Below are 144,179 nucleotides of genomic sequence, written 5' to 3' on the forward strand. Positions count from 1 at the left end.
CCACGAACACCAACTAGCAGTCAGAAGATGTCAGAACCCACGATCAAAGAACTGGTAGACTCATCAGAGTCAATGCATGTCAAGAATCACTTGGGAGGGGGAGATTTGCTGAGAGTGGGAAAGAGTACTGTTTCATCTAAAGATGGTATTCAAGGTCATATCAGTCGGAGATGGTTGGACTTGGAATGCTGGACTGCTGGTGCAAGGGGGAAAGGAATGTGGAGGGGGGTTCTGGCTTGCCTGGGTACTTTTAATTATGTAATTTGTGCGGGAATTTTTAGTCATGGCTTTTTGCTTCCATTCTGTACACATCTACAATAAATCTGAAATCTGCATTTTATATGAATGCATGAGTCAGGTCATTATTGAACCAATTGTGTCAGAACCTTACAGAAGACACGATGAAAACTCAGTCTCACAGCACATGGACAGACTCAACCATATTTTCATCTGGGAAACTGTGAGCATCTTAAACCAAGCAAAATCCAGAAATGCTAGAGAATTCCTAGAAGCTTGGCACTCAGACAAAGCAGCCATCAGGAGACACATGGAGGTAAACAACATTTACATATCATTCAAAAGAGACAATAAAAAAGCCAAAAGACCAGAACACCTCACCCGCAATCAACACCCAGATATGTCTGTAGGTTGAGTCATGGCAACTGGATTTCTTTCTTTTTGGTAGAAACGTTTCGCTGCTTGTCCAAGCAGCTTCTTTAGACTACCAAAAAGAAAGAAATCCAGTTGCCATGACTCAACCTACAGACACCTGGATGACTGATAATCTTCCTCAACACCCAGATATGCAAAGATTAACACCAGGATTAACACCAGATAAACAATCAAACAGTCCATTGTACTTTAATCAAAGAACTATTAACTCAATCAGCCAAGCAGAGAACAACAGCCCAATCAAGGAACTCCTAAGTAGAGAACACTTCCATCAACACAAGCAGGACAAACTATGGTATATAAACAGAGAGCAAGTCCCTTTCGCTTTTCACACTGAAGATGTTGCCTAGTCTGGCAATGAAACATCTGCAAGAAAACAACAAGGCTCAGAGAGCACCAAGGACTCTGTAGTATTTTTTCTTCAACAAAAGACTTTCGAGCAATTTTGGCAATTGTTGTGGAGTAGCTTCACTCATGAGATTTTCAAGATTTTTCTGGAAGATTGTTAACACAGTTACATGTAGGTTATTTTTCCTGTTAATCAGTACAACAAAAAACTAGCAAAAACAATAATAACAAATGTACAAGTTAAGACAACTTTAAATAATGCTGGTCCTTTAAAAGCAGTTTCCTAAGGCTTCTTGTCTGGGGGTGTTATAAATGCATACATCTTACTCTTTTCTGAAGTATAAAAAGTCGTTCCTTGACTTCCACTTTTGCACTGATATTATCTAAATTCCAAATGTTAAGAGCAATTTTTAAGTTTCAAAGTCAGTTGTTTCAAAAATGTATTAAATTATACAAAAAATAGACAAAAACTGTCAGTTTTATGGGAAATAACATAATTTACAATGCCAGTATTTAAATTCTCTTCTATTTTCACAGAAGTGTTGACTCCTGGCAACTGCCCGGATTAGTCCCTCCAGTTTTCCTGGCAAGGTTTTTCAGAAGTAGTTTGCCATTGCCTGCTTCCTAGGGCTGGCTTTGTGCCTAAGGCAGGACAGTCTCCCAGTTTCACACACAGTCACAGTCTCTTCACACTCACAGTCTCCCGGTTTCTAGCCTGATGCCTTAACCACTACACCAAACTTGTTCTATTTTCACAAATGGTATTAACCTATAGTTTCTCCTTTGTGCTTCAAAAGAACAGTGGTGGTGTACATTTTATATTCATATAGTATTTCATATATTGTGTAACAACTTCCGAAGTTGTTCCACTTCTATTATGTTCAATAGTACTCAATATTTTACTCCACTTCTTTAAAAAAAATTCACAGAGAAACACCAATGTAATTCCTAGTTACTTGGTAAGCACTAGTCACATAAGGAAACATGATCAACTGTATTTGTCACAAGTTGATTTCTATCTCAGTTTGAATCCTACTGTATATCTTGTTTTTAATATGAAACTCTAAAGTGGCTTGAACTAAAATAGGTTTCAGAGAATACACAGGGCAACTTGGTAACATTAACATCATGGAAAAATTTATACAAGAATTTGACCATCCATGCCACAACTTGCCTGGAAAAAAAAATCTGGTACATAATGTGGCATGGTTGCTATGATGCAAGCGCCAAATTATTGTTTATACCTAGGAGATGTGTATCCATGAGGGAAACATAATTGAACTCCACATACATTCATAATATTTTTACTCTAATCATATGCTTGAAATGATTAGATAAGATTTTTCACAATTCTAAACCTGACTGTAACAAATTTTATCCTTCCCCATGATGTTAATCTATTTTTATAGATTATAAATTGCCAAGGGTCACAAATCAGACACATGGGCACAGAGTCACATATATCTAGGGACTTGAAACTGATTAAAATGCAAATTCTAGGACTTTACACACAAATAGTTATTTGTAAATATTCCAGTATTTTTGACATGGGAGATAGTATCGGACCAGAATAACCATGTCAGTAATGGATTTGTCTACAAATAGAGGAAGCATCAAGTCCTTTGGCAGCTGTCTGAACTCAAAATGATTCTCTTCCAAGCATGCCATGAGTTCTTTTTAGTAAGATTGAGATGTTTGTTTATTTATTAAGATGAAAGGATTTCATTACTAATCAACAACTGAGCTAGCTTTCAATTTAGAATCAATATATCAGTGGACCTTAGACTTCCTGATTCCATAGATTAAGGTGACTAAAGGAATACAACTGTATTAATTGATAACAGGGAAGTCTATAGTCGGTTCTTTATATAATGGCCACCTGAATCTGTATATCTGTAGTCTGAGAATCAACTCTTACAGAAAAGATAGAGAACATACAACATTTCTAGATTTGTCAGTTTCTATTCTTCATGTTGTATCTGCCATTGTCAATTCATGTTGTGTGAGCTCCAATTTGCTCAGTTAAGCAATTAATCATTTCCATTTTCCCTTGCACTATGTGCTTATACCTTTTCCTTTGCACAACATCTTGAGTCTAAAAATACAATGGGCTCATAAGCAGTGGCTCATATCCCTAAATCTGTATTGCTTTTAATACAAGCAAACTACGATTTTTCAATACAATTGAGATCCTTTTGAATGTAATTCTTCATGTAACACTGGATCACCCTGAGCTCTCAAACATTCCTGAGTTTATCCATGGGCATTACAAACAGGGGCCATGCTGGATAGTGATGATGAAAATCCTAGTCAGCATATATGGAAAGTAAATGATTGAAGAAGGCTGGGATATATACTAGAATATCTATTGGTGGTTACAGTTCTTTAATAATATGTATTGTGTATGAGATAGTCACCTCTAGATTTTTAAACTTGAAGTACATAGTTTGAGGTCTTTTTTTAAAGGTAGTATCTATACATATATATTTAAAAAACAACTAAATGAATATAATAAATGCAATTACATTGGAATGACTTCTGCTGTGGGAAGGATAGAAATGTTGCAAATTCCTATTTTTTTTCCATTAGGCACAAGGGTGGGAGTGGTCTGTTCTGTTTCTTGCTGAAGTACTCTAGTCATCCAATGTTTGGTACCTAAGCATAATTATTTCAATCATAGATCGGCTTATGAAACTTATCTCTATAATATACAACATATCATGTTTTAGTCATCACACATTCCAATGTTATCATCCCCTGAATTAGAAACATTACAAGTTATTTACACACTGGAGTTAGACAAGCTTGTAACTTTATTCATTTATTTACTTAGCCTGAAGAATTTAGTGCCTGCAATATATAAATAAAAAACAGTATCTTCTGTATTATGAAACACCTGTTTTCCTTTGATTTAACTGCACTGCTTTCACCTCATTAGGGTTGGCAGCATTTTGGTAAAGTAGATGATCTCATTGACACTAAAATGGTGTTTGAGGTGCTAGTCTATAAAATCAGCTTTAAAATACACATGAATAGTAGTTTCAAAAAGAGGTAGAGGAAAATACTGTATGACTGGTTGCCATACATGCAAAGAAGAAAGGTATATTGGCCCAAGGGAGAGCATAGTTGTGGCAGCTGGGTCTATTTTCAACTCATGTGCAAACACTGCTACATCTACTCTTACCATGGGCCAACATTAAAAAGGCTGTCTAATGTATAACCATTACTTGAAAATAATATACAGAAACACATATGTCCCACAAACTGCTGTTTTCCACATGTGTTAGACACTGCCATTAGCCTTGCTTAGCATATGGATGATCAGGATTGTAGTTCTACATATTTTGAAGAAACATAAAATTGGGAAAAGCTGCTCTACAGTTTTTGTGTGTGAGAAAAATGCATGTTTGCTAAAACTATGAAAATGAAAAGTTTTCTTTACTGAAACAGATTGTTACAAAGAATACTGTTTGGAGGAAGGGTTGGAGGGCAAAATAATTCATAGTTGTTCCATAATACAGGACAACAAGGGATTTAAATTACAAATAAGTCAATTTCAGTTACAGTATATATCAGTAAAAAAAATCCTAAAAAAAATCCTAACAGTCTTGGAAAAAGTGGACTTCCCTTTGCTAAAGGTGTTTAAACAGAGGCTGAATGGCCATCTGTGAGGGAAGCTGTCCTAGTGGATTCATACACTGAACAATGAGGTTTTTGTTTTTTTTTACCAATTTACTGTATGTAGCTACCTATTTCACAACCACACCCCTGAGCAGTGAACACAAGCTTAAAAACAAACAATGCAAAAGAAGAAATAGTAACTAACAATAACACAATAATAGCACAGTGCTGCCTGAGGTAAGTGCTGTTGTTTAAAAGTTTAAAATCATATGTGATTTGTCTATTTCATGGCAAGTGTCATGCTACCCGATCAAATGTTCCCAGAAAATCTGATCGGACCCACATCTATCTTGCAGCAACCCGTGTCAACCTGCGAGTCAACCAGCAGGGAGGGGGAGCATGGCTGGAGTGTGAATCATCTTGTTTGGGCTAGCTGCTCTTCACACCAAGGTCATATGCGAAGAACCGTTACAGCCATCTGCTGGCACGAGAAGGAGGGGACACATATCTAAGGGGGAAGTGGGGAGGAAATTGGAGTTACTGTGATTTTAAAATGTAGAAACACGCAGGAAATTCCATTCACAACTTTTTCTCTGTACTGAATGCTACACTTCATTAAAATAGATTTATAAGCAGAAGCTTATGAGTCGTAACTGAATGCACGAGTGTTCCAGTTATCACAGCAAGTACATGAATGGAGAGAGGTGGTAGTCAAATATTTATTATCATCCAAAAATATGGGTTTTCCAATTTAAACTCATTTTTTGTTCTTTTGTGGAACTGAAATCAACAGGGAATCTCAACATAGCAGCAATTTAGTACCAAACTTTGGTATCAGTCATGAATATGAGGCTATCCCCCAAAATAGTTTGAAGGACACTGCCTGAGGACGTCACCTCATGTTTACACTGCTGGAAAATCAACAAGGCTTTCCGATCCTTTGACACTTTTATAAGTTCAAAAGCAAATTGAGAATCAGAAACAGACAGCTTTCTGCACATATTTGCTATCAACTGTAACAGTTTATTTAACACTACCAGATAAATAAGACACCAAAGAGAGGGATCCTTACATAATCAGTCTGCTTTCCAATACTGCCACCAAGAGAACATATTGAATATGTTCTTTATATAAAAAGATTACAAAAAGAAAGAATAAAAAGATTACAAAAAGAAAGAATACATGGGTCTTATTCTTAAAGATCAAATATAACTTATGAATCAATAGTAGTCATATACACAGAGATTATATTTATTATTTTTAATAAATATTAAAAATGTGCCACCCTTCAAAAACAGGTTTTTCCAGAATAGCTTAGAACATGTTAATATTGCTAAGCAATATTATTTATCAAGGGTTTCATTCAGTTGTCCTGTCTTCTTTTTTCACCTTGCATTTTTATGCCCTGCAAATCTGAGGTATCTTCTAATCTTCTGGAACAAGAAGGAAGTGCTGAGAAAGGAAGAATCTATTCTGTCAGTGGTGCCTGGCAGACAGTAATAGTTGGATAAAGATACTCACTAAACAGCAGGCACATATGAAAAAGTTATGTAGAGAAGAATAGAAGTTTCTGATGAATTATTTTAGAATCTTCTCTTTTTAGTGCTCCCTGTTCTTCCTTCCTCTATCTGTTCCTGAGTATGCTTCTGTTCCTGCGTTCCAAGTCCTGCTCTGTAATTCAGGTATTGCTCATTTCTGGATATATTGAGAGATGTCCACAACAAACAAAAACTTCATCAGAATTATGAAGTGTGCATCATAGAATCACAGTACAAGCTCTGCCCCTTATATACAAAAGGGTTCTCATTGCATTTATTCCCTGAAGATGTCCTATTTACCATTCTTATAGGACATATTCTCATGACATTGCTTTCATCTCAGGCCAGCCAATTGTGGAGGCACCTTGAACAAGTCCTGTCACGTAAAATATCTATGATGTTTCACTGCACGCTGCACTGCACTTGAGATTAAACTTTTGTGGACACTTCTGGAGACCGCCATGGTGAACTGACCCCCCTAGATTAGAGGGACAACATTGCAGATGAAAACAGATCCAAATGCTGGATTCAGACTGCCAAAGTATCTCTGGAGAAAGGAGATATCTCATGACCACCCATTTGTACTCTGGACAGCATTTTTTTTTTTGTGAGCAGACACAGGAACTGACATTTTTGCAGTTGGCTTGCGATCAGCTGGGAGTTGCAGGACTCCACTGAGGTTATAGCCATGAATGTAGCCTTTTTATGAACTTAAGAGTTTGACCAAGGCTCACCTCTTAATCACTTTGGATTTAATTTTTTTTACTGCTTTTGAAAGATTAAGAACCTTGTTTTATTGAAACAAGGTTCTCAATTTTTCAAAAGTTTTATTGAAATCACAGGGTGAGTTTTTCTTCAATCCTTTAAAAAAAAAAGTTCTAGTTCTTTTTTTATTCCATTCAATTGTGTCTGATTCTCAGAGACTGCCTGGACAAGTCCTTGCAGTTTTCTTGGCAAGGGTTTTCAGAAGTGGTTTGCCATTGCCTTTTTCCTAGGGCTGACAAAAAGTGACTGGCTCAAGGTCACCCAGCTGGCTTCATGCCTAAGGCGGGACTAGAATTCATGGTCTCCCAGTTTCTAGTTGGATGCCTTAGTCACTACACCAAACTGGTGTAGTTTTGTAAAAAAATGTTTTTGGAATATACAGCAAAAAGATGATTAATATTGGTTTTAGAAAGTTTTAAAATAGATTAAGGGCTCAGATGGACTTGATTTAAGACTTTGAAGTTAAAAGAATTCTTCCCATGGGAAATGTCTATGTTTATATTTGGAAACAACTGATGACTTTGAAGGTTGAACACTAGAGGGTACTAGAAGGAAATAATTATATTAATGGCTACTTTTAAAGACAGCTATGATGAATGGGCTAAGGATTCAGTTATAAAGTTACTTGCTATTTTAGAAAAATTAGAAGATGTTATTGAAGAACAAGTTCCCTTAAATAAAACTTAAATTGTTTTGAATGTGGATTTAAAAATGATGGCTTATAAGAAAGAAATGAAAATAATGGATTCACAAATGAAACTGGGTGACGATTTATTAATTAAAAAAGACATACAAATACTAAACCAGAAGAGTGATGTGGATAACTTCTTTACATTGGATTTACAAAAAGGTCTTGTTGAAGCTGTCAAAGATTTCGTAAGAAGAGACAGTATGAATATGAACAGTAACACGGATAACTTTTTTAATAACTGGAATTACTAAAGGTGTTTGATGCCAATGATTCTGAGAGAAGAGACAAAGAGAGTATGAGGAAGCAGATGTTAGGACTTAGTTTGAGGGAACTAAAGACTGTTGGGAGAAAGAAGGAAGAATAGAAAATTGGTTTATTTGATCAAGGGGGTGGTTATTTTTGGTAATGTTTAATGGCTTTCTGCTGACTAGGATTGTATGATGATGTTTTAAAGATTTTGGTTATTTGAATACAGGAAAAAGGGACAATATGTTTAAATAGAAAGGGAGATATAAATACAAAAGGAAGATTCAAATCAGGTTTAGTAGATATAGTTATAATACTTATGTTGTTATTTCTGATAACACTTAATGGACTTTTGCTAAGATGGAGAGATGAGGTTTTAAAGATTGGTTTATAGAGAATGGGGTGAGATTTGGGATGAAGAGGTGGTTGGTTTTATTATGAGAGACAGTGCTAAGTTGTTAATGTTGATTATACTTTCTGAGGATGAAGGGGAAAGTTGCTTCTATTTTTTTCTTTTTCTCCACTTTTTACTTTTTAAAAGTTTTTTTTTATTTTTTGTATATTTCTGTATTATGTATGTTGTATTAGCTTCATCTGTATAATTTTCGATAAATTATTATAAAAAAGGAGATTGAATATTTTTCAGATGCTTGTCATTTCTAAGGAAAACACTCCATCTTTAGTGGCAAGTAGTTCAAAGGAATACTCAGAAATGCTCCAAAGGATACTCCACAGAGACTTTCAAAGACTGTCAAATGGTGAGATTATGGGTCAAACCTCCTTATTGTTAGCAATATATACTTGGTTCCCAACTTTAAAAGTTTTTTCTGTTTGTGTGTTATCAGCATAATGTTTCATTTGGTCCTGGTATTTCTTATTATGTAATATAACAGCTGAATCATTCACCTTCTCTTCAGGACAGAAACTAGTACTATAGGCTCTGTGTGAGTGGTTTATGATCAGTTAACAGCATAAATGGATATGCCCCGAGATAAATATTAAAAAATTCTACAGTCCACACACAGTAATTTTTTTTTTTTTTATGCTTAGTGTAGGGATATCTCAGGTCCAGAGAAGAAAGTGAATGACTGGCATAGAAAACAAGTTTCTTTGATCTGTCTCTCAGAGTCTGTAGCAAGGTGCTAACAAGTTCCACAGGGCTGGCATCAGTCACTAGAAAGGTTGGTGGGTTCAGATTATAATAAATCAGACAAGGTTCCTTAGTTAATGCATCTTTCAGCTGTTGGCATGCATAGTCAGCTATTACAGAATAGTGCCAAGTGATTCCTTTTTTAGTCTGCTGGTGTAGTGATTCTGAATTAGCTACATAATTAGGAACAAAATTATAATATAGTCATAGGTAGCTAGAAAAAAATGCAACAAATCCAGATTTTCAGGAGTTGGGCCATGCAAAATAGCTTCTATCTTCTTGGGATCATATTTAATTCCTTCAGGTGATATAACATGTTCTAGTATAACAATCTCTTCAAGATCAAAGTAGAATTTACTTTTGTTTAGTTTAAGTCCTCTTTTATGTTTCATTCATAAGATGTAAGTATCACAGAACTCTTCGATAGATGCTGCATACACAATATATCACCCATATATCAAACAGCACCATGTAGACCCCGCAGGCTGAAGTCTAATGTTTTTTGATGAGTCTCAGGGACACTTTAGAGTCCAAAAATAATTTTACCAAACCATTGTGCCTTATCAAAGTTCTCAATGTGACAAAGTCTTTGGTGGCATATAATTTAGCAATAATCTGTGCACCTCACATAGGATTCAATATACAGTGTATTTCTTGTTTGTACATGATAATGCTCCTGCACAACCTGTTTACTGCTATCAGATCGATATAATGATGGATTTCATTACTTTTTTTTTTCTTGGTTTTTTGGTACAGTTGGATACCCAATCTGTACCTTTAATTACTTCTTTAATAAAACCATTCTTCAACATTTTATCTAATTCATCATTAACAGCTTACAGCATGGCCTATGATATACATTTCAGATTCTGTGCAACAGGCACAATCCACTGTGACTTTGTTATACAGTATGTCCTGGTTCTGATATGCATCAGAAGGTTTATTGTAACAAACTTAGCTATATGTCATATCTCTCTCCTTTCTCTCTCTCCAATATTAACAGGTAGTGTTTAATCACCTTATCTACTCCTAAGTCTTTCCTCATCTTCCTGTCTGCTGCCATTTCTCTCTGCTTCACTTGTACCCCTCTGAGCCCTGGCAATCTGGGGGTCTGCTGCCAGATGATTTGGATATATCGCTTTCATCACCTGATCTGTGGAGTGGTTAGGGCTGCTTATTAAAGCAGCTGACATATAGGGCAGTGTTGTGAAGTGAAATGGGACAGCTCCTCCTTCCCACTTCACCTCACAAATGCTACCTCCCTTTTTTATGCTTTTAAATATGCATTCTTTCCAAAGAGTTCTAAACCTATGTCCCAAAGACCCCTGATTATTAGCTAAGTTGATAGTCAGCCTTCCTTTGAACATTTGCCTCAAATGTGCAAAGTGAAAAGATGTGACAGATGACTGGACCTGCTGCTGTACGCATTGCACAAAACACTTCTTCCTCAGCCTTATCATGGTTAAGAAGAGTGATTGGTAAATATGTTTCTAGTGGCTGGTAACTTTTGGTGGGAAGGCTGATGAAAGGGGAATCTACCAATCCTTAAGTTGTCCCATGTTAAAACTGTGAGGACAGACCAGCATAAGGCACAGAATGAGGGCAGCACAATTTATGCCAGCATGTTTTTCTACCAACATAAGGATAGGATAAATGTTAATACATCTGTGAAGAAAACGCTGTTGGCGAATTCAGTCTGGGGGAAAAATTGAGCGCATTTCCTTGTTTCAAATTATGATAGCTGAAGAACAGCTGAAAAATCATACCAATTATAGTACGTTAACATTTTCTTCATCAAACCATATGTTGTATCTTTAGGGCATATGGTCTGTGTTTCATGGATTTGCTGTTGCTTGAAATTACAATTTATGCACTATCATAATTTCATTGCATTTTTTAGCCCAATGTTCCTGTCTGGGGCACAAAGGATTCACATTCCTTTTACAAAGAAATTCACTTGAGTCTCAGGGAGAGAAACTTTTCTGTCATATAAACATATTTTTCCTTTTAAAAAAGTTATGATAAAGTAAATGGTAATATTCTAAATATTACGTTAGTCATATTAATACTCACTGCCAACATTTTTTTTTAATCTATAGCTATTATTCCTTATATTTCCAACATTAAGGCCTGTAGCTAGTTCTAACTCTACCATGGTTTGCTGCTATGTTTCTACTCCATCAATCTGCTCTCATCTAGGTCAGAGTTCATGCAGTTCCCCAATGAGGAGTCACAACAAGGATTTATAACGCACTATTTCTTATCATAAGGAGGCAATGGCCAACCTCTTCTGAAAAAAACCTTCCCAAGAAGATTGCAGGGACTTGTCCAGGCAGTTTCTGAGGATCAGACACAATTGAACAGATTAAAAAAAAAATCTTATCATAATTATATACTTTTTAAAAAAAAAAGAATGTCTTTGTGACAAATTACAGATGCATAGAATGGCATACATTATAGTGCTAATCATATATCTGGAAATATTTTTATTCAACCATCTCAGACTTTCAAACACACCATAGCTTTCAGTGTGTTTTTGGCAAGCCAGCACTCCTATTCAACTGAAACTGGCCTAGATGCCATTTTACATTTTTTATATCCTTTGTTTAAAGCTACTCACTTATCAGTCGCAGCAAACTGTAGATGATATTTTTTTAAACATTCTTTCATTGTCAAAATGGGGCAAATTTTTATTAAAATATTAATGACTACTACTGAACTTGTCGATATTAAAGGCAAAACTGAAATACTTTGGCCACATAATGAGAAGATAGGACACTCTGGAGAAGATGATGCTAGGGAGAGTGGAAGGCAAAAGGAAGAGGGGCCGACCAAGGGCAAGATGGATAGATGATATTCTAGAGGTGACAGACTCGTCCCTGGGGGAGCTGGGGGTGTTGACGACCGACAGGAAGCTCTGGCATGGACTGGTCCATGAAGTCACGAAGAGTCGGAAGCGACTGAACAAATAAACAACAACAAAACTGAAATTGTCAAAACTTGCAGGCAGATAAACTGGGGATTTTCATTTAGTAATAGATTTTGGCTGATAAAAAGGGAATCATCGCCAACAGCACAATCTATGACCTTCAGATGGTCCTCTATCAAGGCCAACCATCCTGCACAAGATAAATTATGTAGCTAAATAAATACCAAGGCCAACTCACTCATGATCAGATACTGATTCCCAAATAAGTATTCAAGGCACATTCCAAGTTTGTGGGAACACTTGCTTTTCAGTTATTTTAGGAAGGTATTTTAACAATAAACTTCAATATTGAAACGAGGGTTTGGAAACTCAGCTCTAGCACACCTATTTAGCATTCTTTACCTGCTTTAATTAATAGCATGACTTCTTTGTGCAACCCTTGAAATCAGATCATTAAAAAATGATTGCTTGAAATATTTATTTAAAGTATTTACTTTGTCTACTTTTTACTTCAGCAAAGCTGCAAAATATAAGTTCCTGTTCTTCTAAGTTCAGCAGGACTTACAATCAGATTGAGTGACTATAATTCTAAGAAATATTCCTTTGCATTATGTATTGTACAACTGTAATGCTAAACACTACAAAAATTCGATGTATAGACTCACCTATAAAATATTACATGGTAAAATAAATTAATTGAAATAATTGTGACAGTCAGAACACTTTAGCGCTACATGTTCTCTATCATCCAATGGCATCGGTGGGCTCTTTCTGCTTTCATCAGAATGATAAAAGCAGCTCTGAGCCATAAACTTCACCCCTTTGGGCACGTGTACAAAAAGAGGGTGAGGCTTGGCTTGTGATACTGCTTTTGTCACTCTAACCTCCTTCTTCGCACCCCCTCCATGGGTGCTGCTGGTATTGTCATAACATGGATAATTGATGAGAAAGTTAAAAGTTATTAAGCTGCTTTTGTTTCATAGTCTTGTTTCTTGTACATGGAAATCTGCTTCTGTTATCTTTCTTAACATTAATTACCTGTTCTCTAATGTAATTGTTACTAATGACAAACAGATAATAAAAACAACTCAGAATATAAATCTATTGAATAAACAAATAAAATTAATCATGATTTATCCACCTGCAAATGTATGGGAATAGAAGAAGTCTTATTAAGATATGGCTACTTTATTTGGAATGCCAGAATCCAGACTATGAGTAGATGGCTGCAAGACCTAATCCAATTGGTCTTCAGTATTTTGCAGCCCAGATAAGGTAGCCCTGTTAACAAGAATTACTTTTCCATAGAAGGTCCTCAACATGCTTCTGCTTTTAAAAAGGCTACATATTCTGTACTCAGTATGTAGTGTTCAGCCAACAAAAAAGGAGCTTTGCAGAGAAACTGAATCTGCCAAATCTTAATTGTTGAGGTGATTCTAGCTATTGTGAAGATGAAAATCAGGTACTTCATCTTATATGAAATTACCACTCCAGATACTGCTGAACTATAATTTTCAGAGATGTTGGGACCTGAAAGAGTCTGAATTCCCCATCCCTATTCTACGCTTTAACATGAACAGGGAAATAACTGTTGGAAATTTAACTTTGTGAATTATGTTTCAATGTATTTATCTGTGAAAAATACAGTGTACATCTGCATAGTGAGGTGGTGCAGAAATTCCCGTCAATGGCAGATTACTTAAATGAACAATTTAGAAGAAGCAATGCAAAACTGTCCTGTTAGTGTTTTTTCTGTTGTAGGAGCTGAGCTGATTACCCTGCAGAGTTAATTGGTTTATCCTTCCAGGACAGCTGGAAGCCTGTCATGGGAAATGTAAAGATTATAGTAACCTCAGGTTAGTATGCTCTTTAAGGGAGCATATGCCTTAACATTTCTGTAGGTTTTATTTCCATAGGCTGAGTTTGATGGACCAAAGAACGTAGGGCAAAATCTTCTCAACCTTCTCCCAAAACACTTACATGTGGCTATTCCTAGACTTCAAACTTTTTCTTTCCCATTGAGCCATTGGCTCCTACATGTTCCCCAGTAACTAAACAAAACTATGGGCTATAGAAAACACATTATTTTCTTTTTCTTTTAGCCGTACTTCAGTATCTCCAGTTTCTGCCATTTCCTCTTTTTTAGCTTCTGAGCACGTTGAGGTAAGAACTTATCAAATTTCGAGGTACAGAGTTCTTCACTGTAAAGTAAAAACACTGCTTACAGCTCCCTGAAAACTGCATTTTGTATAATTATAATTGTATAAATATAGAATTAAACATTGCAATATATTTTTGAACTGGATGCCTAAACTAATTCAAATGACATTTAAACGATGGGGATGCGTAGAGAGAGAACACCATCGCGCTTCACAGTATTCTTATACCGCCGCCTCCTGCTCGTCAGGCGAACAGCCGCTCCTGGAGTCTGGCAAGAAACTGACATTTGATTTCCCTTCCCACATGATCCGCTCCACCCCTCCTTTTGTGCCGGAACTGCAGCCATTTTGTTTAGCCGCGCCTCCTTCCTCTGCGCTTGCGTGTGAGGGCGCGACCGGGTGTGAGTTGCGCGCGTCGCCCCAGCCACTGGATCCCTGGTATTGGTGTTTCTGCGCGTGGCCACAACGGGAAGATGGCGTTGCACGTTCCGAAGGCCCCTGGCTTTGCCCAGATGCTGAAGGAAGGGGCGAAGGTGAGAGGAGAAACTCACGGGGAATGGAGGAGGGCGGCCTGGAAATGAGGGAAGGCGGAAGGTTCCAGAAAAGAGATCGCAGCCTGCGTTCTAGGCACCGGCTCCACGTGTCGATCAAAGAGGCGGGGCTATTGGGCCCCTCGTGGGGCTCCGAGCGGGCGCGGCTGTCGCTTGAAGGATTAGTATGGAGCCCGCTCCCGCTCTGGAGGGTTATGGCGACTCCCTTCTCAGCTCCTAACGTACAAGAGAAACGCCCAAGACGGCCTTTCCCGGCCTGCTGCTGTCCAGCGGGCACCCAGGGAATTCTGGACTTGAGGTTCAGTGCTTGCGGAAAACAGCAGACCGGAGAAGGTTCAAAGAGTCCACTCGAGTTCCGCCTGTCATTCCAGCCCCCCCTCCCCCGGGAGGTTTATGGTTGTAATAATTGTATTTGTTTCAGCCTTAGAGCAAATGTTTTATTAAGAGTTAAGGAATTGCGGTGTAAAATGGAAGATAAATACATGTTAACGCGAGAAGCCATTGCTAGAATGGGTGGCGGGAACAGGTTTTGCGGCTCAGGTGGATTGCTTGGTTGTAATTCTGGTGCAGTCAGTCCAAAATGGTAGAAAGACTCTCAGAAGAGGCTCAGCATGCCTCTTTTCTGAATTCAGCTCCATTTTGTCATGCCTGATTTTAATGTCACTTCTGTTTTGTTCAGGATACTGGCACATTGAGCACATCCATGGCTGGATCAGGATACTGTACTTTAAACTATATGCATAACTCACTTCGCCTTCCTGAACATTAACATAATTAGTATATATCTTAGTTTTTTTTTAAATAATTCTTTTGCAGTGTCTATGTTTGTTTCTGAATAAATATAAGTCTTTGATTAAGAAAAGGGTCCTTTTGCAGTTTAACAGTGGGAAAAGGAAAGCATGAAACAAGTAAATTCAATTGAAGGAAATTAAGGGAGACCCTTCAAAGGTTCTGTACAGGGGCCACTACTGCTGCACTTATAAAGAAATGAACAGTAGCAGGGTGAAGTTTACAGATGACACCACATTAGTGAAAATAATATATATGGTGCAAAAATTCTGACAGATGAAAACTGACAGTATTTAGATTTGGACAGTTTGGCAGAAATGTGGAGATAGTATGCAACAGCTGCAGAAAATGGAAATTGCACATTATGGATCATTGCAGAAGTTATCAAAACTAAAATTACCAACATCATTGTGCTTTATAAAAATCTGTGATGCAGTCATTCTTGAAATATTACTGCATGTTTCACTATTACATTTTGAAAAGAATTGTGTATAATTGGAAAAGCTACAGAAATTGAAATTTTGAGTTCAAGATAATACATTTTCTTAATTTACATATTTCATCATTAAAAAGTTATCTCAATATCTATTATAATTCGTTATAATTATAATTCATTCTTAGGAATTGACTTGAAGCTAAAATGTCAAAATTCCTATTACCTTTGAAATTTTTAAATTAATTTCAATTTAAATGTGATTTAGAATTTGAATATGAATAAATTGATTAATTTCATAATATTTGTTATAGCTTGTTAGGCCCAGCATATCTCTAGGTGCATAATGGCAGTGAAGTCTGAAAACTTCATAAAGGCATATGAAGTCATATTCATGTAACACATTTTAAAGAACTTTAATAATTTCTTGTGATTCTTCCCCACTTCAGTTAATGTTGGTTGCCACCATTCATGTTATGCTTTTCCTCCTTTAAGAAACAAAAGCTTTTTAGGTAGTTAATGAAAAAAACATACATCTGCTTCTGGATGCTGTCTTATCATGATGTGGTTGGTGACTGCCTCCTCATACAGGTAGTCCTCAATTAACAACCACAGTTGGGACTGGAATCTTGGTTATTGAATGAAGCTGTCATTAAGTGAGATGGCACGTGACTGCTTCGCTCAACAACCACAATATCAGCACTCCCAGTTGTGGTTGTTAAGTGATCTTGCAGCTCATTAAGTGAACGGAGTCTCAGGTAAGGAGCGTAGGGTGCCTCAGGGGTGGGAGAGACCCTGGGAGCCCGGTGCAGGCTGCGTGCAAGTGTCTTTTTGCTCAGGAGCTGAGAATCCTGTTTGGATCTTGGCTCCCTCTTGTCTCTGGGGGCTGTTTCAAAAACTCCCTGCCAACAGATTCCAACCACCCCTTGAGGCGCTCCTTACCTTACCTGCCCTGGCCGACATCCAAGCAGGATTCTTGTCCCCTGACCCAAGAGGCAATGCAGTAAGGTAAAGATCGTGGGGTGCCTTGGGGTGGTGGTGGTGGTGGTGGAATCCTTTGAAAATCCTTGGAATCTCAAAGGATTCCATCTACCGTCTGGAAGCACCCCATACTCCTTACCTTACGCACTGCCTCTCAGCTCAGGAGCTAAATATCATTCATCAGGGAGCTCTTGAAACAGGCCCCAGAGATGAGAGGTAGCTGAGATCCAGCCAGGATTCTCATCCCCTGAGTGGAAGAGGCAGTGCATAAGGTAAGGAGCATGGGGTGCCTCCAGGGGATGGGTGGAATCCTTTGAGATTCCAGCTCCGTCCAAGCTAAATCCTTTGTGCTAGCTTGCACGGAGCAGGAATCCTTCAGCAGGGAGCTCTTGAAACAACCCCCAGAGATGAGAGGAAGTCTTTTAGGCAGGCAGCAGCAGCTTGCAACCTTCCCATTGACTTTCTGGGAAAGCTGCAGAGAAGATTGTACATGGTGATCACATGATCGTGGGGCACCTGGCAACCGGTCGTAAGTGTGAGCAGGTTTCCAAGCACTCAGATTGGGATCACTTGACTGCAGGGGTGTGTGTGCGCAACATTTTGCAACGGTTGGAAGTGCTTTACAGGCCGTAAAGCTTCCTTTCTGAGGCAGTTGTAACTTCGAAAGGCTGTTAAGCAAATGGTTGTTAAGCAAGGACTATCTGTATATCCTTGTTACTTCATCATCACTGCTCCTTTGTCTTCAGTTAAATTCTGACAGGGAAAGTGGAAAAATATAGATTGTCTGCTGACTGGAATTCTTAAAAAAGGAACTAATGAAACAGTCACAGCAGCACAAGAATATGCTATGCAAACATAAATCATAACAGCCAAAATTGAACATACTTCAAATGATAGCAAATGCTGACTATGTAAGATCAAAGATGAAACTGTAGATTACCTCATTACTGGCTGTATCAAAATTGTCAATGTTGAATATAAGCAATCCAATTTTCAAAAATTATGCATCAGAATTAATGTAGAGAGTAAAATTTGGCTTTACTGTTAACACTGGGATCATGCAACTGAAAACATCTTAGAAAATGAGAAGGCAATTCTTGTGGGAACTTAAAATACAGACTGATAAATACCTAAAACACAACACACCATGCATTAGTGTTAATGAAAAGAAAAAAGTGTGGTTCATAAATGTAGCAATACCAGGAGTCAAACTGTTGAGAAAAAAAAATGGAAAAAAACCCACTGAGATTAGCAAATTGAAGTTGAAAGCCTTTGGAAGAAAAATCAACTACAATATGATAGTAATCAGAGCTCTTGGAGCCATACCAAACAGATTCACCAAACATTGGAAATTCAAAATTTACTGGATTTGATGCTGTTGAGGGAGGGAAGGAGGGAGGAAGGAAGGGAGGACCACTGTGTTTGGAACGTACAACAGTGTTTCCTAGACTCTTGGTTAGAACCCAGATAATTGGAAAATAACTAGTCTCTGATATTTGCTGAAGGAATAGTAGTATAAAGCAGTCTGAGAAATAATTGGTGATAGAGAGACAGTTTTTCTTGCTTCTGTAAATTTAACTGGAGGCTATGTAATAGAGACATTATAGTTTTATTATTTCCAACAATATTGGAAATTAGGTAAAAGGGGATTGGAACCCTTTCTTTTCACTGGCAGAATAACTCTTGCAAAAGGGAATGTGACTAAATCTGGGGTGGTGGGAGAAACTTACAGAAGAAAAAGTTTGAAAATGTGACAGAATCAGCTGAGAGGTAGGAAGAAAAAATATCCATTAAAACATCCATGCACACAAAAGAAATACCATCTGAATACACGAGATGAATACATGAATACAGAAATACCATCTGAATACATGAGCACAGAGAATGATGTATTTGCATTAGGCCTTCTCACAGATATAACATGTTACTTCATTGTACAAAATAAAATGCAGTTGCATCCCATGGTTGCTGCTGAAAAATGGAGCTGAAAGAATTTCAGAAATCTTTTCCCTATTTTGTTTGAAGATGCTCCACTCTTTAGCTTAAAAAAACAACAATCCTCCAGAGCATTTAGTCCTTGCTTTTTGTCTTAAGATATAGTCCCAAGTGGTAGAAGAATGGGAAATGAAGAAAAACTAAAGCACAAATATGTAATTTTCAAAGTTTTTATAACTACTATATTATTTCATGAGATGATCTCTAATTCTGAGTTGTATTTGTATATCCAGCATTATTCTGGGTTGGAAGAAGCTGTGTTTCGAAACATTCAGGCATGTAAAGAACTTGCTCAAACGACTCGCACAGCCTATGGCCCAAATGGTGAGATGTTTTTTTTTCCCCTGTAAATATATCTAATTTTCTATTTACCTAAGTAGTTCCATTACTTGTATTAGAAGTTAACTGGGACTCTGTAAAGTTTCATATTGTTCTTTCTTGACTGCATTTTATTTTATTACATTAATTAATATCTAACCCATTCAAAGACTGGGCAGCTCACAAAAAAATCCAAAACCAGCAAAACCAGAAATTGTTATCTTGTCTAATTTATTGATTAACTTGTTATCAAATTATCCATAAGTATTTAAAATACTATTTGATATTCTGTTTTTTGCTTGATTTAGGGATGAACAAAATGGTTATTAATCATTTGGAAAAGCTTTTTGTTACTAATGATGCTGCTACCATTTTAAGAGAATTGGAGGTAACTTTTTGTTAATACTCAATTTAAAATGCATTTCTCAAACATTTAATTGTTCAGTACTTCTTTATGACTTTGTTTGCTAAACAAGGCTTTTTGGGGGGCGGGGGTACATTTTTCTGTGAACTTACTCTCAATTAGGATCTGAAGTATCTAAACAACACTAGAGATGTGTGCTGTTAGCCTGCAAAAGCCAAGCTACATAGCATCTTTTATCCCATAAAAGATTCAGGAATACTAATTAATACCTTGAATATGTATTATTAGATAATTAAATATACTTTTATTTATTGAATTTTAATATGTGTTCAATGATTTCCTCTAATATAAAATATTGGATAGGTTCAGCATCCTGCTGCAAAAATGATTGTTATGGCTTCTCATATGCAAGAACAAGAAGTTGGTGATGGGACAAATTTTGTTCTTGTTTTTGCTGGTGCCCTTCTGGAACATGCTGAGGAACTTCTAAGAATGGGACTTTCTGTTTCAGAGGTATGGGTGTTTTGTTAATAATTGCATTTCCAATAATATTTCATTTGTGGATATACTTTTATTAGTCTGACTGTTAGCGTTTATGAAATAAGAAATCTATTAAGTTTATTGGGGCTAATTTCCAGGTAAACAGGGATATGATTGTAGCTTCAGTCTTACTTTCAAGTAATTAATTTGAAAAAAGTATTTATAGAATAATATCCTCTGATGTTGCCCCATACAAAGTAGTAGACTGATTAATTTGGAATATATGTGGTATTCTGACAGATGTCAAACTTTTATGCATATTTATGTGTTATAGTACAGGCATTTGCCTATATTTAATTGTAGGTGATTGAAGGCTATGAAAAAGCTTGCAAGAAAGCATTGGAGATTCTGCCTGATCTTGTGTGTTCCTCTGCAAAAAATCTTCGGGATGTTGGAGAAGTGGCATCTTTGCTACAAACTTCAGTAATGAGTAAACAGTGTGGTAGTGAAATCTTTCTAACACAGCTTATTGCTCAGGCATGTGGTAAGTAAACTTTAGTGTTTTACTTAATATTAAATGTATTACTTAATAATAGATTTTGTTATGTATTTAATATTCACATTGGGAGTGTGAATCAAACAATGCTTTTTTAACGTAAACAACCAATGGAAAAGTTACAGTACATCTCTTCTTAATTCTAGAAATTCTTGTTAGTGACTGTTTGGTTTTCAGATAAGAAATCTACTTCTGTGTTGTTAGGTAGATCTAAAACACTCCATGTAACAGGAAAATAATACGCTTTTCATTTATTTCAAATTAATATATAACTTAAAGTAGAAAAATAGAGATCAGAAAGCTAATATTTCCTAAAATTATGTTTTTAATTCTTTCACAGTTTCTGTTTTTCCTGAATCTGGTCACTTCAATGTTGACAACATCAGAGTATGCAAAATCTTAGTAAGTTGTGATTTTTTTCCTTTTTAGTAATACATAATGCAGAAGTTCCCAGACTTTCTTGGCATCCTCAGTGTCTCAGTAATTTTTTCACAGTTCTCATAGGCCAAGAGAAATAACTAATCGTTCTGTTTATTAAGTAGTTAGGTCCAAATTTAAAATATCCTCCGTTGCCCTTTTGAATTTAATTTAAAATATCATGGAGTGCACAGTATGGGAACTGTGGAGAGATTTCCAGGAATACTTTGATGAGATGTTTTACTCCTAAAACACTAAATTTAAGAAAAAAACATTTCATTATTAGTGTTACTTTTATTAAAATTTTGATATTATTAAAGTTGATGTCATATATTGGAAAGAATGTGAAAAACAATTTCTTAAGGGTCTATAGGAGTTGCTGTCCCTATCTTTACAAATCTGCTATCAAATATTGGAAACAGTGGACAAATGAATGATATGTGACAGAAAAAGGTAGTTCTAGACAATCTATATTTTGTATACTTAAATTAGCCGGATTTGGAAAAAGGAACATCTGAAATGTTCCTGTTTGAGCATGTATCCCTAAATAAATACATTCAGAGTTGAAATGAAATCTTTGCTTTGCTTTTTTACAAAATGATAGCATTAACACATCATTTTAATCATTCAACTTAACTAGTACAACTGTTATTTGTACTGTTTTCAGGGTTCTGGTATTAATGCATCCACTGTATTGCATGGCATGGTATTTAAAAAAGAAACCGAGGGTGACGTTACTTCTGTTAAGGATGCTAAAATAGCTGTCTACTCTTGCCCTTTTGATGGTATGATAACAGAAACTAAGGTATGTTATGGTTAAATTTTGGTAGTAATTTATTTTTGAGCTTGACTGGAAAAGCTTCCATTATAGTTTACACATTAGTAACAGACAGCATTTCTGGACCTCATGTTTACTGTCTGAAAAGACAGTAAGAAAAGGAAAAGGAAAGCAAGAAAATTCAAGTAATAGTGTTTTAAAGTTCTAAGGTTTATATAACAAATAAAGAGAATGTTACTTTATTATACTGCTGAAATAATGCCTGGAGCAATTGGTTTTTGACTATTACCAACTGGAATAGAAACAATTCCATAATTGAAGGAGCTAAAAGTAACTTACAGGTAGTCCTTATTAACTGCCTCATTCAGTGAGTGCTTCCAGTTATGATGGTGCTGAAAAAATAACTTGAGGACCAATGCCTGCATTTGCGACCTTCATAGCGTTCCTCAGTCATGTGATTGCCATTACAGTCAGTACGTGTGTGACCTATGATTTTCTTTTTTTACCCCTCTTGCATTGCAGAGAGATCGGAGAGAAAGGGATTACAAAACAATAAGGCACACATGGGGAATACACATTGAAAGCAATGCATTGTCATTGGGAGCCCCAAGCACACTAAGCAAACAGTTCACTGTATTCGCCATTGTGTGCCTGCTTACTCTTGTAATCCTGTCCTTTGCTTTCTGTGAGGGTGGGGGAAAAAAAACCAAACAATTTTGTTAAGCGATCTTTCCTGTGCCTGACCAGTTTTTTTTGTCCCCTCCCCTTCAGATAGCAGAGAGTTTGGAGAGGAAGGGATCACAATGGGGGCCATTTGCATAGTGCACTTATGGCTGACAGTACCAGCACACTGCTTTCTTTTTTTTTATTATTATGAATTTTATTAAGTTTAAAGAGAAAGATAAAAGCTACGAGAAAACAAAAAACTACCAAAAAAAGAGAAAAGAAACTAAAAAGGTGTGAAAACACAAAAGGAATTTTTTTTTACATCATTACAGAAAGATGTGACTTCTGACTTTTAACAGCAAGGATATACACAGATTTCCCATAATCAATCTCTTACTCTATATTAAACCAAAATCACATTATTTCTATAAATCATTCCCCTTTAGCACATTATAAAAATTACAGTACAGTTACTCTCTTGCCTTACATTAAAATAAAAAAAATCATACAAACTTCCTAAACAACTTCTTCTCCCTCAAAAATAACACTTATTTAATTATTCCCTTCCTACTACTATTTTGTACGTTTCTGTCTACTATAATAAAAGTCAAACTAAAAGGCACATAAATTGTCAGTATACTAAATAATACAACAGTTTTAATAATAATAATCATAGTAAACCCCAAAAAGAAAAGCAATTTGAAACAATGATCTTAAATTAAATTCTTAGAACCATCCAAATAAACATTTTATATCCTAATAATGTTAATCCATATCCTTAAAAACAAATAACATCAGTCAAACCCTAAAAGTGATGCAGATAAACATTATTTAACCCTTATCCCACTTCAAAATAAAGCATTTACATATCCCCACAATGGGCACAGAGCTCTTCTCTTGAAAAGATCGAACAGCCCAACTGCCCCCCTCAAAAATTCCAGCTTCTCTTCAGAAAACCTCCCATACTAATGACCCCTTCTTATTTATAACATTTCACCAAAAAGTCGGTTTTACTTACTGCTTGCAGATCCCTCTTTCCACTGAATTTCTCCAACTCCACTATCCAGTCTTCATCCAGCATCTCAACAGAATCCCAATCTCATTCTTAGAAGAATCATTTCTATCACTGTTGAATTCTTCAACTTCATCCACTATGTCCCCAACCAGATGACACATTTTAAAACTCATATTTTCCACCATGTCCTGAATGTCTTGTATGAAAACTTGATAGAAGTCAGAAAAGATCTGTTTAAAATCTTGATGGAAGTCAGAAAAAATCTGTTTGAAGTCCTCCATGTCTCATGCAGTAGATTATGGTGCCCCCTAAGAGCTTAACTAGCGAAAGTCGAAGATATGGAAAAGTTCTGAAGTATGTTTACACAAAGTGAAAGTGAGATAGACCATTCCCAAGGGAAAGTAGAAACAGAAAGCCAATTCAACATGTAGGAAAATGCTAATATCTTCAAATTTAATACAAAAATAATAACAGACAATTATTTACTCTCAGTCCACCTTTATATTTGTAAGGGAAAGGAATTCCAAAACTTAAAAAAGATTTTTTTAAAAAAGTTATCTGAAAAATTACAATAAGCACCAAGAGAGCCCACTTCTCCTTGCTGTTAGAAAGCGTCTCTTAGGGTACGCGTACTTAAAAAAAAAATAAACTTGGTGATTTAGAAATGGGGTTGCTGGTCTTAGTGTCCCTTTAAGGCTACAGCATGGCTTGGAAAATGACGTCGTCTCAGTCTCCCAGCTAGCTCTTACTGTCCTAACAGCCAGGAACCATGCTGAGACAAGGAACAGGTCTCTAGGGTTTTATTGTTGCTACATAACAGGGAAATCCTAACAAACTGAAGAAGCGTGGGAAAAACCCAGACATATAAACCCCAAAGGTTAAGGCGGGCCCGATCGGTGTCTCTTGGAATGGCTACCTAATTCCTCAGTGCTACGCATGCGCTTTACAGCTTGGATGGGAGCCCCCTGCTCACCATCCTTACTCATGACATTTACCAGTCGAACGTGAAACACATTTTGCGATCTTCTGGCTACAAGCAGCCATCTGGAGGACAGATGGGGTGATTCCTGGTGTTTTCCTTCATCCGGAGAATGCTCCTGGGGTTCAGGAAAACCTGCCTGAGACCAAAAAAATTGAATTTCAGTTCCGCCTGCGGAGTCCGCGGGCACATCTGCTCGGTCTGCCATGTCCCCACTGGAAGCCCCAGCACATTGCTTTCGATGTGTATTCCCCATTGTTTGCCTGCTTACTGTCTTGTAATCCCTTTCTCTCCAATGAAAGTAAATACATTAATTCTCTTCTGGCTAATTATCCCAGTGCTGGGATGAATATGCCAAAGAGTGGAGGAGTGGTTAGGAGGCAGACAAAAGTGGAAGGTGTGAAACTGGTTAGTCTTGTCAGTTGCAGGCAGCAGCTGTGAGCAGGCTATCCCAGTGTTGGGGTGAGGATTCCAAAGGGCGGGGGAGTGGGAAAAGGAAAGCATAGTCACGGTCATGTGATTTCCCACTTAATGACCTCTTCGCTTAACGACAGCTGCATGTCCCAATTGCGTTTTCTAGACAAGGACTACATGTATTTGTCTGCTAAGTACGTGGAGTAGCCTGCTTTCTACTCTCTTGCTGCCTGCCAATTTGGCTCTTGGGTGACAATTCGTGTAAGGTAAATTTTTATGGAACTGGTTAGACAGGAGCCTAAAATTGATCTTGATTTATTTCTCTGTCCTTGCTGCAACCACATTTAATTGTTAAATAGCGGGTAGAGGATATTTATACCAGTATGCTTAGATTTTTTTCCCCTTATGTAGATGTTTTAGCCTGCATTTTTGTTTACAGTGGGATTACATTAATATGATAACCTTTTCCACAATAGTGATGATTATTAAAAATAGTGCTATGGCTGCATAAATAGCAGTGGTCTCTATCATATGTGGAGCCTTACTTGTGGTATAGCAGCAGAGGTGTGGCATAATTTCCTTAGGCAATAAATGTAGTTTAAAAATTTCCTACCTCTCTCCAAAATTACAAATGTAGAGTTATTGCGGTGATAATATATTATTGCGTTCTTCTTCGGATAATTTGAATAGTATATAGTATTTTTGTATGGGAAATGGTATTCTTTCTCTGCTTCATTGTATGAAGAGGATATAAGTTTTTTTTAATTTAGCGGTATATCAAAAAGATCTCTGCTCTTATTTTACAGAATGGTGACTTATTTTCAAAACTGCAGTGTCCTATCCAAGATTACATTATGGTTGTACCACTTTGCAGATACATCTAAGACTATATGCTTCTTACGCACACATTTAAAAGCGGTCTAGGGAACTGCAACTGAAATCTAGAACATACAAGTTTGCTAGATGTAATTCTCATACAAAACAGTACATTGGTAATACAGTTTCCTATCTGAACACTTATGGAAGTCCTAAAGTAGGTGTAACACAATTAAAGAAAAATCCAAATATGCCTCTTCCCAAAATTCCTTCAGTAAGAAAGAAAATTCTGGCCGTTCCCAGGTGTCAGGCAGTTTGCCTACTTTGTATCATTGTCACATTTTCTGTGTACCTTTGCTCTCATAAAATGTTAAGTTCATCACTGGCAATCCAAAAATTGACCATACTTATTTAGGTAACAAAACACGTCATACTTGATCAGCAAGAATTTCCAACAAATAGTAATCTGTAGGCAAGAACCGCTCTGTGGTCTGTGTCCTTGTGCCTGCTATGTAATTGCTTTAATAATTCCATCTATAAGTTATATTGGCAAGGGAATGGATTAAAGGCTTTAGGGTTATTGTATGTTATTGCAGCTGCTGTTCATCACCTGAATCTGGGCTGTCTAGTATTTCTGGGATATCTTGTTTCCTAGTTCTCCTTTGCAAAAACTAAAGCATATTGTAATGAATTGTATCTGAGAACAGGAAACCAAACTTGATTTTTTTTCCCTTAAGGCAAATACTCAGCATACAAATTTTATGAATGATAGGGAAAATGCTTTATTCTTGCAGGGAACAGTACTGATCAAAAATGCTGAAGAGCTGATGAATTTCAGCAAAGGAGAAGAGAACTTGATGGAGCTACAGATCAAAGCTATTGCTGATGCTGGTGCGAATGTGGTAGTTTCAGGGGGAAAAGTGGCAGACATGGCTCTTCATTATGCAAACAAATACAATCTTATGTTAATCCGGTAAGGTTTGCTAAACTGAGAAATCTAATTTTCCCATTCAGTTAAAATAGTATACTTTAAAAAAAAACATTCATTGCTTGATGATTTCAAGTTTATAATGCAGATTTGACTTGATTTCAAATGCTGGACTTTGAAATTTTTATCCTATGATGATAGGAATTTACATAAGATCGAAGTAGAATGTCATGACTTGGAAGAATCAGGTCCTTTACCATTTTCTTATTACTTAAAATGGTCTTTCCTATTCAGCTTCCTTTGGAAGTAAGGTTTTACGTGATGTCCCATGTTCAGTTAACTTGATACAAGATTTCTCAGATAATAGAAAGGCATGTTATAAAAGAATACAGACACACTTGTATAATGAACTGAGTTATATTGAGATACTTATTCTATGTCTATAGTTTTTTCTGAATCATGTAAGTTTGGAAAACTATGATTAACGTTACATGACAGGATATAGTATGGAAGAAGTATGTTCAGTTTATCATGAGAATCCAACTTGCACATGAAGCAGGAAGGTGGTGAGGTATTAACAAACTTTTGTTTCTGGTAGAAATCTGTTTACTATCCATAAAATGAATATAAATGGTTCCTGAAAGTTATATTGTGTGACAACAAGAATTTTCAAAGTATAGTTTTCCTTCTTGAAATATTTATATATTTTAAAGGCTGAATTCCAAATGGGATCTCAGGAGAATATGTAAAACAGTTGGTGCTACAGCCCTGCCCAGACTGGTATGTAAAAAACAATAATGGCTATTTCTATTGTGATCATAATTCTTGACATAACCATAATTCTTCTTTATCCTCACAGACTCCACCCAATTTAGAAGAAATGGGCCACTGTGACAGTGTGTATTTATCAGAAGTTGGGGAAACACAAGTGGTCGTGTTTAAACATGGTATACTGCTTTTTATACCAGATTTTTTTTTTGCCTATAGATGTAGTATTTACATTTGTAAAATGTTTCATGAGTCTTTTTTTTTTTTTTTTGCAGAAAAGGAAGATGGTGCTATTTCAACAATAGTAATTCGTGGCTCCACAGATAACCTCATGGATGATGTAGAAAGAGCAATTGATGATGGTGTAAATACTTTCAAAGTACTCACTCGGGTGAGTAAAGCCTTGGGCACCTATAATTTGGGAATATTATATAATGTGCATTTGCAGAATATCTTTGATAAGCTGTATATAATTGGCATATTATGGTGTTCACACAATAGGTTTGGCTTGTCTGTATCAACTTGATATACTGTTCTATCTAGATAATACATTCATTGTATTTTACAAGGCTTTAGAAATGAATATTTTTTGAGGCTTTCATGCTTCAGTTTGTTACTTGGTATTTCTTACATTTCACTCTTTTGTAGGATAAGCGCCTTGTCCCAGGGGGTGGTGCAACTGAGATAGAGTTGGCAAAACAGATAACTTCATATGGAGAGGTATGCTACAAACTTATTTTTCCAGTCAGATTTCTTTTATAACTCAATACAGCTTAAAAGTAACCCCCATCTGTGTTCAGACTTGTCCAGGTCTTGATCAGTATGCAATCAAGAAATTTGCTGAGGCATTTGAAGCTATTCCCCGAGCTCTGGCAGAAAATTCTGGAATTAAAGCAAATGAGCTTATTTCAAAGCTATATGCAGTACATCAAGAAGGAAACAAAAATGTTGGATTTGATATTGAGGTAAGACCAGCTACAAATTCACCATAATCTAAAGTGCAAAATTTTAAATTGATTCAGTATTTTTCTGAACATATTAAAAAGTGGTGCCATTAACAATCACAATACTGCTGGTGTATGTACAGGAGATGGGAGCATTAAGTATGTACACCACCCTGAGTTGACAAAAAATAAAGTGATAATATCTAATACATTATTAATTAAATTTTATAACTAAAACAAGTAGGAAATACAGTGTGGCTGTATTGCCCAAGTTCTTTTTCTTGCTGCCAGTAATGGTACATCCTAGCAATTCTGAGGCACCCCTATCAATGTGAGGCAGACTGGGTATAGTTCCTACAATCATAGCTATTATGTGACTGTTTAATATAGATGTAAACGTACAGATCTATAGTGCCTGTCCACTGTTTGGGTGACAGAGCAGATATAAGGACTGTAGATTAAGGTGGGGGAAAATAATAGTTTGTAATCAGATAGAAAGGCTGTTCTATCTGTTAATCATTCTGAGTATTTGCTAATATTTTTAACAGGCTGAAGCTGCGGCTGTGAAAGATATGTTAGAAGCAAGTGTATTAGACACACATCTTGGGAAATACTGGGGTATAAAGCTGGCTACAAATGCTGCAGTAACAGTATTGAGAGTTGATCAGGTAAGTTGGCGTAATAGGCTTTTTAGTGCTTTCAGTTTTATACAATATCGTTATACGATTGTTATTCGTTTAGTCACTTCCGACTCTGCGTGACTTCATGGACCAGCCCACGCCAGAGCTTCCTGTTGGTCGTCAACACCCCCAGCTCCCCCAGGGACGAGTCCGTCACTTCTAGAATATCATCCATCCATCTTGCCCTTGGTCGGCCCCTCTTCCTTTTGCCTACCACTCCCCCTAGCATCAGCATCTTCTCCAGGGTGTCCTGTCTTCTCATTATGTGGCCAAAGTATTTCAGTTTTGCCTTTAATATCATTCCCTCAAGTGAGCAGTCTGGCTTTATTTCCTGGAGGATGGACGGGTTTGATCTTCTTGCAGTCCAAGGCACTCTCAGAATTTCCCTCCAACACCACAGTTCCAAAGCATCGATCTTCCTTCTCTCAGCCTTCCTTATGGTCCAGCTCTCGCAGCCATATGTTACTACGGGGAACACCATTGCTTTTGCTATGCAGACCTTTGTTGTCAGTGTGATGTCTCTGCTCTGAACTATTTTATCGAGATTGGTCATTGCTCTTCTCCCAAGGATTAAGCGTCTTCTGATTTCCCGACTGCAGTCAGCATCTGCAGTAATCTTTGCACCTAGGAATACAAAGTCTTTCACTGCTTCTACATTTTCTCCCTCTATTTGCCAGTTATCAATCAAGCTGGTTGCCATAATCTTGGTTTTTTTAGGTTTAGCTGCCAGCCATCTTTTGCACTTTCTTCTTTCACCTTCATAATAAGGCTCCTCAGTTCCTCTTCGCTTTCAGCCATCAAAGTGGTATCATCTGCATGTCTGAGATTGTTAATGTTTCTTCCAGCGATTTTAACTCCAGCCTTGGATTTCTCAAGCCCAGCATGTCGCATGATGTGTTCTGCGTACAAGTTGAATAGGTAGGGTGAGAGTATACAGCCCTGCTGTACTCCTTTCTCAATCTTAAACCAATCTGTTGTTCCGTGGTCTGTTCTTACTGTTGCTACTTGGTCGTTATATAGATTCTTCAGGAGGCAGACAAGATGACTTGGTATCCCCATACCACTAAGAACTTGCCACAATTTGTTACGGTCCACAGTGTCAAGGGCTTTAGAATAGTCAAGAAAACAGAAATAGATGTTTTTCTGAAACTCCCTGGCTTTTTCCATTATCCAGCAGATATTGGCAATTTGGTCCCTAGTTCCTCTGCCTTTTCTAAACCCAACTTGTACCTCTGGCAATTCTCACTCCATGAATTGCTGAAGTCTACCTTGCAGGATCTTGAGCATTACCTTACTGGCATGTGAATTGAGTGCCACTGTTCGATAGTTTGAACATTCTTTAGTGTTTCCCTTTTTTGGTATGGGGATATAAGTTGATTTTTTCCAATCTGATGGCCATTCTTGTGTTTTCCAAATTTGCTGGCATATAGCATGCATTACCTTGACAGCATCATCTTGCAAGATTTTGAACAGTTCAGCTGGGATGCCATCATCTCCTACTGCCTTGTTGTTAGCAATGCTTCTCAAGGTCCATTCAACCTCACTCTTCAGGATGTCCAGCTCTAGCTCACTGACCACACCGTCATAGCTATCCCCGATATTGTTATCCTTCCTATACAGGTCTTCTGTATATTCTTGCCACCATTATACGATGCCAATAGTCAATTTTAACATTAACATATGTTTACAAAGATGTGTTGATATTTGGAGTTACACTTTTTTATAGCCAACCTAATGTATGTTAGTATATACTGTAGATTACTGTTAGGACTATAGGTATTGACTTGTACAAATAAAGTATTCAAAGTCTTAGGTTCATAAGAAATTACCTTTTTCATGAAACATGTCAAAATGTGTCCGTGATGTGAAATTTCTGTAGATTATTGTGGCCAAAACAGCAGGTGGTCCAAAAGCCCCTAAAGCATCAGAACAATGGGACAAGGATGACTGGAAAGATGCCCCTGAACAATAGTGTACAGTAAGATATGGCCTCGTGTGTAATGTTGACAAGAGTAGAAACTTTGCATGAATGCGTTTTATACTCTGCCTGAAATGGGTATGTTTTGTTTCCACACTCACATCTGTGTAGGCCACAACACTAACTATCTGCTTGAAGTGTTAAAATACAGCATCTTATATTAAAACCCTGTTTTAGAAATATTAAGAGAGCATTAAAAGCATATGAATTGATTGTCAAAATTGACCAAAGAGTGAATAATCATTTTGTGCAAGGAGTTTTTAACTATGGCCTGGTAGATTGACTGGCAATTTCATTATACCAGTGTATTCAAATATACCTGAGAGAGTATCCCTAGATATTTAAATCTGTAGATATGGCTGTTGTTATTGAAGCTATTTTTATTATCTGTTTTCTGTGGCTACAGTAACTGTTCTGCATAAACACCATTACATTTTAAAACAGTTTTGGGGACATCAGGTTTCAGACACAATTGGCCTTGAGAACTAGCTTTCATCTTACTATAGTATACACAATAATATGTCTTCCATGAAACCTTTGAGAAAATCAAGTAACCTTTGACTCCCTAAAAAAACACTATTTATATAGAACCAGACAATTTTTCTGTTTTAAAAATGCATTGTCAGTCTATCACGGCATAAAAAGTTGCAATTAGTGTATTAATACACCTGCATACTTCACCTATTTGTAATCTTTAAGTATTGACAACTTAAAATATAGTGATAATATCCAAGTCTTATAACCTATTTCTTTTGTAGATCATCATGGCCAAACCAGCTGGTGGCCCTAAACCACCATCAGGGAAGAAGGATTTGGATGATGACCAAAGTGATTGAAATAGTTATGCACGCATAGACAATGTTGTGTACCTTGCCAGATGTGTTCTACTTATCTTTAAATTATGAGACTAATCTGTAATAGAAGTCTACCTTGAAGCATTTCAATAAAAGCAGTTTCAGTAAGCTATGTTTTTGTCTGGTTTAGAAGACATGGTTATTTAAAGGGTTTCCAGTTATGCATGTATACCTCGTGTAGGGCTGTATATTAAAGCAGTTGAATCTACTTGCACATTATTTAAGTACAGTACAGCCAGACCATTGAACAATATTAATAGAGCTGCCCAAAGCATTCAAAACACATGTTTTTCAGTGCACAGGACCATAATGAGGCACCTACTTTTGAACTGTAGAAGCATATGAATCTTTTGCAAGAAATAGGTGCATGTGATCCTGGTACAGCTTCTTTAACAACTGCACAAAGCTTATAAAAAAATATGGCTACCGTAACAATTTGGAAAGAGGTGCTTTGTATGTATTTTCATTCAGGTCGCTTTTTTTTACTGCTTTGCATAGCTCTAATAGTTAACCTCTTGTTAAATACAGAACAATTGATCAAATCATGGTTATAAAACAGTACATTCAAATTAGTCATAAACCTTTCATGAGGTACAAGACCTTGGAATTAGTTAATTTGATAATATATTGCAGAAGATCAGGAAGAAGATTTAGACCTTTTAACTTGAATTTTTAACTAAAAAAATCCTAGGCAGTTACAGTATGAAGAGACTATTATTCTTTCCACTGTATTACAAGAGGCATGTGTGCTACATATTCTTATATCTGAGCAACATTGTTCAGGTTTTCTCCTAGCCCTTCTACAGGTGAAATGTGTTTTAACTTTGTAAGTAAGCTCATCTAATATAATTTGACACATTCCTGAATTGTGCTTTGCAGCACACCTCACCCCTCATTGTAACAAATATATTGACAGTAAACTATAACAATTCGTTAGCTTAATTCATCTCACAGTAATAACAAATCTCCATGTTCTTGCATATTTTAGGACTTTTAAAAAAAAAAAGTTTACGATAAAGATCTGAGTTCATAGATCAAGGAACATACCCTCTTATCATACAAATTCAGTGCATCAGGTGAGGTATTAATCAAACAGAGCTACATTTACATATATATTTATTTAAAAGGAAAAAGTTATGTTTAAATTTGGATTCAAGAAAATAAACTGAATATGATAAAGTTTGGTGAAGCTTTCCTTGGTTGGAATTCTTCCAATTTACAATATTCTTTCGTAGAAGAGAAGATATGCTTGTGACTTCAGGACCCTAGATATGGATACTGCTTGCACATGAGTGTCACTTACATGAAACCACTGTCTTCTGGGTGACTCAGATTTTGAAGCTGAAAATTAAAAAAAAAAAAAGCAAATTTTCCTTATTACTTTCCAATTGGCTCTAGAAATTAATTTCATATTAATTTTCCAGCGTAGATTGCTTCTACTTACGTTGTTGAATCTTGCCATGTACAAGATCAGAAAGTTGGCTGGTAGCAGTTCTTGTCTTCACGTAAGCAGTGTAATGACCAGATCTCATAGTGCCACTATGTTCCACAATACCATATAAGGAGTACAATACTTCTGAAGTCCCCTCTCTCATACTCTGTAAAAGGAACATAGCTCAAGAATATTAAAAGTCTTGATGTTACTTATTAGCAAAAAATAAAATAGTTCCACTTTACCTTCATAAGTTTCTTAATTTGGAAACCCTTTAAAAGGTGTGTATTTTAGTAAAAGGAATATAAAGGCAAGCTAGTATTGTTGGGCATGAAAGAATGCAAAGCATATTCGTTGTGACAGATAAAGCAAAATAACTTTACATAACTGAAGTATAAACATGCTGGGAGAATTCTGGATAGGGTAGGATACTTAAGTGAACAATATAATGGCAATGGCTGTTGAACTTGAAATGAGAAGTTTGATCTTGAACATACTAATCTTGAGATTTTGACAAAGCACCTCAGTGGCAACAGTTGATACCACATTTGAAGCAGAAAGTTCTAGTAAAAAGGTAGAACAGAATGTCACCACAGCTAAGGAGTGTAGAAAACCAGATATTGTATAAGATTACCTGAAGAGAGGGAGGAAAAGCCAAAAAAAAGTACTTGATCTTAATAGAAACAATAGGAAAAAAAAGGTAACTGAAGTCAGAATCACAGATGTCTATGGAAATAGCATATCAAATTTGTCAAGAGTGATATTAAAATTTTTGGAACTTTTTGGAAGCAAAGAAATAGTCTGTTAGTCTGTAAAAACTTTTGGAAGTCAGCCTAGGTTAATGCTAGAGTTGCATGCAAAGATTTGGGTACCTTTCATCAAATAAGTTTGTATACAACTATACTAATCTGGGGAACCAGAACATCTTCAAGATGAAAGAACAAAATCCCTTCCTTCCTCCTTTCTAACAGTCAAGGAAACATTGTATTCAGAAACTCAACTTCAGAAATAGGAGTTAGTTTCTCATTATGAAATGTATTTATAATCCAATTCTGGAGTCACAAAGCAGCACAGGATGTAATACTGTAACAAGCTGGACCTGAATATTAAAAACAGTACATTTTTGCAACTGTAATCAAGTCCTAAGTCTCCATTTTAACATGTTCATATCACGTTTATGGGAGGTACACATAATTTCATGAGTACAGACTAACTTTTAGTAAGTGATAAAAAGTAAATACTCCCTTGAATCAGGCTCTACCATTGCTGTAGTTTACTTGGCAATAATGTATTAGTGGTTTTGTCAGACTCCTCACCCAAATGTCAATCTAACATCTGATCGAACTCGCTGCCATTTTGAAGGTATCCAGAAACCCATGTAAGCAGACTGAGTTGCCAGCAAGAAGGAGAAATGAGATTGGAGTGTGAAATATATTGTTTGGGTTAGATGGCCCTTGCCAAAGTCAACAGGCAGTAACCATTCAAGCCATCTGCTAGTACCAGGGAGGGGTGCATACCTAAGTGTGTGTGTGTGGGGGGGGGGGAATAGAGATTTGTGCTTTTAAACTGCAGACTGCGCAGGAAAAGGGCATTTACAACTTCTTCCTCGTATCAGAACACTTGGCTTTATTAAACAGTTCATTGAGCACAAGTCTCTAGACTGTCATTGAGCGAATGCTCGAGCAGGCTGGTCATTGCAGGTTTGCCATTTCCTTCTTCCAGGAAGTTTTTTTTAACTTCTCAGTCTAGCTGATAGTCCTGGGATTTCATGGTGGTCTATCATTCAAATACTAAACAGGACTTATCCTGCTTAGCTGCTTCATTGAAAGGCTACATTTTGCTACCTGCTGCGGACTGTAACATGTGATACAGCTGTCAAACTGAGTAATGGAAATAGTATAAGATTATTATTTACCTTGCACTTAATTGAGCAGAAAGGAGCCAAATCTATAACTTCAGGAAATGTTATGTGCTTGTTTACTTTTTGGAGATTATATCCAGCCTCGGAGGGAACCAGAAAACACAAAGTAAGACACAGCTCAGGAAGAAGCTTATGCTGTCCACAGGGTGACTCCCAGTATTTCCAGCCAGCATTGCTAATGTCAAGGCTCTGTGGAATTTGTAGTCCACTCAGCTGCCTACCCAATTTAAGATTACAGAAACAAGTATTCTTGAAGATCGGGGGAAAAAACTTTGTTTTTAAAGGCAAGAGGTCTAGTAATAAATACAAGTTATTTTAAGGCTTAAATATAAATATCATATGGGAATAAACAAGAATGTCCAATGTATTGATGTCTCTCTTAATCACTTCCTAGGAAGCAGTATTAAGCTAAGATAATTGAACTTACTTAAGTCATTAATTATACCTGTTGAAATCTTTTTAAATGAAGGGTTAAAATTGGAGGAGCGAGAGAAATAAGCATTTGTTTTTTGGCATTTGTATATACATATTTTTTGGCATCTGGAAAAGAAAGGAAAAACAGATCATGACTTAGCAGATATTCATGAATATTACCTCTTATAAAATTGTTTTGGTTCACTAGTACAATGAGATCTCATAATTTTCTATTTCAAGCATAGTCCACCTGAACATTGAACAAACCAGATTCACTGATTTCTATGGGAAGGACAAAGCAAATCCTCACGCTTTACAAAATCCAACGAAATACTTGTATTTGCCTAGACTGAATCATCTGCTAAGAGTGCTCTTCAAGCAAGAGTATTTATGCCATTTTCTTTGACATTTATGGTAAATGTAGGATTTTGCTTGTAATTCCAAAGTAAGTTCAAAAATATTATGTATACATTTGTAAATCTTAAAATAAATCAAGATATGTTATCAGGCATAGATCTGCAAGCCCCACAGCCACCCTGTTTTGTTGTTTTCTTCAATGTTCTCCTCCTCATATTTGAATATATCTCTCAGAGAAATGTGTTTAGGATCTACTTTTTTGCTTCATATTATACAGAGTAATGGTGAGTTAGACTTTTTGAATTCAAACTGCTTGTTTCAATCACTTTGGTAGGTCTCCAAGTTTGAAAATCCCCGTTTCAAGCTTAAAACACTTTTTAAATAGTCAAACAGCCCATACCATGTGTGGAATAATTGTTTTCAACTCAAAACGGGGCATACAGAAGTAAAAAATACTACGCATCTATAATGCAGAACATTATTTTGTACCTGAAAAACTTGGCAAAAACAAAAAGACATATCCTCATAGTATCAGCAGTTCTATCTGTGCTGCTGGAAGCCTACTTCCTTCTACTGAGCCAACAAAAATATGAAAAATAGTATCATAAACATTTATACTATTAATTCCACTCAGTCTTGCCATACAGACCTCAGGGTTTTCAAAGTTATATTCAAGCCAAAAACATATTCACTACAAGTTGGCAACTAATTTTTTTTTAGGGAAACTTCTGACCATGGGACATAACTTCTTATCCTTCTATAAAATTGGGACATACATATACTACTTCCTACCTAGTTCCATTAAAACAAGTAATTGCTCTTACTCAATGACTTGATAAGAAAAATAAGTTGTGTTCCTTCAAAAAGGAACAATTTGACATACTTATTCCATTAGTCTTCATTCCACAAAGTTGGTTGTGCGCGCAGACTTCACAAAGCAGTTTGTTCTTCTCACAAAGTTTCTCAATATGAGTAAACTGATACAAACAATGAAGAATTGAATTTTCTTCTATGTTCATAGTATCCCTGTCTGCAAGAGTACAAAATGCGGTTTCTGGATCTTCATTTACTACTTCATATATTTGTGTTTCAAAATCATAAAATTCATTCAAACTATCTGTATCATCACCAGGTTCTTCCTCCAGGAATAATTTGCTGAAGTCACTGATAATATCCTCATCTTCCTCATCCTTATCCTCCTTAAGAGTCAGATCATCAAATTTATTGGCACATTGTATAGAGGGAACAAAGTCTTTTGCAGAAACACCCAAAGTGACTTCATTGTTTGCTTCTTGGTCGCAACTGTCTGCATTTTCACTGTGTTTTCCTGCAATCTGTACTTGAATTGTGCTTTCTTGCGCATTTATACATTTTTTATCCGCACAGTGCTCTTCACTTGCATTTAATGACTCTTCCTCTCCTAGTTTCAAACAAGTTATCTCAGAGTTACTTTCTATTATTTGTTCATTGCAATCATGATCAGCTTCAGTTTTTTCAGTGACAGCACTATCTGTTAGATGAATAACTTTTTCCTGAAATTTCTGCTGATGGCGTTGATTCTGCCAAATGAAATGCATAAGAAATCAAACATATCAAAAGAATAGTTAATAGTAATGTATGCTGAAAATATTTAAGCACTATTGTTCATTGTTTATAAAATTGGAATAAATTGAGCTAATGTATGAGTTATAGAGTTAACATATGTGTTACAAGCAATATGTCTGCATCCAGACTTAAAGCGAAACAGTCTGATGTTACTATAAATAAGCAGAAGTTCTCACATATCCTCTTTGCATTTGCATGTTACTGTCTCCTTATAGACTTCAAATTTCTCAGCGAAGAAAGCTATAACATATATGTAAATGACATTCAAATATAGCAACATGAAGAATGTCACTTCTCTAGTGGTCATCCAAATCAGAATATGGAAAAGGCTCACTTCAGTTTGCCCACTACAAACCATCTTTAAGGCATGTGTGTCCTGGATTGTTTTATACCTTCCTGTCCTCATTATTACTAACCTTTGCTTGCTTTCTGGCCATTTTCTTTGCCTTCTTCTGTAGATGCTTACTTGTACCAGGAATTTCATCTCTTTCTTTCACATAACATTCATTTTCTATGTTTTCTTCATAACTGTCTATTTCTTTTTCCTTTATTTTTTTAACATTATTTTCATTTGTTTTTTTCTTGACACTCTTAAAAAAGATAATTATGAATAGGTTAGAGAGGATACAAAGTCGGTTCCACTATATTATATTTTAATATAGATTTCTGAGTGTTATCAAAAGAACATGGAAGAAAAACAGTCAATATTCTGTTGGTTATTGTTCAGTGTGGTTTCCTGAGAACTTGAATTTTCCTTGATCCATCAAAATCTGCACACAAGAGACAAGCCTTTCTTGACGAGTCTTACATAACTTTTCTTTTGTCTGTTAATGAAAATATGCTTTGAATAACAAATTTTGAGACTTCCTCCTACAGCAGTTACTTGAAAAACAACTTCTGAAGTTTGAGGATTCTCACATTACTTGAGGGACAAAGCCTTTCCTTAGTGGAAAGAAAAGCCAGCAACTGTCCTTTAAGAATTCTAAAACTCTTCTTTGAACCAATGGAATCTTAAAATAATATTTGCTAGAATATTTTTTCCTCAAGGAGCTAATTTACTAATACTGTATCATGACGGCTGCTCACAAAATAGGCAAAATACTGCATTTGACTATTTTAGATGGAGAGAATTGGTCATTTACACCATGCTTTCAGTGTCTTGATAATAAATTCTGAATTTTATCATCTAAAAGTAAACTTTTGCTTACCTGATCATTTAAGACAGGGAGTGATAAATCAAGGAATGGTTCATGTACCAAAGAAACCTGAAAAAAACATTTTACCCATTATAAAAGAAAAATAAAATTGTATTCATATTGCCTCCAGAGACTGACATTGGAACTAAGGTAAGTGAAATTAAATTAATTTAACTGTCATAACTGAAATAAAGAAAATGTTTATGAGAAAGATTCAAAAACAGAGATAAGTGCCCACAAACCTAATGAGAGATAAGGAATGAAATCTGAAAATCTGCACTAAAATGCAACATTAGGACATTTGTTATAATGTAATATATTTCATTTATATTTATTCTGATTTTTACAAATACAGAATAAGATGGCTTTTCAGCATAACTGCAGTGTGGAAGGTGACTACAATTTTAGTATCACATGTAAGCTTTCATCTATGGATATAGTTACTGGCAAACCTGTTGATCTCTTTAGCTCTGTGCTAAAGAGAAAAAAATGTGCATTTTTAAAAATGTATTTCTAAAGAGGTATGATTGCATAATGTTTAATGTTTGTTATGTTTATAAATTTGTTTTTATATTTTTGTTAGCCATCTTGAGTATATTCTTTTAGTAAAAAGGAAGAGCATAAATCAAATAAACCTTTTTAAAAAAAATTAGGCAGCATCTTTTAATGAACCTATATGAACTATATGCCATGAGCTAAACCGTGAAGGGCCACCCAAGACAGGAAGGTCATGACAGAGAGGCCAGACTAAATGCGATCCCTGGGGAAGGTAATGGCAACCCATCCCAGTATTCTTGCCGTGAAAACTAAATGGATCAGTACAACCAGAGATATGTCGGTATACCATCGGAAGATGAGACCCCCAGGTCGGAAGATGGTCAAAATGCTACTGGGGGGAACAGAGGATGAGTTCAACTAGCCCCAGACATGATGACGCAACTAGCTCAAAGCCGAAAGGACGGCTAGCAGCCGACGGTGCTGGTGGTGAACGGCGAATCCGATATTCTAAGGATCAACACACCACTGGAACCTGGAATGTAAGATCTATGAGCCAGGGCAAATTGGATGTGGTTACTGGCGAGATGTCAAGATTAAAGATAGACATTTTGGGCGTCAGTGAACTGAAATGGACTGGAATGGGCCACTTCACATCAAATGACCACCAGATCTACTACTGTGGACAAGAGGACCACAGAAGAAATGGAGTAGCATTCATAATTAATCGTAAAGTGGCTAAAGCAGTGCTTGGATACAATCCAAAAAACGACAGAATGATCTCAATTCGAATTCAGGGCAAGCCATCTAACATCACAGTGATCCAAATATACGCCCCAACCACAGATGCTGAAGAAGCTGAAGTAGACCAGTTCTATGAGGATCTGCAGCACCTACTGGACAACATGCCTAAAAGAGATGTTATTTTCATCACAGGAGACTGGAATGCTAAGGTGGGCAGTCAAATGACACCTGGAATTACAGGTAAGTATGGCCTGGGAGAACAAAACGAAGCAGGACATAGGCTGATAGAATTTTGCCAAGACAACTCACTCTGCATAACAAACACTCTCTTCCAACAACTGAAGAGACGGCTTTAAACATGGACTTCACCAGATGGACAACACCGAAATCAGATTGACTACATCTTTTGCAGCCAAAGGTGGAGGACATCTGTACAGTCGGTAAAAACAAGACCTGGAGCTGACTGTAGTTCAGATCACGAACTTCTTCTTGCACAATTTAGGATCAGACTAAAGAGATTAGGGAAGACCCACAGATCAGCTAGATATGAGCTCACTAATATTCCTAAGGAATATGCAGTGGAGGTGAAGAATAGATTTAAGGGACTTGACTTAGTGGATAGGGTCCCGGAAGAACTCTGGACAGAAGTTCGCAGCATTGTTCAGGAGGCGGCAACAAAATACATCCCAAAGAAAGAGAAAACCAAGAAGGCAAAATGGCTGTCTGCTGAGACACTAGAAGTAGCCCAAGAAAGAAGGAAAGCAAAAGGCAACAGTGATAGGGGGAGATATGCCCAATTAAATGCAAAATTCCAGAGGTTAGCCAGAAGAGATAAGGAATTATTTTTCAACAAGCAATGCACGGAAGTGGAAGAAGACAACAGAATAGGAAGGACAAGAGACCTCTTCCAGAAAATTAGAAACATTGGCGGTAAATTCCAGGCAAAAATGGGTATGATCAAAAACAAAGATGGCAAGGACCTAACAGAAGAAGAAGAGATCAAGAAAAGGTGGCAAGAATGTACAGAAGACCTGTATAGGAAGGATAACAATATCGGGGATAGCTTTGACGGTGTGGTCAGTGAGCTAGAGCCAGACATCCTGAAGAGTGAGGTTGAGTGGGCCTTAAGAAGCATTGCTAATAACAAGGCAGCAGGAGACGACGGCATCCCAGCTGAACTGTTCAAAATCTTGCAAGATGATGCTGTCAAGGTAATGCATGCTATATGCCAGCAAATTTGGAAAACACAAGAATGGCCATCAGATTGGAAAAAATCAACTTATATCCCCATACAAAAAAAGGGGAACACTAAAGAATGCTCAAACTATCGAACAGTGGCACTCATTTCACATGCTAGTAAGTTAATGCTCAAGATCCTGCAAGGTAGACTTCAGCAATTCATGGAGTGAGAATTGCCAGATGTACAAGCTGGGTTTAGAAAAGGCAGAGGAACTAGAGACCAAATTGCCAATATCTGCTGGATAATGGAAAAAGCCAGGGAGTTTCAGAAAAACATCTATTTCTGTTTTATTGACTATTCTAAAGCCTTTGACTGTGTGGACCATAACAAATTGTGGCAAGTTCTTAGTGGTATGGGGATACCAAGTCATCTTGTAAGCCTCCTGAAGAATTTGTATAACAACCAAGTAGCAACAGTAAGAACACACCACGGAACAACGGACTGGTTTAAGATTGGGAAAGGAGTACGGCAGGGCTGTATATTCTCACCCTACCTATTCAACTTGTATGCAGAACACATCATGCGAGAAGCTGGGCTTGAGGAATCCAAGGCTGGAGTTAAAATCTCTGGAAGAAACATTAACAATCTCAGATATGCAGATGATACCACTTTGTTGGCTGAAAGCGAAGAGGAACTGAGGAGCCTTATGATGATGGTAAAAGAAGAAAGTGCAAAAGCTGGCTTGCAGCTAAACCTCAAAAAAACCAAGATTATGGCAACCAGCTTGATTGATAACTGGCAAATAGAGGGAGAAAATGTAGAAGCAGTGAAAGACTTTGTATTTCTAGGTGCAAGGATTACTGCAGATGCTGACTGCAGTCAGGAAATCAGAAGACGCTTAATCCTTGGGAGAAGAGCAATGACAAATCTCGATAAAATAGTTAAGAGCAGAGACATCACACTGACAACAAAGGCCCGCATAGTTAAAGCAATGGTGTTCCCCGTATTAACATATGGCTGTGAGAGCTGGACCATAAGTAAGGCTGAGAGAAGGAAGATCGATGCTTTGGAACTGTGGTGTTGGAGGAAAATTCTGAAAGTGCCTTGGACTGCAAGAAGATCAAACCAGTCCATCCTCCAGGAAATAAAGCCTGACTGCTCACTTGAGGGAATGATATTAAAGGCAAAACTGAAATACTTTGGCCACACAATGAGAAGACAGGACACCCTGGAGAAGATGCTGATGCTAGGGAGAGTGGAAGGCAAAAGGAAGAGGGGCCGACCAAGGGCAAGATGGATGGATGATATTCTAGAGGTGACGGACTTGTCCCTGGGGGAGCTGGGGGTGTTGGCGACTGACAGGAAGCTCTGGCGTGGGCTGGTCCATGAAATCACGAAGAGTCAGAAGCGACTAAACGAATAAATAACAAATATGAACAAAGGAAGCCAGGAAGCAGTATACAAATTTAACAGCTGGGGCATGGATATATAGAAACATGGATATTTCACATTAAATATACTGTAATCACTTGAAAAGATACACTTGAATTCTTTTCAAAGAGAATTCTCCAATATACTGCATTTGTATATGTTTTGTCATACTTTATTTCTTTTCTGTCTGTCATGGGAAAGTCTTATTCAGCAATTACTACAGCTTCCAAGTTTTTAAACTTGTGCCTGGGCAGAACTTTAGGAAACAGGTATATTTATGTTTTGCATTATTTAATCGTGCTGAATAAGCCATGATTGGCTAAACTTACACAAACATTGTTTAGTCTTTATTAACACAACATACTAAATGACACCAACAAGTCACATTATAGTGTAGCACAATGCTGAACCCTGTCAGATGGAAATGAAGATAATTTGGGAAAATCCAGACTGCTGATATCAGCCTGGCCCCCAAACTTAGCTTTACACACACACACATACACACACACACAACTTACTGTTTGGCACTCTTCACACATGATTGTACTTGTTAATTCTCCACCAAATGTGCGGTCCACAAAATTATGCATTAGTTTTTTCTTTTCATATTCTAAAATAAAAGACAATATATCAACAATATACATTTTAATCTTAATTTAACCAATTATGCTGCTACACTGGATAGAAAAAATGTATACATATATACAGCAAACAAAATGTAAGTATTGTACCTTTGAAGAAATGAACAGAATAAAATAGCTTCTAATCACTTTTTTCTTCTCAATTGGCACCCTAAAATGTATAGGTTTACAATTCCTTTGGCAACATTGCCCAGGCCTTATAGGATTATGGTCCAACGTATCAGTAGGATGCTCCTATATTTTTAAATATGCTGTCTTTGTTTTGTCACTCTCAATCCAGAGATATTTTAGGGAGTTGGCTATACCTAAAGAATTGTTTTTTTAAAAAAGAATAGCCCCTTTTGAAAATCCTTTCAATTTTTTATGTGATATAGAGACTGCTGCTTAAGGGAAAAAAAACACCAAAAACCACAATGTGAAGAAATCTAGAAACCTGATTCTTAAGATCCAACATATCTAACACAGGAAGTCCTCATTTACCACTGCCTCATTATTCGAAGTTACAACAGTGCTGTCCCTCAGTCATGCGATTGCCATTACAGTCAGTACTCATTGTCCTGCACCTGACCTGTTGTTTTTCTCCCCCCGCCCCTTGCAGAGTAGAGATCGGAGAGGATGGGATTACAAGAGAGTAAGCAGGCACACAATGGGAACATACATTGAAGGCAATGCACTGGCACCTGCAGCCACAAGTGCCCTATGCAAACAGTCTGGTGTATTTCCTCTGTGTTCCTGCTTATTCTCTTGTAATTTCTTCCTCTCTAATCTCTCTGCTCTGTGGGGGCAGGGGGAGAAAAACAAGCAAGTTCTGTAGGCAATCTCTTCTGTGCCTGACCTGTTTCCCCCCTCCCCCTTTTGCACAGCGAAGAGATTAATTCCCTTCTTGTTAATTATCCCAGCACTGGAGTGAGCATGGGGCAGGGAGAGTGGTTAGGAGACAAACAAAAGGGAAGGTGTGAAACTGATTAGTCTTTTCAGTTTTGATCCCAGCACCCCTGGGGTGAGCATTGCAAAGGGTAGCGGAATGGAAAAAAGAAAGAACAGTCATGGTCACATGATTTCCCAATTAGAAACTGCTTCACTTAGCAACAGAGTTGCCAGTCCCAATTGTGGCCACTAAATAAAGACTACCTGTATACATATATACCAAAGGAGAGCTTTAGTTTGCCATTTAATCAAATGAAACTGACAAAAGACAAATAAAACAACAAACAATTGACAAACGTCATATTGTAGATCAATTACTTTTGCAACTCTGATCTTGCTGTATAATAAACACAAATAATAAAGGTGGGATAAAAATTAATTAAATAAATATTATTTGCAGAGATAAAGCTCAGGAGAAGACCTCGAAATCGGCAAGTATATCAACACATAACGTAAATGCTGAAATCAAAACAGATAATCTACAGGCAGGTATACATTGAGGCTGAACATAAAGTATTGCTGGGGTAGAGGAAGCCTAACCCTAAATTATGCTAGCTGAATATTAACTAACAACTCTATACATTATAATACTACTTAAATGAACACCAATTTTAAAACTTTCATTTCCCCTTTCAAGGACAGGGACACATTCACTTCATCCTCAGAAGTGAAGCCAGAGCTTCCCCTTCCACTAAGATAGGGCTGACTTACCTTTAACTTCTTTTTTCAACTCTTCATTTTCTTTGTCAGAATTATTTAGTGCGCTAAAAATTGCAGCACTCATTCTCTAGAAATAAGTATAACAAGGTATTTTTTAGTACCATAGTTTTAACTATTGAATAGAAACACTATTCTTCAATAAATAAGCTTATTACTAAATAGAAAATATTAGTTTTAGTATTAGTACATACTGTACAGTATTGGATTCTCTCTCTCTCTCACACACACACACAATCACACGCACACAGGACCCAATTGCTGCTTCTCCTTTGAAGGAACTTTGTAGGGCAACGCTGGAAATCACAGCTGGTCCAGAATGTTGCAGTTGATCCCTCCTGTTGAAATAGTAATGCTAGTTACAGTTGTGCTCAAAGCCCCAGTTTAGGCCCAAGTTACCTACTCCTGTACAGACTGCCACCGACTTTCAGACCAGATAGGCCATGCCGGACACCTTTAACATCAGCAACTGATCAACATCAGTCAACTCTGGCTTTTCAGAGGTGGGATCTATATTATAGATTAAACTGCTATGGAGGGAAAATTGGATAGTTAATCAACAATTTTGACTAGAAAGGGACTCAAGTATTTTTATCCAGCCATTTTAGAGTTTTCTTCTGCTGCTGATTTTTAATCTTTGTATTTTTTAAGCTACTTTACAAATGTGACTTTCAGGATAAAGTTGCAACAACCATTCATCATGAACTATACCTACCTGGATTTCTTCAGTTCTCATCCCATCTAATAGATACCGAAGCAACTCCTGGCTGTCCTGCTGCTGATACCCTTTGAATCGTGTTGCTCTGTTTTTAAAGATGCACAGATACAGGTTAAGGAAAGTACAATGCTTTCTGTATAAATATTACACAAAAGGAAAAAAATATGGTAGAGAAAACATCTCACATGAATTTAACATCTCTAGGAAGTGGGGGCAGGGTTATAACTCAGAAGATGTTATGAGAACAAATACTATAGAAGCTATGAAACTGATTATTTCGTGGTACTGTTCGTGATATAATCTGACAGTCAGAAAAAAATTAAGGTTGTTTAAAAAGATTCACAATATAATTTTATGCATGTTTATTTCTAAAATGCATTTAATCCTTATTAAATGTGCACAATACTGAAGCCTCTACTTTATATATTTGAAATTGTCTAAAAACCTGATTATACAGCAGCTGATAACTTCACAAATATTTAGCTGATCAATGAAAAAATTATAAAAAATTAAATAAATTAGCATGCTATCAAAATTATAATACAATTGTCACTGAGCTAGTGAGTGTAATGTAAACTACAGTACAATAAATAATTTATAAATTACTGATATCCATCTTAAACAGATATAATGCTGGTTTAGTATGTAATATTTTTTTTACAAAATTCAAGGTCCCAGTCTATGCAATAATTGGGTAAGAAGCCCATGTGGAATTAGATTCAGTTATTGGTTTAAGCCAATTGAAAAAACAAAACAAAACAATTTATTAACAATCCAAGCCCTTTTCTCCAGTCTGAATCAGCTCTAATGCTTAATAAATACTGTAGTTACTAGTTTCATATTCTGATCAGTTTAAAATTAAATAGATTCAAAATTACACAAAACATCTCTTTTTCAATAGTACATTAATATAATTTTATAAATAATATACTCACTTTTTACAAACCTGAGAGAAAAGTTCTCTAGGGGTCACAGTTCCTTTTTTTGTCTCTTGCATTTCTGCCAAAAACTGGCACATCGCTAGTGTTAGAGGTCTTGGTGGATCAAGCATTACTATCAAAGGTTCCTAAAGACCATATAAAAAGAGTACCATCAATACATGCATACTTTATGCAGTCTTTTATGCTGCTTATGTTCGGAGTTTATATTTTTATGCTTATGTTTGCGGTTTGGTATCATCAGGAGGCTGATGATACCTACTTATATCTTTCAACCCTGGGCCAGCCAAGCGAGGCTGTCAAGGTTGTTCCACTGCAGGGGGGCTGCGCGGGTTTGGATGGGGAGTAATTGTCTCTGACTCAGTCCTCCCAAGACTGAGTGATTCTGGGTATTTAGGCCACCCAGACCTGGGAATATTCCACCTTTGACCTTGGATGGGGTAGCACTTCCCTCTTCAAAGTTGGTGTGCAATCTGGGAGTCTTCCTGGACTTGCAGCTCCTGCTTGAAGAGCAGGTGGCAGCTGTGACCAGCAAGGCCTTTGCACAACTTCATTTGGTATACCAGGTGACCCTTTCCTAGATCAGGAGCCATTCAGACATCACTCATGCCCTAATCACCTCTAGCTTGACTACTGCAACATACTCTATATGGGACTATCCTTGAAGAACATCCAGAAGCTTCAACTGGTCCAGAATTAAGCAGAGTGAGCAGTGATGGGCATGCCAAAACCCTACATGGCATTGGGCCTGGTTAGTTGAGGGACTGCCTGTCTCCCTAGTATCTGCCCAACCACTTCAATCTTGCAGGATTGACGTGCTCCAGGTTCCTTTGATTAAACAATGTCTATTGGTACCCTGGAAGCATGCCGTCTTTGTAGCAGTTCCTTCCCTCTGGAATGAGATCCCCCAAGAACCAGATGGTCTCCACTCTGCTGTTGTTCAGAAGAGCAGTAAAGACCTAAGCTTTTGACGAAGGAGAGAAATAAACCTTGCTTCATTCCATCTGGTCTGTCACACCTGCCAACTTTTATCAATTTTATTGTAATTTCTTTCTTAGCACTGTAAGAAAGATCACAATGCCCTGTTTATTTTCTGATTTTAGAAGCTATCTAAGAAATAACAGCAACATTTGCTTAGAGAATTTAAATCTGTCATTAGTTTTAACACATCCCAAACAGCAACTTACATACCGTTATTGAGAATTCTGGTGGCTTAAGTATAATTGTTGAGTCAGGCATTTTTACTTCTTTCAGCAACTCTCTCAGAACTGATGTCTGTGATAGGTTCTATAGGGGAAAAAAGTTAATTGCAAATTTAAAAACTCAAAAGAGATGTATCTTATTTATGTTCAAAAGGCTACAACACTGTAATTTATTAAGTAAAATTAGCAGACAGAATTTGCTGTAAAAGGTATGTTTTGCTCACCATTTTTCCACATTGCTAGCCTATTTACAGGTGGTGCTAAATAGCATCTAAACAAAGACTAGAATAAAACATTTTGTGACAAGAATTAGATATTCAAATTAGCAGGTTTTATATATAAAATGGGGTACACATTTAGAATTGTTAAATGAAAGATGACCCAGCAAAGATTGCATGTTGTTTCTCAAAAGCTACCTCATCAGTAAATATATGCATATAAACCATTCCAACACACACAAATAAAGCCCTCTGGGTGCTGCCCTAAAAAGAACTCCTAAAATTAAAATTTGAAAAGAATATGGAATGCAATTTTATAAGATAAAGACTTCCACATTAAAATTAGCTAGGAAACAAAGCTAGTAAGTAGCGGTATTTCAGGTTTTAACAGTACAATCAGAAGGTATGACACAGTAAAATTCTGGGAAATTGATTAATTTATATCATACCTGCAAAACAGCATTAAAAAAACATGTATTTCCCAGGTTGCTGAGACCTTTCACAGTTATTTCTGAACTGCCATTTAATTGGTTTTTATTGTCTTTGACCAAGATCTCCGTCTTCTCCTTCTCTTCCTCATTTTTATGGTCTTTAAGTTTTTTATTTTCCAATGGTTTGTTTTCTTCATTTCTGGAAGCTAAAAAAATATTTTTTTATAATACATTAAATCAAAATGCAATGAAAATTGTTCAGCATCTCAAGGATAAAATAGAACAATTGCAAATGTTATTTAAAGCAAAAACATGTACTATGAAACATATGTAGTTACTCCTCAAAAACACAGAAATTAAGTTACTTGTAAAACAGGCTAGGTGACTGGATTCATAGATAGCTAATCAAAGCTGATACATTTACCATTCAGCATTAAGACCTTATAGCTATCACAGAAAAAATAGTATTTTCAAATAAGTCCATCAGATTTCAATTAGCAGTTCCATCCTAGACACTGTTGTCATTTAAAAATCTAATTACAGAAAAACTTTAGTATATTAATACTGCATACATATTAATACTGTATGCACATACTACAGTTATTACCCTACAGTATTATGAATAACTGGTAATAATGATGGACATTTCCTGCATGCCAGTAAAACAATCCGATATCCCAATGATGCTACTTAAAAGCATAAATAAAGCAGACTACATTAATATTTAGAAAACATGTAAAACAATTATAATCTTTCCCATTGTTTTAAAAATCTGGGTCAGAGAGTGGGCAGAGAATGGGATATAGATTGTAATAATCTACTTTATGTATTTATTTGTCAAATTTATATGGCTGCCCATCTCAGATGAAGTGACTCTGGGTGTGTACAATAAAACCAACAATTAAAACATTCTACCAAACCAATTAAAACCAGAAACAAAAATAAAACAAGTCCACGAGAGAGGAAACATTACATAAAATACAGCCAGTCAATATTACAAGAGAGCCAGTTTGGTGTAGCAATTAAGGCATAAGGCTAGAAACCAGGAGACTGTGAATTCTATTCCTGCCTTAGGCAGGAAGCCATTTGCCAAGAAATATTGCCAAGAAAACTATAGACTAGTCCAGGCAGTTGCCAGGAGTCAACACTGACTTGAAGGCACAAAAAATAAAACAAAAAAAAAATTGAGCATCCTGAGTCAAAAAATAAATAAAGTTTATAAAGGCAAGAAATTATATGGAGCTTTCAAATTTGGAATATGCAATTACTGCTGAGACATGAAGGACTACAGTACTTACAATTCAACTTCTACCTAAAAGTAGTTGCTATAAATTCAAATGCAAGTATTACAGCTCAAATTTTCATTAATTCCTTTCCTCCCAATCGCTGAAGACGATGGTATTCCTGCTTTGTTTTAACCTCAGTTAAAAATAGTTATATTTCTAAAATCAGTTGCATTACAATGGATTTAAGTTTTAAGCACTCCCAATATCACTTAATGCAACTGAATGCTCATATGCCATCAAGCTTGTGTTAACTCTTAGTGATCCTGTAGATGGTTTTTCTTGAGGATAATGCAGCTAGCACACCTTACAAGGAACTGACCTGTAACTGGAATGTTCGCACAAGTTTGTTTTCTAATATAATCCACAAACTGGCCCAGTCGAGTAGAAGAATTGTACTGGATTTCATCATCACACAAGTAGCACCTATTTAGGTTAATTTTAAAAAGCCCAGAAATACATAATTAATAATTTGGCTTACATCAAACTAGAATAGTATGAGACTGTAGCAGAACACAATTCACACATTTTTGAAATGCAAACAGATTATTAAACATGTGTGTTACTCCAATAGTCTTAGGAAAATACACTTCATTCCAACTGATGGTAAACACTTCATAAACTTACCAGACGCACCAGTTTTCCACATTAAGAACCAAACAGTGAGGTTCTGATCTTGGTGTTTCATAGTGTTTTAGGGCATGTTGCTCTTGACAATTTCTGCCACAGCCCTGTAATGTAATATCACATGGCAGTTTAACATACATGTATAATGTAACATATTTGTTAGGGTGAAACTAAAATGGTTAAAGATGACATCTTTCTGTAATTTAAATGCAAACTATTTATACGCAGTTCTTTACAGATTCAAAATTAAGGGAAAAAAAACAGTGAGCATGGGAAGTTTGGACACCCTATTAGTTGAATTTTTTTTATTATTATTGTACAGTTGTTACTATGACCCTAAAAACAGTTTGATTTGTTAGATCTTCTATTAGCTAGATGAGGACAATTCCACAACAATAATTTGGGATTGCTGTTCTGTCTTTTAACATTCTCCAAGCAGCTGCCTGAGCAAAGCAGGAAACCTTCATTTAACCATTTAAACTGGGAGGAAGTTCACGTATACAGTACCCATAGGAAGGCCTAAGAATATTTTTGAGCTAGAAGAGTTCTGCAAGTGTGAAAACAAAATTAAAAGCAAGTAGTGAAAGACATTTAAATGGCTACAGGAAATATTCAGAAACCATTATATCTGTCCTAGGAGGTGTCACAAAGTACTGACTGAAAGAGTATCCAAAATTATGCATCTGCCATATTTACTGTTTTCTTGTTTTGAATCTGGAAATAATTGTGCATTCAAATTTATGCTTAGTTTTGTACCATGTAGAGGATGTGTTGTGATGCTTGTGAAGTTTTTCTATTATTGTCTTCAACAAGAATAAAACTAAGTCCTAATTCAGCATCTGCAATATATTTTCTAAGGTTAGTAATAGTAACAAGGACATACCCTATGGCCACATTTTAAACATAACCATATTGATGGTTTGTCTTCTGCCCTCTCGTCAGATTTTTCATGTGTCTCATTGTCATCTATCCGGCAATCCTGGCAGGAGTTCAAGTCCACAGCCTGCAACACTTTTCTCAGATAACCTTGTTCCAATCCTTTGCGAAGGTGCTTGCATACTGGTCCTTTGAGAAATTTTACACAAAATAAGAATCAATGTTAAAGGGACTTAAAATACATTTAGAATCCATAAGGTATGACCAAAGACCAGTTGGCTGTGAGTAGCAAACTTCTGAGAAATTGAGATGTAATTTCCTGCAACAATTTGTTATGAAAAGGTCCATGTAGACTTGACACACACATACAAACAGAGGGAAAGAAAGAATAACCAACCCCCTTCAGAAATCTGATCCATTCACCTTGGTGATGTCTTTGTCAGTGGCCCTTAGCTATACCACTTATCAATCCTGACCACTGCTGTCTCTAGGCCATTGTATCTTAATTTAATGCTAATTACCTGAAAATTAGATTACTAAAACATATCGGATTATACCTTTAATATGGGCTAAGACAAACAAGTTTACTCATAAATACTGTTTCACTCTACAGAAATTGAATCTTAGTCGGATAAACATCTTCACAATGGCATTAAACATTTTGCTAAGGAAGTAAAATCTCCCTATTCCCCACAGCAGTGCAACTTAAATATATTATTTATATATATTAAGCATACCCTGTACATCTGGTAAGACATCTGCAGGTACATTTTTTCCTTTTGTTCTCCTCTTTACCATTATAGCGATCAAGGCTTTAATTTCACATCAAACTGTGACCTAAAAAAAGAAACAGATTTTTTCCAATAATAGTTTAAAAGCTATAAATAGCAATTAATGTATTGTATTATCAGACAAGAAAGGATGAAATTTACATGTTTGCTTTCTTTTTAAAGTATTTATTCAAGGGAACTACAGCTGAACATTTTACATATATTTGTGCAAAGCAGGCTGTGTGACAAAGTACTCTGGAAAATATTCTCATTTTAATACAGATTCATGGACCTCTCTATAGTAGCTTTTGAATACTAATCTTCCTGATTAAACAAATTTTTTAAATACAGCTATAGCAATTTAAAGAAAAGTGTAATTATGAGTATATTAAATGGGATCAAGCCACAGACTCAACATATTTAAATTAAAAGCTAAAGATTGTTTAGCACTGGGAAGGTTAATAAATCTTATCAAGGTATCTATGGACGCATGGGTACACAAATACATTTGTAAATGAATCTGTACTTTCATACAGATATTTCAAGAAAAATAACGCTGTCCTGTCCCATTTATAGAATAGTTCTACATATTTTTTTTTTCCTGGAGACGCTCATTAATTGAATCTGTTCTTTGTCCACGTTCATAATAACAATCATGTGTAACAGCCTAGGAAATGAAATTAGCAGCTTCTTTTACTAAAGTGAATTTTAAGTTTTCTTTAAACACAGCAGTTTTAGTGTCTCTGTATATACTTCACTCCATTTTCCTTGTGTTTGCAAAATGAAAAGGTAAAAAAAACCCAAAAACAAAACCCATTCTTTGTAATCAGGGGCAACAGCTCTTTGAATGGGCTAGTTTTCCGACTTTCAGGAGCAAGAGTTAATTTCTTTCTCCATGCCAGGAAAAAAAAAAGCTAATATCTGCCTATTGAGCAATAACTAAAAAGAGCAAGATGAAAGCAGGTAATCGGATTCTAATACCTTAATAAGCACCTTCAACCAACTAGTCAGTTTTAACACTGAACTTATTACTGCGGCAGCTTCAAATATAATGCCCAGCATTTTGCACAACAAAAAAGCCGGCAATTTCGGGGCGGACGTGGGAGGTAGTTGGCAACCTTTTTCCCGTCAGCCTACACCTGCCAAGAGGACTAAGGCCTCTCTAGCGAACGGAGGAAACAGAGAAACAGCTGGAAATGCCAAATACCAGCACAAACTCTGGATGGAAAACACGAATCGCACAAGAGAGCTCTGGTCACCGGCTGCAGCCATTTCTGCCCAAACGCGCCGTACTGTCCCAGACGAAGCGATCCAGCCCGCCTTTGATTGGCCACTTCAACTCTTTCGTAGCCCGCCTATTCGGCCCTTACTGACAAGAACCGAAACCAATAGTGAAGCATTTCTTACGTTCTACGAAGCAGAAGAAGCAAGCAATTCAAGGGGCCGCTGAGAAAAAGCTCCTCGCGATGAGCTGGGAACGTCGGAACAGACCCGCTGTCATTACGTGCCGAGAAGAGACCTCCTGAATTTAAATATTTTACGACACGTCCCTACGTCTCCAGTAAGATTTACGGCTCTCGGGCAGTCCAGTTAATGGCATAGATCGCTTGCTGCGGAGAGGCCCTTTACTCAGCAGAAACTTCCGGTCCGTTGGCTGTTGGGTAAGAAACCTCTAGAAAAATGCAAAGGCGAAAAGGCGGGCGCGGAAGTCCTTAGTCTAAGGAGAGTCGTCACTTTATAGTTGGGCACGCGCATACAGCGGAAATTGAACAGCAAGTAGAAAAAAACATATAAAAGCAGGATTTTGGCATAGTCGCTTGTGATTGGGTGGTAGTGTGTGGCGTTCTTGATTTTCCAGTAGAAGGAAAATAGGCTCCCCCCATCCGAATTTTATGTAAAAAAGAAAATCTAAAAACAGAACAGTCGTCACATATCATTTAAACTGGGATTTTTATATTTTAGAAAGGTAGCATGTCCCCATCCAATGCAACAGACACAACGTTTTGCATGCAATTTCGCATTGGATTTGGGCTGTGAAGATCGGAGGTGGTAGTTTGTACTAGGAATTTGGCTGGTAATCCAAATTAGACAGATTCTCATTACAGCTATCAATATTAACAAGTACTACATTACAAATTATATCCTCTTGATTGACCAGACTGTTGCCGGACAGAATCTTGCTGGTCTCAACTTACTTTCCATTCGTCTCGATTCCTGGCTTTTCTTCTCCAGGTTTGGCCATAGTCCTTGACTATTGGATCTTTCCATCTCTTTTGAGGGCAGCCGACAGGTCTTTTTACTTTTCTTGGATACCATTCAGCAACTGCTGTTGTCCAACGGCCATCTGACATGCACGTGCATGTCCTGCCTAGCATAGCTTCCGTTTTCAATATTCGATGATGACACAGGTCACCGACAGCCTAGCCAGCGGGTGACTCAAATCTGCAGCTAAAACAACTTGTGAAAATGGGCCTCAGTTCCCCGCAGGTCCCTCGAACTGTGCTAAGGTGGCAGGGCAGAGCTCAATCGACTAGATGCTGCTAAGAATCTCAGGAGGCAGGCCACCATCCCAATTGACCGTGGCCCCCTTGCTATGTACAAATTATAGAAACAAAAAAGAGCCAGTTTGGTGTAGCGGTTAAGGCATCAGGCTAGAAGCTGGGAGGCCGTGAGTTCTAGTCCTGCCTTAGGCACAAAGCAGCTAGGTGACCTTGGGCCAGTCATACTCTCTGAACCCTAGGAAGGAGGAAATGGCCAACCACTTTGAAAAACCTTGCCAAGAAACCTGCAGGGACTTGTCCAGGCAGTCTGCAAGAATTGGACATGATTGAGCAGATAAAAATATAAATAAAATATATATTACAAAGTCTTATCGTCAGTCTTATTGTATTTAGGGAACAACTTCTGTATTGACCTTGGCAGGATGTTTTAATAATTTAACATGTTTTATATTGTTAATTCTTTAAGACTTGAGTTAGAAAACAATCTCTTGGTTTTGCTGCTACAGTACTCTGGTGTCCACTTGCAACGTACATACTAATCACAGCTGTGCTGTGCTTCTCTGTTTCTCTGTTGCTACAGGAAGGGGAAAATACATTTTGAGCAAGTTGTTTGCAGATGTTGTGATTTCACACTTTATCTATGAACAGTTCTAAAACGAGAAAGTCCAACTGCCAGGAGAGCATACACAGCTGAGGTAATATCTGTCTGTATCAGTCATTCTTTACATTTTTTTCTGCCCGCCTGTCAGGTGTGGTATGGAAACAGGTTGGCTTTCACAGCATACCTACTTAAACGTGTTCATGGATTCTGTGTATTTATGAGTAGTGAAAAACATGTAATATCTCATACATGTATTCCAAGCAATAAGTGAATTGTATATCCCTAATCTGGAACTTAATACTGCTAAAAACAAATGGACTTGTTTCTACATACAGGTAGTTCTCACTTAACCACAATAGGGACCTGAAAAATGGTTGTTAAATGGTGTGGTCGTTAAGTGAGGCATCACATGACTGCACTCAATTTATGACATATTTGTGGTGGTTGTTAAGTGAATCACGTGGCCATTAAGTGAACCACATGGTCACGCAGTTCCCCATTGATTTTGTTTGTTGGTAACTGGATAGGAAGGTCGCAAATGGTGATCACGTGACCCTGAGATGCTGTTGTAAATACATGTTGGTTGCCAAGTGCCCAAATTTTGATCAGGTGACTATGAGGGACACTGTGATGGTCATAAGTGTGGGGACTGGCTGTAAATCACTTTTTCCAGCGCTGTCGTAATTCTGAACGGTCACTAAATGAATGGTTGTTAAGCAAGGATTACGTGTATATACATGGCAATTGTTCTATTTCCTTTTGGGAAAAGCAACATTATGTATAGTTCAGAAAAGTAGTTTAAAAAAATAAGCTAAAGAAATTAAGGTAAAAAGGAAACAGCAATAACTAGTTAAAACCATTCACTATACCTCTCTGTACCTTTCTCTGCTTGCTAAGTTCTTACTTTCATCACATCCCTGCCATATTTCCTACATTTTCTTAAAACAAACAACTATACTCCCTTTTCTATTTTTGAAGATTTCATCAGTTTCATCCTACCACATTTTCCTTGCAATCTTCATTCTTCTTAACTCATTCAGTCTTCTTTATATATTTATTTTGGGACTTGGCCCTCATTTATTTTCTGAATGTCCAAACCACCTTGGTATACTTCTTTCATGATGGTCAATCACTGTGGTATTCAGTCCACATTCATTCAGCACCCATTCATTCTTGTGTCTATCTCTTCTTGTTTTGCCACATGCAACTTGTAAGTAACCCATTCTCACTACGTTCAGTTTTCTTTTATGTTTCTCTTGATATTCCCACTTTCAGTTCCATATAACCAAGAGGGCATTCCATTTGAGCTTCTTAGGACAAATATTCATTCTTCACAACACATCACATTATCCCATTGCCTATCTACAAGCATTTGCACATCTAACATTTCTTCATACATTTTCCTGTATATAGTAAAAATTCTACCAGGTGCATAAATGCATCTGTTTGGTCTAATGTTTGCATTTACGTATGATTGGTGATCATTCCATTTTTCACTCCATTTTCCTTGTTAAACACAACTAATTTTTCTTTGGTACATTAATGTTAAGATCTGTACTCTTTCTTGCATCATGCAGTCTAACATTCACTACAAATCATTCAGATTCTCAGCCATCAACTTGGCATTATTCTTACATACAAAAGAATATGTGGATTAATATTTCCAACAGAACACTTCTACATCAGAACAAACATTCCTTATATATATATATCCATAAATACATTGAATAACCAGGGTTCATTACACATTCTTATCTTCTGTTTCATGCTGAACCTGTCACTGAGCATTTCATTAATTCTCATGGATGCTTTAGTTCCAGCATATATGACTTGTAAAGCATTCAACAACCAACTTTTATCTTCATATTTGTATAGAATAGTCCATAATCCAGGCCTATTAACTTTAGCCGTTACTTTCTCCATAAAATAATTTCCTCTCATTCATATATGACTTGCAAGTAAATTAGCATATTTCTGATCTGAAATAAAGCCACACAGCACTTCCAAAATTTTTGCTCAGGATCACCTTCATTACCTGCTCAGTTAGAATTATATCAAACATCTTCTCAGGCACACTTAACGGACTAATCCCTTTGCAGTTTTTGCATTTGCTGTTGCGGTGTTACCTTTGTATATGGAATAATGTCAATGTTTTGTCAGAGCGTCCACACCCCTTCCAGCATTGCCTTGCTTCAGTTTCTTTCCAACTTTTCTTTCTAATTTCATTAATTCTTCTGGAAACAGAATTCCAATACAAATTATTTCTGTCAAAATTGTTATGCATTTTCTCTGCCTGTTTTAATATTAACCATTTCTTGTTCTTCTTGACTACTACCTTTACAGTTTTCCTTTTCTATCCAAACACAGAATCCCATCCTCATTTTTGCAGCAGCCGTTCTCTTATATGCATTTTCTTCTCATCCACAGCTCTGTTACACAGAAACATCCTTTCTCATACTTTCCATTAGTGTAACTCCACACACTTCTGTGGCTCTCTGTAATGTAATTCCTTGCACTTAATTCCAGCTCCCTCAATTATCCTTTGAGACATTTATGTTTCTTACACTTTTTCATGCAGGAACTTTTTTTTCCTGCAGTCACTCTAACTCTATTTTCCCCCTTTTTTTCCATGTCTATTTTTTCCCCGTGTTCCATTCTTGACACTCCCCCCAAACGTTTTGTCCTACAGTCAGAACCTCTTATCTTTCATTAATTCTCTCAGTATTTCATCATAAACAAATTAATAACTTGGTTGGTGTGGGTAGCTTTCCCGTAGATTTGTGTCTCTAACTTGCCATCATTTCCTCTACTGATGAGGATGTCCAAGAAAGGTAGTATGTTGTTGTTTTCTTTTTCCCTTGTGAATTTTATTCCATTGAAGATGTTGTTGATTGTTTCATGTGTTTCCTCTAGTTGTTCCTTTTTTATTATGACGAAAGTGTCATCCACGTACTGGATCCACACTTTGGGTTGTATGCGTGGGAGTGCTATCCTTTCCAAATGCTGCATTACAATCTCTGCTATGAGTCCTGAAGTAGGTGATCCCATGGGTGCTCTTTTGATTTGTTGGTATATTTGTCCATCAAACTGAAAGTAGGTTGTAAGGCAGAGGTTGATGAGGTCCAGTATTCTGGGTATTTCTATTTTGGTGTATTTGGCTAGGTCGGGTGTGTTGCGTAGAACTGCTGCCATGGATTCTTTCGCTAGTGTCAGGTCTATGGATGTAAAGAGAGCTGTAACATCGAAACAATCATGAAACAATCAACAACATCTTCAGAGGACTAAAATTCACAAGGGAAGAACAAAACAACACACTACCTCATCAGTAGAGGAAATGATGGCAAGTTAGAAACACAAGTCTACAGGAAAGCCACCCACACTAACCAAGTGCTCCGTTACCAAAGTAACAACCCAGCCTCCCAGAAGAGGAGCTATGTAAGAACATTATTCAGACGAGCACTAACACTGCAGCAACCCAGAACACCACAAAAAGGAAGCAGACCACCTATACAGCATCTTCCAACAGAATGGATAACCCCTCCCAACTTTATCAAAAAGTGCCTCACCGCTCAACCCACTACAACCCAACCAACAGAAGCTATGAAAAGGATAACACTGCCATACATCAGAAACATCTCAGAAACCACCAACATACATTTACAACCGCATGACATCACTGTAGCACATAAACCAACTAAAACTCTTCAAAACACCTTAAGTAACCCAAAAGACCCAGTAGCCCAAGAAGAAAAAACAGGACTTATTTACAACATACAGTGCAAGGACTGTAACAGCCAACATGTAGGACAGATAGGCAGAAGACTAGCAGAGCGCATCCACGAACACAGTCAGAAGACATGATGAGAACTCCTTAATCTCACAATACATGGACAGACTGAACCATAGTTTCAACTGGAAAATTGTGAGCATTGTAACCCAAGCCAAATCCAAAAATGCCAGAGAATTCCTAGAAGCTTGGCACTCAGACAAAGCAGCCATCAACAGACACATTTACATACCATTCAAAAGAGACAATAGAAAAGCCAAAAGATCAGAACACCCCCTTGCCAGCAATCAACACCCAGATATGCAAAGATTAACACCAGATGAACAATCAAACAGTATATTATACCTTAATCAGAGAACTATTAACTCAATCAACCAAGTAGTGAACAACAGCCCAATCAAGGAACTCCCAAGGAGAGAACAACACCTCCACCAACACAAGCTGGATAGTATATAAATAGAGAGCAAGGCCCACTCCCTTTTCGCATTGAAGATGTTGCCTAGTCTGGCAATGAAATATCTGCAAGAAAACAGCAAGTCTCAGAGAGCACCAAGGACTCCACAGTTGGGAACTCTAGTCTAGGCTACCTTGAAAGCCAACATATTGTTGCAATCCATCTTTTATTTATTTATTTCAAATTTCATCACTGCCCTTCTCCCTCAAAAGAGGTATATTCCACCAATTATAAAGTATGCACATTCAGAATTTGTTTCTGAGTGAACATTTATACAATGAATTACATTCTGACATTGAAGAAATAGGCAAGCTTGGTATTCATTATTAAGAATACTTAACTCTAAACTCCAAAATATTTGTTTGCCAATAGATTGTGGCATTATCTTGAAGCTATATAATTGAAATTAATTATACCATTTAGGAACTGAAGGGGTTTGATTCCTTAGTTGTAACAGTTTTAAGAATTTAAAGTGTATCCAATAACATTTTATCCCTTTTTTTAGGAATTATATTAATATATCAAAAATGAGCAATTTGGAAGAAGCTGAACTACAACTTTCTGAATTAGATTTACTTTCTAGTATGTTTCCTAATGAAGATGATTTTAAGGTGACTGATCAGTTGGCTTTAGCAGAACTGAAAGATTATGTTGGAAAATGTACTTTACAAGTGCCAGCTTCAAAAATACAATTCATCCTATATTTAGATGTAGAAACTCCTGATGAAAATAAGGTAATACAGTTTTATATCAAAAGAAAAGTTCATGAAATTGACTGCTAGTAGAATCTAAAGAATTTCTCTTTTAACTTTAAAAAACTTCTTTTTAGGTACCATTTTCTTTGTGCTGTGCTTTTCCATTAAAATATCCAACTATTCTTCCAGAAATCTCTATCAGGTATTGTACATCTTGATACATACAGGATAGATAGGCTGAAATATGAAATGCAGTATATTTTTAAGAGGACACCATAATTCTCATATTTGGTAAATATAGTGATTTTAGATATATAATAAGATGTCAAGAATAGAAATATATTGGTGTTATATTCATATGATCTGAAAAGTATGATATATATCTAATTAATATCATTCTGGAACTGTAATTTTTAATGTTAAACATGGAACTCATAAGTTTAACTAATTTGGTTTCATTAGTAAACATACATGGCTTGGACCCTTGCTACTTTCAGGTGCATTTTATTCAGGTAGAGGTCTGGTCACCTTACATGATCTGTCCAGGAGAGGATGCCCTGGGAACCCATACGCTCAGTGCTTACCCTTTGAGGTTAGGTTGGCGCCCACCCTTTTATCCTTTGGAAGATAGCAACAGATTTTTTAAAGAAAGAGTTTAATATCTGGAATTGTATTTTTTTTTACTGTTAAACTATTTAGAACTGCTCAAGTAGGCAACATAGAAATAATTGTAAATAAACAAATAGCTGGCATATTACTGAGATGTAGGAATGCAAAAGGTGATGAAAACCATGCAACTTTGGAACAGCTGGGTAAAGTTGCAAAAATTATGAGATATGCCCCAGTTGTGTCTTAACCTAGATCTATTTTGGATCATTCTGGATTGAGCCATGTTTTCACCATGGCTTTTGACTAGGTAGTTTATATGTCTTCTTCTGTTGTCTGAAGTATGATAATTATAGTCAGAAAAGTTTTTGCATGCAGAAGTTTTATAGTCAGGAAAGTTTTTGCATGTTTCAGTGGGCAAAGCTCCTTTGAATTAACAGAGGGTACATATGGGTAATCAGATAATTCTAGCATCTTTTGCTGCATTTTTTAGGATTAAATGGATACTTTTAATCTATATCCAACCTTTTGCTTTTAGCAGAAAAAAGTGCAGTATAATCTAGAACAAGCTTGCTTTTTATCACAACAGATTTGTTTTATTTTTACTTCATCTATACTCTAAATGATGCCTTTTTTTTTTCTTTAGATCTCCATTGTTAAGCCGATCACAGCAAGTTCAAATGAATACAGATCTCATTACCTACTTAAAGAAACACTGTGCTGGTGATGTTTGCATATTAAATGCAAGAGAATGGGTTAAAGAGCATGCTGTCATGTATATCAACAAAGAACCCTTACCTTCCACTGTTGAAAAATCAGATATTCAGAAATCAGAATGTATTCTCACTAGACTATGGATTTATAGTCATCATATTTATAACAAACAAAAAAGAAAAAATATAATTGATTGGTCTAAGGAACTTTCTCTTTCTGGATTCAGCATGCCTGGAAAACCAGGTATCATTTGTGTAGAAGGCCCACAGAGGATGTGTGAAGAATTTTGGGCAAGGTAAAAATTTTCCTAAGTTCTTTGTTCCATAAAGTAACAAAGGTATGGGTTTCTATTTTGACTTCAGAAATATCATCTTTAATTCACTTGCATTGGAGGGGAAAATTATTTTCAGGAGGATGGAACCTAACCTTCCTTACCAAGACAAGAGATTGGATGGAAAATTAAAGTAAATGTGAAATTAATACTAAAATTCTTGGTGCTCTTGTAACAGCAGAGACAGTGGGGGTTTAAAAGCAATTATTAAGGAGTGCATTTCTCAGCCTGGGAGTGGAGCAGAAAAAGGCCTGTTTCCTTGTGTAGACAGAGCTTATGACTATGGAGAGAATGGCTTCTCCTATGAATCTTTATCACAGTTAACATCTGCCATTGGTTTAAATGGGAAATCACTAGTAGTAACTCTAACTGACACTGTGTTTCATGAATTAACAATACTCTCATTGTGTTTAGAATAAGAAGATTATCGTGGCAGCGAATTTTAATCCGTCACAGAGAAGACATTTCCATAGCAGAGACCGAAGCTGAAATGGAGAAGCAGAAGAAGTTTTTGACTTTTGAAGAAAAAATATTTGATGCACATGGTGCCCGAGGAAATCACATGGATTTGGGACAATTGTATCATTTTTTAATTGACAAGAGATGTGGTGAAATATTTCAACTGTATTTTGGAGTTGAAGGACAATAGGTTAAGGGGAAAAAAGCTTTAAACATCCAAAAGATGTAGGCCTTTCCATCAAAACTGCTTTTATTTTAATGAACTAATAGATTTCTAAAAGTTGTGTTCTTTTATATCTGAAAAAGCAGTACTTAAACTAGTTTGGTTTAAGGAGGTATTTTAATGATAAAACATTTTTTTGATAAAACAGTGCAGTTGGAACTGGATGCCTGAAATGTTGTTTTGGTAATTTAAGCACAGCAGATTTTCTGGCTATATTACCAGTATCTCATCACTGTTTCTACTTCGGAAATAACAAGATCTGTGCTTGTATTACTCAGGGATAGAAGAAACGACCATGTCAGTTCTTTGGGTTTCTTACATTACCTGCTTCTCATCATGTGGGTCCCCAGTATATGTTGGCTAAAATAAGCCTTTTGCTAGTTTTACATTAAAAAACATTTAGTACTTTTTTATTCTAGTGCCATGTGGGTAAATAGTTCAGTGTGCTAAGGAATCCGTTCACGTTGTGAGATGCTTGAGCATGTTCTTCTCTTTGGACATCGGCCAGACCTTTTAGAGCTTAACATCTTGAACCAAGGGGTGCAACCCCCAATTATCCTGCAGTTGGTTAGGATTCTACTGAACTGTTGCTAATATATTTGCAAAGAACTCCATGGTTCACAGGTATATCCATGAACCTAAATTGAAAAATATTTCCAAGTCCAGATATTTTTATTCCTTTATTTCTCAGTAACCTTAAAAGGTTACGAAGCCTTAATCCTATGGTTTAGTAACCAGATTGTGAACTAAAATGTTTAATTTTAAGTCTTTAAAAAAGGCAAGTAGCATCACAGCATATGATATGGATAATTTTAGTACTTGATCTAGAGAAGTATGAGTTTCAGACTTTGAAATATTTGTATATGCTGTATTTGCGGGTTTTACTTCAATATATATTGGATAATATTTCTGCATAGATGGAGATGAGCATGAAAGGAAAAGTACAGGGGAAATAACAAAAAGGGGAGGCAGCAAAATAGAGGTAGGGTTTTCTCACTCAGTGAACCACTAATGTAGCAAACTTATTTTAGTCTACCATGTTAGGACCCATCTTGTGGTTGGTTAAGACCACTCTAACTGGTCTGCTAAAGTCCTGACTGTAAATGGCAGCAAAACATTTTTTTAAAATCTAGTAGTGGTCATCGGGATTTTACAGTACTGCACACACAGTAGCCTTGGTTTATGGTTCAGTGTCTGGTTAGATCCAGAAAATTCAGTAAGTCTTGGTTAAGTTATCCTGAGTAAGCCTGGGCATATACCAACAAATGCTTCAATTGTAGTTCTTGTTATCTGTAGAGAATCGTAATTAATCTCCTTGAAGAACGTCTTTTGAGCTTTTTATAAAGCAGGGTAAATCCTGTTGTTACCACAACATACTCTCACAGTGTGATCGCAAATACAGGAGCAGCCATCTCAGTGTAAAAAGTAATTGGCACTGATTGATGTACAAGCACGATCACTCAGAAATAATGGGGAAACGGACCAAGCGGTGGGAAGGACTACAAGTAGTTGTCAAAAACAGCAGCTGACTCGAAAAATCATCATTTTAAAAATGGCAATTACCGTACACCTGATAACTAAGAAAGCATCTAGCAAGTATAAAAGCAAAAAAAGTTTCTTTTGGAGTTCTTTCGGTAACCACAGTAACGACAGCATTTCTCTTTCGTCATCTTCCCCCGCCCCGACCTACGCGGAAGGCTCTGCATCCCTCCATAGGCGGAGTGAGTAGTACTAGAGGGGAGGAGCCTCTGGTCTCTAGCGTCTTCCGTTATCAACTTAACTTCCGTTTAACCCGGAAGCAGCCTTTTCCCCCTTTCTGTGGTGGGATCAACTGTCTTCACTCTCGGCTGTTTTCACTCCCCCCTTTTTTCCGGTTTCTGGCGGTGTTGCAGACGCTAGCATGGGAGGCAAGAACAAGCAGCGAACTAAGGGCAACGTACGGGTGAGCGAGTTTGTGCCGCTGGGAGGGAATTCAGTATTTCTGGAGAGGGGACACCTCGAGTTGCCTTTCCATAGCTTTCGAGCTTGGGAGAGGCATGGAGGACGGCTTCTCCTAACTTTTGACAAAAAAAAAGCAGCTTATTCTGCACCAGAAGGGACGCTAGATCAGTTTCAAAGGTGCTGCTTTCATTTTCACCGGAGAGAGAGTTTCATTTGTTAGTGGTTTCTTCTCTAACGAGACATCGCGGAACCGTTCCTGTATGGCGATTCTCTCCTTTTAAGGAATACGGATTGTTAAGTGTCCCTATATTTTCAAGAAGAATGTAAGGGAAAGGAACCGGTAATATTTCGGGCCTCTAAGAAGTGCATGGTCCAGAACTTAAATTTTTGAAATGTCAAAAAATGAATTCTGATGACAAATACTTGCTATAGTATGTTGACTTTCTTGGTTGTGTGCAGTGTCATATGCACATGTTAGTAATATAATAATTTATACAGTATCCTTTTCTCTTAATTTCAGAAATTTAGGGTTAAATTCTTGTAGTTAGTGATTCAAATATCTTGCTGTCTCTGGAATGCCTTAATATCATGTGTGATAAATGTTAAACATTCAGTAACTATTTTCTCAAAGCTTTATGCACCCTTACTGATTTCTATCCCATGTTTTTGTGGCAGATATTGTGTATATGTTGGGCCTGTTGTTTGTTTAATTAAATATTTAAAAATGAAAACCCTGTAGCTTTGTAAAAACCATCAGAGACTTAAATTGTAATAGAAATCTTAGCTTTGCTGTAACATTTGTTTAGCTATTTTTCTGACATTTGAAGTGCAGAACTCAAGATAGGTAAACGTTATGAGAACAGGAAAAAAGTGGTCGGTGAAGACATGAAGAAAGGATAATGGTTAGGGATTAAAATATTAATTTACAGAATATTTAGCCAATGAGAAGTTCATTCTGAAAGCCAGCCGATTCTGATAGTTAACTTTTGTTATACTACCTTCTTTGGGAATCAGTTCCATTCCTCTACATGTGCTATTGCCTTCAGAGGTATGGGTGTTGACAGCATGGGAAAATTTTGTGACAGAACAATCATAGTAGCTCAAATATGGAATTCTCACTAGAAGTTAAGTTGTCTTTGTTGGCAGAGTGCTAGAAAGCATTTGGCCCAGGAGAGATCAGAAAAGTCACACACCAGGCATTTCTATAAAAATAATTTTATTTACAGAAAGCAAACATATTTAAAGGCTGTTTGCTGAGAGGAGAGATTTCTCTCAGCTGCATATTCTCTGCAAGCCTACACAGAAGGGAAACTGAAACTAAAACAAGTTCAGGCAAGTTCCTCCCTTAGGCAATGCAACCATTAACAGGTGAAAAGGGGAGAATTGAATTCAACCTCTTCACCAGGCCAAAATGATTAGTTACCATAGTAACCTTAATCTGTAGTAGAAAACATATTAACAGTCTTTATATTTTGTCAGTAAGTAATGAGCTTTCTTAATAATTAATCTGTTGTAACTTAATTTAGAAATTGTTCAATTATTTTTACTTTATTGTAAATGTGTTTGAAATTATTTTAATAGGTTTTTTTAAAAAAAATTGTAAGCTTTAGCCTGGTTTTCTTTGGAAAAGAAAAACAATATAAGTTTCTTAAATAATGGATCAATAAGCAAGTCATAAGTGAAGAATTGCAGCTTCAGGCATAACAATGAGTCCCAAGCAAGCTTGTCCAGGATTTTAGAATAATTCTCCAGCAGCAATTCTTTTTTTCCCCCTCTCTTTCAAATATAGCCTTCTAGCAGTGGAAGAACAGCTGAACTTCTAGCCAAAGAGCAAGGAACTGTTCCTGGATTTGTTGGCTTTGGCACCTCTTCAAGTGACCTGGGATACGTCCCTGCCATTCAGGGAGCTGAAGAAATAGATAGCCTTATAGATGCTGATTTTCGAATGGTGCTAAGGAAACTTTCCAAAAGAGATGTCATAACCAAGTTAAAAGTAGGCTTGTTATGTTGGATTTAAAGGATCTTTATTTATTTAAATGTGTATGTCTTTAATTGCTATAACCTTATATGTGCTGATTTATATAGTTTATGTAATAAACTATTATTTACACTATATGTAATAAACTATTATAGTTTATTCGTAATTTTTATTTTTTTAGATGAAATTATAATTGCTATAATATATAAAAAAGAAAATATCAAAAGACAAAAGCATAAAAATAACAAAAACATACATTGCAGATAAAGCCAAATTTTTAAACACACTTGACTGCATGGAATATCATTGTTCAGTCTTTCCATTACATCAATAGAGAGCATCTCACAAACAGAAAGTGAAAATATAGCAATGTTTCAAGATTTTAAATCTTTTTTGCTCCATCCTATGTTAATAGATTTGTAATTCCTCATTTATCACTTATAGTGATAAGTCTCAGATTTTGGATATAAAATTCATTACTACATTACATTTTTAAACCATATTATTTTTGTCATGCCATTTTAACAAACTTATGGATATTAAACAATGACAATGGGGCAAGCAACTTCCTATTGGAAACTGAATAACTTAGTAAGTTATTGAATTATTGTACAAAGTCAGTAAATGTTGATCTAGAAAATACATAATGTATTATATTTATCTATTAAAAATAATACATTTAGCTATAAGAACGTAACTGATTACATCAGCCCATCCCATTAGATCAAACAGGGAAGGCACGTTACGGGTTCCATGCACCATTTAGTGGGTCCCAGGAGGCAGGCCCTCTCTGCTGTGGCTTCTTTCTTGTGGAACATCCTCCCCCCTGAAATTAGGATAACTCCCTCCCCGCTATCATTTAGGAAGTCCCTCAAGACCTGGTTATGTTGTCAGGCCTGGGGATCCTTGGGAACGGGAGACACTGTTAGATGGCTCCACTATAACTGATATTCTCGCTCTCCAGGGGGTTGGTATATTTTAAATTTTGTGATTATATTCTTTTAATAATCATTTTATCTTTTTATAATGATTGTTTCTATTTATTCATTGTTTTTATCTCATTGTATGCTTCCCAGAGTCGTCTTGTGTGAGATGGGCAGTCATATAAATGTGAGCAATAAATAAGTAAAATAACAATTTGTGGTGACCTCGAGCCATTGATATACTGACAATGTATTCCATTTATTTAATAAGGGAAGTCAAAAGTTCTGATATAAAATTTAAAATAGGAGCATTTAAGGGACATCTGTGATAAATTCAACCAGACATCTTGATAGGAAAAGACATAATTATATTTGTAATAAGTAGCAAAAGGAATAGAGTATCACATATCAATCCAATCAACATATTGCAAATTTATTTATTTATTTAAACTATTTATATAGCCGCCTGTCTCACAGCAGTGACTTATTGTGCAGAATAAGAAAATGTGCTGGGATAAGGTGAGGTTGGAGCCTGGAGGTGGTTGTGTTGGATGCTTCAGAGGAGAATGGCTGAGGTGCCAAGTTTTTGTTTCTTGCTTTTATTGTTTTTTTGGTTTTAAGGCTGTTGTGAGCTGCCTAGAGTTGTGTTTCTTAAGATTGGTGGTCATATAAGTCAAATAAATAAATTCTTTAATTTTAATACTATGTGTACACATAGTATCAGTTGCAAAACATGAGCTTAATTTGTAATAACCACCATAAAAAGAAAACATAATGGGCTTAATCAACTTTTAAAAGAAATCTTATTTTCATTATTTTTAATTTTAGGCTATGCAAGAATTTGGGGTAATGTGCAAAGAAAGAGAGACGGAGATTGTTAAAGGAGTTCTACCTTACTGGCCTAGAATTTATTGTAAAATTTCTCTTGTAAGTACTGAAATTTATATTTATGGGAAGAAATTTATATTTATGGGAATGGCCAAGCCTGCTTCTTTTAATTAGCTGTAGTAATGATCAGAGATAAATACAAAGTTCTGTTGTACCTCTTGGAAGGTTGATTTGTTCTGCAGAAAGCTTAAAATTTGATATAGCAGTACTAGTGCTCTAGTGCGGTATGGAAAGCAGTACAGAAAAGCAGAGATTAATGTTATGTATATCTTTAGCTGTAAGATGTGACTCAGTAAAATTTGCTTTAGAGAAATTCTGTAGGTATTTTGAAATTGTTCATATGTATAGTGAAATAATACAATTATTTTTGTACTTGTCAATATTTATGGCAGGATCATGATCGCCGAGTCCGGGAAGCAACACAGCAAGCTTTTGAGCAGCTTATTCTGAAAGTCAGAAAACATTTAGCTCCTTATTTAAAAAGCATTATGGGATATTGGCTGATAGCTCAGTGTGATATTTACGCTCCAGCAGCATCAGCAGCAAAAGAGGCATTTGAAAAAGCTTTTCCACCAAGCAAACAATCTGAAGCCTTAGTGTTTTGTAAAGATGAAGTTTTAAGTGTAAGTTTTCAAGTTTGTATGCTTTTTAATTTTATTTAAATACATAATTAAAAATTATAGAAAATGATACACTGTGGTTACCAAAAGAAGTCCAACAGAAACACTTACTTGCTTTTACACTTGCTAGATATTTTCTTAGTTACCAGGTGTCCAGTAATTTCCATTTTTAAAATTTGATGATTTGTGTCTTTGAGTCAGCCTTGTGTCCTGGGACTGCCTGGATGAGTCCATGCAGTTTTCTTGGCAACATTTGGAACTAGAAGTTCCAAAGCCTGTGTGTCCCATTAGGTTTTTTCAGATTGTGTTCTGCTTAGTTCCTTGTACAAACCTTTATTATTTGCAAGAAAAAATCTTAATAACACTTGCGGTACCTCTGCTTTGATTTTTTATTTTAAAATTTTATTTCAATAAAAATCTTTGATCGGTAAAATTTTATATTTCCCAATATGTTCATTTATTTGTCTTTTTTTGTGTCTGGATGGAATGCTTTAAACAGAGTCATTAGATAATCTTGTTTAAGCAGAGAAAAACAAGCAAAGCTGCACTACACTATTTGGATTCATACCATAATGATTTTAAATGAAAGGAAATATAAATATAACATTGTAATATTGTATTTTCTTTCTTTTTAAAAACATTTGTTTCTCTGCAAATTGTTATGTATTTCTTTCCATTTAAGGACATCTGACTGTTTTTTGTCCAGGTGCTACAAGATAATCTTTTGAAAGAAACTCCCGATACGCTAAGTGATCCACAGTATGTACATTTTTATCCCTTTGGAAAAATAAATTTATTTTGTATTAACACACAATAACTATGCAAAAAGGTATTTCTTGAAATATAGGAAATGAAGCATGTTTAAGGTCTGTCACGTCAGGTGACATGAAACATTTTCTCCCAGTTAAGTTTTTTCTCTTTCGAGACCTCCTCTGATAGTTCTAATAGCTGGAAGAGGCTTCTGTGCACAGAAACCTCTTCTGGCCATTGGAACTACTGGTCAGAGCTCTGACATTATATTAAGTCCCTCTTCAGGATGACGGTTGTTGCCTTTTCACATTAACGAGAACTGTGTTGTTTCTGCACAGCAGAACATCTTGTTGGCAGGAAGTCAGCTGCCTCTCACATATTCCAATTTCTCTGTATGTGCAGATTTTCTAAATGCATTAATAAGCAATGATATTTATTAGGCATTTATGCAACTCTAATTATTGACATGTGGGCTTAATATCATTCTGTGATTGTCAGATTTTCTATCTCTGCCATTGGTGTGCGTGTTGGAAAACTTTGTAAGTAACTATTTGGCAGGTAACTATCTTCCCAACAAAGATTGTTGGATCAGAACAATAACTTATTTAGAATAGTGCCTCTGTCTGCTGTTCCTTGTTCAGTACAGTGTGATTTGCTCATTTGGATTGTGAACACATGCCGTTGGGGAAATGTTAATTTTGCTCACAGGTGAGGAATAAATGACTTTCAAGGGACAGTTAAAAAAACTGACAAAACAGTGAGATTTTGGAAGTGAGTTCCTTATTTATTTGTGGTAGCAATCGACCTGTGTAGTTGATGCACACATGCAGTGAAGTTTCTGGTTTTCAGAATATGAATGTGTTGTCTTTAACAAGAGATTTAAAATCAAAAATGGAAAAAAATATGCTGACAATTGAATTTGTAAGCCATGCTCTTGTGTTTTTTATTCAGAGCAGTGCCAGAAGAAGAACGAGAAGCCAAATTTCATCGAACTATAACTTGTTCTTTGCTATCTTTAAAGAAATTGCTTTGTATGATGCCCAGTAATGAGATTAAGTCATTGGAAGAGAGGCTGAAGACACTATTCTCTCAAAACAAATTTTGGAAATATGGGAAACATAACATAGCACAGGTATTTTACCATTTCACTTTCCTCAAAAATTTATTCTAAAACATATTTTAAAGATAAAATAAGAACATTATTATTTGTGGGCATTAAGTTTGATTTTTGTTTTAATCACAAAACATACTATATGTTTTATATTTACTGGATTTGGCTGAATAAATTCTTGGAAAGATTTCATTAAAATGACAGTTAGCATTATTAGTCCTTTAAAAATGGTGATGAAGTTAGCATTCCAATTGCCTAATGATTAAGTAGTGTCTTATACCCCAAGTTCTCAACACATTAGTCCTGGACAAGAACCATTTATTTGAAGGAGGTTCTGAAGTATGAGAACACTATTTCATTAAGGGTCCTCTTAGAAATCACAACCATTATAGTTATTAAAGTAGTTTCATATTTTTCTACTATATGTTATTTTATATTTTAAAATGCAACCTACAGTATATCACTCAATTATCTTTTCACATTCTGTTTAAAAAGCTATTTCTGGAAGTTCAGGAAGTGGAAGGGAGAAAGGGAAAATTTGAAAATATTGTTGCTGTATATACAGGTAGTCCTTGTTTGGTGACTTGGTTGTTAAGTGAACTGGTCGCTACATAAAAATCAGTGACTGCAGCTGTGCTTATGATTTTACTTCAGTTTTCGTTTGCTTCACAGCCTCAGAAGGTGTAATGGTATGTGGGAATGGCCTTGGGAGTTGCAGCCAAGAGAATGGTCAGATAACAGACAACTTAGCCCATATAGGAATGTGGACAGGGTAAGCAGCTCAGAAGAGACCCTAGTTTCTTGGTCTGTAAAAGGGATGGGGGAGAGATGTACTTGCAAGATTCTTTTAATGTAACCTTACAATAAAGTCGAATTAGCTCATCTGGCTATATTTCTTATAGCCCTTTTCCCCCACTACCCTGCCCCTTGGAATGCTCACCTCGGTGCTGGGATAAGTAAGAAGAGAATTAATCTTTGTATTTATATTATTCATTGGAAAGGAAGGGATTACAAGAGAGTAAGCAGGCACAAAATGGGCAATAGACATCAAAAAGAATGCTCTAGCACCAGATCCGTGCTGCTTAGGAGGCAAACAAAAGCCTTTGCAGTAGTGTGAAACTGATAAGGGTCTTGTCAGTGTTAGCCAGCAGCATCAGCTAGCCAGAGGATTCTAATCAACTAATTAAGGTCATAGAACTGTGCTTGTTAACTTGCGGTTAGCACTTTTTAGGGATGTGCTGCATGTAGAGAAAAGCAGCTCAGGAAGAGTTAGCTTGTTTAGGCAATCTCTCTGCTCTGCAGGGAAGAGAAGGAAGGGTCAGGCGCAGGACAACGCATACTAACTGACCGTAATGGTGAACATGTGACTGAGAGATGCTTCAAAGGTCGTAAACGTGGGCATTGGTTGCAAAGTTACTTTTTAATCACCATTGTAACTGCAAATGGCCACTGTCTAAGGCAGTCACTAAACAAGGATTACTTGTATTCTCAAATATATGGCTAAATGGCTTTTAGGATCAGATTTGGTAGTTGGCTTTTCATAAAAATGTTATGTGATTGTCCAGTATAGAGATAATATAGGTAGTCCTCACTTAGCAAAAACAATTGGGACCGGCAACTCTGTCATTAAGCAACGCAGCCGCTAAGCAAAGCATTATGTGACAGTGACAGACTTACGACATTACTTCCCATTCAGTCACCATGGGTCGTTAAGCGAGACATCACGTGACCATGACTTGTGATTTTATTGCTAGCTTCTCCATTGACTCTGCTTGCTGGAAGCTGGCTGTGAAGTTCACAAATGGTGATCACGTGACTGCAGGATGCTGCAACAGTTGTAAACACTCGCTGTTTGCAAAGCACCCGAATGTTGATCATGTGACTGTGGGGACACTGTGATGTTCATAAATGTGAGGACTGGTCGTAAAGTATTTTTTCAGTGCTGTTGTAACTTCAAATGGTTGCTAAACAGGGCAGTACTACCTGTACTGTAATCATACCTACATGGAAATATTCAGGTTTCCTTCTGTTCTATTTTAGGTTCGTTCTGCTTTTTTTGAGATGATTTCTACTTTTTGCCAGCGCATTCCTGAGTCCATGAATGCAGAAGCATCAAGAGTTTGTCCAGCTGTTCTTCTTAGCATTGATGACAGTGATGCTGTTGTATGCCTTGCTCTTTGGGAAGCTGTGCTTTATGTCCTTACTACCATTGAGGTAATTCTGGAAACCGCAATGAAGCCACCTTTACCATTATCTCACAGGCACCTTTCAGATTATACATCTGAAAAAAATATTGATATTATTTAATGAATAAGCCAACCTCATTTCAATTAGATGTTTTCATCTTAATGCAGCCAATATATATTAACATTTCACTGATAATTTGGCATAAAATTTAAATGGATAGGCTTCAGCTTTTCAGATCAACAGTTTACAATAATTTTTACTTTATGAACCAGTATTGTCTTCATTAGTTATGGACACCTTAATCTATCTCTTTCTCTGTATACAGATTGTTGTTGTTTATTCGTTTAGTCGCTTCCGACGCTTCGTGACTTCATGGACCAGCCCATGCCAGAGCTTTCTGTCGGTCATCAAAACCCCCAGCTCCCCCAGGGACGAGTCCGTCACCTCTAGAATATCATCCATCCACCTTGCCCTTGGTTGGCCCCTCTTCCTTTTGCCCTCCACTCTCCCTAGCATCAGCATCTTCTCCAGGGTGTCCTGTCTTCTCATTATGTGGCAAAAGTATCTCAGTTTTGCCTTTAATATCATTCCCTCAAGTGAGCAGTCTGGCTTGATTTCCTGGAGGATGGACTGGTTAGATCTCCTTGCAGTCCAAGGCACTCTCAGAATTTTCCTCCAACACCACAGTTCAAAAGCATCTATCTTTCTTCTCTCAGCCTTCCTTATGGTCCAGCTCTCGCAGCCATATGTTACTACAGGGAACACCATTGCTTTAACTATGCGGGCCTTTGTTGTCAGTGTGATGTCTCAGCTCTTAACTATTTTATCGAGATTGGTCATTGCTCTTCTCCCAAGGATTAAGCGTCTTCTGATTTCCTGACTGCAGTCAGCATCTGCAGTAATCTTTGCACCTAGGAATACAAAGTCTTTCACTGCTTCTACATTTTCTCCCTCTATTTGCCAGTTATCAATCAAGCTGGTTGCCATAATCTTGGTTTTTTTGAGGTTTAGCTGCAAACCAGCTTTTGCACTTTTTTCTTTCACCTTCATAATAAGGCTCCTCAGTTCCTCTTCACTTTCAGCCATCAAAGTGGTATCATCTGCATATCTGAGATTGTTAATGTTTCTTCCAGAGATTTTAACTCCAGCCTTGGATTCCTCAAGCCCAGCTTGTCGCATGATGTGTTCTGCATACAAGTTGAATAGGTAGGGTGAGAGTATACAGCCCTGCCGTACTCCTTTCCCAATCTTAAACCGGTCCGTTGTTCCATGGTCTGTTCTTACTGTTGCTACTTGGTCGTTATACAGATTCTTCAGGAGGCAGACAAGATGACTTGGTATCCCCATACCACTAAGAACTTGCCACAATTTGTTATGGTCCACACAGTCAAAGGCTTTAGAATAGTCAATAAAACAGAAATAGATGTTTTTCTGAAACTCCCTGGCTTTTTCCATTATCCAGCGGATATTGGCAATTTGGTCTCTAGTTCCTCTGCCTTTTCTAAACCCAGCTTGTACATCTGGCAATTCTCGCTCCATGAACTGCTGAAGTCTACCTTGCAGGATCTTGAGCATTACCTTACTGGCATGTGAAATGAGTGCCACTGTTCGATAGTTTGAACATTCTTTAGTGTTTCCCTTTTTTGGTATGGGGATATAAGTTGATTTTTTCCAATCTGATGGCCATTCTTGTGTTTTCCAAATTTGCTGGCATATAGCATGCATTACCTTGACAGCATCATCTTGCAAGATTTTGAACAGTTCAGCTGGGATGCCGTCGTCTCCTGCTGCCTTGTTATTAGCAATGCTTCTTAAGGCCCACTCAACCTCACTCTTCAGGATGTCTGGCTCTAGCTCACTGACCACACCGTCAAAGCTATCCCCGATATTGTTATCCTTCCTATACAGGTCTTCTGTATATTCTTACCACCTTTTCTTGATCTCTTCTTCTTCTGTTAGGTCCTTGCCATCTTTGTTTTTGATCATACCCATTTTTTCCTGGAATTTACCTCCAATGTTTCTAATTTTCTGGAAGAGGTCTCTTGTCCTTCCTATTCTATTGTCTTCTTCCACTTCCACGCATTGCTTGTTTAAAAATAATTCCTTATCTCTTCTGGCTAACCTCTGGAATTTTGCATTTCATTGGGCATATCTCCCCCTATCACTGTTTCCTTTTGCTTTCCTTCTTTCTTGGGCTACTTCTAGTGTCTCAGCAGACAGCCATTTTGCCTGCTTGGTTTTCTCTTTCTTTGGGATGTATTTTGTTGCCGCCTCCTGAACAATGCTGCGAACCTCTGTCCATAGTTCTTCTGGGACCCTATCTACTAAGTCCAGTCCCTTAAATCTATTCTTCACCTCCACTGCATATTCCTTAGGAATATTAGTGAGCTCATATCTAGCTGATCTGTGGGTCTTCCCTAATCTCTTTAGTTTGATCCTAAATTGTGCAAGAAGAAGTTCGTGATCTGAACTACAGTCAGCTCCAGGCCGTGTTTTTACCGACTGTACAGATGTCCGCCACCTTTGGCTGCAAAGGATGTAATCAATCTGATTTCGGTGTTGTCCATCTGGTGAAGTCCATGTATAAAGCCGTCTGTTAGGTTGTTGGAAGAGAGTGTTTGTTATGCAGAGTGAATTGTCTTGGCAAAATTCTATCAGCCTATGTCCTGCTTCATTTTGTTCTCCCAGGCCATACTTACCTGTATTTCGAGGTGTCATTTGACTGCCCACCTTAGCATTCCAGTCTCCTGTGATGAAAATAACATCTCTTTTAGGCATGTTGTCCAGTAGGTGCTGCAGATCCTCATAGAACTGCTCTACTTCAGCTTCTTCAGCATTTGTGGTTGGGGCGTATATTTGGATCACTGATGTTAGATGGCTTGCCCTGAATTCGAATTGAGATCATTCTGTCGTTTTTTGGGTTGTATCCAATCACTGCTTTAGCCACTTTACTATTAATTATGAAGGCTACTCCATTTCTTCTGTGGTCCTCTTGTCCACAGTAGTAGATCTGGTGGTCATTTGATGTGAAGTGGCCCATTCCAGTCCATTTCAGTTCACTGACGCCCAGAATGTCTATCTTTAATCTTGACATCTCACCAATAACCACATCCAATTTGCCCTGGCTCATAGATCTTACATTCCAGGTTCCAATGGTGTGTTGATCCTTAGAACATCGGATTCGCCGTTCACCACCAGCACCGTCGGCCGCTAGCCGTCCTTTCGGCTTTGAGCTAGCTGCGTCATCACGTCTGGGGCTAGTTGAGCTCATCCTCTGTTCCTCCCCAGTAGCATTTTGACCATCTTCCGACCTGGGGGTCTCATCTTCCGATGGTATACCGACATATCTCTGGTTGTACTGGTCCATTTAGTTTTCACGGCAAGAATACTGGGGTGGGTTGCCATTACCTTCCCCAGGGATCGCATTTAGTCTGACCGCTCTGTCATGACCTTCCCGTCTTGGGTGGCCCTTCACGGTTTAGCTCATGGCATCATTGAGGTGCTCAAGCTCCAGCACCACGACAAGGTAACGATCCTTTGCTGAAGCTGTATACAGATACTTTCTTTAATATCGAGGTAAGGAGATAATATGCTTCTTTTCCAATATCAAGTAACTAAGTATTCTTTAATTTACTGCTTCACATTTATTATTCTATAGGATTGTTGGAATCATGTCAATGCAAAAAAAGGAGTTCTACCAAAATTGTGGACAGTGCTTCAAGAAGGAGGAAGGGGTCTTGCTACAGTTATATATCCTAATATCTTGCCATTTATTAGCAAGGTGCCTCATAATGTTGCAGATCCAAAGCTGGACTATTCAACAACAATTTTCACCTCTATAGTTAAAGGGTATGATCATTATCTCATGCTTTCTTTAAATCAAATAACGTTTATTTTTTTTTAGCATGTTTGTGGGTAGATAGCATTTATGTTATACTTGGAGATGAAGAACAGGAAATAGTTGAATTTGACAACTGCAGATATCAGGCCGTCTGAAAACTGTAGTGAAACTATTAAAGTAGTATCTTAATGATGTATGTTTTCCAGTTGCTATAATTTAAACACTACATAAATCTAGTTACAAATTATAACATTATTTAATCCCATGTGGATATGAGAACTAACATAGTTTATCCTGATCCTTAATTTTCTGTTTGTGTAGGCTGTTCACTGAAAGAGCTATGGTTTGTCGATCAGAATCTTCAGCAATCATATCAGCTTTTATGGAGTGTTTACAATTTATACTCCTACAGAATATAGGTGAAGAAGAAGAACAAATTAAAATACAAGAAATGCTTGTAAATATCCAGGTATGTTATCATGGCAGTAGTAAAATATTGCATTATCTTTAACAATTTTGAGTTTTTAATTAATTTTTTAAAATATTTATACTAGATCAGTGAGTTTAGTTTGCACCAAATAGTAATCTTTTGAACAATTTCCAGTTGAAATATGTTCTTATGAAGCAGCAAAAATGTCATCTGAAAAAAAAGTTTTTTTTCATAATATTTGCTTCTATTTGTTTCTTCTCTTGGCCCTAAAAGGCTGCTTTGGTTATTTTTCCCCCACGCAATGTCAGAACTTCCTTCGCTATGCCTACTTACATGGGGAGCTCGTGGCATTACATAGTCAACTAGATTTAGCTGTGCAATAATATCAGAGTGAGGATAGTGAAATGAAACATTACTGATGTCAGGATGTATTCTGTAGGTAAAAATTTCCCCTTTACATGGCAATGAGGCTTCTGTTTTCTCTGATTATATTATTCCTGGCTTACACACAGCATTGTCCCAGATTCGTACCTATTCTCTTCTCTCTGCTCCCACTTTCTGCCCATGAGATGAACTTTTATCCATATGCACCTGTAAAAAATAACTAAAAGTAAAAGGTATACGCTTTATAGGTGGAAACAATTTTCAAAAGAGGCAGTAGTTCATGTTAAGATTAAAATTCATGTGCTTTTTCTTTACAGTTAATTCCTCTCATTGATACAGTAATTAAAGAGCCGAAGTTACAAAATGGACCTTTGTTTTATGAAGTATCAGACATGCTGAATGTTTGGAAAACAAAAGCAGAAATAACTAATGACGATAGAACATCCCTCACTTTTCAGAGAATGTTATCTAACTTTTGGCATGGCCTTTCAAATATATGTGTGGGACATGTTGCTGTAATGGATGCAGATGAGAAATCATTGGCTGCAGTTTCTTCTTTGTTACCAATTCTTCAGAACGCAGAAAACAAGATGAGATCAAACAGGAAAAAAGCTGTAAATATAAGATTTGCAGAAGACATGAAAGTTGAAATTAACACCGAACATGAGAATTTTGTTGACATGAGAACTAGCAATGAATCTAGTAATGTTATTCATGAAATTCACAGGAGACACACTTGTCCTCTACAGAACGAACCTTTAGAAGATTTAGTTTGTAAACTTGCAGAACTAAGCATAGTGTACATCAGTCAACAAACGTCTGACCGACACTTAAAGTTCCTCTCTGCTCTACTCAGCAACTTTGCTTCTAGTAAAGTTTTCCAGGTGCTTGTAGAAGAAAGAGACTACATTCAGTATGAAAATCCATCTATTCAGTTTCTATATGAAAAGTTAATTGATTGGCTGAAAGAAGATTGGAGAAAAGAGACAGAATTCTTGGTTGATATTTTATATAGCATTCTCCATTGCTGTAGCAATACCATAGAAAGGGAAAATATTCTCAATGATTTAACAAAGGTACAGTTTTCTTATGCATTAAAATAATCTTACTCAATTTGTTTTTATGCATTCTATTAGACTAATTAGTGGTAACAGTTTTACTTGTTTCTTGGTAGCTATGGCTTACCAAGTAACTTGCATAAATTTCTTAATATTCAAAATTAGAATTGGAGTTATATCTGCTTTTCATGCCAACATGTTAAAACAGTACCATAAAGAGCAGCACAAAATTAGCAGCTGCTTCATATCACCATGCTAATCAGGGATGTTTTGTAACAATTAGTGTTGAAGGCCCATTAAAATCAGTTTTATATATCAAATAAAAATGTTTTTTAGGTTTTGGATGGTCAGTAAGTAAGAGGAAACATCAGTCTGAGCCTTAGTTTCACACGCTAGGTATTGTGAACATTCCGGTCCTTGTCTTCACTTTTACTAGCCATGCTGTCATGAGTACTGATGGCGAGCAGGAGCGGGCGTTGAGCAGCCACTCAAAGAGACACAGAACAGACCCGCCTTAACTTTTGGGGTTTATCTGTCTGGGTTTTTCCCACGCTTCTTCAGTTTGTTAGGATTTTCTGTCTTATGTAGCAGCAATAAACACTAGAGACCTACTCCTTGTCTCAGCGTGATTCCTGACTGTTAGGACACATACTTTCTGATAATAGGACAAATAAAGTACTATGCTTAAGGAGGAAGATTAACTTTTCTCCAAGTAGACTTTCCCTGACTAGGGAGCCTCTAGTGAGGCATTGCCAATGAAAGTAAATCTCATGCAAATGTAGTGTAGTTTTTATGTTGAACAAAGGAATTAGATGTTCTGCATTTGTCTTTAGGAAAGAAGTACAACTCAAGATTGTGTTGTTAAAAAAATAACAGTATTAAGGAAAGCTATGCAGCAATCCTATTTGTACAGCAAAGGTGATTCCGACAGCATGTAGTTGTAAATGCTGCACATGTTGCCACATCCTTAGATCAAATAGTTATTTTTCTGGGATTGTGCAGCTAATTCCAAAGCCCAGGAAAAGACTCAGTTTTTTAAAGGGGTGGCCAACAGGTATAACATACATGGCTATTCATACTCTGATTCACCTTTTCTCCTTTGAATTCATTTCACTGCCTAATATTATGTTATTTTAGGAAATTGTTCAGGTTTTATTGTCATGTTTTGATGCTATTTCTTTTTCTTTTCAAGATGGATCTAAAATGGAATATTCTTCTTCAAATAATCCAAAAGGTATGTTCAAGGTTTTTTTTCCTCCTTTTTCATGCATGTTATTTTGGGATCTGCAGAAACACCAAGTTGTTTCAGTATGCACAGGTATTTCAGCCGTTCCTTCTGGTAATGGCTCTCTGGGTCACTGTTCCTTTGGGATGAATGAGCTTCTATTGCTTGCCAGCAAAACCAGCTGTTTACACTCATTTGCCTGCCCGCAGATAATTTCTCATTGCATAAACGTTTATAAAATAATATAATATACTTGCATAAAAAAGTATAAAATATACTTCCTTATTATGTTAAAGTGACTGTTTTGGTTATATATTATATGGGTAGATGATTTGGAACGTAAACAACTAAGAAAAATTAGATGAGAGCAGCCAAAAGTACACTGCTTGCCTTTCTGCATATGAATGGCTTCAGTGTTTATTTTCTACTCAGTCTCAGAGAAAACTGAAATGCTTTGGAAAGGAAGCAGATCAGCTGAAGAAGCAGCAGCATTATATACTGTATATTAAAGGTGAAATCAGAAGCCTGTATTGCAGAAAACAGTACATAGACATATATACAGTATATTTTAGGTGCATATATATATATAGTACTTCCAATCAAAAATACTAGATACTCAGTTTAAAGACTTGGTTAAATCACATTTAACTAGAATATTTGAAAAATATTTGTATACTTTCTATACATTAGGCCTGTTCAAGCTCTGAGAAACATTTGTTATGTTCTACATGGCTAAAAGGAGATGTGTTAGGTGAGAAGCTTGTGACTCTAGCCAATGATCTGTGTAACATCAGCTTGAAGATGACAATAGCTTCAGCCGAATCATTTCATTCAGAACAATGGACTCTCCTAAGCCTGGTATTATCTCAGTTGATTAAAAATGGTAAGTGGCTCAGACTTTTCTAAAGCGTAATAGACTTCTAGTAGAATTGGAAGGCTAGCTTGCCACGGATGGAAAGTTTGAGGCACTGGTATAAAGTTGGGCAATATTGCATTTCTCTTATATGCTAAAAAAAGGTGGAGTTTTTGTCAGGGCACTAAAAATGAGGACTCTCTGATAGTAGCAAAGCCAGTTTATTCAGAATGGAAATTCTGTGATTGTGTAATCAACCAAATGTCTCTTTTAATCCATAGAGTCCTTAATTGGTGAAATTTATGTTAAAAGTATAATTGACAAACTTCAGGCAGCTCTGTCAAAAGCTAAGGATCTTTCTGAAGCTGGAAATACAGAACCGTCAGTGTCTTTCATCTGTGACATAGCCTCTAGTTTTTTCACTTCGGTTAAAGGATGTTTAATGATGCCATCCTCTGAAGATCTGTTATTCACTATTTTCCAGTTATGTGCACAGAGCCAGGATATAACATATTTATCAGGTACATTTGCTCATGTATGTATGACCAATTCCATATTGATTTTTTGGATTATTTCTTACCTCCTATTTGTAGCTGTAAAGACTGCAAGTTATTTGTTTTCTTATTGATTGCACAGATGGATTTCTCATAGTAAAGCGTATCAAATACATGTAACAAAACAAAATAACTAAAAATGAATCAAATATAGTTATTACAAAAATAGTGATCACGCCTTCAGATAGAAATATTGGGAAAACAGAACTCCTGCACGCTTGATTGCATGATTCAACGTATGTACACAAAACAAATTGTTTAAACATGAACTGGAACTGCACCTTTTTTAGTTGAAAAATATTCAATTTCTTATAAAACAATATTGGTACAAACATAAACAATTTAATTCTGTAAAGCAGAATAAGGATGGATCAGGCCTAGTACTATTTAGCAAGCAGGTATAGCTATATGTTATTTCATGGTAAGAAGTGCAATTACTAGGTTAACGCATCTAATCTTCATCTAAAATTGAATGTAAAACAGCTTTTACTAGGTATCATTTTATAACTTTTTTTTCTCCATAAAATAGTTTAAAATTCATTGGAAAATAAGAACGTAGCCTTTTTGCTTAAGTGACCCTCAAGAACATGATTCTGTTCATAAGTTTTTAGTTTTACAGCATGATTAATGTGTATCCATCAGTCTAGTAGTTAAAACTCTGGTCCATTTTTTTTCATTCATGTAGATTTCCTTGTAAATAAGTTGAAGCATACTTGGTTGTGTGGCATAACTTCACTTGTGCATCAGCTTAGCATTCTGCATAAGGAAAGCAGCTTCCTGCAAAGATCTGCATTCTGGGTCAAAAACCAGCTTCAGACATCAGTGTTGGATGTGAAAAGGTAACTCTAGAATGCACTGCATAATTTCTTTGCTCTAGTTAACCATCCCTCAGACTAGTAGTGATTTATATGTATCCTATAAGTAGGATTTCATATTTCATCCTGAGATCAAAATATATCTGGTTTAAAAGCATAATTTTGAATATTAACGTTCGTGTAGCCATAACTATTAACCATACTTAGGAGTAAAGGATTTGGAAGAAGTGCACAGTTGTATAAGCGTTTTCCAATCTTAGGCCATACTAAGGAGACAGGTGACATTGGCTCAGTTCATGTGACAAACCAATTGTGGTTTGGAACAATAGTTCAGAAGCAAAATGTATATTTATTGCATTATAACCTGTCTTTCCAGTATAGCATACTTCATTTTCCCATCCCCTCTTTTGGTTCTTGTTCATTTTCCTGTAAAATAAGTTTTACTGAGAGTAAGTGACTAGCCAGTAAACTTTACCATTACTCATTTAATCATCCATATTGACTTGTCTTCCACATATATGTGCAAACTATGGATTATTCCGTAGGTTGTATTGTAGTTGTTGTTAAAATGTGTATGCTGCAAAATCACCCAGATTTACCTTCCAAGCTAACACTCATGAAACTACAATTACAGGCTATTACAGAGATAATTTTAGTGCTCAGTATATGAGCCTGAAGCTTGCTGAGGCTCATTCTCGTAATACTAAATCATGGTTTAATAGTTAGTCAGGTTGTGCCTGGTTTACTATATATGTGTTTTTCTTGTACTGAAACAGGTATTTTGCTATTATCTGAATTCTGTATCAAGTAAAATGATTGTTTATTTTCAGCTTGCAGGTTTTGATCTCTGTGGTCAATGACTTGTTGACTACATTGCTAGAAGTGGAAGATGTTTCTGCTTGTGTTTTGAAAGATTATCTTGAATGGCTTACTCCAAGCCAGACTGAATGGGATAAGATGCGGGAGTCTCTATCCAGTGAGGTATGTAAGCTACTGCAATATTGATATATGATAAAGAATGATCTTCAGTATTTGTATATTTATCTGCCCAGATTCTTTCATTTAAGGAATCCTGCATTAATTACCCTAAGATTAAAATAAATGAAAGGTGTAAGAACAATATTGTTATTATAAAATATAAATTATAATAATTACTTCCTAGATATTCATTTGAAATATATTTTAAGTATAATTTTTCCCATCTAAGGAGTGAAAATTGTGTTTACTGAAAAATCCTGAACAAAGTTTTTCCATGAACAGGAATGAAGCCATTAACTGACTTTTAAAAATGGCTATTTATAAAATGAATTTCTTTATCTTGTGTGTGTGTGTGCATGTGTGTATTACCTGGAAAAGCACTTTTTTAAAAACTAAATTATTTGACAAACTAGAGAATCCATAAAGTACTGTCACATGCTCAGAAAAAAATTAGGTTATTTTAAACTTCTAGTTTTAGTAATTCTTCAGTACATAGGTGTCTGCAGGGGGGAAGGAGGCAACTGAGAAAATACGAATTGTGAGGTGGGCAGTATTAATTCCAACACTTAAATATTTGGGTTGACATTCTGATACAAGTACAAAAGAGTGGAACTTGTATCTTGATGTCATGATAACTTTTCATCCTTTTAGCATCATCATAATTAGAAACAGAGACTTCTGCTTAGATACAATATTTTAGATATGTTGATTCCCAAATTTGTTGTAATGTAATAACTAGTTATTTAAATTATAAAATCATAGAATACAATGTACCATAGAGGTTGTCTAGCCTAAGCCCCCCATTAAGTGCAGGGTCCACAATAACATCTCTGACAGATGACCATCCAGCTTCTGTTCAAAGGCCTCAGGTGAAGGAGAAATCGCCACATGATGATCCAGATTCCTTTTATATAAACTAGTGATAAACCAGGTTTCTTTAATCCTATACCATGCTTTAGATTTTTCGTATCCAGATGGAGCGCTTTAAATTCTGTATATTTCAGTCCACTAGCTGAAACCTTCTCAGTTTTGTGTCATCTACAAACTTTATAAGTGTCTCGTCAATTTCCTCTTCCAAGTCACTGATAAAAATGTTGAACAACACAGGGCCCAGGGTAGCACTCCACTCAATACGTTTCTGCAGGCTAAAGTGAAGCCATTTAATGAGCACTTTGGGTGCAATCATTCATCCAGCTATGAGTCCATATAACACAAGTAGCATCTAACACGTATGTTACCATTTTAGTAAAATGGAAAAGAGAGTATCATGAGCTACTGTGTTGAAGGCTTTGCTGAAGTACACTTCGTTTACAGGATTCCCTGATATCCTAAGCTAGTAACTAGTCACAGAAAGAGAGAAAGTTAGTCTGGGATGATATGTTCGTGAGGAAGCCATGCTGGTTTTTGTTAATTGTAGCATGCCTATCTCATAAACATGCTGCTTGAAAATCTGTTCAAAGATCTCTCCTAGTATAAAAATCAGGCTGACAGTGCTGAGTATATGCTATAACTCAAAATATCTGGCTTGTTATGACTCTGGCATATAATCATGTGGCAAATGATAAATCTCAATACAAAGAACAAAATCAATTGGAAAACCATATTTAATCATCTCTTGCTTTAAAAATTTAATCTGAACCCAATTAAAGGCTTTTTCTGCATCTAGAGATAATAGTACAGCAGAGACCATTTTGTCTTTGTGTGCGTGTGTGTCTTCAAGTCAGTATTGCCTCCTGGCAACTGCCTGGACAAGTCCCTGCAGTTTTCTTGGCAAGATTTCGGAAGTGGTTTGCCATTGCCTGCTTCCTAGGGCTGAGAAAGAGTGACTGGCTCAAGGTCACCCACCTTTGTGCCTAAGGCAGGACTACAACTTACTGTCTCCCAGTTTTTAGTCTGGAGCCTTAATCGCTACACAAAACTTAGCTATATCCAGTATGTCAATGAATATGTATAGATAATCTGATGCTTGTTGATTTTTGATAAACCGGGAAGGATGAATTATGTATAATAAAACCTTCTGCAATTGTCTAGTCAATAAAGTAGTTAAAATCTTAGTATCCACATTGATTAATAAAATAAATCCACAACTAGCACAAAATGTAGGATCTTTACCTGGTTTTAAAATCAGCCTTATATAAGCTTTGTACATTTCCCTTAAAAAAACATCCAGGGCAGAAGCATTACCTTTTTTGCAACAACTGTATTGATTCATGTAATTCCTCTAGCAGCAATAAAGACTGAATATCCACCTGACAAAAAAATGATCACTTTCATAATTTCCTCCTTGTTCTCCAGACCTATAACGACTTATAAAAAAACCCCTGATTATTAATAGGTTCTGGATCTAACATTGGTATCCATGTCATAAATTATGCTAAGTTGTTTTTGTTGCTTCAAACGATGCACCAACAACTTACCATCTTATTCACCAGACTCCCAATACTTTAATTTTAATCTACTGAATGAGAATTCTACCGTGTCAGCATAGAAATCCCTAACTGTAACTTGCCTAATATAAATGCAATACAAACCTGCTCCATGGAACTTTTTCCATGATTCAACAATCTCTCTGTAACCAAATTTTCTAACTGCTGATGCAGAAGGTTTTTTTCTTGCTTCCTCTTAGAGGCATAAACTATAACATAATCTTACCTATAGAGCTTATACAGCCACAGCTAAAAGCGAAGTGTCTGTTCTATGGGCTATGAAATAAAGACTGGTGGATTCCATTTGCTTGTGTCAGTTTCAACTTATGTCACTGTAAATTGGGATTTTTTGGGAAAAAGTGGAGGGGCATCAATAGTTTTGGCCACATCTGTAGGGGTCCCATACATACTGGAATGGATGAATTACTATAATTGTCTAATGTAACTTAAAAGGCTGTCCTCTTGTAACAAACAAAGTGGTTCTGTAATCACCTCTGCTAATTTCTTCAGTACCCTGGGATGTAATCCACCTGGCCCTGGAGACTTGAATTCATTTAAATTAACTAAGCTCCTTCTCAACCTCTCCTTGTCTGCTCTAAACTGCATTTCTCTCCTTCCTCCAGTGGCATAACCATGATCAGCTAGGCTCCAATTCTCTTCTGAGAGATGACCAATGCAAAACAGGAGTTAAGAAGTTTGTTTTTAGCCTCACCTATTACTGCTTCGTCACTTTTTCTTCACAGTGAACCTACACTCTTTGGGTGTATACGTTATATATATAAAATAATGTATATTTATATATGTATAATGTAAATATATCCCTTGACAATTAGTGTCATATGCTAGCTTTAGTTACTATCATTAATTAAACATTAAATCTTCATGAAATGTTGTATCATATTGTGGAATGAAATACTTGAAATCTTGCTTGTCTCTAAGGAAAATGTAATAGTTTATATAAGTTTTCTAATGTGTCATTACAGTGGTTGAGGAAACCACTTCTGGAAGGAAGACTGAGTATTAATTGTGAATTACTTGGAACAGATTGTAAGCTTTGTATCCCAGCTAAACTTCCAAGTCATCTTTGTACTGCAGCTCTGCTGAGTAAAATGGCATTATTAATACTGGAAAATGAGGTTGTGTTTGAAAATCCTGAACTAGAAAGAAGAAAATTTGATAATATCAGTAAGTGATAGCCAGATTAACACTTAAATGTATGACAGTCTATTGTGTTTATTTATTCTTTTCTTCTATTATTGCCGCTTTGCCAAACAGAATGTGGCATTTGTTACATTAAATATACAACAAAATTGATATTTAAAACTTTAGGGGTTGATAATGACCTATTCGGATAAATAATTGAATGGTATCACAACCATGTTGCATGATGGGATGGCACCATATTGCATAATTAGTGGGTGCCATCCATATTGATTTTTCCAGTTTCTAGGCCAGGCTTTCTCAACTGGACTTTTGCAAAACCCTAGGGTTCCACTAGAGGTCACTAGGGGTTTGGCAAGAGATCATGATTGGAAAAAAAAAAACATTGTACACCATACAATGTTAGTGCTTGCAGCAGTGGGCATTTTTATGCACTGTGACTTAGCTGTTGGCCTACTGTTTTGCTGTTGTAAACATTGTAAAACTTGAATTGTGTAGGTTAGAAGTGAATTGTTTTGTGAAGTTTTCATATTTTTTGCAATTTTTATACAAGGGTTCCCTGAGACCTGAAAATTATTTCAAGGCTTCTTTCAAGGTAAAAAGGTTGAGAAAGGCTGCTCTATGCCATGAATCATTCCATATTTATTGACATATCTCTGTTAGCCCTTATATTACCCCTTAGTTTCAATTCTTTCTCAATAAAGAAAATTATTACAGATCTGCTGCAAGAACAGAGAAAAATGTTTCATAAATAATTAAAAGAAGCTTTCTCGTCAGTTTTCTTAATGGGTTATAATACATAAATGTTTGTTTATTTTTATTTATTTAGTAAATTTATATACTAAATATAAATAATACTATATAAATATATAAATCTAAACTCTAAATATTGTGTTTGGATATTTAATAAAATCATAAGAATTAAATAATTGTATGCATCTAACAAGTAATTGTTAAATTGTAGTAATAAGATATATTTTTGAATTTTTCTAGTTGTAGAACAACTGTATGCCTTACAGTGGATTGAAGAATTAGCAAACCCATCTGGTCTGCTTCTTGAATTTATTCATAATACTGAAGTAATGAATATTTCACATGAAAATTTCTATCTACACAATAATATTTCCCATCTTTTACAAATATTGTTTAATAGGTAAGTATTGAAAGAAAAGTATGTATTTCTCATATGCCTTTTATTAGAAAACATCCTGATTTTTCATTCTAAATGTACATACTGCCTTCATATAAACTATTTTCGCCTAAAATAAATACAAATGATTTTATTTTACTCCTACATGAGCCACACTAATTTCAGAAACTTTCTGTTCTTCATAGATCAAAAGAGAGTGGACGACTTTGGGCTTTAACAATGGCTAAATTGATAGATACAAAAAACTTTGCACCCTGTGAGATTAAAGCGCTTTTTAATTCATCTGAGAGGTATGATAGATAGTAAACTGGGGGTGCAGGTGAACTATAATTTATCCTCCTACTCTGACATAAATTAAATCAAGACATGGAAAGAAGGCTGTACAGAATGTCTTGCACTGCAGAGAGAGATGATGTTGCCACCACCATTATTGTTCTGAATCAGGATGCAGTGATCAATTTATGTCCTGCATAAATTGAAGCCAGGAAGAAACCTCCTTGTCTGTAGGGCTATATCTGTCATATATACAGAGGATTGTAACAGTTGTGTATTGCATCTGAATCTTACCTAAAATATACATATCTTTGTCTTCAATTCTCTAATGCTCTTTTATCTCATACTACTTAAAATATGCCTGCCCTAAATCTGTGATGGTTTCAAATAAATGCTACAGCTATTCAAAATGTCCTACTTTCTTGGGGTTAGATATGTTCTGTTACTCATAAAATTCTGCATATAACAATCTCTCTGTTTTGTCTCATCCTGATTTTTGTAATTTTTTTATTAATATAAAAACAGTTTAATATTGATTCCCTGATTTTCTTTTTTCCATAAACAGTTTTTTCCCATTAACTGAAGGAAACTTGCATACACTTCAGAGTCTGTCTCCAGTTTTACCTGAGGAAGATAAGGAAGAACTTGTCATTAGGTTTACAGCTAAACTAATGACATGCAATGGAACTGATCTCTTCAGTATTGAGGGTCAGTGTCTTAAATAATTTCTCCAATCCTACATTGAGTTGGAAGAGGTAGGATGTTCAATGCACACAATTAATCACATACTTATTTGCCATTGATAATTGCAAAAATATTTTGATGGGTCATAATTCTCTTGTTACATGACTTTAATTGAATTGTCAGTTAATTTATAAGAATTCAGTTGTTATCACTAAATGCTTTAAATTCTTTCTGTTTTCATATTATGGTCAAGGACATTTAATATCTTTTATTAACCTGATATTTCACACTATTTAGGAGCATTTGGATATATTGGTATTTTAAATTCCTGCTTGAATACTCAGGATATTGATTATGGAGAACTAATGGCTGGAATATTGAAGATCATCATATCTTGGCGCAGTGATTATGAAGATAGCTTTCTTTTCAGCTGGTAAATTGTTTAACTATATTATTTTTCAAAGATAATTGTGTAGAATAACTGAAATAGGTGTGCTCACAGTATAATAATAGTCCTGTGATTTATTTAAGTCTATGAATTTTAGTCCAATAATTATAAGCTTGCATTTTTTTATCAGCTTTGCCAAACTGGTCCTCTATAGATGTTCCAGCATTTGAATGCATCATGTAGGTTTTATTTTAGAAGAGGCATCCTGTGTGTACAGGAATAAGAGTGCCTCTTAATATAAGCTTACTGTTCACAGTTTATAATGAGCACTATACTTAAAAAAAGATACTACTTTTAAAATCAATTATTTAATTAAATATTTTAATGTATTATTCTGATTTGTGATTGAAAGCTGCCATCATGATATAAAAGAACTTAACTTTCAGTATATACTTGTGTGCTTTGATAATGTTGATTTTCACCAAAAAGGAATAGCTTAATATATGTCATAAGACAAGCTGAGTTGTCCATAAATCAAATACTGTTTTGTGGAGTTTTTGGTGCTCTCTGAGCTTGGTTGTTTGCTTGCAGATGTTTCGTTATCCAACTGGGTAACATCATCAGATGTTATCTAATTGGGTAATGAAATGTCTGCAAGCAAACAACCAACTCAGACAGTACAAGGATTCCACAGTGCAGTGCTAAGCTGGAGATATTCTCTTCTATTGGAAGTACTGTTTTGTTGTTTGCATTCTTGTTCGTTTTGAACTTTCTGACCTGAACGTTTGCCCTAGTAAATGAATTCTTAACAGAAGAAAAATTATGGCTCCTGGTTTTATTGTAATGCAAACATTTGCTTTTTCCTTTCATTTTAGTTTTAGCTTCTAAACTTTTTCTTAATTTTGCCCAAGCAATCTACAAGAAGCAAATCCACAGCTGCTTGGTTTAAATATAGAAATGATCCGTTTCATTTCTCTGTTGCTGAATAAGCCTGTCTCATTATTGGAGAGTGAATGGGATTTTGTCATGTGCTCCATGCTAGCATGGCTTGAAGTAAGTAACAAACATAATGATATGATTTCTGCATATAGAGAATTTCACATTCCTTATAAAAAAATTCTCAAGTTTTGAAAATCTAAAATAAGACGAAAGAGCTTATGTAAACTTAAGTAAAGTTATTACATGATTAATATTCTATGATTCTGGTTATAAAATATTTAAGACTTATATGGAACAAAATTATCCCAGCATTCAAATCTGTAGTCAGATGAGTCTTGCTTACTAATGCTTCTCTTTCATAGCATACTCTGCAAATAGAACCAACACTCTATTGTATCAGCATATTCATGTCCTTAATTAAGTTCGCTAGCCCTGTCTAGTACAAAGTAGTATGGATTAAAATATGGAACATTAAATAAACTAAAAATAAAAAGGGTAAAAGCGTATGTCTGTATATTGTTTGGAGAGTCGTCTGTTGACAATTGGAATCTGCTCTGGAGATGGTTAGCTCTTAGAAAAAAGTTTTAATGTATAGCTGAAGAGCTGTATAAGAGATATTATTTGGGGTTGCACATATTTTAAAACTTGGCATGAAAAAGAATGACATTCTGCCCTGGATGTTTTGTTTTGTTTGCAGACAACCTGTGAAAACCCAGAAGTCTTTCCTGTTGCACAGGTGCAAGTCTTTGCTTCTGTCAGCTGTGACCTGAGTGCTTCTCTGAGTGCATACTTCCAGGCAGCAACTCCTGAAATCATTGAAACGCTTCCAGAAAATCTCATGGTTGAATGGCAGGACTTCTTTTCGGAAGGCATTCATAGCTTGCTTCTGCCTCTGTTGGCAAAAATCACCAGTAAGTCTGTGGCAAAGTGTAAATATACGAACAGGTAATGCAGAACTGTAAGATAGAAATACTTTGACAGGCTATTTAACCATCCAGGTTTTTGTTAATAAAGATTGACTGTAAGTCTGGAAGTATACAATATGTAGGTGTATATTGAGGTTTCCAGGATGATATATGGAGAAAAATCTGCATGTAATTGCATGGTATTCCTTTCCCTTTATAGTTTCCATTCTACCACATTCTTTCAGAATTGCTTTGAATGTAGTTCAGTTTTTGTATTTCACTGGTGAAAACATGCAAAGCTAGCATTTTGAGAGTACAACTGAATATTATTTATGGCACTTTAGATGAAAATAATTGTTTATAATTGCTACTGAATATTTGTTAGAATAAATTCAGGCTGTGAATTTTCTTGTTCGTTCTTGTAAACAGGAAAAGAACAAGATGGACTGGAAACATCATTTCAGAACTCCATGTTAAAATCCTTGGGTAAAGCTTTAACATACGTATCAAAGGATCAGTTATTGAACCACAGGCTTCCTGCCAAATTTATTGCTGGTCAGAAAACAAATCTCCCTGATAATCTACAGACTTTGTTAAATACTTTTTCTCCATTACTTCTCTTCAGAGCTAGACCTGTTCAAATTACAGTATACCACATGTTAAATAAGTAAGTTATTTCCCCTTTCCTTGGAGCACACTGTGATATGTTCTTGTGCCATTTTTCATTTTTTCAGTAGAAGAAATACATAAAAAAAGCCAGAGAATATATAAGTACTGCTGTTCACCATAGTATACAAATGTGAGATAGATAGACAGACAGACAGATAGATATACACACATACATAGATACGTACATACTGTGTATATACTTTGTATATATTCTATCTATTAATAATTCCTTGATCAACCTAGGCCTTGTTTTCAGTGGAAGATAACAGAACTAGTGATTATAAACTCAGACCTATATCATTCAAGATTTTCATGAGCTGGATGAGGCATTACTGTGTCCTGGTAGAGAGATAGTTAGGCTGTAGTCTTGTGAGCTCCCTCTGATAACTTCTTCCATGGATATGGCCTGTACAAAAATCTGCTGGAGAAGAGAGTAAAAGGAAAATAGACTTCTAGTTATGAACCACTATGTGGGTCTATCCTGTATTCTAGATATATATATATATGAATCTTGTAGGCACCAGTGTGACTCAGATAACTATCTCGGCCATTGGTTTCCTTGCCCTGCCTGACTTAATTTTTTTTCCCCATTTAATAAGCTGGCATTCTTCAAAGCCAAGCACCATCCTCTACCAATTCACCAGTCTCTTTACATTCCGGGGATTCCTATCAGGCAGAAAAATATTTTTCCAGATACATATCAATGTATCTCCAAAAACATGGTTCTGCCTCATAGCCCCCTGGAATGTAAAGAGACTAGTGAATTGGTATCTTGTGACTGGCCATGCCCACCATGGCAGCCGTTTGATAAAGAAGCAAGTCTGTCACTAGCCTTTTAATGACTGGGTCTGTCAGGTGTCTCAAAATGCCAAATGTCCCAAGCCCAAAAGTGTTGCTTTCCTCAGAAAAATATTTATAAGCAATGACACTTAGAATGAGGTATAGCAATATAAGTTCAGTATTGCAAACTGCATAGTATGTATTTTGCAATAGTATTTGTAGTATTTCTATAAAAGTTTATAATATGTAATCATGTGATTACTTCTCAAAGTCAGATAAATGTTTATGCTATAAAAATATAGATGGGTTCTTTTCATTCTTTTTTCTTTATTTCATATTCTAGGCTAATGTCTGATTTACCTAAATTTGACAATGTGGATCTCAGATCTTATGGTGATGAAGAGGAAGAACTATTATTGTATGTTTCATTTTATATTTACACTGAATTATAGAGCTGCCTGTCTAAATAGAATATAAATTGTTTCAACCATTTGCCAAAATTCTCTGCAGCAGTGCTACCTGGCTTTTTTTAATGAAGAAACAAAAAACAGGATATATAGTTTCTAATATCAGAGATTAGAAATCAATGTAACAGGGTCAAACCCATGGTATTTTCAGTGTTGAGGTTTATATATAGGACAAATTCATTACATTAAACATTTTGTAACTGAAGATTATTGTGCAAACATGTTAAATTCCTGTTTCCAAACAATTTGGACCATGAACCCAAGTTCCTGAACATGAATTTAAATCAGATTGAGACTTTTTGAAGACTGATTCTATTTGGATTATGCATTAAAAAGATACAAGATGATCAGAGTTTGATCACTTATCTTCTAAGCGTCCTAGCTCTCTTTTTCTTTAGGTTGGAGGAAATGATGGACATTGATTTATCTCTAGTGACTATGATTAGAGAAAAAATTCTACTTGATTTTGGTTGGAAAGAGATATGGGATAGAGTAAGCCTTCCATATACTAATGCATTTTGGAACTGCATGTTGGATGTCTGCATACTAAGAAAAGCATGTGTTTTGGAGGAAGAGATGTGAACTTTTAAAATAATAAACAAAAAGCTGCAGTTGTGATAATTATATTAGCCTGTATGTGTGTGTGGATGTCAAGGATTGAAAAGAAGAAAACTTACTATGTCAAGAAAGTTACTTCTATCATTGCTTAATCTATTTTAAGTACAGCTTCTCTTAAGGGGTGTGTGGGGGGGTGTGTGTATTTGTGTGTGTAGAAAAAATGGATTGTTATTTTTATACACACAATACCTTTCTCCCTTCATTTTAGGTCCCCACCAGCAGCACTTATGACTGTTCTTACCACTCAAGAAGATTTACTAGAAAACATCCTAGAATGCATTCCGGTTGGAGAATTTGCAGTAATTCAGCCAATGAGTGAGGAATTTTGCCTTGTTTTGGGATATCTTCTCACCTGGAAATTAATTTTAACTTTCTTCAAAGCAGCATCTTCCCAGGTAAATAATTTATTTTCCCCCCACCACCCTGTGAATCTTTCAGGAAGCAAACCAGCTCAGTTAGATCGGTGATCCATATAAATAGATAAATATTTTAGTATAAGCAATACTATACACACCCACACAAACACACACACATACATACACACAAACACACACATACACATACATACACATGTATATATATATATATATATTGCAGGTTATTTTCTCAGGAATTAGGAACTAAAAGTATTCTCACATTTCTAGCTATAAGAACATGGGAAAAAATCATTCCATACTTAGCAATAAGAAAGCAGTATTTTATGATATTTGCATGGATGTTAATAATGAAATATTTGGTAGACAAATTATTTGGTAGACAAATAAGTTTGTTTTTTGATATGCATTCAGGCTTTGTCTGTAAACACATACACATTCTCAGGTTGCCTAGAAGATGTGAAGGTATGCAGGTGTAATATTGTACAGATCTACAGTTTATCCATCATCTGTATCATACTAGCACCTGACAATTTTAGCTGTTGGTACTGGGAAAAAGAATGCTATCAATGGTCTTTAATATAAAGTAGTGCTTTTTTTTGTTTTGTTTTGCATGGGCCTTTCTACAAGTGCTCACTAGAACAAAAGTTGAGTAGAAATCAGATAAATAAAAGCATACTTTTAAATGAACCTTTCTTTATCCCATTTCATGGTCTGTGGATATATGAGCTTTGATGGCATTTTCCCACTAAGAATTCCTATTTTATTACAATGTTTTATACATCTTTTTTTGACAATTTGACCCTGAGCAATGAAATAGCATTAGGTTATTTATAATAGTGTAAACATGCTTTATACAAGGAATTTATGATCTAATATGTTTTGAAAACTATTACACTCTTCTCATACATTGTGTACATTCTATCAGCTCATTTGCTTCTGGGGAAAAAAATATTAGGAATTATTTTACATATTACTTTTATTTCAGCTACGGGTTCTTTATTCACAATACCTTCGAAGAACGAAGAGTTTGAATAAACTATTGTATCACTTGTTCAGGCTTATGCCAGAAAACCCAACTTTTCCTGGATCAACATCAGAACTTTCAAATAAGGATATAAAAACATATTTTACTGAAGAGATTGATTTAGATATCAAAGGTCAGTCAAAATATTCTTAAATTTTCTGCATTTCATGGTTTAAGAGAGTTTTTGTTAGACTAGATGTCTCCTCTAGGACAGTCATTATCCTCTAAGACATTGTCCTATTTTCAGTTGGGTTTAATGGCAGAATGAACTCCTAAAACACCCTTACTTTATATTGCAAAAATACATGAATAGTCAGCACAAAGTGGTTGACACTTTGTTCTGAATAGGTTCCAGTTAAGGCTCTAGAAATTTTGGTTGTACAGAAATATTTTCTTAGAGTTACCAATCCCTGCAATGTTTTCATAGAAAACTTTTTCCCTTGAGATTCCAAGCTGAAAGAATCTCTGCATGCTTCTAAATGATCAGCATCCCTTGTTAAAATAGACATCTGGGATGATTGCCCACAATCTTTCTGCTTTAAGTGGCTAATGGAAAAAAAAAATTGAGATGAACAGGTGGCCAAAGACCATGCTGTCTATGAATGATTGTGAAGCATTTCAGTTTTCTATGCCTCTAACCTAGGGAAGAAATCAGAAATCTTAATATGTACAGCTCCCTTTACCAGGGTGATGCCCTCTAAATATGTTGGGATTTCCAGAATTCCCAGTCAGCATGGCCATGGGGCTCTGAGGGTACCAGCTTGGGAAAGAGTGAAAGGCAGTTTTCTCTCATATAATAGGCTTGACATAAAGCCAGGCAGGAATTAAAAGAAAATCATTTTGAAAGTAATTCTCTATCCTTAGCTGAGAATAAGCCCCAGTGAACTTGGTAATTCAAGTAACATGCATACTATTTTACTCACATTATTAAGAAATGGAAGTACTGTAACAAAGTATGAAACTTCAGTGTTTTTTAAACTGACTTTATTTCTGTCTTTTTCCCGTGTGTTCTGTAGACACACTAGCGCTGTCCTCACACATTCCACATTTGGCTTGTACTGTGTATTGTATGACCTTAAAAGATTTGCCAGCTATGGTTCGCCTTTGGTGGAACAGCTGTGAGAAGCGAGTCTTCAACATTGTAGATAAATTTACAAGCAAATACGTTAGTGGTATCCTGTCTTCACAAGAAATATCTTCTGTACAGACCAGTACTCAGTTGTTTAATGGCATGATGGTTTGTATCATTATCTTTTTATATTTCTTACTCTGTGTGTATTTCATTGTGTGGTATAGTTGACTAAATACAGTGATACAACTGATTTCTGAGGGTTGATTGGAAGCATTGGCACTGGAGGTTATCTTAGGGCTGCTCTCAGAAAAGCAGCAGTGAAATCATCTACAACCTAAGCATTCTGCTATGAGGCACTTCTGTTCTAGAAGTACTTAAGTTGTTTGCATTACTGAATAAAATCTTGGAAAATGCCTTACAATATATGCAGAAACCTAGCTATCGTTGGGTAGTGCTAGCAGAGTAAGTGAGCACACTGGCCCCCTCCCCCCCCCAAATGGCTTACCCTATAGGAATAAATTCAAGATGACGCAGTACAATTCCACAGTGTATAGTATTGGGATTATTTGATGTGTGCTGTATGGGATGGCTAGATGCAATAAAATAAAGCAAAGTAAGTTTATTAGTTAGAACCTACATTCACTTATAAGAAACATGAAATTATGGGTTACCAAGCATCTGAATTATGCTTGTAGCTTTTCTTTAAGCTAAGCTCATTCATAACAATGCAGATTCTGGATCCTTAAAAACATACAGGTTTTTCTTTAGCTCTACAATATAGTATTTATATGTATCTAGACATTAGTAACTCATATATGTTGTGAATGTAAGAATATTAATGTTAGGTTTACATGTTTTATCATTTCTGTATATTTGTTTTCTAAACAGTGTTTATTATCTTTTAATGTTAGACTCAGATTATTAATTAAAATATTGAATAGTGCACATTATAAACAGTTTTTATGGCTCCTTAAAATCAGCTACAGCTGGTCCTTGCTTAACAGCCATCTGTTCAGTGACCATTCAAAGTTATGATGGCACTGAATGAATGGTAGTTATGACCAGTCGTCTTACAGCCGCTGCAGCGCCCCCACAGTAGGTAAAGGTAAAGGTTTCCCTTGACGTAAAGTCCAGTCGAATCCGACTCTAGGGGGCGGTGCTCATCTCCGTTTCTAAGCCTTGGAGCCGGCGTTGTCATAGACACTTCCGGGTCATGTGGCCAGCATGACTCACGGAACGCCGTTACCTTCCCGCCGAAGCGGTACCAATTCATCTACTCACATTTGCATGTTTTCGAACTGCTTGGTGAGCAGGAGCTGGGACGAGCAACGGGAGCTCACCCCGCCGCGCGGTTTCGAACCGCCGACCTTCCGATCGACAGCTCAGCGGTTTAACCCGCAGCGCCACCGCCCCCACAGTAACACAATCAAAATTCAGTCACTTGGTATCTCAGCCCTATTTATGACTGCAGCATGTACCCCCTGCCTGTCTCCCCCACATCTCTGCCCTTTTGGCTGCCCTGCACTCTGCCTACCCCTGCTGACCTTCACTGTCATTTTCCTCCTGCTGCTGCTGAAGCATGCCTGGCCAAGGCAGCTGCTGGCCCTTGCGTGACCTCCTGAAGCCTTGCAAGGCCACAGGGAGACCACGCAAGGCCAGCAGCTGCCTCAAGTGGGAACATCTCAGCAGTGGAAGACGGTGAAGATCAGCAGGGGGCAGCAGGGGTTGGTGGAGGCAGAGTTCAGGGTGGCCAAAAGGACAGAGATGGGGCGGGAGATAGGCAAGTGGAGGGAGTTGAAGTGGAGGCAAGCCCAGAAGTGTGAGATTCTGGCCTAATAGCTGCAACTGGAACTGCCATTGCTAAGCAGTGCGGTCACTTGATGTTTCGCCTAATGACTGCTTAGTGATGGAAATTCCAGGCCCATCTAGAGTCATTAAGCAAAGTCTTGAAAGTAAGCAGTAGTATCAAAAACTTGTTGAAATAATAACAAATAGTAACATTTTTTTCACAGGTAAAAGCTCGATCTGCCACTCGAGAAGTCATTGCTACGTACTCAGTTGATGATATATTCATTGAACTGATTATACAGCTTCCCCCAAATTATCCTTTGGGTTCCATAGCTGTAGAGAGTGGGAAAAGGGTTGGTGTAGCAGTTCAGCAGTGGCGCAATTGGATGCTGCAGCTCAGCACTTATCTCACTCACCAGGTATTTTTCATATTACAGTCTTGACTTTGAAAACACTGACATGGTTGAGTCCTTGTTGTATGTTACTCACAGGTTATCTAAGTTAGATCTGCTCTAAATAACCGGTACTTGCAGTACTTGAAAGGGAAAAAGATGTCTGGGAGTGATAGAAGCGCTCATTAGTACCTGTTGGCCAGTTTATAAAGCAACTGCATCTCTTCCCAGATCTTATAACTGATCTCCACTGCTGCAACAGCATCCCAGGAAAATACATACCTGGGTTAAGAAGTTGCTGACTCCCAAGACAGGTTTCCTTTCAAATCCATAGGGTTACAGAGACCTATTCAATTCCTGAGTGTAGAAAGAAGAGGACAAGGCAGAGAATTACACTTGTCAACTTGCTTGGCACTTTCACATTTCTACTTTCCTGGAAGCTCCCTTAAGTTGAGCTTGACTCCTACTGACTTCATGGACTCATCCAGTTTCCTTGACCTTGATTTTTTTTTTCAAATTTTGTTAGCTTCAGTTTAAAGCTGTTTATTAATGTTTTGGATTAATGAAAGTATACAGGAAGCAAATTAATTTGGACTGAGTTACAGGTTGAGGGGAAGACACTTCAGAATGATTTCCACACTAAACACTTACTTTCCTTTTCAACAACAGCAGTATTTTATAATTTAAATTACAAATGTAATTAAAATGTCAACATTTCTTTCCTAGAAAGTTATTGAAGCTAAATTTCATAAGTAGACCAAACTGATTATTCAGTACATGAACACTAAGTAAGAAGCCTTACTATATGATATTATATACTATATTATGAATTGTATTACATGCATTTACAGGAAATTGTAAAAGACAAGATGGAGAATTGGGATGGAAGTTTCACTGAATAGTGATATTATTGCAAAAAGCCAAAATAATGCATTATTGGAAAAATGTTTCTCTTTAGAATGGAAGCATTATGGAAGGCCTAGCATTGTGGAAAAACAATGTGGATAAACGTTTTGAGGGTGTTGAAGACTGCATGATCTGTTTCTCAGTTATACATGGTTCCAACTACTCCCTCCCCAAAAAAGCTTGCAGAACATGCAAGAAAAAGTTCCATTCAGCCTGTCTGGTAAGTATCTAGACTAGATATATTTCTGAAGAAAAACAAGTCTGAACATGGCTTTAATGATACTAATAGTAGTAATATCAACATTTAATAAATAGCCTAACAATTTTAAAACCTGTTCAGTCGTGTCTGATTCTGGGAGACTGCCTGGACAAGTCCCTGCAGTATTCTTGGCAAGGTTTGCCAAGGTGGTTTGCCATTGCTTGCTTCCCAGGGCTGAAAGTGACTGGCCCAAGGTCACCCAGCTGGCTTTGTGCCTAAGGCAGGATTAGAACTCAGAGTCTCCCCGTTTCTAGCCTGATGCCTTAACCATTACACCAAACAGTTTATTTCTATTATTAAGTTTGTAAAGGTAGTTCTTAAGCAAATTATGGGATCCTTTAAATTGAAATGATTTGCTGTTTGTAGAGGGACAATGGAAACTGTATGCCTTAGCTTGTATACCTTTGATGTAGATCAGAGCATAAAGGAATCTAGCTTGTGAAAAAGAGTTGGTAGCATACTAGGCTATTCCATGAAAATACATTACTAAAAATAGGCACTGAGATTCTTACTGCTGAATATTAAAAGAAAATCTATTTATCTTTAGAGATAGATTTAAAGATGCTATATTCAGACTTGGCTGGCTAGCTAGCTAGTTTTTAAGTGTAGATATTAAATGCCAGACTTTTCTTAATATTTGCTTTCTGAATTCCTTTAGTACAAATGGTTTACATCTAGCAACAAATCCACTTGCCCACTTTGTCGAGAGACTTTCTTCTGATATACATCATATTTCTGCTTCAGTGGGCCTAAAGAAGCAATTGAAAACTATCACACTTGGACTGAGCAGTGAGACCTTAATTTCTTCACTTACTAATAAAAAGTTCAAACTGATTGATCAGTTTTTATTAGTATTTACTATCTTTGCATTAAAGTAATCAGACATGAAATGTAGAAATGGGCGATATGAGTTTTCGATCTTGGGTGATTTGAAAGTTTTTTTGATCTTGGGCTCTTATGTAGTGTATTCCTGTCTTACATAACTATAAATCCTGTTGAGGTCAAAAGGTTTTTAGCAGCATGAAGAGCAATTTTGGGAGATGGGCGGTGATAAATTTGATTAATAAATTTAATAGTTTGCTCAGTTAGAGATCATAATTAGAATTGGTATTAAAGGTTCAAAATGGAAGGGATACACACACATGCATCTGTGGTACTAGTTCTTAAGCTGTATATTAGTTTTGTAGTAGTGGCAACCTATATTGTGAGCCTGCTAGTGCAACTTGTAGCATTCCTAGTATTGTAGTAGTGCGTAGTGGTGTGCAAAACAGTTCGAATTTAAACATGCAAGTTTGAAACAGCTGTTCCAACCGTATCTTAAGTATTCTGACTATTCAGTAAGTATTCTAAACTTGAAACATTTCTAGTAAGGTTGAAACAGCTGTTTCAAACTTGAAAGCTTTTTTCCCCCTAAACATGTAGCTTGCGTGCCCCTGAACTTGGAATATGCAACAGAAACGAAGGAGAATTAATTCCATGGCAAGTTCATCATTCAGAATCTCTGAAACTCAGATGGTAAAAAGAAACAACAGCCAGGATTTCTCTCCTAATTACTTGTGCTGACAGGATTATAATGTTGATACAATATTTTACTTTACTTTCCACTTTTAATAATTTATTGTCAAAATTTTAGTTTCACACACATGAAAATATTATACATATTCTTGAATTAAGTAGATAATATGCTAATGTGCACTTGCTGACAGCGATTAGAATTTAATTTTAATTACATTTAACTTAAATTTAATCCAAGACAACATTTTAAAATGAAGCGTCTACTATACGAAGATTCCTCAGAGCCATCTTCAGGATTTGTAGAATTTCAATACTGAAAGATATTCCATTCCTGCTTGTCTGGAAATTACTTTATTGCCATTTAAACCGCATTCCTGCAATATTTTAATAATTTCATCTGCAATTCAAAACAAGAGATTATCATTCAGTTTAAAATTGACCTTACTCACTGCTAACCTAACCATCTTGGGGAAAAAAAATGACAGTTCACTGCAGCCATCTTCATGTGTTATACAGTATATATGAAATATCTCTATATAATAAAAGGCAAGTTAGGCTATTTCTTTTTATCCCATTTCCAATGTCCTGTGCTGACCACAACCCTGTGCATTCCCCGCAGGTTAAACAAGTTAATCTGTGCTCAGTGTATGGATGTCAGAAAAATAGTCTCTGTGTTCCATTTCATTAATCTCTTCATTTGAAAAAGCTTATATGTCCTTTCATTCAAAGTGTTTAATAGCAACATAGTAACACAGATAATAAAGCTCAGACCTGCCATGTACTACAATCTAATTTGAAATAGAATTTTTCCTGAGGACTCAAAAGATTTTACATAACTATTAATAAGTATTTTGCATGACAATCAACCTCTACAATATTTAAGAAGAAATTGAGATATGGCTACCTGGATTATTTTCTTCAATAGTAACTAAGTAAAATAATCCTCTTGCTGATAGTAAGTCTGACACCAGTGGAAAGAGTCTATCCATAACTTCTCTGCCATTTTTACCTCCAGCCCAGGCTGCCTCTATTCCATGATTTTGTATCTAGAACAAATAAAATAATGGAAAATTTCATTTTACCCATTCAGAATTTTAGAAGGAATCATTTTATCACTAATCGGAGGGAAATGTGTGTATAGATATGAACATATAGAAATTTAAATGTGTCTTATCCAAGCAAGCTGTTTAAGTTTTTCTTTTACTGTACACATGGCAGGGTTATCCTGTACTGGTCAGACCATTGGTTAGACCTGAAATACTACATCATGTTCTGGCCACCATATTTTAGGAAAGACAATGACAAAGTGACCCATTTCTAGATAAGAGCAACCAAGATAGTAAGGTGACTGGAAGGAAAAAAAAATTAAAGAACAGATGGAGGCAGGGTGTATGCTTAGCCTGGAGAAGACAAAACTGTGAGGAGACAACACTGCTAAGGAACTGAAAGGTGGTCATGTAGAAGACAGGACAGACTTGCTCAAAGCTATTCCAGAAAACTGGGCAAGGAAATATATCCTTAATAATATATATTTTGATTGGATATTATCAATATTTAAGAATTGTTCTGCAATTATAGTGTTTCTCAGAAGGTGGTAGACTCTTTTTTTGGCTGCCAGATGCTACAACAGTGGATTTCTTCAATGGACGGGGCGCTGGATTAGATCATCTCCAAGGTATATGCAATTATTACATTCTGTGCTTCTATAACATTGGATTAAACCACAAGTATTAAGGAAAGACATATGGAAACAAGCAAAAGCATAAGTGAAGGATGGTAATGTTCTATGTTTAGGTAACGATTTAGAAATACAAAAGCTAAGGTGAAAAAATCAATTTCCAACTCGTTGAATTCTTTTAAATATGACATGTACATTACTAGTGATACCTTACAGAAGCAATACTGATAATTGGTGTTCTTAGCTCTCATATGATCATACCTCGACAGAAGGGGTTACCACATAGGGTGGGTTAAATAACAGTAAATCAACTTTTCCATGTAACCGTGGCAACAATCCGGTTACCTAAACATAAATTATAACATTAACATTTATATAACACATACAATTATCCAAGTTCTCTACAACAAATATTGAAAGATACAAGTTCCTTCTTATGGGTGCATAATCTAATTGACATGAAACAAAGGAGGTGGGAATAGGGAAGGAAGTGGAAAGCAGGTATCGGAGAGGTAGCACCAAATTTTGCCAAGCATATAAAATCTAATGCAAGCTATCTTTTTCACACTCCACTTGTCTACAGGCACACAAGCTTGGGCTAGGAAAAACTATTAAAACCATCTATCTGTCCTACTTCTTTCTGGTCTTTGTTTCAATTTAAGATTAAAAACTCAACAGTGTAAAAAATCTTAGAATGGTTTATCAAGGGACATCAGATAATGTGCAAAGAAGCCTGCACATTATATTGTGCAATAACTAGCATTCCCCAGGCTTTATACTGCTCTACTGCTAAAGTCACTCACTCTACGTGCAAGCTAGAATCCACTGAGGTACCAAGTACCACCACCTTTATTCAAACTAGCATACAGTGAGTCACCTGAAAACAAAGTCAGAGCAGGGCAGATCACATTTTGGGTCATGAAACCAGCTGACTGGTACACAGATAAAGCAGAAGAGCTCCATTAACAGATATAGTTCTAGGCATTCATTTTATAATAGCAATTCTTACCCTACAATTTAACATAAATGATAGTATTAATAAAATATTGTAATGCTGACCAAAACAATCTATTAGAATTTGTATCTCACCAGGTTAGCAATTACTGGCTGAATGTGAACACTATTGTGTCTAGCTGTCTCTGCTGTGCACAGACATGCCACAGGGTTGATATCAGTACACCTGTATGGACAAAATCACACTTTAGTAAACAAGCTATCTTTGGTCAACTTAGAAAACAATTGGTCAGATATAATTTAGATCAGATACTAAATTTCTATTGTTATTTTTACTAAGTATGCATACCCTCGCAAGAGAAGATAATCCTGTTAGCTATTACTGTATACAGAATGCATGAAATCTCTACTTTGAATTTCACAAAAGAAATGCTTCCACTGATCTCCAGTTTCTCACTTGTAATAAACACTGTAATAAATGTTATTCACCTAATTTTCATAATTTGTCATTTGACTAATGATTTGATCCAGGGATGTCCATGGAAGTGGGGGATAGGTCAAGATGACAAGTACCACCATGCAATTGAAGCCCTGCCCATTTTGTACATGCATCAACATTGCACACATATATAAAATGGAAGGGCTTTGGTTGCACAGTCATGACTCCATCTTGACTTTTATGACTCTTTCCACCAATGCCCCTAGTTTGATAAAATACATAATATAGGTAGCCCTCAATTAACAAACACTCGTTCAGAAACCGTTCAAAGTTACGACGGCGCTGAATGAGTGGTACTTATGACCAGTCTTCAAAGGTCCAGCTGTCTCAGTATTCCCGCACTCATGTGATCGCAATCTGGGCATCTGGCTCGCACTTAAAATGGTTGTAGCATCTCATAGTCATGTGATTGCCATTTGTGACCTAAGCAAAGTCAATGGGGAAGCTGGCAGGGAAGGTCCCATGTTGCTTGGAAGTCTCCTGTGCCTAGCAGCAGCAGCCACAAGCCTCACTGTGCTCATGCTGCACAGGACCCTCATGCAGTCTCCCCCTCCCTGCAGCAGCTAGAACCCTTGCACCTTAGCAGAGCCCCAGTGTGCTTGTACCTCCCCAGCCACCTGCCCACCCTCACAAACCCTCCTCCACCAGGCAGCAGCCACTTACCTGCCTGCCACCTGCCTGGAACTTGCAACTTCCTGCCACTGACTTTGGTTGTTGGAAGCCAGCAGGAAGTTGTGAGGAGGTCCTTGCTTAACAATGGCAGCAGGACTGCAGGGATTGCCATTGCTAAGCAATGCAGTCACGTAGCTTAGCAACAGAAATTCCAGTCCCAATTACTGTTGTTATCCGAGGACTACCTGTAACTCAGCAGCCTCACCTGATAGGATATATGTCATTTGAGATTTTAAATGGCAGTGTTAACTTTTATATCAAGATTAATAAAATAACAAAAACCATGTGCTTTCCAAGTAATGTTGTTATTGAAATAGAATACAAAACTATACTCAATAAAGCTTAATTAAGATTTGATATAATTATTAATTGCCAAACCATATCAGACTTATTTATATGATTTGAAGAGGACTTTTAAATCATGATTCAGCATGATGTCTGGTTACGTGGTAGTGTAATGACTGCCTATCCTAAAACACCATCAGACTCATGAACAGGTTCATAAAGATATCTGATTTATTAAAGAATAGTATGCAGGATCACAAAGAAAGCTGAGAATGGAAAAAGCGCGCCAAATGCAAACTAAAAAACCCTCGGTACAAACGAGATCCCTTCCCAGGCTCACAATCCCAGGTGCTCCTAACGGCTTCTGCTGGTCCGCGGGAAAAGTCCTTGAGCAGAGCACATAACCCAAACACATTCCATTGAAATGAACATAAATACAGAGCTTGGCACAAGGTTTCACAGCAGCTCCCTCCCAACAGAAACGTGCGTCAGCACCATGGCATGTGAAACGTTACGATGTACAGTACACATTGAAACAGTGAACATGACAGGTAGATTTTGGCAGTGCCACTCGTAGGAAGGAGGGAGCACGTCCAAGGAGGTGGAAGATGTAAGAGGAGGCACAGTCCGGGAGGCAATGGTGGGAAAATGAAGAGGTTCAGGATAGCCCCGCCCTAAAGCTTTCCCACATTATTTCCCCTTAAGTTAGGTAGAGCAGCTTTATTCTGGCAAGCTTCTGTCTATACTGTATGAGCAAATAAAGAACTGGAGTTTGAATGGACTGACTCTTCTTTGTTCTTGGGCTGAGCCTGATAGGTTATGTCCATTTTATGTGCTGCACCCTAAATGTGCATGTGATTGTATACAGGAAAGCACTAAACCGAACAATTATAGCAATTAAATACAATTGGGTTCTAAAATAACAGTGAAATACAAGCAACGGTTCTGAACTGAACCATTTTCTTGTAGAACTGTCAGATATACTATTTAATGTCAAGCTGTATTTCTTTGATCTAACAGTTTCTACCGAGTGAAGTATTATACCAATGACATCATATAAATTAACATTTAATAATACCTCATACTCATATCCAAAGATTAAAAGAAGCCACTATGCTACATTATTTAACTAACAAAAAGTATACATCAAAAGCACCCTATTTCTTGTTTATCTTACTTAACTCAAAATGGCATATAAATACTTACATGTAGAATGCTTTGGATCCAACAATTGAAGCCAAAAAAGTTGAAACTACGCCTGATCCAGATCCTACCTCAAGGCATATATCAATGCTAAACATGTTGAGTATAAAAATAATGGTTCACAGATTAAAACAAGAACTATAACGTTACATACAAAATGTACATGATTTACAAATTTTTGAATTACCAGTTTTCAAATTAAAAATTCTATTAGATCTGGCAGTCAAGGAGTAATGCCAGTTATAAGCTTTATTTAAATATACACCACATACCCATTGCAAATCTCAAATGCTAGTTTTTTAAAAAATCCATAAGCATAATTGCAATTTTAAATTAAATTAAATATAATTTATTTATATAATTGCATGCTGCCCAGAGTTGTTGAGTGTCGGGCCACATGCAAGTTTAATAAATTATTATTCAACTTTGTTGATCTCTCAAATTCTATCTGCAATGCTGTTTTGCACACTAAGGAAACATTTCATATTTAAGAATAACATAAGTCAAGGGGTTTTATAGATTTTATTGTTTATGCCTGGATTTTACTTGTAAACTAATATCCTGCAGATGCATATTTGCTCTAACCACAAATTATTCTCGGTCATTGCAGCTATTTGCAATTTCAACCATAGGAAAAAAAATTATATATTGTATGTGTGAAGTTTCACGTTTATTCCCAGAAAACTTCAACTTAAAAATTAGCTGTCTCCTCATAAGGTTTATTTGAACTCTTCCCAGCCAAAACCATTTCTAACCCTTGATGCAATGAAGGCCAGACCATTCTTCTGCAAGAGAACAGAATGCAATATGTACTCCTTTGGCAAGGCCTTCCAAGGTGGTCTGTTTGGGGGACTCCTAATTACATGTAGCTTTTTGCCACTGCCTTTGTCCAGTTAAGTTTTTTTTTTTACGTCAAGCCCTGGGCTTTCCTGGTGGTCTCCCATTTAAATATCAACCCTGACAGACCCTACTTAGCTTTTCAAGATCAATCAAGGATAACTGGATGATCTATTTAATGTTTTAATCGTCCCATACATGAAAGAGTACCAGCTTAACTTCCTAGACGTTCATTTCCGGCTGTAGAAAAAGCGGTTTACCAAATGTGCACCGTAGACCTTCTGCACAGCTCTGGCCGTATTTCGCTAAACCAGGCTATGAAAAACACATAGTCGGCTCGCACCGCCGCAATTCTCCCTATCTTGCCGTCACCAAGCCCAGCCACACCCCCGAACTCTCCCCTTCTCTTGCTTGCGCAGCCCCGTCGACCGGCGCCTCACCGGGCGCTTCTCAGAGCCTCCGCATCCTGCTCCAGAGCGTCGAGCAGTAAGTATGTGTCTTCGGCGGGTTCATAAACGGCGCTGAAGGGGCCCTTCGGTCCCACATGCTGGTGCCGCGGCGTTGGGATCATCACCGCCGCGGTTCTTATCCTGTCCCCCAGGGCAGAAGGAGACCGAAGCGGCCATAGACCTGCAAAAACTCTCTCCAACTGCGCCTTTCCGATTTGCAGCCTTTCCTTCCGATGAAGGAAAGAGAAACAAGGAAAACCCGCCCTTCGCTCCTTTCACGCCTGCGCTTAGTCAGAAATGCCCAATGATTGAGGCAGGAGAACTAAAGCCCGCCCCTTCGAAGAAACGGTAGCCACAGATTCGTCGGCTATAAGGATAGAGAGGTCGCGGGCAGTTAGTAACTACTGAACCGGTTAAGGTATGGTTTTGCATGCAGAAGAGATGATGGTAGGTCGGTCGACTTTGGGAATTAAAGTGCTTCTTTTTAGCACAATATTTCCTTAAAAGGATATGGAAAGCTTGCGTTCTTCCACTTTGCACCTCAGAGGCTGAAACCAACGGAGAGCTTCAGCGTTTTTTGTTGTTTATTCGTTTAGTCGCTTCCGACTCTTTGTGACTTCATGAACCAGCCCACACCAGAGCTTCCTGTCGGTCGTCAACACCCCCAGCTCCCCCAGGGACGAGTCGGTCACCTCTAGAATGTCATCCATCCACCTTGCCCTTGGTCGGCCCCTCTTCCTTTTGCCTTCCACTCTCCCTAGCATCAGCATCTTCTCCAGGGTGTCCTGTCTTCTCATTATTGGCCAAAGTATTTCAGTTTTGCCTTTAATATCATTCCCTCAAGTGAGCAGTCTGGCTTGATTTCCTGGAGGATGGACTGCTTTGATCTTGCAGTCCAAGGCACTCTCAGAATTTTCCTCCAACACCACAGTTCCAAAGCATCTACCTTCCTTCTCTCAGCCTTCCTTATGGTCCAGCTCTCGCAGCCATATGTTACTACGGGGAACACCATTGCTTTAACTATGCGGGCCTTTGTTGTCAGTGTGATGTCTCTGCTCTTAACTATTTTATCGAGATTTGTCATTGCTCTTCTCCCAAGGATTAAGCGTCTTCTGATTTCCTGACTGCAGTCAGCATCTGCAGTAATCTTCGCACCTAGAAATACAAAGTCTCACTGCTTCTACATTTTCTCAGCTTCAGCGTTTAACAGCAGGTTAATCTTGTCACTATAGAGGACATAAGGTTCGTTCGCCTTCCAAACAGATTTCGGTTTTGTGTTGACTCTTGTTAGTTTCATCGGTGCACTAAAGAATAAACTGGTAGGAAAATCCCAGCTCGCACCCGAAAAGGAATCCAAAATAGCAGAACAAAAGGGGAAGGCAGAGATCCTCTGCTTTCAAACCCCTCCCCACCAACACACACAGACACACAAATACTAAATACAGAAAGGATATAAAAATCAGCTTCCTGTTTCCAGTTCTTGTATCAAAATCTAAAAAAGGAAGGCTAAAATGGTAAAGTCTAAATTTCTGGTGAATAGATGGCATATCCTTATTGTTCTATTTGCAGTCACATAAAAGTTTGCTACTTTCTTTTTCTGGATTTTTAAAAAACATTTTAGTCTAGTCTACAGCCCTGAGATACTTGGGTGGTCTACCATCCAAGTACTAACCAAATCCTTGCTTAGCTTTTTCAATATTTGCCAAAGTCAGCGAACAAAGGCTTCCTAGAGTTAAAATCATTTGCAATCAAACTGGGTGTTATGTAATAGCTGCATGTTAAGTCAAAATGAAGCAGATATACACCCCTTTAGAGAGATTTATTTGTCTGTTATGTAGCAAATTGCATATGTAATGTCAAATAATTTAATTTCTGAGGTGCTCCCATCAGATGGGGTAGAGTGGGCACACTTCAGATCCCATCAGTGAAGTAGTGTCACTTGGTGAGTGCTAGAAAGCATGCTTTCTAGGCACCTGTCTGGTGGAACAGGCTCCCCCCAAGATACAGTCAGCCCTAACCTGCTGGCCTCTGGAAGGCCATGAAGGTGTGGCTGTTCCCCCAGGCACTGGGGCCTGGGTGTTAATGGAACTCTAGTGTGCCAGTGTGTCTGTTACATTGCTGTTGAGGTTTTTTAGAATGCTTGGATTTTTCTTATGTAATGGATTGTGAATTTGATTTTGTTTGTATCTTTATTCAAGGCCCAGGATACTTTTGACAGGTGGATGGCCACATAAATATGCTTAATATATAAGTGGTAAACAAGCCTAAGCACAAGACACACACACACCTAAAATATTAACATATACAAACTTAGGAGTAGAACAAGGAAATCAAATATATAAAGTATTGTAGTCCAAATTTATAAATAGTTCTGGTAAATTCTTGTTCAAATATAGAAAAAGGCACGAGTTCTTCAGATGATTGCATAATTGTTGGATGATGGGGTTTTTCTGGCCTTATATTGGCATTTTTTACAATAATAAAAGTGCACAACATCCATTTATTATCCTTGCAACACTAAGTGTTACTGGTACATAACTTTGACCTCCTATACTATGTTGTTGCCAAAAACTGAGTATCAAGTTCAATCTTTCAGACTGCTTTCCAGGAAAAAATTAACTTCAGCAAGGCTTGTATGTCCTAATTTAAAATTAACCCAGGATCTCTGCAGAGTATTTGAAAGTTGTACTGGCCAAGAATAATGCCTGTTTTATATTCTTGTGATTCTGTTAGAGTTTGAAATCTAATGCTAGACACAATATCAAAACTATATGGCAATATTTCTCCACCATAATAGAAAAAGGTAGATTTTATTTTATTTTATTTTACTTTATTTTATTTTATTTATCAAATTTATTTGACCACCCATCTTCTCTGAACTAACTCTGGGCAGCGTACAATAACATCTGGAATTAAAACATTAAATATAGGTAAAACAAGATTGTGAGACAGAAGATGTTACATACAATATAACCAGCATGTAGTCTCTCTATTGCCAGGGGATCCACAGGCTCGCAGGAAAAAAACCACACACATTTTGAGAGTTTCCAGAAGGCCATAAGGGTTGGAGCTAACCTCACCTCTGGAGGGATAATGTTCCAGAGGGCAGGTGCCACAGCAGAAAAGGCTCACCTATGTCCTGTCAGTTAGAAAAGGCTCACTTCCTAGGTCCTGTCAGATGGAACTCTTTTGTGGAAAGGACCTGCAGCATGCCTCTCCTGCTGGACCAGATGGAATGGGTAGATGTAATAGGGAAGAGGCAGTCCCTCAGATAACCTGACCACATGCCATATACAGCTTTAAAGCTTAAAACCAGCACCTTGAATTGGATCTGGAAGCAAACTGGCAACCAATGCAGCTTATGGAGCTGTCTGTGCTGTTGCATTTTGCACCAGCTGAAGCTTCCGGATACTCTTCAAGTGCAGCCCCATGTAGAGCATGTTACAATAGTCCATTCAGGATGTGACCACGGCATGAGTGACTGAGCAGAGCAATATTTCTCTACCTGCCTCAGGTTAAGAGTCACTTTTGTCCTGAACTGCTATTAAATCACTGGAGTCCCTGCACCAAATATGTCTTTTCTCAGGATCCTTTAGCAGCAGCTGCAGAATCCTAGGAAAAAGCATGGCTGCTTGAAGGAGTGCCTGTTCATGTTCACATATTCCAGAGCATCTACTTGCCTTAGAATCTGAAGCACAATACAATATTAAGTTCCATACATTATTGGTAAAATTAATAGATTTGTGTATTGGTGGTAATCTCTATTTTGTAATTAAATATGTTAATTTTTGCAATTAGTATTTTTAAGCATAGAAAAGTAGGTTCTTTACATAATCAACACAATGAACAAAGCAAGAATTTCAGTGTTTTTTAAAAAGTACATATGTACCTCTTTTGCATACCCCCAAAAAATCCAGCTAGTAAAGTATGAATGTTCAGCTTTATGTTTTGTCTTGGCTGTAATCCTAAATATGCTTAACTGGGGCTAAGTTAGGTAGACCTGCACATTATATGACAGGAGTTTATTTTTAGCCAGCACTTTTGGGTATCATCCTTCTTCTTTCTATTATATAAATTGTTTAAATAAATGAGATTATATAAGCACTGCAATTAAATATTAATAGTATTCAAACTGTATATTATAAATAATTTATTATTTATACAGCCTTTATCATTCTTGTGATTTAAACATGGAATAGAAATACAGGTAGTCCTCGACTTATGACCATTCATTTAGTCACCATTCAGAGTTACAACGGTGCTAGAAAAAGTGACTTGCGACTGGTCCTTGCACTTACGACTGGCACAGCATCCCTGCAGTCACATGATCAAAATTCAGGTGCTTGGCAACCGACATGTATTTATGATGGTTGCAGCATCCTGGAGTCACGTGATTGCCATTTCCAACCTTCCAGCCAGCTTCTGACAAGCTAAGTCAATGGGGAAAGCCTGATTCGCTTAACGACCGCAGCAAAAAAGTTGTAAAATTGAGCAGGTCTCACTTAACAACTGCCTTGCTTAGCAACAGAAGTTCCAGTACCAATTGTGGTTGTAAATCGAGGACTACCTGTACACAGGATTCATCCAATTTATATTTAATCTGTATTTTCTGTTTTGGGACAAAATTAAGGGTCTTGCCTTGGTAATTTTAAATAATTCTATGTGCTGTGTAAAAATGTTAAATGTCAAGCCTTTAAAAAAGGATAAATGAATAACTGAAAAGTATCATAAAGGATTTCACTCCAGTAAAATGTATCCTGGAAAAAAATTAGGATATGAGGCTCTGAACATTGTGTTTTAAAAGACACTGACAGCAATCTTATAATTGAAAGAGTTATTTTAAAAAAATGAATTGCCCTTGGTAGCTCTGCCAAAGTACTCTCTAAGGATTAATATGTTATTATCTGTATTTTATTGTAAGTATAAACTTGAAAAAACCCTGTGTGCTTGAATAGTCATAGCTTTTATCAACCACTGTTGTGGGCAACACTGTAAGAAAAGTAACTGGATTTGGTGTTATCTTCACAAAACCCTTGACTGTTATCATAAGTATATTGGGGAAAAGTATAAAATGACCTTGGCATGGCTTGAATGTTGAAATATAGGTCTTTCACAGCTTGGCTAAAATCAATCAGAATTTGAATATAGTTTATTACTTTGTTTTATTTATTTAATGCATATGCCACCCTTCATTCAAGACTCCAGGCAGCTAACATAGTACTGCTCCCCCTATTTTTTCCTTTGGAAGTCTAGCATACTGCATTGAACAGAGCAATCCCTGGTTTAATTCAAGGAATTAAAAAAATAATTTCAAACTGTACATTCTTGCACCCATTTCAGTCCTTAATACCACACAGTTGAAATGCTAATGACAGCCATAATAATATTGTGTAGCTTTTGATTAGTTTTATTTTTAGTTTGTGTGTGTGTGTGTGTGTTTATTTATTTATTTATTTCAAGATTATTTGGATGTCAAGATCATAGAACCAAATTGTTTCATGATTTGTTTCTAAATATATTTTAGTAAGGACCCTTAACAAATTGAAAATCAATTTTTTAAGATATCAAGAAACACAATAATAATAGTAATAAAAAAACTTTAGCTTCTGATTCAGCTCAATCAACCATAATACTTCACATAAAGTTCTATTCTGCACTGATTTACTTGGGCAAGGAAACAGCAAATCTTCTCTCTTTTTTGCTAATTTTCGTAGCGTAACCAAGCAGGAAGATATGAATACTAAAGCTAAGATCCTTTCAGAATTAGAGTGCTGATTCAGTAATAAATTCAAGTTATGATTAGTTATATCAAGGATCAAAAACTGGAAAGGGGTTAAACAAAAGAAGAAAGAGAATAGGAAAATAACAGAACATCTGTCATTATCTCAGTCTGCTTTCTCAGCCACAGACACACATTATCAAAGTCAGAACTACATAGGAAAAATATAACGCAGTCTTCAAACAACCAAAAAGGTGCTTGTATACATGGACATCACCAGACAAAGGACAGAAATCAAATTGACTGTATTACTTGTAGAAGGAGGTGGAAGAGCTCATTTATAATAGGCAAAGACATCATTAGGGCTGACTGTAGAATAAATCATGGATTGCTTATGTGTAAGTTTCAAATCAAGCTAAAGGGGATGAAGAAAGTCAACCAGTTTCCATGATATGATCTTGAGCATATACCTACCGTTTTCAAGGACAATATCAGGAATGGCTTTGAAGTCCTGAACCTCACTGATAGGGACCCAGAGGAACTGTGGAATGATACTAAAGAATTGTTAACAATGAATATGAAAAAAACTGCCAAAGATCAAGAAACAGAAGAAAGCAAACGGTGGAACAAATATTTTTTTCCCTTCATCCCCAAGAATGGAACCGAGTACCATTGAAACATATTGTGTAGTTATTTCATTGTTTGTTAGCAGGAAAGGCTGTTCTGCTTCTCAGTCTGTTGTAAGGAATGTTAAAGCAATAACAACACAAAACAGTCCTCATAAAACTGAATATGAAAATGATTTTGGGGAGCATGTTTTTCTAAGGAATACCTAATAGTTAACTGGATCTTAGGTAAAAGTGAAAAACATTTTTGTTAAGTGTACCGTCAAGTGGTTTTAGATTTCACTTAAGTCTGCATTTACAGAAATAACTGAATTATGTTTTTTTCCCCTTCAGCAAATTAGTGCAGTTAGTTTACATATTTAAGAGTCCAGCAATTTCACTTTGCTGAATAAAATATTCCAGATAGTGACCATCAGAAATTTTAGAGCATTATGGATAGAAAAACTCAGCAATGAAGGCCACAAGCATGTAGTTTATCCATAAAATGTATATTTATTAATGATAATTGGTTTCATGAAGTGGTTTGTTTTAGGTAATATATATTCAATTATTTTGTCTTAAAAAAATCTGCAAAGGCACTATATTTGTTTTTATTATATCCAGGCTTCCTACATACTTTTGGTTTAAGTATGAAATGAAAAGTAAACTATTTATGTTATATGAAGTTACCATAATAATGTACTTAAAGGATACAGCTTAAAAATTGTCAACATATATAACAGTTTATTTTAGCACATTTTTAATAAACTTGCTTGAATTCCTAAAATAGAGGCAATAATGCTTACTAAATTTTCAACTGTCCCCAGTGACTAAATTCATAAAATGGATTCCAGTCTAGATTAAAATCACAGCTAAATTAATTACGAGTTCAACTCTTTCATATGAAAGGAAAAAAAAAACACCCTTAATATTCCAAAGAGCTCTTCTCCAGTTTGTACTCCAGTTTACATGGCATAAATTGAATTAAGATACAATCCAGTGTAGCAGCAGACTATGCATACTTATCTGGGAGTAAGAGCCATTTGATTCTTTTTTTTATTCCCTGCTTGTATATTTGTTTATGTGTGAAAGAAATAAATTACATGAGGATTGTTTTATAGGCAATCAACTTTAATTCATTAATTGAGTTAACATTAATTAAAAATTTTATTCTGACCTTGTGCCTGAGTCCTTTCTGGAAGGAAACATCTGACCAATGTGCATATACACATTTATCTGTGGACATCCCCGTACATACAGTATATACAATTGATGAAATATGATGAAATACAGAAATATGACAAGCAACAGGGAAAAAAATAGTAAATGTTCTAACCAAACTCTGTTGTAAATCCAAAGAACAACCCAGTTGGAAGAGATCAGTCTACATTCCAATATCAAACAAAGGAGAACTAAGAGAGTGTGCAAACTATTGTATATCCTTGATTTCAGATGGTAGCAAGTAATGCTTAGGATCATCCAGTGCAAATTAAGCTCTACATAGAAAAGGAGATTGTCAGCTGTTCAAATTGGTTTTTAAAAAATGACAGAAAAGATGAGACATGATTACTGATGCACACTGTATAATTGAGAAAGAAATACACCACAGAAAATCACTTAGGCGGCTAATGCCTCAGAAAAGCTATTCAGATGCCAAGATGTGTCTATACCTACAAATGACAGATTCATGCAGGCAATAGTGCTACCTGTATGGAAGCAAAAGTTGAGTTTTGAAGAAGCAAGATAGAATGAGTATTGACACTTTTGAACTCTGTTGTGGGAAAAGACTCCTGAGAATATCATGGATAGCCAAAAAATCAAACAAATGAATAATACAATCCATCAATCCAGTGTTCTCACTCAAGGCATAAATGACCAGGCTCAAATTATTGAACATTTCTGAATGGAAGACTTCGTCCCTTTACCAGAACTGATCCTAAGATGGCTGCAACCTCCACATAGGATGTGTGGCATGAGGACAGCAGCACCTAACAGGTAGGAATGTGAAAAAACTTTTGAACATAACCCCCCCACACACACATCTTTGATCTTGCTTTAACTTTGTTATATCTGTGTATAAGACAGCGAGTTATGGAGAACATCAAATTAGTAAAGAAGTAAAATCTCTTTACTAATAAATAAAAATAGCCAGAAATAAGATATTCCCAAGTTGTAGTACGCTGATGTAATTGGAATATAAGCTTGCCATTACACTGCGGTTTTACAAAACAAGTTCTTAAGTTCTGAAGTGCCTTGTAAACACAAAAATATTTTCCAACACAGCTAAGAAGGAACATCAATTTCTTTTGCCTTTGGCTTTTCTGATTTTTTTAGATGATTTAATTTTCATATTTTAAGTGTTAAGTAGGATTATATGTTACTTTTATGGAAAATATAACTGCCTGGCTTCAGAGATCTTTTTCATGTCACTCTGGAAATATTAACATACCAAACCCTAGGTTAGCATCTTGCCAGCATGCAATGAAGGATGCAACATGAGATTTGGGTGGGATATTTAATACTTATTATATCTAAATTGCTGAGAGACATTCCACTGATAGTAATGAAAACAGACCTGGAAAGCTGTTCCAGCCATCTCCACATAAGTATGCATGCACAGCCACTTTGCTTTACTGAAAAAAAAAATAATGAAAATGGCTGTGCAGGCATAAGCATATAGATAAAGCCAAGAACAATCTATGAAGCCTGGAAAACATGTTTTAACAATTCAAGAAGAGGTGCTGCATATGTCTCCCCAGGTGTTCCAAAGTCCCTCTTTCAAAGGATTTACACAAAGTGATTTGCTAGCCACCTGCATATAAGATAGAGGGTAACGGCACTCAGATTCAACTGACTTGGATTCTTGTGAGATTAAAATAGACAAAGCAAATGCTAAATGAACTTTTGACTATGTAAGGACTGTCGTCTTTTTGAAATGAAGCTATGTGTATCTTTGTGTACTTTATGACAGCCCATTATGTGCTTGAGATACTAGGTGTGCTCAGCAAAACCATTGCTTATTCAGAATTTCTTAGTATGTACAGTGAGAACCCAACCAAGTATCAATAATGAAATACATTTGGTGTTACAAACTAGCACAAGCTGGCCAGATCCTTAGCAGGATAGTATCAGAGGATCCAGTTCACAGAAGATACCAATCTTTTTGATATTTTGACTATACCCTGAAAAAATTAATTTACTATTTGCTGCTAAAGAAAATAGATGGTGCTTTTATCCATCACGATGGGCATAAGCAGTGAACTTCATTTGGAATCCACTTTCAACATTATAATGGAGATTCAGTCTTATTACTGTGTCACAATTAAGAATAACTTTTCTATCTGGAATGGTGAAATTAATCTATACTGTATATGGATTACTAATTTTCCTGTATAGTTGCAGTCAAGGATTATTCTGTGCATAGTCCCACAGAATTTATCATCACCTGCTTAACTTATTATTACAATATAAATATTCTTATATTTTCAGCTTCTTTCTCTAGATATTAAAGTTCATGGCATTTCTAAGAAATGAAGACAAATGCTTAAAATGAACAGTGTCCACAGGAAAGTTTAACAATCACAGTTTTATTTCCTCAATGTGCTGAATGCCAGTTTTGTGGGAATCTTAAATTTTAAACCCAAACAATTATTATCCGTTTCATTAAAAATGAAATAGATAGGTTTTGTCTTTAGTCTTATCAGACAAAGATTTTAATAGTGTATTAATTTTCTACTTGCCCCAGAACACTTGATATCTAGTCACAATGCAAATATTTCCTACTCAAAAGCAAGACTAATATTTTTATTTAAATTTGTAGGAAAAATGGATAATCTGAAGTTTCAAGTACATGTTAAAATTCACGTTCGTAACTAGAAATATTTATGGATCTGGTACACCTTGGAAGTAAATTAGTGAAATGATTCTTGGCACTGGAAGAGTTAGAATTTTCCCCTAGATCTCAGTGTACTTCTCAGCCACCTGCCTTATCATCATACCTGTTGGAAGGTGCTACAAGTAGGTTCTTAGAACTCCCTCTACAGATAATTCTGGAAAGCAATGTTGCACATTCACTCCAACCTCTTTTTATAATTATGGAGCATAGCTGTGGTATGCATCAGCATCTCAGGAGTGGGATCATATTTTGATGCAACTTTTCCCATAGCTAAGCTAGTTTGTAATTATCATAATTTTACTTGTGAAATGTTAGCAGGAAAGCACTATATAATAGCTTAGAAAGAACAACCATTCGTGGTCTGGGAAAAGGAATCCACTTGTACATCTGTAGAATTTTCTTTGCATGGAGGTGAGATTGTAGGCTGAAGTGAAAGTGAATCATGGAAGTCTAAAATATGGGAACCCATACTCTTTTTATCATATATTCATTATGCCCTTTATTCAAACATGAATAAAACAATTTATGAGTTATGAGTAGGTATGGAAATACCATTCTCTCTCTTCATGGAATTAATGCCACTGGATAAGTCTTGCAGCATATTTATTAGTGAAATACGGGTTTCAGAGAAAAATCCAAAATCTCTATTACGACAATGCCTTTATTAGGTCAACCAAAAGTTTAGAGAACAGTGTGCAAGAGTTTGAAAAGATCCAAAGTAAAATGAGGGAACAGAACCAGGGAACAAAGCATGTACGGAGGGAAAGAGAATATGCTGAAGCAGGTTTCATCTCAGATGGAATACTGCAGAAATAGGCAGACATGTAGACTGGACCCTATTAAATACAGCAGTGGCATTAGGTTGCACTGAGATTGTTCCAAATCTTTCTGGGAACAAATAACTCCAGTTTTTTGAAATACAACATCCAGCTGTCATAGTCAGACCTATTTTAGTATTTTGTGAGATATACATACTCCTTGGTAGGTAGAAAAGGGAAGACAGGTCAACTAAATAGTTTTATATTACATTATTGAATCTAGAGATAATTTATGGTGTTATGCTAGGTAAAAAATCAAAGTTCTGTAATGTTGCCAGAGAACAGTACCAAAACTAAGATCAAGGTCTAGTGAATGTAATTTCTACCTTTAATATTTAGAGCTTGTGTGCTGTGTACATTCAATATGGGGTCTCTCTCTCTCTCTCTCTCTGTGTTTAAAAATATAAATATGGCAACTGTAACTATATAATTGAAACCTGGCCCTTTTTGTATGTGGTTCACCTGCCCCTGGCTTAATGTGTGGTTTTAATTCCCAATGTCAATTTCATTATGGCTGGTGGATAAAAGTACCAGGAGGTTGATTGCTGAATTCTCCATTCTTTCAAAAGGAAATTGTGATACAACTCCTGCAAAGATGAAACATTAGAACATTACACTCTGTTTTGGTGAAACAAAGCTCCTTACTACTGATCCTGATCCCGATTTCCACTTGAAAAGCTCTCCTACTAAATGCTCCAGCAAAATCAGCAAAATGTTCTGTGGCACATTAAATACAAACAACAGTATTGTTTCAACTTCTGCCACATTTTAATATGCCTTTGTAGACAAATGGATGTATTGTTAAGCTGATGTCACAATATTGCAAAGATTCAAGCTTAATTAATTAATTAATTAATTTTGAAACACCACAGTATTTTCTGTGATGATTAAACTGAATTATATAAGCTATAGCAGAAGATCCAAAGCCAAATCCAAAGTCGTAAATGCAAGCCATTTCAGTGCTAGAACATAGATGTTATTTGTGACAGGCATGGGAAAAATCATTGTTACACATACAGGCATACCTTGTTTTATTGCGCTTTGCTTTATTGCACTTCACAGATATGGTTTTTTTTTTTACAGATTGAAGGTTTGTGGCAACGCTGTGTCAAGCAAGTCTATCAGCCCTATTATTCCAACAGATTAGCATTTTTTATCAATAAAGTATGTTTTAATTAAGGTATGGACATTGTTTTTTTAGACATAATGGTATTGCACACTTAATAGACTATAGTAGAGTGTAAACATAACTTTTATATACAGTGGGAAACCAAAGAAATTGTGTTACTTGCTTTATAGCGATATACACTTTATTGTGGTGGTCTGGAGCTGAACCTGCAATATCTCCAAGGTATGCCTGCTCTCTTTCTTAGCAAAATAGTGTCTCCTTTAAGAAAAATTGACATCTCCTGGACAAGCCACATGGTGGCAGTCTCACTGCATAGAAGTAGAATATGTTGTTAAAATTTTGATTCAGCAAGTTTGATTTTAACTGTTAGGACATAACTGAACTGTAGGCTGCCCACCAAGCAGGTATTAGATGTTCAATAACATCCTGTCTGAAGCTGTCAAAACAGGGAGATTATCAAGCATTGGGCAAGTCAGAATCCTTGGCTGGTAGCATATATTGAGTTTGATGAATCACAAGTTTTGAAACTATAGCAATGTCTAGGTTTCCTGTTTGCTATTCTAACTCGCCATACAGTAGCTTTCTGTTACTTAATGCTATCCAGGTGTACTGGGACTACCCATACTCAGAGCATCTGCAACATGAGTATTGAGGAACCATCCCGTTTTCCCTGCGGAGATTATTTAGGAGCTAAATAAAATACTAGTATTTTTATTTATTTTTTATCCTGCTTTTATTATTTTTTTATATAAATAACTCAAGGCAGCTAACATACCTAATACTCCTTCCTCCTCCTATTTTCCCCACAACAACAACCCTGTGAGGTGAGTTGGGCTGAGAGAGAGGGACTGGCCCAAGGTCACCCAGCCGGCTTTCATACCTAAGGTGGGACTAGAACTCACACCCTTCTGGTTTCTGGCCCAGCACCTTAACCACTAGACCAAACCTGATCTGGACTTATTTTCATCTCTGTTTGTTTGGCTTAGAGTTAAAGGACAATTGGTATGCTGAATTTTATCAGAGTGATGTATTTCTTGGATTTAGTTCAGTAACAAGTCCCTGAAGAAACATTTGCTGTGTTATTGTGTTTAAATGGTCTAAGATTACAAGCTAGTTCATGCATATGCTGAAGTCAGCTGCATCCTACAATAGCACACACTACACACTGAATGTGCTAGTATTAAATATGCCTCAGGCTGGTAGTTCAGTAACTCTTTACAGGCTTATAAGGTAGTAAGTTCCACTGAAATTCTAAGGCTCTCACTGAACTGTGAGACATTAAATATGTGTTAAGACTAGACATTATGGAACTCATACTGTATTATTTTATTGCTGAAGAGAACCATGTGGGGAAATCTGCCTCAGAATTTGGCATCCATGAAATGCTATAGAGGCAATAAGACCAAGTTTGCAGAGACATGCACAGAGCAACTATGACTAATTTACTAAATGCTGTAGTGGATGAGCCTTCATTCCTTTAACATCCTGGGTCATTTAGGATGACTGTTTAAATTATATATAATCACAAACTTTTATAGACTCTTTTAGACTTACATTGTTAATGCAGTTGCTATGTATACTATGTATACTTCTGTTAATGTTTAATAATATAACATTTAAAAATTATAAATATATCTTTCATTTTTATTTAAAAAATGGTTCTCTTTCTCTATAATTTCTTCTATATCCTAACACAGTGTCATTTTTCTGTGAGTTTTCTCCATTGAAACAAATGATTCAGTAAACGGTGAAAATACTGAAGTGATTTTTAAGATCACATTGTAACTGATCAGTTTTAAATGAAAAGTATTTCTCTCATTATTTGAAATATTGATCCATTATTTGGACAGGGAGCCCTTCATGTGTTGGGCCTAGGGCAACTGCTCCCATGAAGTTAAGAAATAAAAATGTATCATCAACAAAACTTTATATCGTGTGCAAGTTCCAAGCTTGCTCAACTTTGATCTTACTATATAAAGCAGCAAAGGGTGCTAGGTTTCCATATATTTTGATTGTTGAAAATAGTTAAATGAAAATATTCAGTGAGAGAAGAAGATAACGAAATTCAGCAAATTGTGCTTAAAATAATCGTGAATGACTAGTTAAGGTACTAAAGTACCTTGCCACTAAAGTATATACAGTAGTTTATAGCAGTGATATTTCAACCCATAGCTGTAGAATTCTATAAAACATTTTACAAGCTACTGAAATCATGAATATTGTAAAGATAACGTAGTGGTGCACAGAACCAGAGGTAGAAACACTTCATTTATAGTGACACTCTTCATCACACTCTTTGCTGCATGTGACTAATATGTACCCAAGGGCTTGGAAAATTATACTGGATTCTCTTTCCTAATAAAAATCTCCAATTCTTGTTAGCAACCAGAAATACATTCATCATATATTAAATCCTTTTCTGGAATGTCAGTCATCTAGTAGTAAGGCATTCTCTAGGGAATAATATTCTGGATTCTAACATTCATCAAGGTCTTTTAATAATGCCTGGCTTTACTCTTTTTTAGCCTAGCCTTTTATTTCAGCATTTTTTAATTTTTTTTCTAGTTGGGAAAGAGATGGCTAAGACATTTTAAAGACTGGCCCACACATACCTCATCTGGCAGTGACATTGCCTGTGGAGACCTCACTGTATGCTGATTCACGTCCACTGCCACTCTTCCATGACAGGATACAGTACACTTGAGTATCAAAATACCAGTTACATATCAGCACCACATCTGGACTGTTTCTCTTGACTTAAAAAAAGAAAAACCTCTAAATACTTAACATCCCAGTTGTAAACAGGCTTGGTTGAAATTACGTTTATCTTTATAGTAGAACTTACCTTAAAGTAAACATGTTCTTAGGATTCCAGCCTTGCATAAGATTGATTGATATATTTTTTTAAAGAAGCAATATATTTTTTACACATTGGGATATATAGCTGTTTTAATGGTTGGCTGACCTAACCAAACATATTATGCAATTCTTACATAATCTCATATTCAGAGCTCTGATTTAGGAACAAAATAACAAAATAATATCTTAGGATCAGGAAGGAATCCTTCATTTATTCTCCAGTTCCTACCTCTGTGTTCCTATATGTTGTGTTCAACACGGTCAGGTAGTCAGCCTGATCTCATGCTGAAGTTACTCAAAAAAGCTCCATAAAGTTTAATAGAGCTACCAGTTATCTCAGTGGCTGGTGTTATTGTTTTCTTCTCTAGTATCAGGAGTATGAAGCACACATTGTTTTCCTTAATACACATGTGCAAAAAGGCAAACAATATTTAAACGATAGCTTATATTTCAAAGCATTTGACTACTGGCTGAACAATATTGAGTTTATTTCTTTTCATAGCTATGTTAAGGAATATGAGACAGGGCCCAAGAGCTATAACATGAGAGAGAAATTGGCTCAAAAAAGGTTGAAAAAGGTAGGTACTGCTCAAAACAAATATTTTTGTATATGTAGATCAACAGTACCCACTGCTTCCTATTTTTATGCAAAACATTTTTTTACTATGTTTTACAGAAAATGTTCATCTGCTGTAACACTGAAGATGGCAGTAGAAGACTAAAAGACAGGGCATTTCTGTAAGAGAGATGGAAAAATCTATTTTATCTCATCCTTTCGTTCCACAGCTCTATTCATTTTCCTTGGCATTGTTAAATTTCCTGGAACATTATTATTACCATCATCGTCATCATGATCATCATCACCGCCACCATTTACAAGAAACATTACAGCATTATCAAGCTTTTGTTTGTGTAGATTCAGATCTTTGCTTCTATGTTCATATTACTTTCTCTTGAAACAATTACAAACAATATTATTATTTATTTATTTATTTTTGGTGACCTTACTTTGGTTCCTGGAAGCTTATCCATCATCTACTTTGATTATCTAGTTCTGTTAGTCTTTTCTTAATAATATCTATCTTAAATTGCAAGAATTTAAATCAGCTATTCCAAATCCTAGATTTGGGAGGGGTCAAGACAAGGCTAAAGAAAGGGAATAGTCTGGGACTATGACATATATAATCCATGAACAGGAAGCACAGTATATTTAATATATGGGTTGGATGCCTCCTATATTCTAGATAACTCCAAAATGGCCTCAGATTGCAAGCTTGTTCCATGCCTTCTCATGGGCTGGCAGAATAACCGCTCATTCCAATTTTTAGTCCAGATTATTTTTTCCAGCTTTAGGAATACCTGCAACAGCAATTCTAAACCTTACATTGCATATATATTGTACTGAAATTGATGCGGCATGGGAAGGGTAAGGATTATTTTACTGTTGAAAAAGTTTTTGTTTGTTTGTTTGTTTTACATTTTGATGCTTCAACATGTTTACTATGCTAGACTGACTGATAGGACTTAGTTCATGGACCCAGTTTAAGGCAGGAGCTGGACCATAAGGAAGGCTGAGAGAAGGAAGATAGATGCTTTTGAGCTGTGGTGTTGGAGGAAAATTCTGAGAGTGCCTTGGACTCCAAGAAGATCAAACCAGTCCATACTCCAGGAAATAAAGCCAGACTGCTCACTTGAGGGAATGATATTAAAGGCAAAGCTGAAGTACTTTGGCCACATAATGAGAAGACAGGACACCCTGGAGAAGATGCTGATGCTAGGGAGAGTGGAAGGCAAAAGGAAGAGGGGCCGACCAAGGGCAAGATGGATGGATGATATTCTAGAGGTGACGGATTCAACCTTGGGGGAGCTGCCGGTGGTGACGATGACCAACAGGAAGCTCTGGCGTGGGCTGATCCATGAAGTCACAAAAGTTGGAAGCGACTGAATGAATAAACAACAATTTTTTTTTACCAATATTATTTAACTTATAGATCATGCAGTGCACATTTTTGCAGAGGCAGGGAGAAGGACTAAGCGCCAGAATTTCCAACAACCTTACTAATAATTTATTCCCACATTCCACTAGTAGGCTGATCTTTTCTAAATTCAAACTATCAACTCAGTAATAGTAATGCTCACATTGTCTTTCTTTTGAACCTGTACAATTTTTTTTTTTAGATTCATCCATCACCAATCTAGACATGCATCTTCTGCAAGTATTTAATTGTACAGCGGTTAGCGCTAACAAGTAGTCAGACGGTCAATTCAGAGTCCTAGGAAGCTGTTTCTTGTGTTTCTCAAATGTAGTTGTTTTGCAGTGGTAGCAGTGGCATCTGCAGAAGAAGGGCAGGTCAAAAGAGGCAAGATGGCAATTTGCTTATTTATTTATTTATTTATTTATTTTATTCAACGTGGTTACCACCCAATTGCAACTAACTCTTGGCGGCTCACAATAAATAACATAAAAACAGCAAAGTTTGGTCTAGTGGTTAAGGCAATGGGCTAGAATCCAGGAGAGTTCTAGTCCCGCCTTAGGCACGAAGGCCGGCTGGGTGACCTTGGGCCAGTCACTCTCTCAGCCCAACTCACTTCACAGGGTGGTGGTTGTGGGGAAAATAGGAGGAGGAAGGAGTATTAGGTTGTTTGCTGCCTTGAGTTATTTATAAAAATAATAAAGGCGGGAGAAAATAAATAAGTAAATAAAATACAGAAATTAATCAAAATAGTACAAAAATAACTACAAAATAAATCACAATTTGGCAACTGAACAACGAAGCAAACATAAATATATCATAGCCAACATGGTTGTGACTTTGTGATTGATGCCTTTCTCCTCTTCTACATGCATCAACACTACTCATGTACAAAGAGGAGGAGCTTCAACCATGGAGTCATGACCTTCATTCATTACCTTCATGTTCCTGTCATTTGGAATGCCATTCTAATTTTAAATTCCTCTGTCAAAGTCTTACAGTTTCACCTGCCTGTGATGCTTTGTTAATTGTACTTCCACACAGTGGCAGTGATGGTCTTAGCAGTAAGGGATAGTGGCCTTTGCTCTGAAAAAGTAGGAGTCACAGGATCTAATTTAAACTCAGTACCCAGCTCAGGCAAGGTGTAAGTTGAGCTCTCTAGCCTCAACTGCTGTTGTACTTGTCCTGAATCTGCTTTTCTCTGCTTTTCCACCTCCACACATTGTGCTGCCGTAGGCAAATGCCTGGGTTCCTCTATAGACATACAGTGACCATGCAGCAGACCTGCTTGTTTTTAAAAAAAGGATTGCAGGCCTAGTGCCCACTGCCTGCAGGCCCAAGGCATCCACCAGTCCTGTTTTGTACCTGAGCCCCTGTCTCATCATGGACAGGATGATGCTGTGGTTTCAGCTGCTACATTTTATTCTCTTTCAAAGTCTCAGCTGGACAGAGTTCCTGTCAGCCTGTCAAGGTAGTTCATATCAGGAAATCAAAACCATGAATACTAATATCACCTTTATTGTAAGGTTACAGAAACAGAATCTTGCAAGTCTGAAAGCACTTCCCCTTCCCCTGCCTTTATATTCCAGAGAACTAGGGAGGGTCAATTCTGAGATGCTTTCTCCACTCCCAATCCAGCTTTGGACTCATATATCTCTTGTCAGACCATTGTCTAGGCTGCGGCTCTTTCTCCTGTCGTTCAAGGTTATTCTCACAGCCCATTACAGTTCCATTTGAAGAGGAGGGAAGCCCTACCAGGCAGCCACTTAGTAAGAGTACTCAAGATATGCTCTTGAAATTATCAATGACATCGTTGGCCCAAAGATTGCCTGTCACTCATAGGGTATCCATACTAAAATCAATAGAGGTTGTAGGGAAGCAAGAAGGGGTCATTATATGATGGTCTGCTGAGAATTGTCTTGCATTTGGCTGGAAACTAATAGGAATAAGACTGGATCTTTGCTTAACTGTTTTTGTATAGTTTTTGCTTTTAAAGTTATATATAGTTTTGAGCCAAGGAACTCCTCTTAATCATTTTACCTAAAACAAAATAAGCAAATGTGCACTTTTTATCCTGATTAATAATATGATTGCAATATTGAATGCACAACTGAATATATAGGGAAAGAGAATTAGTTATCTGACTCCTTATGGAAAAGAAACCAGCAGGAGGAGAATGGCATCATGCCTTGCAGAAACTCTGCAAGCCAGACTGTGCATATGTCTCTTTTTACCTTCTAAAGCAGATGTTACACAGATTAGTATTGCAGATAAATTTTCTGGGGGCCTCCCATGAATATGTGGGCTAGATGTAGGGAAATTTTCTGATGTGTTGATACTGCTGGGCAGCTGCTGTTTTGTCAACATTTGATGTTTCCAGTATCAGATACCTTAATTTCACTCTTTTTCTCTCATACAAATGTTTTTACTCAACTGTTGCATCATATTCCACTATCACACTTTTTTCTCTTTTTTTTTAGTAGCATATTGAACAATTCTTATAAGAAACAGACTCAGTGCTGCTCAAGGCCAAATGTTTAAAAGTAGAAGAAACTACATCCTAACCAAATAGAGCTATTTATTCATTTATTTATTTTTCATATTTCTATCACTGTCCATCTCCCCCAAAAAAGGGGACTCTGGGTGGTTTACAATAAAAATGACAAAACCATAAAAGACATAAATTACAATATAAATAGAAAATAAAATAGATATAAAATCCAAGTGATGAAAGATCTCATTCACTGGGAGGGGCTCTACAGCACCAGCCACCCCCAGGAAGAGCTCTTGCTCCTCCCACCTCAGGCAAAGTGGCAGAACAAGGTCTTCAAATTGTTCCGGAAGGTCGGGAGCAAAGGGGCCTGCCTCAACTCCGGGGGCAGAGAAGGCCCACCTCCTGGACCCCAACAAGTGGAATTCCCTTCCGACAAGGTCTGTAGCATGCCCACTCTGCATGACCGGGTGGGATGGGTTGATATTATGGGGATGAGATGGCCCCTCAGGTAACCTGGCCCCATGCCATGTAGGGCTTTAAAGGTCATAACCAACACCTTGAATTGGACCAGGAAGCAAACTGGCAGCCAGTGCAGCTTGTGCAGCAGTAGTGTCACATGTGCCAATCTTGGGGCACCAATAACTGCCTGCGTGTCTACATTCTGGACCAGCTGAAGCTTCCAGATACTCTTCAAGGGTAGCCCCATGTAAAGCGCATTGCAATAGTCTATATGGGAGATGACCAGGGCATGAGTGACTGTTTGGTGTTTATCTCAATCCAGGAAAGGGCATAACTGGCACACAACATGAAGTTGCGCAAAGGCCCCTCTGGCTATGACTGCCACCTGCTCTTGGAGCAGGAGTCGTGAGTCCATAAGGACCCCCAGATTCTGCACCAGGTCTGAATGGGGCAGTGAAACCCAATCCAGAACTAAAGATGACAACTTCCTGGATAAAGAAGAGCTGTCAACCCACAGCCACTCTGACAGGGTTCAGCTGAAGCCTGTTGTTTCCCATTCAGATCCCCACAGCCCCCAGGCACTGAGAAAGGGCAATCACCGTATCACTTACCTCACCCAGGATGGAGATGTACAATTGAGTATCATCAGTATATTGATGATACCTCATCCTGTGGTGATGGATGATCTCTCCAGCGGTTTCATGTAGATGTTAAATAGGAGAGGGGAAAGAACTGAACCCTGCGGCACCCCACAAAGGAGGGACCGCAGGCCAAATCTCTCACCCCCTATCACCACCGATTGGGATGGCCCTGGAGGAAGGAGGTGCACCAGCATAGAACCACGCCACCCATCCCCAACTCCCTGAGCCAACCCAAAAGGATACCATGGTTGATGGTATCGAAAACTGCTGAGAGGTCAAGAAGAGCCAGGATGGATGCACCCCCTCCATCCTGTTCCTGCCAGAGATCATCCATAAGTGTGATTAGTGCAGTCTCTGTCCCATATCCTGGCCTGAAACCTGACTGGAAGGCATCTAGATAATCTGTTTCATCCTGAATCCTCTGGAGTTGTAACGCCACCACTTTTTCAACCACCTTCCCCAAAAAGGGGAGGTGGGAGACAGGACAAAAATTGTCCAACACAGTAGGGTCCAGTGATGGTTTCTTGAGGAGGGGGTGTACCAGGCAGCTGGATACACCCCCTCTCTCAAGGATGTATTAACCATCACCTGGACCCAACCACATGTCACCTCCTGGGCTGCCTTCACCAGCCAGGAAGGGCATGGGTCTAGATGACATGTGGTAGCATTTACAATCCGGAGGATCCTGTCCACTTCCTCGGGTCCAACAGGATCAAACTGTTCCCAGACAACAGGGTAAGTATGTTCCCTTGGCATCTCCTCAGATTCTGCCTCACACTCAGTTGCTCTAGAGCTGCCTGGGGAATTCTGAGAGTTGAAGTCCACACATCTTAAAAGTTTCCAAATTTGAGAAACACAGCTCCAGAGGTTTTAATGGCTATATGTATTATAATATTCTTTTCTTTTCTTCTTTTCCTTTTTTCATGTTCATATTTGCTTTTCTTCTTTGTATATTTCCCCCCCTTTCTATATATATCAACCAATATTTTTAAGAAAATGGTAAGGAGAATTTCAAGCTTTGATTACAGGCACTCTGTTCTGGCTCTGCTGACTCACCAATGGTATCAGTCTTAGTAATACTCCTGGTCATAATACTCCTGCTAGTTCAGTCTGTAATAGGTTTCCAAACTAACGAGAATCTTTTCTTCTGCATTCTTGTTAGTTTGTAAACCTATTACAGACTTCTAGAATGCTGCTTTCTTCTGGTCAGCTAAAGCGAATAGAAAGATATGCGTGTACTAGTTTCATTCCTTGCTAATTCTGTAACTGCACTTTGTCCAAATCAGCAAATGAGCATTCATCCACCTACTCTGTTTGGCCAATTTCACACTCTTAGCAGCACAAAACTGAATGTCCCAAACCCTCAAACTTCTGACTCCATTTCTGGAACCCCCCAAGAGAGGTAGGGCAAGGAGTCATAGCTGCTGGCTTTCTGGAAGACAGGAAAGGATGGTCTTGTCATCCTAAGCCCATCCCTAGGCTTCTGGGAAGGCAACCGCCATCTGAGTTTTATTGCTCCCTATCAAAAGTGGAGTTTTGCCCCTTTGCTAGCGTAGGCAGGCAGTCTGGTCCTCCTGATATGCTTCATTCCATGTTATAGCAATACCTCCATTTTAACTGGTATGTGCTGTGGAGAGTATGGTTCCCCTGTCACTACTCTTGGCCTTTGATTGCCATTTTGTACTGGCCTGCTGGCTCCCTGCCATGAAAAGCAGGACCTTTCAGGGCAGAGGGGATGGAGGCATTCAATAGCGGAACAGTGAAATGCTGGCTGTTTCTTTATAGGTGTATGTGTTTTTAAAATGTTCAGGAGGAATGGTAAAATGTCCACTTCTTTGTTTTTATTTCTTTTAAGTGAGTGAAACAGGAATTCTGCCAAATTACCCTTTGTATCCCAAGTGACTGGAAGAACAGTAAAAAAATGTGATTTTTTTTTCCAGAATTCTTAAAAGATATACCCAGAGAAGGAAAACTAGTTGTTAATTGTTTTCCTGGAATGCAAAGAAGGGGAAAGAACAGGGGCCATGTTAACTGTGGCCTGGGCTGACTGTGGCCAAAGTGGACGAAGAAGTTGTAATTTGGAAAAGGGTTTTTTTAAGCCAGCTTCATTTTCCTGGTTTAGGCAAGGGAAACAATTAGCTGAAGGCTGCAGTGTGGAAAGCAGTTAGTGAAGTCCAGGTCCCTATTATTAATGGCCCCAAGCAAGCTAAAATAACCAAAATCTGAAACGAAGCACCAATTAAACCCATGTCAAGTTTCTAATGCAAATGAAATCTAAATTCAAAGTACTCTCCTCTGCTTTGGCTCTGCACTGCTAACACTTGTTTTTATATTTTATTTAATTTGCATTTTACTCTTTATTTAATATTTTGAATTGGATTACTAAACTCCCCTGTTAAAATGATTACAATTTGTTGTATTTTTGCGATTCCCCAAAGAAAATACTTGAAGTCTGATTCTGTATGGTTTATGAGGCTGCCATTAATAAACTAAAAAAAGTTGCAGTATCTGTGATGGGGTTAAGTCAACAAATGCACTTTTTTCATTGTTTAAAGATTCTATAGTGAACATAGGATCTTTTAGAAGGTGTTCTTTTAACAGCTGCTGAAGCTGTTAGGTGCTGTCCAATTACAACTCCAAAAAGCTGTGGTGATCAAGAGTTCTGGGTATATTCTAACACAGCTAGAAGGTATGGGGTTGTGAAAGACTGAATTACTGAGTAATGGTGCATCTGTACATAGATGAAAAACTTCACCAGTAATTCCTGCATGCTATATCTTACAAGTGGAATAGCAGGATAAGGTAAAATCCCTGTGGGGTCATTTGTCAGCCATACATTTTTTTCCACTGGGAGTCATGTTTTCCAAAAAATGGAATATGAAGGCTTATTTCCATTGAAGATAGCAAACTCATTATTGGTTTGAACAGGCTGTGTTCTAGGTAATGACAGCAATCTGGGTACTACCACAGTAAGCTATTCTCCAACTGGTATAGTTCTGACAAATGGAACACTGAAGAAGAAACAATGGCTGCCAAAATTGACTTTAAAGTATGCTTAGTATACTTCAAAAATGATGTGGAAGAAGTGCTTTAATCCTCATTTGAGTGTAACCACAATATTTCTCTGCTTTTTATTAAAGCAACTTGTTTTTTTCAGGTTTCTTTGTTTTAGGAAATGCACCCATTAAAGCTAATACAACTCTTAACAATTGGACATTGAAGGAATGACTTGTTAATCATCTAAGAACAATTGCAAGAACAGGCCAGCAATGGTGTAGCAGCCCTCTTGAAAAATTCAGGAAATGTCCTGGGATATTGCTTTACCTTTTGAAATGTATAGGGAAACTCTTGAGCACAGAGTTATACATGCTAGAATAGGAAAGGTTGGTCTAAGCTGAACTAATATCATTCAAGGCATAAAATCTGACACAAGTAGCCATCAAGTAATAAAAGCATTAGTAGGACAGTGAAAATGTATAGCTAGAAAATCTAAATTTCAACTTTTAACCAACGTTCTGCTTTAAAATATTTTTTTAACCTCCTATTAAATATATGGGTTTCAGGTTGGTTAATACTGATATAGCATATTCCTTAATTTTACACTTGGTGAGATTCCTGTCTTCATCTTGCAATGGTTGTCTTCCATATCTTACAGTATTTGCTCTATATTTCTACAGCATGTCAAAAGGCAGCCATATAATAGTTTTACTGCATAGTATGCTGTATTTTAGTTACTGTGGGTGATTGGGAAAAATAAGGAAATAAAAGTGATTGTTGGAACAGCTTGAAATGTATTTTATTAATGAAAACAAAAATATTAGTGAATGGCAGAAAATCTTTATTTGCTTTACAAGCTTTTTCTCTGCTTTCTCTAAGATGTACTATAGGTGGAACAGTAACATTTACTAATCAAAGACACTTAATCTTGCTTGATACTCTCAGCTGGTGGTCTGTTTCACTTGTGCTGTTAAGAGTAATTATGACAAGATTTCTTTCAGTTCTTTTAATCATTAATATTTTAATAGTTTCGGCTAGTTTCAAAAGAAACAGTTTACTCATTGAAATCAGTTTGTTTAATTTTGGGGAAGCCTGGTATCTACTTAATTTACTAACTCTTGATTCCTCAGCAGACTGGCATTAGCTTTAACGCACATTATAAAGTGAAATCATGAGTATTACTATTGTTTTCCACATTCCTTTTGATTTTGAGATTTGGGTGTAAGTTATAATAGATGTCTAGCATAACATTGCGGCACACAGCTTATGATTGATATTTTATTTAATTTCATCAGTGTACTTGCTGGAAAAAAATTTACCACCCTCCACTTCCAAAATAAGTTTTCATTCTAATACTTCAACAGAAGGCGGACAATAGTGGAAGATGAAAGTTCAGCCACCAGGAATTCAACTACCAGTTAAGCTATGGAGCGCTACCAATTCAGTCTACAGTTTGTTATTTGATCTAGAATATCTTATTGTGGTTATGGTTTGAGAGTTCAGAACAGATTGCATTCTGCTAAGACAACTATTGCTATAGGAAGTATTCTAATTAAGAACTATCAGATCTGGGCTGCAAAAATCTAAGAGTTTTGTGTTTCTTCTTTCCTGCCATCTAGTAGTTTTTCAGCTGAGATATGGTAGCCCTATTCTTGTAATCAGCAGCCTATCAAAAGCACTGGGCTTTCACATACATGTCTATCTCTACCATTTGCCCCATCAGATACATATGACAATGAGTGCCACTTAAAATGCATGTAATTGCAGGAGAAATCTTCTTTCTCTTGTAATTCCTACAACTCATGAAGTTTGGACAAGGATACTTTCCTTAGCTGAAAAATCAAGATCACGCTAATAACAATAATACCTAGGCTGTGTGTCCATGAGTGACGCAGCCTTAAATCATCCTTACATGTATTCTGGTTGCAGTACTCAAGCACTCAAATAGTACTCAAATTCAAATCAAGTTTTATTTCAATCACTGACCCTATATAAAAGACCAAACGGTACATATATACAGCAAACAAATATCAGGAACAATAAATCATATTACTAGGTTTCCAATAATTGGTTAATGATGATGAATGTAATACGCACTCAGGAGAAAGTTGAAACTCTCAAAGTAATTTCATCATATTGGTCAGATAGTAGACAGCCAGTTTGGTCTAGTGGTTAAGGCAATAGGCTAGAAACCAGGAGGCTGTGAGTTCTAGTCCTGCCTTGGGCATGAAAACTGGCTGGGTGACCTGGGGCCAGTCACTGTCTCTCAGCCCAACTCACCTCACAGGGTTGTTGTTGTTAGGAAAATAGGAGGAGGAAGGGGTAATAGGTATGTTCCCTGCCTTGAGTTATTTATAAAAGTAATAAAGGCAGGATAGAAAATAAATAAATAATATATATATATCAGACTGACTGACTGGATAGGTGGGTGGGTGGGTGGGTGAGAGAGAGGGGGAGGAAATATATACTGTGAATAATATAATTGTTATAGTAGAATAAAATATGGACCATTGCTTCATTTACCCCTGAATATAGCAACTTCATATAATATTCTTGGGAAACTGCCAAAAGGAACACATTAAAATGAGCTGATGATGTCATCCTGTGATATTTAAACACAGGAGCTGATTTAAATACCTAGCTGGCCTGTTGCTGTAAATCTCTGTACCTAAATAGACAGATCTTGTTATTATGCTCTATTCAGTTTAATTATCTGTGTTTTGTCACATGGTGGTAGCCAGAAGCTCTTATTGGTGAACCCGGATTTTTCCCATGCAAACAGTGATGCCCAGGTTATAAACATCTTCTGGGCTGTATCAGGGTGTGTGTGCAACGGCAGATATCCTCCAATTTCAATCCTTGCCACTTCTTCTCAGTATTGTGCTTATAACATCTAAAGACAAGCCATATTGGAACCAATTTTTTCTCTAAAGTATGCTTCCAGAAAGGGTAAAAATTGTGTTTGAAAATGAAAAGCACTATTTTAACTTTAGCCAAATTGGACTCAATGTTGTATTTAATATTGAGTTGGAAGAATGGTATCCAAGGCAAAACAAGGGCCTGGAAGTCAAATCTTGAATATTTTTATTTTACTGATTCAGATGGATAACCTTTTAACAGGGTCCCAGCTATGTTCCATATAACATAATTGGGCAGAAAATTTGGTTAAAAATCTTGATTGCTGAATATACTGGGAAAAACTATTCAGTGGCTGCTCCATTTCCTAAAAGCATTTTGTACAATATAAGTCAAATAGGCATTGTGAGATACTGACGATTGGAGAACATCTAGACATGTATAACTCTTGACTTATTTCAGCATTTGATCATCAAAGATCTCTTTTATTTGCTTAGGTCTCCTGGAAAAAAACTATTATTTAATAATGGAATAATTTAGTAAGTACCCTTTAGAATAGACAGAGAAAGATTCTGTATTGTGCATGGCACATCTCTCTTTCTGTTTTTGACTGAGTATGGCAACGGTAAGCAGTCCAATTGTTTCTGCCCAACGGTTATGTTCCAGCAGAGTGGGTGCACTCCAAGTCCCCTCTATTAAATCTTGTCATCTTGCAGGACTGAGGAAGTGTGCCTTCTCAATAGCCTTGCTGAAAACTCAGGGGACTGGTGGTGACTGGATAAGGCTGAATAGGGACCTGCAATGGGGACAGCAAATTTAATGCAGCTATACAGACTCTCCATTATCAGGAATCCTGGCAGCTGCTTCCAACTGCCATACTGAGTCCAAAACAGAAAAAGAGATGTACAAGGCACAGAGATATGGAAGTTTAAAAATGATTTCTAAAAGCTTCAGCTTCTTTTTCATTTGTTCTGACATAACTAACTGCTGCTTAGAGATGACAGAATTATAAAATAGTAAAGTCAGAACATTGAAAAGGCTGACATTTCTGCAAGCATGAGATGTTTTCCTACGAGATCATTAGCAAGTCTGTCCAAGCAATCCTCCATCTTTTAAATTACAAGTAAGAGCTGTCAGCAGGCCTGGCTCATATCCTTGTGGATCCAAGCATTGCCTCACCTGCATCTATAGCAGGGAGAGCACCAGGAGTGGCAGGATTTATAGCATCAAACAAAACACCACCTGCAAATTTTGCAATATAATTTTTGTTGCTGAGTATACAGGAAATGCCCAGGCTGTCACATCCAGCAGAGCGTTTAAAAGAGGCACTTTGTAAAATCTGTTAGTAGGAGTGAAGCACTTCCCCAGAGAGCACTAGCTGCTTGAAAGTCTTGGCCTAGTCATCAGTGCATACTCACACAAGCCCAGAAAGAAGTTGCTTTAACAGTTCAGGGAGAACTGCTTTGTTTCCTCTGACGCACTTTACACAGCATCACTACAGAATGCTTTGCCCATTCCTAATATTCAGTAGGCCAGTAAAACAATTAATTTATGCATAGGGTTTAGTAACCACAAATCTGCAGTATTAAACAGAAATATTAGAGAAACCATTTCAGTTGAGATAACTGTCTGATTTACACGTTATTACAACAAAAATGACAACCGATGTAGAAATGTTTGAGAAAGAGAGGGATAGAGGGGGAAAGAAAGAGAGATTGAAGATTAATGGATATAATCACCAATGTTGTAGTGGTTAAGACCTGGGCTAGGAATGAGAAGACGGCCCAGGCTGTAACCCTTCCATAGGCATGAAAACTCTCTCTCTCTTTCCATTCTAGACTGGGAAGTAAAAAAAAAACCCATCCATTTTCCAATCCGTAAGTGTTGATTTTGGTCCATAACCTTCAATGAAAAGACTTTCATCCTGCAGTATACTGATTTGGAATAACAACAACAACAACAACAATTTTATACACACACATTTTATACACAGAAAAACATGAGATTTTTAACATAGAGGAGATATCTGGGAGGCTTAGCTTTTCATGCAAGCAACTTTGGGAAGGAAAATTACACAGTTAAGTTCCATCATCTTTCAGTAACAGTTTAAAAGAGCTAATTTAAGACAGTAGCATTGACATAGGGCAGGTTCAGTTCCACACAGGCTGCTTGTGTGGAAGTAGCTGGTGAAGTAGAGTCTGGTATGATGTAACTATGATCGGACTATATATTAAGACCATTTTGCATGTCATGCATATTGCTGTGCTTCTTTGACTATATTACCTGAAAATATCAGTGGACAAAATCTGTGGAATCCTGTTTGATTCAATATTCTTCCAGAAGCTGTGTTCACAGAGTTTTCTGTATGGAATACTTTTAGTGAGTGAACTAGGCCATAGATTCAGAATATCTGTTCTTACATAAATAACAGCCAGAGCTTGGAAATGAAGTCTGGGAGTTGCATATGACTGAAAATATGTAAGTTTGGCATGTCTTCACTAAATCATCCATCCAGTACTCTTATTCTACATTTATTTAAAGAAAATAATACATTTATAATTGTACCCTTCCTCTATGATCCAGATTTAAGAAACTGTGTACTGATGCCCTAGGTAACATGAGAGCTTGTACTAAAAGCTGCAACTGGATGACATTTGATCCTTAAATACATTGAAGCAACAATTCTTATTGAAAGCAGCTCTTTGGGGAAAGCACAGTAGAATGAAAAACATGGCAACTCCATCTGGTTTAAATATTGTAGAATAACATACCAATAGGACTGGATTAATAAGAAAAGAGAGGGAGCTCATTTTCCTTGAAAGATGATAAAATAAGTAGTATTGGGCCATAAATTCTAGAGGTATAAGTATGGAATGCCATTAAATATAATGCTAAAAATGCCATTTCATTCACACATAAATAAAAATTAAGTATGTAAACATGCCTTCCTCAGTACCTCATTCCTTTTTTGATAGCAAGCAAGCAAGCAAACAAGCAAGCAAGGCAGATCTTCATGTGAAAATCAGTTTTGGAGCATCAATATAATTCCTGTTTGGAAATTCCACAGAAATGTCTCTCCACGTGCATCTGGTCATACAGCTAGACATATGCAAAACTCATACCAGGCACCTCTAGAATGGCTATAATTAAAGTATCTGTCCTTTTTGCAGCCTATTTGCTTTTTCCACAGATGACTGATCCTTTCAACCATTGTTGGAGGCTGCAATGCAGGAGTCTGGGAAGGTGGCCAGTCTGCTTTTCTCCTTGGTCTGACACGCATAGGATCAATCCAATAACTGAAGATGGCTGCATTGTTCCACAGAGTGGCGTTAATGTACGTCAAAACTGACCCAGTTTCAGAGGTTTTTTTTTTTTTTTAAAATTATTTTTCCAAGATTGAGCTTGATTTACTAGATTTATTATGTTTTTGCCTCTGGCAATTTTGAGAAAATCAGAACTAATTTAGATTTTAACATACAAACCTTGAAGCAGCCAATCTGGCACCATCTTTCTTGGAAATCCCTAAAGAGAATAATTGAAAACTACGAAAAGATGTAAATGTAATGTAATGTAATGATGTATTTATAATTTAAATATATAAACTTTTACTAGGACCCTGATATAATAAACATTTTAGCAGTTTGGTTTTAATGCCAGGTAGCATAAATGGCCAAACTGATGTAGCAAGATTTCTTTTATTAACTTAAAGTTTCCTGAAACAACCCATTGAAATTACAACATCTAGTATGCATGGCTGATAGAAATTTTTGCTGAAAGGAGCAAAGACCTGCTATTTCAAAATTTTGTTTTAAAGAAGAGATTTATGCTTAGAAACAGGAACTCACTACTCTTCTAACCTCTTGAGCATCATATTTAGCCTTTTGAATGCCACAGGATACATTTCCCAAAGTGGGCAGAGACAGGACAAAGCTTAACTGGGTGTGATTTCATTTAATTCAATTAAATGTAAAAGACTACAGTTAATGCTTCTAACTTCACCATATATTTAACATCTTTCTCCTTCTGCTACAGGAAAAATGGCAAGGTAGTGGTAAATTGGTAGACACAATTTATACATGTGCCTGCCTTAAAGAATTAGTTTGTGGATCATCTTGCACCACTCTAATGTTAAAGGCATAGACATCCTAGCTGTGGTCCTTTCTGGATTATCTATACTTGTAAAACTTTGGATTAGTACAATGGTTTTGAAAATGTGCTGGACAAAAATAGCATTAAGAGAAAATGTATGACAACTCAGCTAACTCCCCACCCACCCACCCAACGTGGCTTAGGTTGTTACCAGACTTCAACCAATAGAAGGCCTCCTTCCGACCAAAGATAGGACTGATCAAGGATCCTACAAGAAGTAGAAAGGGTGAAGATAATTTAGACTTGATTTTTTTTTTCCACTGTAGCATTTCTTCTGCCAATGTTCTAGAAGTACAACAGGATGCACCAATCATTGTGCAGTGATAGTTACTTTCAGCTTCTGCCAGCAGGAGCGGAACTTCAGTCAGAATATGTTCCTCTCATTACAAATAAACTCAGAATCCCAGCCAGTAAATCCACATTAGAAAACAGGGTGTTTCAAGGATGTGTGAAAGCTTTTCTTAAAAATTGTACACCAAAGAATAGATTGCTAGATAAGTACCTCTATAGTTAGCTCCAAACTGAAGTAGCTGTAATTTAGCAGGAAAAAAGAAATATGGATAATGGGCGATTATAGATGTTCATTGATTGTTTATATCATAGGTGCTATCCAATAAAACCATGACATTACAGCTATCAAATTCTAAACAGCCCATAAAATTTACAAACTTTGGGAGTAATTCATGGGAAATTATATATGGTTTGACTAGTACGTGCCAAACAACTATGACTGCTGGCCTGGAATTATTTACAGAAGCTATTGTCTATGAAAACACTGATTTTGAGCAATAAATATATGGCTACAGTACTTTTAGAGCTAAAAATGGCTGGTGGTGTAAAGTCCTCCCTACCGAATGTCATTCTCTCTCACTTGGTTTTTATATTTATATTTATTGTTTTAGTATTCTGGTTGTTCACTTTGTAATTTTATATGTGGATGCTTTTAAAAGGATAATTTTATTGTAAACCACCCAGAGTTCCCCTTTTTGGGGGGAGATGGGCAGTGATAGAAATTCGAATAATAAATAAATAAATACATACATACATACATACATACAATTAAGGCCAGCATTTCAGTTTGCCACTGAATACATGTAATTAATGCAGCTTAGTGATATAACTGAAATTTAACCATGTTGGACTATTCCCATTGACTGGGAAGACTTCCCATAAGGAAGTAACAGTGCCTCTAGGTAATAGGACTTGCCTACCATAATTACTCAGAATATTTGTATGCAGTTTACCCACACCCAGCCTTGAATGGTGGCCAAAAATACAAAGACTCTGAGATTGACTAAGATAAAAAAGAAAGATAGGACATTGTTAATTATAGTCTTAAGGCCTATTTCTCCTTACTTAGTTATTTTCTCAATATGTGCACTATGTTAATTGCTGCAAAAAGTGCTAGCGATCACTGAAATGTTCCTGTGTGATTTGTATAAATTGACCGTTTATACAAATTGCACCTAAACTTCACATTCCTATTGAAAAGGAGCTATTTGAATGTTGAAGTACAGTACTTTTATGTGAGGGATGATTTCAGTTTATGGCAGAATCCACACTTTTTTTAAGCCTCAACTTAAAATTGTTTGGGAATTGTGTGACACTATCTGTTGCTGAGACAAATACCCAAACAAGTTATGTTTCATTATTTTTTAAAAATTTTTTAAGAAGTATCATACTAGTCCAAGTTACTAATACATTCTATATCACAGAATCTTCATTCTTTTTTTAAAAAGAATGTGATCACATTCAGGATTGCAAGAATAGGCCTATTGCATAGTTGGTCTGACAAATATTAATGTTGGATGCATTACAGTGTAGGAAATAAAGTCAAGCATTCAGGGCTCTGAGAATTCATATTACACTTGAAGAAAGAACCAGCATTAATCTCAAAAGAAAGTTCTGGTCTAAAATGAAATTGAAGGTTTCACAAATACATTATTATTTCATTGACTATGTATTTTTAGAGGAAAGAAATAGCAAGAAGAAGGAAAAGAAGAAATTAGACTTTTAAAATGATTATTTTTCGGCACATGTAAGTAAACTTTATATAATATACAATATACAGTTTGAAAAAAACAAGAAAGTAAAAAACCCCAGAAAACATATGCTAACAAAATACAGTATATTTATTATTTGTGAAATGTGCAGTATATGTTTCTTATTGCCTTTCTCTTTTAAAAGCTATACTTATAAAGGTCAGGAATGCAGAATTTATTTTCAGTCCATGAGTGACGTGTTGATAATGGTTCTCTTAAGGCAGTTTTATTTTAAGTACATAAAATGTAGAGAAAAAAGTAATAAATTCTAATCATGGACTGGAAGGGGACAATAATAACCTGCTAAGGAAAAAGGGCCCTTTCTGTTCCACTCCACCTCCAAAATCATCATTTGCTGAAAGTGGACCAGTGTGGATGGTAGGAAAATATATTTCATTAAGTCTTTCCATCAGTTTTGGCAAATATATTTTATCTCAAACATTTATATGCATGTGTTCAAACCACCATGTAAAAACACATCAGATAAAGGAATGGTATTCATTGATACTGCCTTTCACAGCTTATTTGGTCAAAACATCACATTATGCTGTGTTTACCAGTCATGGCTGTCAGGATTTTTCCATGACCTTTTTTTCCTGGACAGGATCTATTTTTCAGTTCTATATTTCCTTAGCCAGGAATGGTAACGTGCAGTTGATCCAGTCTGAGAAACACATTTCAGATTCTGACAAAGCAGCTTGCATTTAAAAGCACTACTTGGCTGGCTTGCAGTTGCTTGTACACATATGGAGAAAGCATTGCCTTGTAAGATTTTGCAAAAGCAAATTTAGTCCTTCATGCAACACCTACTGAAAAAAAAGCATTGGAATTGATTTTTACACCCATTCACTTAAAAAAAAAAAGTTAGAGAAGCCTTCTAAATGACTCCTGTATGGATCCACAATTTCCATTCTGTCACGGAACAGATAAGTTGCGTCTTGTTTTCTGTTTCTTCTGTTCAAAGAGAAGCTTCCTGTAAGACTAGGAAAAGCAGGAACTGAAGTTTAAATCATGGATCTGAAAGTGTGTTCTCATTGTAGTGGCAGGGATAGTAATGGTGGAAATCCTGCTGGACCCATTTTCTGTAGCCTTCAAGTGATTCTGTGTGTGTGTGTTTCTTTAATATAGCTGCCCAACTCACAGCATCATTTTTTTCTAATTATGTATTATATTCTTGCATTAGACAATGGGCAACCCAAACCAGATAGAAAGCATACAGTGAACAGAATAGGTAACAATAACATTTAGTCAATCAGATCTAACCAAATGCTAACAGTAGCGATGACAGTCACAGTCAGTTCAGAGTAAAAGCAATACTTAAATAGGTGAAGACTTGTAAATAGTAATAAAGTTAATACTTAAGTATTTTTACTAATCACTTAATTATTTGTTTTTAAGAACTCCCCAAAATGCTTAAAAACCCTGTGATTGTTTTGTCTTAGTTCTGCTTTCAGTGTATCTACCTGCTTCTCTTTCTTTTAGGCATGCCCTTATTTAACTAATTTAAATTCTGATATACTACCCCCAAAATATACTACTTCTAAAATAGTTTGCAAGTAAAAGAATTAATACAACAAAATATAGTATTTTAAAAAATTGTTTATTTTGATTTAGGTGCCACTTGACTCGAAAACAACTCCATAGTGAAATTAGAAACAAAAAATAATAGTGATGCTGCAAAATATGCTTAAGGCCAGAAAGCCTGGGATTTTTTCTTTAAATCACCTGGTACCCCAAAGACAGTGATATTGGCTAAGACATAACTTGTTCTGAACTGAAAGCCATACTTGCCCTTTGAGTTGAGTGTTGGAAAACCCTCCCTCAAAATGTAGAGTGGGTCCAGGACAAAAATGAATTTTGATTTTATTTTGTTTACTTTTAAACTGAATTAAAATTAAACATGGCTAATATAACTATTCTCCCATCTCATATATAATATTTTCTTTTATATTACATTAAAACGATAACTTTATAATAACTATATTTTAAAAAAACTACAAGTGAATTTTTAAAAAACTGAATAAAAATTATGTTTCTACAATATATGTGTTATAGTCTATAAGTTAACTAGAACTTCATTTTTAAACAATTAGTTGAACCTTGACCACTCAGTATTATTTTCTCTGGTCTTTCTTTTCCATCCAAGTGTTTTAATTATATGTACTGCCATTCAGCTGGTAAATTATACTCTTTTTGTAAATTTTCAAAACTTTGAAAGTATCATTACTAATTAATTGATTAAGAGTTACTATCACCTTTTCTGTCAATGTTTCCCAAAAAAGGGTTTTCCTGCTATTTTTACATTCCTCATAGACAAATGATAATTGCTTATCCAATCATGCCCAAATATGTCTAACCACCTTCAATGTTGGAGATTCCAAAGAATTCCTACTGTACTTGGAACCAAGTACTTGCCAGGTGCCAAACAGTTGGGCTCATAACAGTACTTATTCATAACGATTTTCATTCCAAAACATTACAGAAGTTAACAAATATGTCCAACAGTATAATTTAAAACCAGGAAACTTAAAGCCTTCATTGGTGTATGAAAGCCATAGCAGGGGTGGGGATGGGTGGAGGGAGAGTAGTTGATTCCTGGTATTGGATATTTCCCATAGAAATATTATAGTTAACTTGTCAATTTGTTTAAAATATTTGAGTAAAATCAACGTAACCATCTTGAGCCATATTTTTTTCTATTGCAGACTGATAGGTATTTTCATTTTCTTCTTAATGTCCCCATATATCTCTGCTGTACAACTTAAAATATTTGTATGTGCCATCTTTTCCTAGGAATAATTATTCTCAGTTATCTAACAGAGACTGATCAGAAAACAAAAACCATTTTCCCATAGATACCTTATTGCCAGGTGGTTAAATATTAGGTGTTTTCTTATTAATTGAATTTACAATATTCTGTACCATCTCCACAAACCTGAGTCCTTGGTATTCACTGAAAAGATCTAATATTACCAACATATAGCAACACGTTATTTTTGATTACTGCCACTATGAAAGTTGCTGAATAGTAACATTTTTATAAGAGTTTTGGAAGGCTGTGCAGAATACATATGGCCTTGAGGTCTCTGAGATATGCATTAGCTACTCTGGAGACTAAGTTCATAAATGGAGTGTTGATGCTAAAAATGCCCTTCCTGTAGTAGCTGCCATCTCCATCTTGTTAGGTTGGGTATACAGAAAAGAACACCAGTTCAGGAAGAAATCTTAAGAGTTATCTATCTGCTCTTTTAACAGCATGTCTTTACATATTTGTAACCACCCTTATAGAACTTACCTTACTGTTACATAATGAATTTCTTAGATGCGTATCAGTATCTTGCACAATTTTAGTAAAAAGCTCCATTACACAACAGCCTAGCTAAAGGTATGGAGCAGAATATTGACTAATGTTTAAACTTTAAAAATCTTAGGAATCATGTGGTGGTTCTATGGTAATAGCTAATTGTACTTGTGACCCATTGAAGACAATGGAAAAAATTAGTTATGACTTAAATTCCATTGATTTCAATGAAAACTAAGAATTCTTCAAATTAATTTTAATCAGTTTCAATAATTCAATAATAATAATAATAATAATAAGAATTCAACAACAATAAGAATTCAATAAGAATAATAATTCAATAATACAGTAATAAGGAAGGGTAAATAACTTGATCCACAACATCAGAGTCTTGTCAAAATAACAAAAGCAACATTATGCTGGTTTGATACAAGCTCAACCCCTTCATACATGCATGCCATATCACTTTAATACTTGCCTCTCTTTGACCACCTCCTACACATGTTTCTGGCTAAGGGAATGAGTCAGGGGGAATAAGTGAAGAAATGTACATGACACAAATTCTGCCCCTTACATATTTGAATGAGATGTCACAATACAAGTACAAAAGGGCAAAGCTTTTGTTGTCATGACACATTTTACAGTTTGGGCATCACTGTAGTTATCTGTGGATGTCTAAGATAGATAGATTGATAGATATAGTGTAAAAGCAACTCCAGTGATCACTCCACAGCCATCACCACAGTTAAATGGCCAAAGTGAAATGGCAAAAAAGATAGCTATTTTGCTATAAGGTTGTTTTATTTAATACATTTATGTTTAATTTCATGCCATGATGCTTTTTTTTCTTCATCTTTGACTCTCTAGAGACTTTGGTATCAAGTATGAAAATGCTTCACTGTTGTGGCCTTTGGGTTAATGAAACAGCCTGTCAGACTCCTCGCCCAAATGTCAATCTAACATCTGATCGAACTCACTGCCATTTTGAAGATATCCAGAAACCCGTGTCAGCAGACTGC

At 36.6% G+C, this 144,179-nt stretch overlaps 5 protein-coding genes across 7 annotated transcripts; 3 read left to right on the top strand and 2 right to left on the bottom strand.

Moving 5' to 3' along the window:
* Positions 1–14,486: 14,486 nt before the first annotated feature.
* On the top strand, positions 14,487–31,935 carry CCT8 (chaperonin containing TCP1 subunit 8). 3 transcript variants are annotated; one of them, XM_063305449.1, is made up of 16 exons: positions 14,487–14,652; positions 19,102–19,192; positions 19,495–19,574; positions 19,914–20,063; positions 20,394–20,574; positions 20,927–20,988; positions 21,671–21,808; positions 26,466–26,644; positions 27,313–27,379; positions 27,459–27,546; positions 27,643–27,758; positions 28,016–28,087; positions 28,168–28,332; positions 28,860–28,979; positions 30,871–30,969; positions 31,728–31,935. In XM_063305449.1, the coding sequence occupies exons 1-15, from the start codon at positions 14,593–14,595 to the stop codon at positions 30,961–30,963; spliced, it is 1,662 nt and encodes a 553-aa protein (XP_063161519.1). In that variant the 5' UTR covers positions 14,487–14,592; the 3' UTR covers positions 30,964–30,969; positions 31,728–31,935. The 3 variants fall into 3 exon arrangements, with proteins under 3 accessions (XP_063161519.1, XP_063161520.1, XP_063161521.1); XM_063305450.1 differs by having other exon boundaries at positions 30,871–30,964; XM_063305451.1 differs by lacking the exon at positions 30,871–30,969 and having other exon boundaries at positions 14,488–14,652.
* An 886-nt stretch (positions 31,936–32,821) lies between these two features.
* USP16 (ubiquitin specific peptidase 16) lies at positions 32,822–53,441 on the bottom strand. The gene is made up of 18 exons (XM_063305447.1): positions 53,354–53,441; positions 51,914–52,013; positions 51,184–51,365; positions 50,301–50,404; positions 49,996–50,099; positions 48,409–48,596; positions 47,731–47,826; positions 46,537–46,667; positions 45,599–45,686; positions 44,878–44,953; positions 43,117–43,208; positions 38,761–38,817; positions 37,969–38,142; positions 36,831–37,506; positions 35,622–35,716; positions 35,171–35,257; positions 33,268–33,421; positions 32,822–33,164 (listed from the first exon to the last, which is right to left on the bottom strand). The coding sequence occupies exons 2-18, from the start codon at positions 51,972–51,974 to the stop codon at positions 33,040–33,042; spliced, it is 2,490 nt and encodes an 829-aa protein (XP_063161517.1). The 5' UTR covers positions 51,975–52,013; positions 53,354–53,441; the 3' UTR covers positions 32,822–33,039.
* Positions 53,442–53,493: 52 nt separating this feature from the next.
* RWDD2B (RWD domain containing 2B) lies at positions 53,494–62,481 on the top strand. The gene is made up of 5 exons (XM_063305452.1): positions 53,494–53,591; positions 59,795–60,023; positions 60,119–60,186; positions 61,237–61,599; positions 62,050–62,481. The coding sequence occupies exons 2-5, from the start codon at positions 59,817–59,819 to the stop codon at positions 62,282–62,284; spliced, it is 873 nt and encodes a 290-aa protein (XP_063161522.1). The 5' UTR covers positions 53,494–53,591; positions 59,795–59,816; the 3' UTR covers positions 62,285–62,481.
* A 1,639-nt stretch (positions 62,482–64,120) lies between these two features.
* LTN1 (listerin E3 ubiquitin protein ligase 1) lies at positions 64,121–99,965 on the top strand. Its single transcript, XM_063305454.1, has 30 exons — positions 64,121–64,259; positions 66,048–66,251; positions 67,988–68,086; positions 68,440–68,670; positions 69,374–69,426; positions 70,369–70,549; positions 72,569–72,742; positions 76,374–76,564; positions 76,878–77,025; positions 77,688–78,446; positions 79,621–79,662; positions 80,344–80,536; positions 80,788–81,027; positions 81,746–81,899; positions 82,706–82,856; positions 86,263–86,464; positions 87,434–87,593; positions 87,776–87,880; positions 88,429–88,571; positions 88,845–88,980; positions 89,847–89,988; positions 90,572–90,785; positions 91,209–91,446; positions 92,572–92,646; positions 93,522–93,708; positions 94,676–94,847; positions 95,731–95,951; positions 97,799–97,993; positions 98,925–99,092; positions 99,790–99,965. The coding sequence occupies exons 1-30, from the start codon at positions 64,218–64,220 to the stop codon at positions 99,850–99,852; spliced, it is 5,283 nt and encodes a 1,760-aa protein (XP_063161524.1). The 5' UTR covers positions 64,121–64,217; the 3' UTR covers positions 99,853–99,965.
* An 860-nt stretch (positions 99,966–100,825) lies between these two features.
* Positions 100,826–107,445, bottom strand: N6AMT1 (N-6 adenine-specific DNA methyltransferase 1). The gene is made up of 6 exons (XM_063305453.1): positions 107,215–107,445; positions 105,941–106,027; positions 103,414–103,504; positions 102,586–102,669; positions 101,551–101,692; positions 100,826–101,043 (listed from the first exon to the last, which is right to left on the bottom strand). The coding sequence occupies exons 1-6, from the start codon at positions 107,343–107,345 to the stop codon at positions 100,937–100,939; spliced, it is 642 nt and encodes a 213-aa protein (XP_063161523.1). The 5' UTR covers positions 107,346–107,445; the 3' UTR covers positions 100,826–100,936.
* Positions 107,446–144,179: the final 36,734 nt, after the last annotated feature.

The sequence above is a fragment of the Candoia aspera genome, chromosome 5 (genome assembly GCF_035149785.1).
Source record: "Candoia aspera isolate rCanAsp1 chromosome 5, rCanAsp1.hap2, whole genome shotgun sequence".
Taxonomy (NCBI): Eukaryota; Metazoa; Chordata; class Lepidosauria; order Squamata; family Boidae; genus Candoia; species Candoia aspera.

Coding starts and splice junctions, on each gene's coding strand:
- CCT8 (XM_063305449.1), top strand. CDS start 14,593: ATGGCGTTGCACGTTCCGAAGGCCCCTGGCTTTGCCCAGATGCTGAAG. Junction 27,380..27,458: donor CTACAGCCCTGCCCAGACTG/GTATGTAAAAAA, acceptor TTATCCTCACAG/ACTCCACCCAATTTAGAAGA. Junction 28,088..28,167: donor AGATAACTTCATATGGAGAG/GTATGCTACAAA, acceptor ATCTGTGTTCAG/ACTTGTCCAGGTCTTGATCA.
- USP16 (XM_063305447.1), bottom strand. CDS start 51,974: ATGGTAAAGAGGAGAACAAAAGGAAAAAATGTACCTGCAGATGTCTTA. Junction 38,818..43,116: donor TGTGTGAAGAGTGCCAAACA/GTAAGTTGTGTG, acceptor TGTTTTTTTCAG/GTTTCTTTGGTACATGAACC. Junction 33,165..33,267: donor ACATGGCAAGATTCAACAAC/GTAAGTAGAAGC, acceptor TTTAATTTTCAG/CTTCAAAATCTGAGTCACCC.
- RWDD2B (XM_063305452.1), top strand. CDS start 59,817: ATGAGCAATTTGGAAGAAGCTGAACTACAACTTTCTGAATTAGATTTA. Junction 60,187..61,236: donor CTTCCAGAAATCTCTATCAG/GTATTGTACATC, acceptor TTTTTTCTTTAG/ATCTCCATTGTTAAGCCGAT. Junction 61,600..62,049: donor TGTGAAGAATTTTGGGCAAG/GTAAAAATTTTC, acceptor CATTGTGTTTAG/AATAAGAAGATTATCGTGGC.
- LTN1 (XM_063305454.1), top strand. CDS start 64,218: ATGGGAGGCAAGAACAAGCAGCGAACTAAGGGCAACGTACGG. Junction 94,848..95,730: donor GATTGATTTAGATATCAAAG/GTCAGTCAAAAT, acceptor TGTGTTCTGTAG/ACACACTAGCGCTGTCCTCA. Junction 95,952..97,798: donor AGTTGTTTAATGGCATGATG/GTTTGTATCATT, acceptor TTTTTTTCACAG/GTAAAAGCTCGATCTGCCAC.
- N6AMT1 (XM_063305453.1), bottom strand. CDS start 107,345: ATGATCCCAACGCCGCGGCACCAGCATGTGGGACCGAAGGGCCCCTTC. Junction 103,505..105,940: donor GGATCCAAAGCATTCTACAT/GTAAGTATTTAT, acceptor TTGTCCATACAG/GTGTACTGATATCAACCCTG. Junction 101,044..101,550: donor TATTGAAGAAAATAATCCAG/GTAGCCATATCT, acceptor TTTGAATTGCAG/ATGAAATTATTAAAATATTG.